The sequence below is a fragment of the Limanda limanda genome, chromosome 1 (genome assembly GCF_963576545.1).
Source record: "Limanda limanda chromosome 1, fLimLim1.1, whole genome shotgun sequence".
In the NCBI taxonomy this organism is placed as follows: Eukaryota; Metazoa; Chordata; class Actinopteri; order Pleuronectiformes; family Pleuronectidae; genus Limanda; species Limanda limanda.
In genome coordinates, this window is record NC_083636.1 from 29,354,802 (window position 1) to 29,483,690 (window position 128,889).

Sequence of the window (128,889 nt, forward strand, 5' to 3'; positions counted from 1 at the left end):
TCATTAAAATCACATCAGAAAGCTTAGAGGATAAACAAGCATTGGAGCAGTGGTACTGCCTACATGCTACCTGTCTGTATGAGAGCGCCTCCATGTGGCTGTTTCACATCACAGCAGCCTTCACATCCTGCATGAGCCTCCTTCCATCCTCCCTTTTCCCCTCCTCTCACTGTTTCCAATGTTCTCCTCCTGCCTGTGTCAGTGTGAACCGTCCAACACTTTGACGAACTCAGAAAACTTAAAAGGGAAGATGATGATGATGATGATGATGAAGGGAGTGTACGTCTTTTTTGGTTTCTTTTAAGTAAATGTACTTAAACTTTATTGCTCTGGGTGAGTGATCGGGGGAAACACTGTTTTGTCTTATTTCCTTTTGCTCCTCTATTTCTGCCCTTGTTTCTACCTCCCCTTGGCATTTTCACTGTTTGTTTTGTTTGTTTGTTTGTTTGTTTATTTTTTGGTTTCTTAATTTTTTTTGTATTTGAACCTATATTTACTGTTTAGACTGTTGCTGAACCTCTCTGTGATATCAAAATGAAAGAAAATGAACAAAAAAAACACCAAGTGTCTTAAAATATTGTATTGCCATCGTTTTTAATGCCAAGTACTACTTGTAAATGTTTGTGTATCAAATGTGGCCTCAAATGAAACTGAACTATATTATTATTATTATGATTATTCTTATTAATATTATTTGAGCATTTATTTTAAACAAGTGCTGTAGACCACTGCTGTGAAAGTAGTTGATTATGTTCATTGATATGTAATAAATATTTATGAAATTTAAACTGTGTGATATTTATGTTTTTAAAAATCTTAAGTGCAAGGTTTTGTACGGTTTAAATCCTAAAGCAAAAAAGCAAAAAAAAATCACAAATCACAACAGCTAAATGTGAAAATAGAACAAATCACAAAACAGATGGAGAGTGCGTCCATCCAATCAGCGACAAGTCTTGTTGATAGAAAGAACCCATCTTTTCATTAAAGAGTCAATGCTGTTCTGTCATTCTGTGATTTGCCATTTTGTTGACTGTGTGTAATTTGGTGAAGCGGGATTGAATTGAAAGGGACTGTTAGGCCTTATAGTAGGTTTGAGCTCCACTGTGTTCTATTCAAGTTCTACCATCTTAATTATCTTACATCAGCTGGTGAAGTTTGGTTTACGATCATTCCATTTGTCTGACTACTCTATTATTTCTTTATTTCTGAGTCCTGCTTTCTCCTCCTGAACCAGCAGATCCTTATTTCCTCCCTTCAGGATCTGGGTGTCTCGGGCTCTGCTCTCTCCCTGCTCTCATCCTACCTCAAAGAGGTAGTCCCGTTCTCTTCTCTCTGTACACCAACTCTCTCAGCTCTGTCATTCACTCACACGGCTTTTTCCTACCACGGCTACTCAGACGACACCCAACTAATCCGCTCTTTTACCCAATCTGAAACAGAGGTAGCAGCAAGAATCTCTGCCTGTCTGACTGACATATCTCAGTGGAAGTCTGCACACCACCTGAAAATCAACCTTGACAACACCGAGCTAATTTTCCTCCCAGGGAAAGACTCTCCCACCCACGACCTGACTATTACCTTTTACAACTCCATGTTAGCCCCCACCAAGACTGCTAGGAACATGGGTGTGAAACTCGACAGCCAACTCTCCTTTACTGCCAACATTACTGCAATAACACGTTCCTGTAGATACATGTTATGGTCCAGGCTCTGGTCATCTCACGCCTCGACTATTGCATCTCCCTCCTGGCAGGTCTACCTGCTAGTGCCATCCGACCTCTGTAGCTCATCCAGAATGCAACAGCTCGACTGGTCTTTAACCTAAATTCACTCACACTGCTCCGATGGACTCACAGTACACATCAACTGAATGACATGTACAAATGAGCAAAGAACAGTTATGAAGGTGGGTTCTTATAACCCACAGCCCTCTCCAGTTGGGTATGGAAATACCGAGCCCCTGAGGTCAAAGGTGGATTCATTTTTGACAGATATTTCAGTGTTTCAAAGCTTTTATCACTTTGAGTGCCGTGATTTTTCCGTGATAAAGAAACACCATCTCATTACCTACAGGCTTTAATACCTCCCAAATTCAAAGTGTGTCTGAGTCTAAAACATTGTGATATTTACAATAATTACACAAGGTCTTATAAGTAGCTCCTGTGCTGCCATGCAGGTTAATGAGATGTTAAGATGTGTTCTTTGTAGTTGAAAACTGGAGATAACTGTGAGTTGATTAGTACCTTCTGTGTGTGGCCACAAGGGGGGGATAAATAATTATGTAAGTGCAATATGTTTACTGCCTTTTAAATCTCTGCTGCTCACTGTAACCCTAACCGTGGATGAAGGAGACAGACACAGTGACACCCTCTGAGAAAACAGGAACACACCATCCAGTCCAACATAAACTGATTCCCTAACAGGGAGAAAAAAACCATTGATCCTGTCAGAGTTAGAACCAGCTATGGTGTAGAGAAAAACGTTTTTAATCTAGTCCCAATTTCCAGTCAGCTCATTAAACAAGTTGTCATATGTAATTTCTTTTTTTTTTGTAATTTACATTATGGGGACTTGTCTTCCTTATGGGGACAAAAATCAAGTCCCCATAATGCAAATTAATAAATATTTAGGTGAAGATATGTTTACTGTTGGTGAAGTTAAGGTAAGGTAAGATGCAGGTTAAGATTAGGGTTAGGGTAAGGGTTTGGCAATTAGTAACAATGGTTAAGGTTGGAGTCAGAAAAATCTATTCAAGCCAATGTTATGTCGTCCACCATCATGGAGACACGTGTGTGTTTGTGTGTGTGTGTGTGTGTGTGTGTGTGTGTGTGTGCGTGCAAACGTGTGTGTGCGTGCAAACGTGTGTGTGCATGTTTGTAGTGGTGAAAGAAGTACTCAAGTAGGTAATGTAATGCAATGTAATGTAAATAACAAAAAGTTAACTCACGTAAGAGTAAAAGTACCCCATTAACTTTTCTCCTTGGCTAGAAGTCAGTCAATACTTGCTTTTAAATGTAAATTTGCTATGTAGTGGAGTAAAGGAGAGTTCCCCAAAATAAACCTACTTAAGGAAAGTTCTGTACAGTGTGAGTCAGTTCCTGTGGGTGTAAAACACAGGAGAGGTGGAGTGGTATAGGTGGAAGGACATGTGCCTTGTTACTTTAAAACCCCGGAGGCAGGTTGCTACGACCACTCCAGTCATTCATATGGACACACCCGTGTTGCTGGCTTGTTATTAGCTTTAGGTATCATGCAGATCATATGTATTGTTAAGGCTCATTCATTCAAAAACAAAACGGCCATCCAACGTTCCCTGGGTCTGTTATATTTCTTTTGTACAGAGAATAAAAACTATAATCACAAAACTTTGCGGCTCTTTAATGCCAGGTTTAGTCATCGTCACTGAAGGGAAAGTCACTGCGCCCAAGATTACTGGCAATGCAGCTTGGGAAACAAATACAAGTGAAAATCTACAAACATCTTGCTCATAACGCGGGCGGGTGACACACACAGACTTAATTCTAACCATATTGAGCATGAACGCATGAGATCCTAGAGTCTATGGCTTCCCGGCACCGTCCAGCCCCTCAGGATATGAAAAAAGAGAGCAGCACGGCCAAAAAGGTCTTACATAACAAGCGGAGGAATGCTGGAGGCCTGCCTCAGACCTCTGGATCATCTCACACTGCCACAGGGAAAGTGGGGCCCCCCGTCCCCTTAACAATACAGCACACTGTCTCTGCACGGCCAGGCAAAGTAAACAGTGATCCATCTGCTAAAATGATTAAAATACTGGAGTAATTGTGTTCAAGTAAAGGATGGGTCAGCTCGGTTTGATTTATTCCCTTTCAAAATGTACGCTGAACAATAAATTATGATTACAATACTTTTTAAAAACAGTTTTCACAGATGAGCTCTTTCACATGACACTTGTGATCTTCTTTCTCTGCAGGTTCTTGTCAGATACATGTCTCAGTACAAACAGTGTTCGTTTACCTTTCCTTTTCCTTTAAAGGCTCTTAAAGAGACACACAGTTGAAAGCATTCTCTTGAAAACTATTCGGCCGAGTGGTATTAAAATCTGTCAGCACCTCGTACGTCATCATGCCAGGATCCATTATGCCTTGTTGAATGTAGCAATGCAAACAAATGTTAACGCAACAGATGGAATATCTACACAGGAAACCGAAGAGGCCGCTGTGGATAGGACACCACCTGAATGTCTGTGTTGTGTGTAAACACACAAAAAAAGGGGGTGGGGGATCAACACATTGTGCAATGCAGTGCTGGAAAATATTCCCGAGTAGTTTGAGCCAAGTGTCGGCAACTGTGAGTGTCAAATTCCATCCTCAATTCAACGAAAGCTGGTTTCAGAGAAAACAAGATGAGCAACAACCTTCATTTGCATTTTAAATACACAAGTACACTACAAAATGTCAACTTCACTGAACTTTTAAAACATTCTAAACTAAAATACTGAAAAAATCTCACAAAACCCGGTATAGGCGTGATCACACACTCCTCGCAGTGTATTGCACTCTCGCTGACATTCTTGTCTTTTTACGATCTCCCTCCCAGGAGTCTGCTCAGTATCCGCCTCCTGCTTTTTTTTCTGACACAGGCCACAGATCTTACGAGCCACAACCTCAAGCCTTCAACGACGGGTGTTCAAGCATAAGCTGCAACCGCCATGAGAATCTGCACGGCCATGGAGACACAAGGTATCTGTGCGAAGGTGTAGGCCACGGAGCGGGTCGGTGCTTGTAGGGCCAGCAGGTAGGCAACGCTGTGCAGCACGCGGCACATGAAGAAGACGAGGAAGTGTAGGCGGGCCACAGCCAGTGAGGGGCCCGTCAGGGAGTAGATGGCGCCCAGGAAGAGGAAGGGGAAGATGTTCTCCATGTCGTTAACATGAGCTCTGTAAGAGAGGAAGGACTCAGTCACACATCTGATTTTACAAAGTACGACAAAGGATTCTTCCTCTATTTCGGTTTCTCATTATTTGGACTATCTTGGTTTTCTGGGGAATTGGAGTGTCTGAAAGAGGAAAAAGGCCTTAACCAACATGGAATACTGTGATTTATCACTGTGGTGACTCATCAGTTTAGTTCAGACCTGTTCATCTCAATTGAACCGCGTTCTACAGCAGTGGGACTTTCTTTTTTTTGGCAAAACGGCCACTCTGTTCTCTCGCTTCCTCTCCTCCCATTGGGTTCAAATGTGGAATAATATTTTTTCTGGGAAGCGTACATTACTATATAAATGATTAGGTTTGCAGGTTATCTGAACCCGTAAGAGAAGCCCAAAGAAAAAGAATAAAACACCCAAAAATGTGTCAATGCCTGCCAATGCATTTCCCATCACATGTTCCATGGGTGATCCATGACAGACAGATAAGTAAGCAGAAGGAAAAGTTTATTCAAGCAGAAAAACATCTGCTTTTTAATGTCACGGATCGTGACAAGTTCAAACAAAGCAAGAGCGCTAAGGGCTGCCAACTCTTGTTGAATATCACTAGAGGAAAACACATTGTCTGACTGAAGCGTTGCGTAAGAAATATTAACACACTTCAACCCTTCAACATAAGGTATTGATAAAGTGATGATATAATACACTGCTGCTATGCAATCCTAATTATCTCTCCACACAGGGTCACTGCGGTATTCTTAGAGATCAAACTGTTTGACAGACTGAGGAATAAATTAGTTCTGCAATCACACATATTGAATAATAACCATGAGGGCAGCATCCTCATGTAGACACTGAGGGTTTGACAATATTTAGGAAGGTTCCTGTGGTGAGACGTCACTAACAAGAGCAACATTTCAAAGAACTTTACATAAGTATTGTTTATTGCTTAAAGCCACAAATTTATTATTGTGTCTATATTTATCAGGGTAATAGCTTGTTTTTGGGTCTGAAAGCTCTACAAAGTATGCAAGTTTTTTTTTACAAAAATAAAAGCATGTTTTTCTGCTCTTACCTCCGGCATCTCTCGACATATGGGTCCTCTCTGTAATACTGTATACCTCCATGTCTCAGCGAGTCCTCGGGGTTGGCAAAAGCCTTTCAGGAAAGAACGAAAACAAAAGTCGATCAGCGAAAAAAACAAAGAATAAGTTGATATTAATGCAACAATATGACTTTTCACCGCTGGTTTCCTTGTTTCCTTCGGAATCCTGGACTCACCTTTTTACGCAGTCTCACTTGCCCCGTTATAATCGCTAAGATGTACATTTTGACCACCAGCAGCACTCCGTAGAACACAAAGCAGGTGAAAACCTCGTTTCTTATCATGACTGCCATTGCTGTTGAGATGAGTTTGATCCAAAGTGAGTTGCAGAGGGAGCCGCTCCGGGGCTGGTGCGCTGGTGCGTGCGTAAAAGCTGCAGAAAGTGAGAGTGCCTCTGAGCGCAGGCTTTTTTTGTAGCGTCACTGACGTCAGCAGCCACTCAGCGATGATGGCAGGTTAATCAGGAGACGGAAATTTGTAATCCATGGTTCATTCTGCAGTTTTCTCTGCCACTCCAAACTTGATCCCCTGAGGCTTCGCTTAACTGTTTAGTGGCCTTTGTAAGAAAGTAAAAGAAAAGGAGAGCGGAGGCGGTTGCAACATTTCTCAAAAGCTGTTTGGACTCAAGCAACCAGATTTTTATATGCATAACTTACATTTTTCTACTAATTACCCACATTATTGAAAGATGATGACACATGACTCATAAAATTATATGTTTATTTGCGTGGAAGAAGTCAGATTTTGACCCCAATTCTGGTTGGGACCGTTGCAACATGTTAGAAATACAATACATTTCCCCATATAACTTTGTCTGTGAGTAGCATTTTATTATTGTGGCTGATACATTTGAAGCAAATTTAAACTATTTGTTATTTTGTCCGATTTTCTGTGTAAATAATCTAAAATGTAAATTTATTTGCCCACGGAAGCATTTCAAGACATAATGGGGGCCATAAGAAAAATAGACCAGGGAGCCCTTTATTGAACAAAAATTGTGTAAACAGTCATTCTCTGGGGTCCACTCTTAAGAGCCCTAAGTAATTGCCTGCTTTGCCTATTCCCTGTAGCAACACCCCTGGTTGCCAGATGAACAGTGGAGTGGAAAGTTTGATATTTCTCTCTAAAGTGTAGTGGAGTTGAAGCATGCTGTATAAAATGGTTCTTGAGTAAAGTTACATTTGGCCTTTGCACGTGAGTCTCATGTAAAATAAATGATCCCCATATTCAAGGTTTCTGTTGGTTCAAGATATAAATCTTTATGATGTTTCTCAGCCGGAGGGGTCTTCAACCCACCAAGTGGTCAGAAGAGACTGTTGACATTCCTTGTTTTGAAGCCAATAAAATGACCACAAAGACGTGTAAAACATCCTCAAAGAGACACACAAATACTATAAAGATGACACAGCCATGACAAAATGCAAAACAAGACTCACAGTGACCACAGGCACACACACAGTTAAAAGAACACTGGAAAAATAAACAGAACAGGATGAAGAAAGTAACAAAAAATGTAGCCAGGCCACTGAAAGGATGTGTTGTGTCTCACATGTCTGTTTGCAGGAGCCCATTTGCCCGTAACCAATCCATGGCTGCAGGCTAATTAGAATAATAGAAGCTATTTAATGATGTTAAATTATAGTTCAATGTATTTTTGCGAATCATTCATTGAACTGAATACATAATGTTAACATTTAACTATTAATATTACTATCAATACAGTAGACTACAGTAATGTATTTTTAATTTAGTGTCTTAATACTATAATACACAAAAAGGAGTCGTGCCACAGTCTGCCGCACCCTCTGTCTTTTAAGTTGGCTAAGAAATAACTTTCCCTGGCGTGAACCTGTGGTCTGAGTCAGAGACTGACGATTTGACTTCAGGAGCCAGCACATCTTTTACGTAGACTATGGTGGTCAGACTGGAACAATGTTTTCATCCCTGCTGGTAAAACCTGGCCCTGGGGGGGTCGTTGCAAAACAAGGGACATTTTCATCTCAGTCATAAGTCTGATGGTGCCATGATTGTGCTCATCAGTGTTTCATCACCACATTATTTTATACTGAACGGTGAATGAAAAAGATTTTGTTAGGCCAGCAGAGGTATAATGTAGTTCTTTTTACCTACATACTGTACTAAGATACAGTTTACGGTTTTTTAATGCTACTCCACTATTTTCAGAAGTAATAAGTAATAATACCTCATACTAAGTGGTTTAGTCTTATTTTACACAGAAAAAAAACCTTATTTTGAAAATCAGGTCGTTCAAGAATAACTACTTTACAGTACAGACAAAATATATTTACTTTACAGTAAACAACAAATGTATTTACTTTACAGTAAACAAATAATTAATTTACATTACATTAAAAAACATTATTCACTTTACAGTAAACACAGAATATATTTACTTTACAGTAAACAAAGAATGGATTTACAATAGTCGTTGACAGACTTATATGATGCAGATCCAGATTTTACACATACAACAAATAAGCATATACTTATTTATGATATAATTTAGTCATAAGTATAAGTTTTATAATATGTCCCACTATTATAGATGGTACAACTTTACTGGATATAAAGTAACCTAAACCCACTACAACAGTAAAATGGTACTTCAACATCACTGCATCAGTTACAATGATCCAATAACATGATATGTAATAATATATTATCAATATTATATTATATTATATATATAGCATATATTATATGCTGATAATGCTTAATAATGTGTACATAAGCACAGTTGTGGAAGAAGTATTTGGAGACACTACCTTTTGTGAAAAGTAGAGAAGTATATATCATAAGTATATATTACTTCTAGATGTATACATTATTGTCTAATATTATAGTTGGTTCAGTAGAGCCAGTTTTTAATTGTAAAACTGAATTGAACAGACCTTTGTTATGTTTTTTTATGCAAAATCTTAATCTGTAGATAAATGTATTGCAGTACACCGAAGAATTAATATTAAAGTATCAATACTGCAAAACTGTACTTAAGTATAACTCTTGGATTATCACTTTCCAGCTCTGATTAAGTAAGATTTGAATACAGGACTCTAACTTTTAAAAGATGACTTCTATTTTGTTGTACTGCTACTTTAACATTGGAATATTCTTCTCCCACTGGATCTCAGGGTTACAAAATGTATTAGATCGATTGTTTTAAAGTTGAGAAAAACCACATCCCTCACACCCTGTTCCTCTTCATTGCATTAAATATCAACTGGTGGTAGAAATTAATTAGTGCGGTAGAAAGAACGTTCAAAGGATATTCTCTATCTTGTCCTATGTTTTAAAATGGGACAGTGTTTAGTTATATGACGTATGATCTACTTAGCAGCAACTTGGCTTTCATGGTGCTGCCATACAAGACAGTAGCCAGTCCGATTTACCTTCAGCCTCAGTGTACCCTCAGGTTCAGCCTGTATTATTGATCACAAGGCCACAACACTTGAGGACGCTAAGGTGCACAACTGAGGTTATGTCCTTAACATCTGCTGGTGGTTGACCTTCAAATCTTGACCTATATTCTAAAATGATTCCACATATACAGTGTATTTACATCATGTTTATTTACACGTTTATAGTCCAACACGTCTTGTGTCAGGGGTCAGCCGTCGGCCCCTGACCCTGCCAGTCCAAGGTGACGGCTGTCCGAGCTGGTGTCCTCACAGCAGTCCTCAGCGTCGGAGAAGGACGACATGTAGTGGAGGCCGGTCACTCTGTGGTAGCCTCCTTGCTGCATGTGTGGGAAGGCGGTGAGCTCCGTGACCCTGTGGCCTGTCCGTCTCACTGTCACAGTCCACATGTCCACCAGCTGGGAACACATGGCGCAGCCCATGGTGTGTGTGTGTGTGTGCACGGGAGACAGATTACACAGGGATGCAAAGTTTCTCTACACACTCACACAGGCATCAGTGTGGATACTCATCCTCACTATATCACCAGACAGGAAGCAAGAAACATATTAACACACACGTATATAATAATAGGTGACATGTAATACAGAATTACATTTACTTAAATATAGTATTTTCATGGACCTGGAATATTCCAGTATATTTATAATACATTGTGGAATATATCTGCAAGATATCACAGTTCATACCAATTACTGCTGCTTTATACATTGTTAAAACAGGACCACAAACAGTACGTTCCATATGTTCACCGGCTATATCTAAATATAAGGCCAAAAAAGATTATATATAATTCGAATATTTTGCAAACATGTTAATGTAACGTAGCTACTTTATTATACTTGTATTCTGTTCTATAATGGCACTATGTCTTCACTGTTTTTGTTTTAACTTTGTAAACTTCTGTTTCAAAGTGCAATTTAAATAAAGGATATTGTCATTACTCTAAATATTTATGGCAACAAAACATGTTTAGTGTTTCAATATATTCTAACATATTTTAAAGAGTGCATACAAACGCCTGTGAGGGTTTCCTGGATACGTAAACCAGTTTTTTTTCCTCTATAAAAGGTTTGCGAACAGGGGAAAGGGAGGTGCGGCACTAAGTGTCATAAAACAAAATAGTAAATCTATGTATCAAGTTCTGTCCTGTGTTTAACACAACCAAAACAGCACAACAGTCGGAACATCCAGCCCTGCCTGTAGGGCCTTACCACCATGATTTAAAAAGGTCGGGAGGAGTTTTGAGGTCGTCTCCATTTCCCCCCCAGCTGTCAGACACGGCATGTAAATATTTACATGCTGTTGCAGAGATCGTCAGAGACAAGAGTTCACAGAGCGAAGAGCTACGGGTTTTCCAACGAATCCAATCCCAGTCCAGGAGATGACTCAAATGGTGACTTGCTCCTCTGACTAAACTGAAGAGTCATCAACATAGAGTCTCTTCATGAGGGTCCATATTACTGTGATTAATCGATTGCTTCCTGTGCCATGCTGTTTATCCTCGCTTCAGCTTGTTCAAACACAGGCATCAGAGTATTTATAAGAAAAGCCTATGGAGAGAAACAGATAGTTAGTGGCAGATTAATACAGAGATTCCATTGTCACTTATCAGAACAAAATGTTTTCTTTTAATGATCAATAATAATCAATCAACCTTCATTTGTATAGCATCTTTCATACAGGTCAGTGAAATTCAGTTTGCAGAAAACATGGCTTATAATAAGATGATACTAATGTAAATGGTAAAATAATTTGAAACCAAACACAATAAAAAAATGATGGCAATATATTAATAAAATCAATACAGCTTTTAATAGAGATCAAATTAAATGATCAATAAAAAGGTATAAGAGGTCGAATAATTTGTTTTGAAACATAAATATATTAGAAATAAATGATAAAATATAATAAATAATCAAATCAAACATCAGGCTAAAGATGCAGATTTTAACTTCAAAGCTTCTCTTTGCTCATCGAAAAGGATTCCTCACAGCAAGGAAAACATTCTAAAAATAATACAAAAGCTGACAACCTTCTGAAAAGCTTAAAAATAGATGTTCTCTGGCAAACATTTGAGCTTTCTGAACACAGCATGGAACCAGTGTTCCACTGAGGTAAAACAGGGGGGATCCACTCGAGTGTTGGTAATTTGGAATATTAAAAATGTATATGTAAACCAGACAGAATCCATTACAGCTGCAGCAGTAAAACAACAACACTGTTATTTCAGCTAATAATCCTCCGACTGTGTACATGCTGTTTGGACACTATGAGTCAACATGTTCAATACAGTAACAAAGGTTCATTCCTTAATGAGATGTTGTTCTCATATCAACAGACACATTTCCCTTGATATTTTATAATTACTGCAATTAATTAACACAGCTCACAACTGCCCGCCCTGCTAAATTTATCATGGGACCTTCACCATGTAAAGCAAGTGCACAGAGAGACATTAGTAAGAATTACTTTATGATGAGGATGAGGAGGACCAGTGGTCTGCTGCTACTTGCCACACCCATCCCATCCCAGTGCACACAAACACACACACACGACCCCCCTTTACACCAGCCTCAGACCCCTCCTGCTCTCCTGGATTCACAATCTGCTGATTTATTATTAAATGGTGTGAACATCGTCCGCGATGACATATTTCAGCAGTGATCAATATCTCTGCTGTCTATTCCAAATCACATCCTGCAGAGTGTTAAAGTACGCACCCCCCACCGGCTTCAGTGTAACCTTCATGTCAGAAATACATGACAGAGCCCACGCTGTGTGTTTGCATCACACACACACACAGCGCAGGAAACATGCCTCTGTTTTTGGGTGATGTGATGTGGACCGATGCTGCAGATGCATGTGTGTGTGTGTGTGTGTGTGCAGGTTTAAGTCAATCCCCTAACACTGTTTTTATTTGGGTTCTGGGTCTTACCTGAATTGTTCTGCGGTTCTGCTGTCCTGTCTGCGGGGATGCTCAGTATGTTTCATCATGTCCTCCCGGCAGCCGGCGTGTTTTGCTCTCGGTCTGCTTCTCTGTCTGGGCTGGATACAGCCCAGCATACATATGGGACTCAAGATGACATCACAGCAGCAGACTCGCTCCCTCTTTCTCAGATTAGAACAGGTAAAGTCTCTCTGTCAGTCGAGATGATGCTTAGATCTGTATTAACTCTATTAGAACTCAATAAATGGTCCAGAATTTTTGTTGTAGTATTGTACTGTATAAAGAATGGTACAGCCCATTCCTCTATCAAGCCCCCTAAATAGGGCTGGAAGTTCATTAACTACTGTTAATGTCCCATCTTGCTATGTTAATACAGATCAGTACCAAAATGTAATGGGTTCTTCCATGACCTATATCGGATCCTTCCACCAAGTTTTATGGAAATCTGTTATGTTGTTTTATGTACTCTTGGTTACAAACATACACACTAATAAACAAATGGAGAGGGATGAAAATATAACACAAGGTTATAAATTAAGGGGCAAAAATCGATACAGGACAGAATATTCAGATTTTTAGGACTAGTATGGATGGATTCACCCTTTTGGGACCACAGGGCAAATATAAGCTACTGAGCAACATAAGGATCTTACATGTCAGTAAATGTTGTACTTTATTGGTGAATATTCCCAAACGTAACTGCAGCAAATCAAATTACTGGAGATAAATGACATTTAAACAACAATGGTCCTTGGGCTTTGGGCCCATGGGAATAAGGCCCTAGCATATGTCCTTAGTATAGGTGGTGCTACAAAGAGAGCCTGATTGGCATGGCAGATATATACCCAATATTTAAAAAAGATTTGTAGTCTCTTCTATAGTTTCCTGCAGATTTAGATGAGAAGATCAGTACTTCTTTCACATGTGGTAGTAATTGTGGAACTAAAGTTGGTTAGCTTAGCATCAATGCTGTAAACAAAGGGAAACAGCTAGCCCGATTCTTTCAGAAAGTTTCCACACTTTGGTTTTTATACAGATCAAAACAAGAATAGCTCTCTCAGTTTTGGACAGAACCAGGTTTGCAGTTTCCCTGTTTACACTCGCTATTCTCAATTAACTGGTTCCTGGCTCCAGCATCAGATTTACCAAACATGATACCGGCTTTGAGTATCTTATCTGATTATTCGTGCGACAGCATATAAACATCTAAAGACGAGAGGAGTGCCCCTGAACAATTTCCTTTTTTCCTCCATTTTCACTCCCTGTATCTAGTTCCTTTTAAACATAGTTCAGAAAAAAAAACTTCCAAGTCAAAGATCAGGCAATTTTAATCATTTAACCAGTCATGATTAATAACATCATTTACACAGACATTAAGACATCCCATTGAATTGAGGTCAACCACTTAAATCCCATGTTGTTTCAAAGCATCATCGATATCATGACCACAACTACCACACACACTGTGAGGATGAAAACATGAGCCAGTGAAACCCTGTTGTGCTGTGTGCAGGCCTGATTCTACTCTGTCCAACCACAGAAATGTCTGTACCTGCCAGCGAAATGGAAATCCCACACGCATAGCTACGTGCCGTAACACAGGTAAACACACTCACAGGTGGGAAACTCGACACTTCGTAGCACTGCAACATAATAAGCTGCGTTGCCCCAGGTTTTACTGCCAGCTCTGTTGATAGCTGTCCAGTATCTCTGATGACCGGGCGAAGATTTGTATTTTCTTTTTCATTGCACATATTCTCACAGAAGGTATCTACCCGTCCTACACATATACCCACAGCATTAACATTATCATTGTAGATATAGTTTGGACATGTGGGGAAAGAAAAAAGATACAACTTAAGACAAATAAATATTTTCTGTTATTAAAATTGATGAATTGTTCTTTGGACACATTGACAAACACAACATGGACAGATGTTTGCCATGTCACAGCTGGACATTTTCAGGAGAAATTAACGATATTAATCAAGCGGCTTTCCAATCATCTTTTCAAGTATTTTGGTCCTCGGTAATTCAGACTGTCTGAGGCTCAACAACAGACTTTCGGTTGTTCTGTGACATCTGTGTATTCAAAGTCCTCACGTGAGATGTCCGAGAGATGATCCGAACGTTTGCTCTGCTGGCCAGATTAACGCTAGCTTTAAACTCAAAGCGGGTCTGATCGATGTTTTTATAATAGTTGAAAAGAACTTATAATCTGAAAGGGGTCGCTTCGAGGGATGAACACAATTGTCACATGAATGTAAATTTACCCGCAGCTTCAATGAGCTTCATTGTCATCACTCTCATAGCATTATATTTCTCTAAGGACTTGGTGGAGACCAAAAACAGAGCTAAAAGAGCGGTAATGTTGGACCAGCATTTGCCATTTGGCCACGACTCCAAATGGTGATGTTGCTCTGTAACAGCTGGATGTATAACTTGAATGGTGATATATGTCTGGTTTGAGAGCCGAGCTGAACCACTTTAATTCAGCGGAAAGTTGAATTTATTTTTTGGATTGTTACCAGTGTTCGTCACACTCGTGCTGTTTCTGCTATGACAAGTCAAAATATCTGCAGTGGAAAGTCTATTAAAACACCTCAAATATTTTGGTTCACACCTGCTTGGATATATCGCCACAGGCATGTTCTTTTAATTAGCTTCTGATAATGATCCTTATCTGCTGAGCTTGTGGAGATTGCATTAGATTCAATATGTTTCACAAGTCTGTTCTGTCATCAAACCAAAAATAGTGAATAAGCATATCATTTCCACAATATCAAGCTATGTCCTGACAACTTCCACATCTTTTTACACCTCTGAACTCACGTCTACAGTGTTCAAATTGAATGTTCTTCTTTCTTACAGAAGTGAATTGCATTCAGGTAAGAAAAACATGTTGGTGACGTTTTCTTGTAACTATGGCTACTGTTTATCGTATTATGATTTACTATCTGATAATTACATGAAAAGATTCCATGATTACGAGAAGCTGGTCTCGTAATTAGGGAAATGACTCAAAGGTAATTAATCATTGTGTTTTTTGATGAAAACAAGATTGAATAGCAATTCTCTTCCTTATGTAGCACACTATGTACTGACAGCTTCCTGTGAATTTATCTGATGTGGAAGATATCGTAAAACCAGATGATTCACAAGTCCTGAGGCCAACTCATGCCAACTGATTTCTTAAAATTACGAGTTTGGAAATGTATGACATCTTTCCTAATAATTACGAGACAGTTTAGTGATAGCTTGACTTACTAACCCACATTATGAGATACTTTTAAATTTCTTTAGCGAATGCAATGCACTTCCGTACTTTCTTGAGTGAAGGTGAATGAAAAATTACTGAGGCCATAAACACAAACATGAGATTATAAATTAAGGGACAAAAATGTATTCAGGGCAGAATATTTAGATTTTCCGCTCTGGTATGGATGGATTTACCCTCTTGGGGCCACGGGGCAAATAGAAGCCACTGAGAAACAAATGGATCTTACATGTCAAAAAATATTGTGCTTTATTGGTGAATATTCCCAAACAAAATTGCAGAAAATCAAATTACTACAGGTGATAAATTACATTTAAACAACATTGATTCTTTGGGCTTTTAAGGCCCATGGGAATAAGGTATTTTTTGTCCAGTTTGTGACAAAGTTTTGGTCCCTAGCATAGGTGGGGCTCCAAAGAGAACTTGATTGGCAATGACAGATATATACCCAGTATTTTAAAAAGATTAGTAGTCTCTTCTATAGTTTCCTCCAGAGTTAGATGAGAGGATCAGTACTTCTTGAACATGTAGTAGTAAATGTGGAACTAAAGTTGATTAGCTTAGCATAAATGCTGTAAACAAAGGGAAACAGCTAGCACGACTCTTTCAAATAGTTTCCACACTTTGGTTTTTATAGACAGAAACAAAAATAGGTCTCTCAGCTTTGGAGAGAACCAGGTTTGCAGTTTCCCTGTTTACACTATGCTCGGTTAACTGGTTCCTGGCTCCAGCTTCAGATTTACCAAACATGGTACCGGCATTGAGTATCTTATCTGTTTCTTTGTGCGACAGCGTATAAACATCTTAAGATGACAGGGAATGAAAAGGGTATTTTGGCCCACCCAAAATACAAGAAAAGATTCCAAAATTACAAGAAACTGGTCTCGTTATTAAGACAAATGGGTCAAAATTGAAATAATAATTGTGTTTTTTGATTTAAACCAGATTAAATAGCAATTCGCTTCCTTATCTAACACAATTTACAAGTCCTGAAGCCAACTCCTGCCAACTGATGAACACAAATTACAAGTTTGGAAATGTATGACATCTTTCCTAATAATTACAAGATAGCTTAGTCATAACTTGACTTACTAACCCACAATTATGAGAGACTTTTTTATTTCTTTTGTGAATGCAATGCACTTCTGTACTTTCTTGTGTGAAGGTGGATGAAGTTTTATTGAGGCTTCTGAACGCAAACAGATGTTTTCACTTTATGAGCCACGCTCAGGCTGAAGCCGAGCAGAGCTATGTAGGGAATTCATATGAAGTCACAAAGACCTGTGCAGGTGCATTGTGGGTGTGGAAGGGCTTGAAGGCACTGTGTTCCAAAGTAGTGTGACTGTACTGCAGATCATCAGTTTTTACTTCATCATATTCTTTATCTTTCAGGTTATATTACAGATTTATTTCTTCTTATTCTGCAAAAAAAATCAGTAGATAAAAAGTGAAATGTATTGACCACTGTATCACGTGAATACTGCATGGCAGCTGAAGTACTGTTCTGTACAATGTGAATTCTCATATTTAGTCATATTGTATTGACAACTGCAGGTTTTTACCCATCTTTCACTTGTGTATATCAAATAGTCTTTTGTTAATTTTGACTGGTAATATCTGAATAGCAGCGTTTGTCCAAATGGATCTCTGACATCTAGAGGTTTTTGTTTTAGTTTAAGCTTTCAAAATTGGTACTTATTTATAAGTACATATGGAACATGGAAAGGCAAAGTTTTATCTGACTACATGATTGATGGATTTTATTTTCCATGGCTCACAAGGCAAGCATGTGATTTATCTACAGTGAGACAGTGGAGGACCAGGTTTTATTTAACTTGACATGGACTCAACATTTCTCCTAGATTTTACTCCAGTTTGAATATAATCTCGTACTGATTAGACAATCTACTCAATGTGTAGTGAATAAAGATTTCAGATTAAAACATAATTGCTGCCAGTTACTGTTGGGAGAGGCTAGAACTGTTGCAAATTATGTAAAAATGTACAACACATAACATAAGAAACATTAAAGGTTTAAGATTTCCTCGAAACTGAGCTCTGTGACCCTCGTTTCTTCACTTGCTCTTTGGATGGATGTGTCTTTACAACAGAATCTTAAATAAGGAAACCATGGTGTGTTACACAGTGAAAACAGGTGTATTTTTACATGGAATAGTCAAATGCAGCATCAGCAATGATAAATTGGAGACGCATAAATATTTTACAAAGCATATACCTTCTAGTAAACAACCCCCTTCCACAGGAAACAGCTTCATTCGTGTGATGAAGTGGAAACAATATATTTTCAACAATAAATAAATATATTTGACAAAAAAAATAGTACCATAAATTACCTCACCGCTTAACAGGTATGAGTTTGTGCATGTTGTGCTAATTATTTTGTGAGATTATTTCTCTCATCTCATTAAATACTGCCCCCTCTTGGTTTAAATGGACACTGCATTCCTGGTCAATTTAGATTTATATCCTCTAATTATGTTATTCACGCCGCAATAAATCCTACAACCTCAGTGTGTAAACTCACTATCAGAGAAGCCTGTTATAGGCGTTCTCTTTAAACTCCTTCGTCATTACAACAGATACATCATTTTCTTTCTGCAATCTAAATCAGTCTTTTAATAAATTTGGTATTTCGCCACTGTAGTGTTTAAAACGATATCTACAAGTTACTCAGTTTGATTTCTGGATAGTACTGATATAAACTGAATAGAAATAGTCAATATTTCCATACTTTTGAACAATTAAATTTGTCATTGTCCTTGCCAAACCACTGGTGTTACTGAAATATCCTACTGGTCCAAAAAGTGGAGTTTGCAGTTGCATGTATTTTGAAGCTGTTCAAATATAAATTACCCTAAATATGTGTTTTTAGACTTCATTCATGCAAACAAACCCACTGTGTTTTTTTACCTTTAAGACTCGATTAATCTGGTCATTTCACTGTCTGAAACAAACAGAAGTCTTTCATTCCTGAGCGCTCAGTGTTTGTCTACTTAAGGTTGGAGGTGCAAGAGTATGATTTATGTAATATCTCCCACGTTCCTATCCAACTAGTTAACAGGCAAACAACATAAAGCTTGTTAACGTCTACTGGTTGTTGCTGCTTCCGACGACTAGAGGAGAAGTCATGAAAACCAAACGTCACGCTGCGGCTCTGTCCTCCTCGTCGTTCTGGCTCACGACGCCAGCGGCTGTCGGCCCACCACCGCCAGCTGAGCAGTGTATGACGCCTAGAGTCGCTATACAGCAGCCACTGAAACACCATAGCTACCACACACAGCCGGGGATGCCGATACGATTATTACTACACCTTTTTAACATCGAGGGTCAGAGTTGTCCAATAAATAAACTATGTGATAGTTAAGTGCCTTTACCACCTCCCTGCGACACACAGACTCGGCGTAATATGTTGCTACATTTACAAAGTGCTCACAGCAAGGCTTCTTCACCAAGGTGCAAATTCCTCAGCGTCTTGTGAGGGCAGGAGTGAAACGTGGAATCAGAAGACCTGGGGATAAGTGAAAGTTGAGAAACAGGTTGAGAACAAAACAGACCTTTCATGTGCCCTCAGCTCGCAGTCAAGATTGAATTTACAGCTGTTTTTTAACTGGATATTCCTCCTCTATTATTCTTGGCCTGATCTTGTAGATACCGCGCTCTCTACGGGCCAGAGAGGAATCGCTGAGCTCATGCAGCTGCAAGCTCCAGGACCACTGCTTCCAGTAAAATGTTACACATTACCCATAGTACATTAAAACGTGTGATTGTGTGCAAGTCTGTGTGTATGCAGGGAGGGGTTAATTTTGCCAAGAGAACATTGTCTGCAGTGTTGCCCATTTAAGAAAAGGTTCCAACCTCTCTTTATATCTCAAAGTGCTCTGGTCTCTGCCTCGATTTTCCTCTCGCCGTGGAGGCTCTCGGGGTCGGCAGGGGCCACCGTCTGTCTCACCGCGATCTCAGGGCCGCCGCCATAAATACCAAACAAGTACTGCCACGTCCCCTCTGAGATCTGACCATAGTCTGCACCTGAGGAGAGAAACATGTTGACAACATTCAAAGAACCATCTGTTTTGCAACGTTTCCACCTGTACAGCCTCGGCGACCGATGCTGAGGTTTACCTTGCTTTAGTTGTATGTGTCCGCTCTTCATGACGCCGATTTTACTGTTGTCGATGGGACCAGGCGGCTCTGAATGAAGAAAAAGAAAATCATGTCAAATGTGTTGTACCAACAAAAGACAAACAACCTAAATGTGTGTAGCGTATGGATCATACCATTGTCTTTGCCCTTCACAAAGCCCTCCCACTCTCGAAACCACTGCATGCTGATACACAGGATCACTGTCGGAGCCTCTTCGGCCTGGAACTCTTTGTTCAGCTGCAGGCAAACAGTGAAAACTGCTCATTCAACACCCAAAACAAACTATACTGACATCTTTGAGCATAGGTTAAAAAAAAAGAATACAAGCCGTCACCTTGATGAAGGTGTCAATTTCCATTTTTCTGCGTTTAGCCAGAGCTTCGATCTCCACCTGGCAGATGGCACACATGTACAGGTGGTTGACTGCAGGGCCGCCTCCAAAACTGCACACACACAAACACACGCAAACATTTAGCAGAAAGGCACGACAACAGACAGCTTGACTCAAACTAATAAAGTGTGAGAGTAAGCACCCGATGAAAACGTTCAACTGAATATCTGGCCCTGTTCGAGCCTTTGTATTAAGTTCGTCTGTTCAGACCTGGTAATGCCTCCTGAATTTGTCTCCTGTGACCACTTGTAATGGGAACTCCCTTCCTCGCTCTATATGCAAATAGTTGTGTATTTCATTGGTGTTCGCCAACAGCAAATGATTAAATTAAGTCTGAGTTTATCCGATGACAATCGGTGTGTGTGTGTGTGTGTGTGTGTGTGTGTGTGTGTGTGTGTGTGTGTGTGTGTGTGTGTGTGTGTGTGTGTGTAAGAGATAGAGAGAGGGTGAGAAAAAGAGCGAGCTGAGACAGGAGGGGCTGAAGGAATCAATGGACTGCAGATCTACAATGAAGCAAGATTTTACTACTGTTAGAAAACTGTGAGTCATTATTAGTTGGTCAGTTTTGTTATGTGGCTACAGACAAATCGACGTATGGACACCGAGAATGTGTTTTGGGCGGTCCTTCATATGTGGCCCAGGAAACATTTGCCTTCAGACAGGAAAAAGAATGTGGCCTCATGAAACCCAGACAACCTCAGAGTATGGTCTGAGTGATCAGATCTCGGGACACCTTCAGGTGTGTTCGGACCTGAACTTGGCACTGACAACTTGTAATCTGATCACTCAGGACAGATCTTAAAACCAGATCTGAACGGGGTCATCGTTTTACAGGTTTTCTCTTCATTTGGACGATTTCTAATCAATGTTTCATCAGTAACTTGGAGGTAAAAATACATTAGCTCAGTTGGCAGCGTGTTCTTTTAAAGAAAAAGTTTAAAAAACATTATAATTCTGCAACATATGTCTGCAGCAGCTGTGATAAAACGATTATCATGTTAATCAGATTGAAATAGACCATCTATTCTTTTTTACATTTTGTACGCTCCAACTTGGTGGTTTTCCAGCTGACAAATCTTACTGGTCTTCACGACATATTGTAAAAAAGAAGAGGAGTCAGATTTATAAGCTTCAATTTAAAAGTTTGGATTGATTTAAAGCCTCATTAACTGATATCTCATCTTTTAATTCCCAAAAGAATTTTGAAATAAAAACATTTTATCACCGAGCATTTTGGAGTATTCAAGTATTTGACTAATCGGGAACTTGTGTCCAAGTGGGTAAAACCAATTCAAAACAACTTTAAAGCATTAAACAAATGCAATCAAGTCAAATATAAAATTCTGAATCTCATATAAAAAAAACACTAGCTTAAGGAAAAATAACATTTTAGAATTAGAGAAAGGTAAATAACAGTTGCAGTTTAAACATTATTTAGCTGACAAATAAATATAGTTTGCTCCTAAGTTTCACTTTATTGAAATGTATGTACAGCTCTCAAACAAATTCATTTGTGCATTTTGTCGTTCACTTATGTGTTAGCATTCTGCAAGATTTACCTGTTGTAAAGGTACTCCCACACATTCTGAGGAACTATCACAACCAGGTCGTCAATGTAGTTGTATTTATTAGGAGGGATCCCTGGACAGAGAAAAAATATGTTAAAGGGAAATTAGAGTTAAAGGATGAATCTATGACCTTTTTCCTGGTCTGTAAATGGAGACCAGAGAGAACGCTCAAGCCAACAGTGCATTTTTAATCCTCCTACACAAAATCCCCTCCCTCGTCCCGGCTGTCTTGTTAAACAGTGATGTCTGTAACTTACAAAAGCAATAAAGCAATGAGGTTTTTTTTTCCAGTCAAGACATAAAACAAGCCAATAATTTTACGAATCCAAAAGAAACAACCAGTGAGGTAGTTTGGTTTACATTATTGAGGGAACAACACAGATGAGTTGTTTGTTTCTCGGGTTGAGAACAAGAATGATCTGTCCTGGAAGCTGAAACGTCAAGAGAAGCCAGAAATGTTCCTTAAAAAATGTCCATCTGTGCCCGATCTGTGGGACTCTGGGCAACTTACACTCCTTTTCCGCTGGTCGACAAATCCACTAACACCCACTAACACCAGTTTTTTGTCCTAAATGGGAATGGACACAATCGGAATTCACTCCCAGGTCAAATGACTCTGCAGAGGACACAGGATTTATCTGCTCCAGCTTCCTGGGATTGAAACATGATACCCAGTTGAATGCGTTAATATCTTCTTGTCCTTCTTTATTTTGGCAGTCTGGAAGTTGACACTGCACCTTTTCCTGCACAATGTTATCACATGCATTGAACTTTCAGGCATTGGGGCATAAAAAAGTCTCTGTCTTGTTTTGGAACTTGTTTTGGAAAGCTTGCAATTTATCACCTGACAAATAAATAAATGAAGTATTAAAAAACTGATTCGGATCAGCAGGTCAACTTCACATGAATATTATGCTTGTCTCTTGCTATTAGGGTTAAATAACTGTATTTTTTTGTTGTATTAGACTGCATATTAGACTTCTATGAAGTTGGGGGACGAACTATAGACAGATTGGCTCTGAGATAAGCTGGCGACCTGTCCAGGGTGTAAACTGCTTCTAGGCCAATTTCAACTGGCTCCAGCTCCCCTACCACCCTCAAAGGGTAAGCTGTATTGATCCACAGTCCGGTCCCAGTCTTCCCCATCTACATCTCCATCTAATGAATTTTGAAAATCAGATCTTGTCGTGTTTCAAGTCACTTCACTTCCTGATGACACAGACCTGCTCTGATGCGTCTTACTTGTGTCTCGTTGTCTCCTCCTCTTTTAGTCTCTGAGTTTCTCTGCAGTTTTGTCAGTTTGTCTTTCGAGTTCAATGTGCCAGCTCTTTGTTTAGTATATTTCCAACGAGTATGACCTCTGATCTTCCTGGTGATTTTTCCCTGAGGTTTTTAGAGACCTCTGCTTTCTCTTGGACTGACTTTTACACAAATCAGTTAGACTCTAAAATGAGTTTTGCGACTCAAAAATTGGGTCAAGGTCGGGCTCAAATCACACAGTTCATGCCTGGCTTTACTTATTCCAGAACACTGTAACCTCAACAGTTTGGGGTTGACATTGTTATCTGTCTTCCTGGGACGTAAAGGAAAGACACAGAATGCTTTGCTCTGAGTCAGATTTGAATGTCGGGGCTCACCCACCCCTCCACCGGCATAGTGTTGAGTAGATAATGAGTGAATTTTCATTTTTGGGTGAACTATCCCTTTAAGGCCCGTGAAAGGCATAGAAAGACAAAAACTGAAAAGTGCAACTAAGTCCTTAGGGTCCTTGCACCATTCTTTACTCAGTAATACCGTAGTAAAAGGAAATATCTGCCAACATCTAAAGTCTGAACTGAGAACATATCGGTCACAACTACAGCCCACCTACAAACCCTTCAAACATGTAAAAGCCTAATTTAAACTTTACTTAGTCAAAATAAAATGTGAATAGTAATTTGTGTGGGATATTAAACCAGTTTCCATTTCTAACATACAGGAGACAGACAGCTGCAGGACCTGTTAGCTTACAGACGGGAAGTTTGAAGAGGCTGAAAGTAAATGCTTCCTAATCGCAAGTCGGAGGCTTGTTAAAACAAACAGTGTCTTGTTTTCTTTTCTGTGATGTGTGGAGGACACGGATTCACAGTTGTTTCAAGTCACCTTTGACAGAGCAAGAAGGTAGAACGAGTAATATGACTTATTTCTTTTGCTGCTGGGTAACCTGTCAAGTAACATAATTACTGTGATTGTGAGTAACAGATTTATCGTACTTGCTTTGTGCTCGTTTGTCATTTCTGTGTTCTGTAAGCCCCCAAAAAAACATGATTGTCAGTTGTTTTCTCAGACTTGACAAACATCCACCGAACTGTTTTCAGAGAGCTGAAGTTTATAAATAAAAAGCTGTGGCGTTTAATAAACCTGCACTGTCATCCTGTTTTATCAGTGTGTTAAGGCAGGATTAGGATGACAGAAAAGATCTTGAAGAAAAAGACACAACATGCCGCTCACCGCCATGCTGACAGAGAAATGTGTGGTTGCTGATGGGGCCTGGTTCGGCAAAGGTGTTGAACTTGTTGAGCCATTCTCTGGAGATGTAAAACTGCAGCAGGCTGGGCTCCTTCATGTTGGCCAGAGCCACCACCTTCTGCCGCTCTCTCACCGACTCCTCGCTGCTCTTCCTGCACGTGTTGAGACAAAAAAATCAGTCAGAGTAGATTCAGGATCAAGGTCTCAAAGGCCCTGTTCAGACCTGGTTTTAACAAATCCTGAGAGATCCGATCACCAGTGGTCTGTTCACACCAGCTTTAAAATGTGTCCTCAAAGGCTCCTTCAAACAAGGCCGACAAACGTGTCCTTCCACCCCCGAGCAACGGAGGCTCCACCGGTGGGAACCTTACCGGCCCAACCTGCCCCATGATTCAATGTGCTTCAGTGACTGTTTTTCAACAAGGTAATGGTGGTAGTAAGTGAGGTGAATTTATATTTAAAGGTAAGTACTCAACAGAGCAGCTAACAGTAATCAACCAAATAACTTTCACATTCATAGCTCTGTTGCTATGCAATGGCTGTAAGGGCGGGGCAAACTGGTAACGCAATAAGAAGACCAGACCAACTCATTTCGGTTCAGCCAATGTGGACTGCGTAGACCAGGTCCATCAAAGGATGCGTCCTCTGAATTGAGACACAGATAGTGTGTGCATGTGCTGTCACAAAAAAGAGAGAGAGAAATCAAGAGAAAGAGGAAGAGCGGATTCAGGAGGGACTAAATGAATGAATGCCGCTGCTAAGAAAAAAGAAATCAGTCATTATAGTGTATGTGTTGAACAGTGTAATTGTCGCAGTTGCAAGAAACAAATCAATATTTAGACACTGAGAAGCTCAAAAATAGGTTTGAACTGTAGCAGGTCAGAGGACGTCAGCTGAATAGGCCGTCTTTTAAATATGGTCACATGTGTCCCACACCAGATCGGATCTCATGGCACATTTGGTGCGTTCAGAACTGGAGTTAGTGCTGACAAGTTGTCATCCGATCCCTCAGGAGAGATGTTATTACCAGGTCTCTAATCACAGGGTCTCCAATTGCTCACCTGTAGAACAGCACGTAGGCCTCTGCATTCTGCACCACCGTCTCATGGACCTCTGTGACATACTGATCGTCAAACTCATACCACTGTCCATTAATCACATTCTGACAGTAAGCTATGTAGTGTCCACCTTCAGAAAACAGGCAAGAGAGGAGAAGTGTTAAGAAAGACCTCGCACAGATAAAACCAAAACGGATTAAGATCAAGCATATGTTAAGCCTAAATGCCTATCTGTGGTAAAGAAAGCTACGCGTACTTCCTGCCGTGCCGTGGTGACAAATGACTGACAGCAGATCGTAAGTGGTGACTTGAGATGGACTCTCTTTAGCCAGGAAGGGCTGCATGTCGAGCCCCTCCAACGGGAACGACACGTGACTGTTGATCTTGAACGAGTACATGACCTCGTGTCGGAAGCGTTTCAGGTGAATGCACAGAATCTGCAAAGGGGAACAAAAGAATGCGGGAACAAACACAGTCAGGAATTCGTTGTGACTTCGAACGAGAGTGAGATTTGATAAGATGAAGAAGAAGAGAATTCCTACCTCTGGAAGTCGCAGCACTTTGCAATATTTGATACCGTTTCTCAACCTGTGGAAAACAACAAACCATGTAAATGATTGTAAAAGAAAAGTACCCTTGTTCAAGTCTCAATGTGGGTTTTACTACACACACTCACTTTTTACACCTCTCACAGCTGTACATGTTGTCCCCTGAGAAAAGAATGAATGGTAATGTTAATTCTGACAGTTTCCTCAAAATCATACATTATTATAGAATAGCATGTTTATATTGATGTTTACCTTTGAGTTCGTCTGCAGCAAAGAAGGCAGCGAGGCAGTCCTCTAGTGTCACCATGGGCCCCCAGAACCAAGTGGGGATACACGAGACTACAAACCTGTTCAATACAAACACATGTAACGTATATAAATATACAGCCCCAGGACGTCCTCACTGTGTATCATGACAGCCATCATACCGACAGTATGACCTCCTTATGGGTCAGCATTATGTAATAATTAATGTGTAATTTTGCCTGCACTGATAAGGCTGATGGAATAAATAGGACTGAAACAGAGTGAAGTTGTGGGTTTGAAAACCAAAACATCTAGCTCAAGGGCACAAAGAAACAGTCAAACCACCGAGGAGGTTATTTTTCTTGTCTGCATTTGTTTGATTGAAAGCAGGATTACAAAATAATACTGAACAGATTTCCATGGAATCATTGGGAGTGGTGGAGCATGAGGAAAAACACAGTAAATTTCGGAGCAGATCCTGATCAAGGGCAGATCCAGGAATTTTTCTTTCACTTTCTACTAACATTGTGAGATAACTAACATTTTTGTTGATTCCTCAGAGAGTAATGCAAGGATCTTGAAGAAAAGGAGGCTCATATTTATTGGTGTGTGACATTTGAGGCAGATCCAACTAAAAATACAGATCCAGTGAATATAAATGTGGTTTTATAAGGAGACTGTTGGGCCTTGGCAGAGGTAAACACTCTACTGAGTCCCATTCTAGTTCGCTATTAATTTCCTATTTGATATAAAATGTGTGAGTAGAACAGCTTTACAATAATATTGTTATTGTTGTTATTATTATTATGATGATTATTATTTTGTATTTATCATGTAATACCATTTTCTTATTTCAGATAAATATTTTAAAAATAAAATTTGTTTATTTAATTTTGTTGTTCTTTTCATTAATTATCAATCTGTGATTTTGGGACTGTGGTTGGGATGGTATGGGAGGGGATGTGGGGATATACTGTGGTTGTTGTAAAGCTTTTTTTCTTTTTCCCCCTTTGGAGAAGTAACTACGACAAGAGATCAGACTCAAAGAAATAAAGAGTGTAAAGAAGAGCAGCACTAAAGTCCAGGACGGACATTAAACATCATGTTTATTAACTGCCCACATTACCCAGGAGTTGAAGAACTGCAGCACTGACACTACTACTTCCACTGAGGCAATATGCAAACTACTTGTCATTTGCTCCTCATAATCGGGCAGCCCAGAATACTGCAGTGCCTCAGAAACCACTGAACTCACTAAGGGAAACATTGTTGTGATGAAGCTTTTCATATTTGATTTCTTGGAACTGCTGGAATATGAGAAAATGGCTCATGCCAAAGCCAAAGCTTGTCTCTGCGTGCCTCCTGCTATCTATGACGCCAAAAGAAGAAGACATTGTCCAGGTATGTGCAAACGAATAGATGTTTTCCGGAGATACCCATCATTAAAGGTATGGTAACGCACTATCTCGACATTCCTGGATCCGCTCCAGCATTTTTACATTTCCAACATCTTTCTTGGGTAATGTCTCATCCCAGCACACAATAACATGGAAATCAGTGCAGTTGTTTTTGCATCATCCTGCAAAATAACAAAGAAACACTAAAGAAAACATTACCTCCTTGATTTCAACTCTACTATCAAAACCCTCTACAGTGTTTGAAAATGCAACATCACTCCTGTTGGGTCATCTGATGACTCAGCACTCCAATCTTGTCTGGAAGCACTGGATCAATCACGTCAAAGCCCTGCGCCGTCTACTTAATCACTGAGAGCAATCAGTCCTGGCCCGAGTCTCAGACCTCCTGCAGGCTGGTAATGAGCAGCAGGATTGCCAATTTATTCTAAGGAAGGTGAAGGGACTACGCTCAGACAACTCAAGTACAAGTAAGCGCCATACTGCTTCAGCACACTACAAAACTCAGAGTCCACATCAAGTCCTGATCAGATTGAAGGGTGGTTTATTAAAAAAAACACATCTGACGTCATATCTTCATTTGCCAAACCCAGGAGAAGTGCTGCAAGCAAAATCAAGGACAGATCTACAAGCCCTTGCATGCATCATGTGTGGAGCATCACAGGTGGCAGCTCTTGTGCCTTTAAGTGTGTTCTCCACCACCTCACATAGTCTTATTAACACTAAGTCAAGATTCCACTTGTCAGAACCCTGCAGACAAAGTAGAAAGTATAAATCATGCAGCGTCAGACTAATGCACAACATCTCCATGCTAATTAACTCCAACAAGGGGGCTATGTTTGAATATATGTATTTGTTATTGAGCTAGATTATGCAAAAACAACTGGATATTAAGGTTTGGTGCGGATCAAGGATTTTTTTACTTCTTTGACATTGCGACATTGTGTGTTTTTGGACGTTTTCACCAAATTTCTCAGGGAATAGTAAATTTGATCTGCAATGAACAAAACTGTAATTTACAAATGTAAATAATGTGGTGCATTTGAATAAGGGGACATGCACGCCCGCTTCGGCTCAACGTGCTCCACTGACCGTCGTATGGAGTCCATGATGTAGGTGACCCAGCCCTGCGAGCCATAGGTGTCTGGACACACCCCCGTCTTGACTGGAAGGTTTTGGTGGATGGACGAGTGGAGTTTGGCCAAATCCTCTTTCCCAGGAATAGGTAGGGACAAGTCTTGGAAGGTTTCCACTGTGTTAGACACCTGTCACACATTCAGAGATGTAGTTTACACAGCATGTCCTTATAGAAACAATACATATATGTAAAATAAACAATTAAAATAAATGCAACTAATTCCCTTTAACCACTAAAATCAGGTACTAAGGACTGTATAATTACACATGGCGTAGTTTTGTCCCCACCAGATACTTAGCAGAAGTAATATACTGTGGTGATGGGAGTAGCTTCCCCTGGTGTTTAAACATGTGAAGCACAGCTCACCCTGTCACAGGTTAAACACTGGACCAGACTGAGGATAGAGCCATCGAAGATGTCGGAGATCACACTGCGATAGTGGGACTGTTTCTTCTTCCTGGCACTGAGCAGCAGCTGAGCTGGAAGACCCGTCACAGCAGGGGGGGCGGACTTAGTAAGGTTGACATTATTTGACTGGGACCAGCTGACAAAGTGCTTCAAACAAAGGCAAGCAACACAAAGACTGTGTATATTATTACTATGTGATAGGAAACCACTGATCTTCTGAATTCACCTTCAACTTCTTATTCACAGTAATTATTAACTTTTTTATCTAAGCTCTAATCTTACTGGCAGTTTTAATCACTTTATAATGACCTTTCATTTGTGCTCAATGACAAATTGCTTTTTTCCAATTGTTAGACCACAATGCTTAATTTTTAACTTGTAAAGCACCTTGTGTTGTGAAAGATGCCACATTATCATTATCATAGTTATACAGTGTAATATTCATAAACTCTCGTGGGTAATTTGAAGACAATCCACCCGCTGAGTCCAAAACTGCCATGTTGTGGATTACATTCGGTGCCTTGACTCTCAAAACTCTCTCACAGCTGCCAATATGGCACTGTGTACATATATCCATGAAGATATTCAAAGCAGAGGTTTGTCTATCTAACCCCAGGACGTTTCCTCACCTTTTTTGAACGAGTACAGTGGTCCTGCAGAGCGGTGCGGGCTGGAGCGAGGTGGACTGGAGGACAGTTTGGTGTGCAGCTCCTGAAGTGTCCGCACAGGACTGCAGGGAGTGGACTGTGGCTGGGCCATGGATGCTTCATTGTCTGGCTCTACAAAAGGTGTCAGATGAATATAATATATCATATCCTCAACTCAAATGTGAGGGCGGCTTTGTAAACTTAAGTTTGTACACAATTGGATTCTTATACCTGAGGTGTTGCTGCTCGGGGCTTGCACTTGCGGAGTGTTTAATGTCTGGTTGTTCTCTTGGTTTTGAACCTCGGCGCTTGGCGTTGGCGTCGTCCCCTCTTCCTCCCCCGTCTCAGGAACCTCCTCCACAGCCGCCGTATCCACATCAGCGTCCTCGTCCATCTCCTGCGAGCCGCCACGGAGGGACGAGCCGGACACCCTTCGTTCCTTCAGCCTCTCCTTCTCCGAGATGGACCCGCCGGGACTGACGCCAGCCACCGGCAACCTGACCCCGTCGCACTCGTCCTGCACGAGGAGCTCGCCGTCACAGTTGCCTCCTCCTTCCCCCCGGTCGCTGCTGGAGCCAGAGTCGCAAGACAGGAAGTCATCCTCCGACGGGGAGCAGGTGCCGTCTCTTCTGTCCTCCCCGTCGCATTCTTCGCCGCTCATGCTGCACTCCGTCAGCGGCTCCTTCAGCTCCTCGTGTAGCTGGTCCATCAGACAGCGCAGGAACTCCTGAGTGTCCTGCAGCAAGACAAGCACGGGACATTAAGTCAACAGGAGGATGAACAACAAGGCTACTGTACATACACAGAGACAGGAGTTTAGCAGAGAATAGGAATGAGTAACAGATACATGTCTGTACACTTGATCTCATAACAGGAAGATTGAAATCGAAATATGCGAAAAATAATATTGAAGTAAACATTTTAGAGATACACTTTTAAGGGCTTAAATACTGTTAGTACACATATTAGTTGGTCATGGAAAAAACATGGGAACATTTTCACCTGTAATCCCACATAACATTGATACAATTTAATTTGTCTGTCAGTGGATATCTTAAAACATCTATATTTGTACTAATAATACTGAGGTCATTAAGTTTTTCCTCGACTATTTATCTATAGAGGCCTCATTTACTATTAAAATATTTTTACTTTTGTAAATATCCATAATAGCACTATCCATTAGTAATTTATGCTATAAGAGGAAATATTCACACAGGGCTCCACACGGCAGGCAAACATTTCTGGAACCACAAAAGGCCCAAACCCTCTAGAATTCCTGATAATACATTACGCTGACCTTAGTGCACATTTGTGCACTTAGGAATGATAACATTAAGTGTAGCTCTCTGATGAATGAACAATAAGAACATCCTAACCAACAGCCTTGTTTTATCTTTACAATTACCTGCATGGTTGGTTAATAACATAGAAAGTGAATGAACCAGTTACAGCTTGCACAGACTGCACTCTCTTTAATGGCTGCAATCATTTCTATGAATCACTCGGTGTTACTGTCCGAGTTTTCATTAAAGATTCAATTGTCTTTCCAACACCAGAGGCAGAGGCTTTGCATAGTAATGTTATTACGGAAGAAATAGGACTTTGTCTATCCTTAATTCAACAGAGACAACACCCCTTAAAACATGCAAACAAGCAAACTACTCAAGTCGAACCTTTTGGTGACAAGAACGAACATTTCAGTCATTTCAGGTAAATGTACGAGCAGCAAACGGGCTCACAGTTTAAAAATAAAAGACGAGACAGTGTTAAGATGTTGAGTGTGACCAGGTGTAGTTACCTGCTGGGTGCTTGCCCCTACCTGCTGAGCGTAACCACGAAACATGGGGTTTACGAGTTTGATGCCATGAGACAGACTGGTGGGGACTACATAGCTGGGCCTGAGAGCGAAGCAGCCATGAGAGACGGTATATTACAGATCATTTCATGTGAATGATTGAATTACAGATAATAGTCTCAGTGGATAGCTGTTGTTCCTGCCACTTTAAAAGGAACGTGATTCTTACCGTTTTTTATGCCAGAGCTCTGAGATGAGTTTCTGGTAGCTCTTACAGAGAGCAGGCTTCTTGTCGGTGCGGACAAGTCCACTGCAGTCCAGGAAGAACTGAGTGAGAGGAGGACTGGCGAGGGAACAGAGGGAAAACTTGAATGAATAGAAACATAGAAAAGGAGACCTACATTCGTGGTAATGACAGGAAGTGACCTCACCAGTTGGACAGGGCCTGGAGCGCTGCATTCATGTAGCAAGAGTTTCCAATATTTTTCATTCCTGTCAAGCCTACGAACAACAGCAATGGCAAAAGTGTGAAGCAGTTAGATATTTTTACAATTTACACATATTATTCACAGATTCTAGGGGGGGACACCAAAGGATAAATATGTCTTGTGGTCTGGATTAAAAGAAACTGATGTGGTGGCTATTCAAATGAATGTTTATATTACATATGGCAGCTATGATCTAAAGAAGTAAACTATTGTTTAGGGGGAAGAAACGCTGACGACAGATTTGCTGTACCTCTCGGTTTCAGGTCATCATCATCTGACTCCGAACCTTCGTCTTCTGCCACAGCGATTGGAACGGCTTTCAGTGGGTGACCTACTGGCTGAGGAGCTGCTTCCTGGGGACACGATTAAAGAGACACTATAATTAAGAAGGTGAGTAAATTTTTTTTTTTTTTAAATAGCGCCACTAGAACAGGGACAGAAACAAAATGAGGTGATCTGACCTTGTTGGAGCGAAGTCGTACCTGCTCCGTGGCTTTGCAGTGGTGGGGAGCAGCGGCTGCGGGCACCAGGGCGGGCCTGTGCTCCAGAAACACCTCCCGCTCACAAACGTAACACCAGATTCTGAACGTGGTCAGGTTCACCGTCAGATTGTGCCGTTTAGCCTGAAGGAAACAAGCACATACCATCATACAGCCGAATCTTCTGACGTTAGTACTTTGCCATATTGACCAGCGGCACAGGTGTTGTTTACCTGTGCGTGCAGGGTGCTGTGGTCAGAGTAGGACTCTCCACAACCAACGTAAGGGCAATCATCCTGCAGAGGAAAAACATATTAGAATCAGAATCTCATGGCTTTTGAATTCTCTCCTCTATCTATATATCTCCTTCTATAAATCTATAAAACAATATATAATAAAAAAATCTACCTCCTTCATCTTCATTAATTATTAAGCATCCACCTGGCCCCCCTATCTGAAATGTTTTAGTAATGTTGCAGCAGAAGTTAACTCTGCCAAGGAGGTTATGTTTTCAGCTGCATTTCTTTCTCAGTTCGCAGAATTATGCAAAAACTACTGGATGAATTACCACGCTATTTGGTGGAAGGATGCATTATGAGTCGGGAAGATTTTTCCCAGATCAGAGGGAAGATCCAGGAGTTTTTTTCTTTGTTTTTTTTGACCTTGTGAGATTTGTTCTGTTTTTTTTTTTCCTAAACATTTTGGTTGATTTCTCAAAGAAACGCTGTGTGAATCTTGATGGGAAAATTCATATATTAAACAGGTTGGTGATGTGGGTTGGTGTGTACATTTTGGTTCGGATCAAAATGAAAATCCAGATCTAGTGGATTTGAATATTCTTATAGGAGGGTATTCTTTTCCAGCAGTTGTAGGAGGCAAATAGCCTGCAACTACCACCAACATAGCTGAGACAATGTCAATGGTTTTGAGATGCTTAGGTTCCAGATCTGTGAGTTTCTTGAGATATAATTCATGGATCTTGATAGAAAACTCAGATACACTCAGAGGACTGATGTCTCTGGGTGAGGTATCCACTGACTGCCATTCTAGTTGGTAATCGTCATCGTCTGTCTGACAAGGTGCACGAGCTAAACCGACAATAAGCTTTAGAAATGATAAACATTCAAACCATTCAGAAGAGGAAGCTGGACTTGACTTTACCTGCAGACAGGCCCACAGGTTCGGGCCACCCGCTCCACACGACTGGCAGGTTCCCTGCAGCAATAGAAAGAGAACATAAGCAGATAAGAATAGAATAAGTTATTAGTGCACACACACAAACAAGAATGCTTAACGCTGTAGATGCATACACAAAAACAACTTCAGCTTACATGGTTGCTATTCATTTTATGTGGCAGCTACATCAGTCATATTGCAGCTTTACCTGCACTGTGCATCTGTGACATTGTGCATTATTGTATTTACTGTAAATGAATGAAAACCCACCTTGGACTTCTGGAGCAGGTCGTCTTTGGTCACCTCCCCTATGGAGTCCAGGTGGGGACAAATCTCTTGCTCAGCCATAGCTATTCACTCTCTGCTAATGTGACAGGGCAGTAATAACAAGGCTGTGGTGACTCTAGGAGTCAATGTGTTGTAGCTAATGCTAGCCTCGTGATGTCAACACAAATAAGCGAGACACCTCGTGCCCTTCATCTCTAGCTCACAACACGAAGATGGCATACATCGTTCATCTTTTTCCACGGAAAGCAGAAGCACAACAAAGTCCCCCCACACAGCCTGTGACAGCTCTGCAGAGGGAGAGGCCTCGCGGTGGGTTCGATCCCCGCAGCAGCAGCCGGGAGCGACCCTTGTTTACCGGAGACGAGCAGCGATCACCGCAGGCTCCTCACTCCGCCGCCGCCGCCTCAGGAGCCATGCCGGCCGCGGATCGGATGCTAGCGAGGAACCGACGAGCTGAGCCGAGAGGGAACGCGACAGCTCCGGCCCACCAGCCCCAAACAACTCCCCCCTCCCATCCACAGCAGCACGGCACGGCACGGCACGACGCAAGGCTGGAGGAGGAGGAACCAACGTCAGCGTCACAAATCCAGCCCACTACCAAAAACAGAGCAAAGGGAGAAATCCATCTTAGTCATTATACATCTGTTTATAATGTACCTTTAGATAGATAGATAGATAGATAGATAGATAGATAGATAGATAGATAGATAGATAGATAGATAGATAGATAGATAGATAGATAGATAGATAGATAGATAGATAGATAGATAGATAGATAGATAGATAGATAGATAGATAGATAGATAGATAGATAGATAGATAGATAGATAGATAGATAGATAGATAGATAGATAGATAGATAGATAGATAGATAGATTACAGTGTAATGATCGATGTCATGATAGAAAGATGTTTACGGAAGTGACGCTTTGTTGTGCATCGTTCAAATCGGTCCCCAGTGCTTTAAGTGTGGCGAACTATATTAAGTGCAACAGATGTATGACAACAGTTTGAAAGGCTGTTACCATAAGAGACTGGGTGTATATGCAGAAATATTTGGTGACTACATTACAAATAAATTATAAATGTGTAACAAACACCAGAAAAACATAGAGCAAACGGAGATTACTTTTTAAAATTAAACAGCAAACCATTGGAAGTAAGACTGTGAAGTTAATTGAACAATAGATTTTTAAAATAGATTAAAATACGAGTGTATAAAAGTGTATTACAATACATTTACTGTGAAGATGATAACAGGACATTACAGTACTTAACGTAAAACTATAAATTCAGTATGCCAAGAATTATTCAGACCCTCAGATCTTTAATTAAGTAAAAGTACCGCATTGGAAAAATACTCCATTAAAAGACTAAATCATCTTTTTACATTTTTCTTATTTTACTGAAGTAAAATGTCCAACTTCTTGTTACTTTGAGAGATTATTATTATTGTTTTGTCCTCACGTGACATGATAAGACTGTTAATACAAATGTATTAATTTGTAAAGGGCATTTCACTGTTGTAGCTGTATCTATTTAATGCAGTTTGATAGTTTACCTCCACGCCAGGAAAGTTGTGAGACGATCAATGATCGAGACAGGAAGAAACACAAAAGTTCGATACACACATCTGTTTTCATTGGAGTGTTCGATATTTTACCTGTTTGGTCTTTGAAAAGTTAATGTGTGACAGTCCAAAAAAATGGGAACCATTTGTTTAACTAAATTATATATTTTATATTTAATTATGCATTTTTTGCATTAGTAAGCAATCAATATATTGAAAAGTAACTACAAATGCCAAATAAATGTAGTGAGGCAAAATTATGAAATAGACATGTAAAGTGCATCATTGTGCCAAAATACTTTAGTAACTATTCTTTCCATCGACAGCATTGTAATGTGCCCTAAATGCTATATTAATGTGAATCGGAATTGGATTTTATTGCCAAACAGGTTTACACATACAAGGAATTTGCTGTGATGTATTTGTGCATGTATGAATATACAACATGTACAAAATATCAAAATAGGACAGAAAATTAATTATAAAAAACATACTATAAGCATCAGGAAAGGGTTTCTGCAACACGTTGTAAATAAACACATATGCAGTATGCTTTATAATATTCTTTATATTTACTATAGTGATAAATATTTTAAAAGGTGATGGCAATGTTTTACTTTTTAAAACGTTATTCAACATTGAATAGCACGGAAACATGGACGTTTAGGCATCACAACACAGGGAAATGACATAAATACAATAATTCGTTTTACCTGAATGATAATAATGTGTAATAATGTAATCATCAAAATAAAATAAACCATCGTAAATAATAATACCAATAAAATGAATTATAAAAATAACTTAGGAAGGTGCTTAATTAAAAAAATCCCTAAAGATTATTTTTATTACATAAATAGTGAATAAGTGTGTGACTACAGGGATGCTGAGGCCACGTGACCACGCTGCAAGCCTCGCGGTATTTAGCCTACCCAGAATGCCTCGGACTTCCTTTCAGCCTGAACCAACATGGTGGGTACATGGCTGCGCTTCTCACACGCAACCTTTCTTTTTCTATCTGTCTTCATCCTCGCTCCCAGGCCTGTTCTCACACTGCGACATGTCGCCACGGATTCTCTGAAGTCCGCTCGTCACTGTCATGTCGATATGTAGCGTGTGTGTTGTGGTGTTTTTGGGGTAAAAACTCAGATTGACTGACTCGAGTGGAGCCGGTCCGAGAAGCGCTATGGCTGCTAGTCAGATGCTAATGCTAAGGTTTGTGAACACGCTGGATTCGAGCTCTTTAGTTCTCGCTTTGATCATTTACGCTTCTCGCTTGTCTTTAAACTCTTTAAGTATTTACACGCGGTTGAATTGACCCCAGAGGAAGTAGTGGAGGACCTGAATCGACATCTTGTGTATGTGTCCGGTTCGATCACCGGGTGGTGTTGGTTGAGAGGGCCTGTGCGATGCTAATGCTTGTTGAATCATTTCACCCGGCAGCCATAGCTCGGACATACTCCACGTTTTAATGGTGTTCGGTATCTGCCTTCATATCACACGATTTGAGTATATATGTAATGTAAATTCAATTTGCTAGCTTAGCTTGCTGCTACATCTGAAGCCTCGTTTGCATGGCACGTATGCACCAGCAGTGTGGCTTGACTAGCACGGAGATTTTAGCTAAATTTGCCAACTTATTTAGCTGTGTGCGGTTGGATTGGATTAGGGTTTCTCAGTTTCTGCAGCTACAGCAATGACACCAGGATTTCACATTGAAATGAGAGAAGAGGGATCACAGGAGGAAGCTAACTTACATGTGCAGTCAGTCCATGCTGGACTATGGTGCAAGTAGAGACCATGTGAAATGCACGTTGACATCACAATGGCCACGAGTGCTGGGAAGCTGCCTTGCTTTAATAAGTTTAAATAGATGCCTCCTCCATGGTATATACATGTTAGCTGCAGATTTGGTTGCCAAGTCGGGATTTTAAACTCACGAAGTTAATGTTTTTAGTCTGTACTTTGAATTTGTCTTGACACTATTTTCTTCTCTGCAGCCTAAGGGAAAGAAGGCAAAGGGGAAGAAGGTGGCACCCGCCCCTTCGGTGGCCCGGAAACACGAGGCCAAGAAGGTTGTCAACCCCCTGTTCGAGAAGAGGCCCAAGAACTATGGCATTGGTGAGTGGCCCCAAAAATTGCATGAGTGTTGGCTCGATATGGTGCAGATGATGTCAATAATATTTGCTATCTTAACTACAATGTAGACAACCCACCAAGATCGCTGATGCACGCAAGATTTTAGATTAACCTGCTGCGTTTTGATGTCAAATACTTAACAGTGTTTTGTCTTTCACCACAGGCCAGGATATTCAGCCCAAGCGTGATTTGACTCGCTTTGTGAAATGGCCTCGCTACGTCCGCCTCCAGAGGCAGCGTGCCATCCTCTACAAGCGTCTCAAGGTTCCCCCAGCAATCAACCAGTTCACCCAGGCTCTGGACCGTCAGACCGGTAAGAAGTAGCTCTCAACGTTGCTCCTGTAAAATCAACGTAGTATTTACCAATACTGAAGTACTATTGTAGCTTTGCAACTGATGTAAAGAATATTTGCTATCTGATGTCGTGCTGACCAATCACCAAGATCGCTGATGCAGCTACTTGAATATTTTAACCTTCTTTAGACTGAACTTCAAGAAACATTATGCGGCTTTATTTATTGAAACATTTGTTCTTTGTTTGTTCTCAGCCACACAGCTGTTCAAGCTGGCCCACAAGTACAGGCCAGAGACCAAGCAGGAGAAGAGGCAGAGGCTGCTGGCCCGCGCTGAGCTGAAGGCTGCTGGAAAGGGAGATACCCCCACCAAGAGGCCCCCTGTTGTCCGTGCAGGTGAGACATACAGAGGAGCAGCAGCCTATTGACCTCGTCCTGAATGCAGTGATGACTAGAATTTCTTCACCTGAAACTCATGATGGTTTTGAGCTTTTTAACCCTGAGCATTGGCCAAAATGATACATCTCAGTGTGATTGTCTGGCCAATTAGATTTAAAATGAATTTCCCCCTTAACAGGTGTGAACACTGTCACCTCCCTGGTGGAGAGCAAGAAGGCCCAGCTGGTCATCATCGCTCACGATGTGGATCCAATTGAGGTAAGTTTGTATTCAGGCAGCGGTGGAGCCTAGTATTGGCTACATACAAGTGTAGAAAGTGGTCATTAGCAATGATGTCTGAATTTCTTCGACTGAATCCTCTATGTTGATCAAACTTACGAGCTTTTTAACCCTGAGTAATGACTACAAACCAAAAATATTCTTAAAGGGGTATTTTGCTTAGACTTTTAAGTGTTCTATCAGTTTCAAAAGTTAACATTTTCTCTCATTCCCCTGCTTCTGTAGCTCGTTGTCTTCCTGCCAGCTCTGTGCCGCAAGATGGGAGTCCCATACTGCATTATCAAGGGCAAGGCTAGACTGGGCAGACTGGTGCACAGAAAGACATGCACTTCAGTTGCCTTCACGACAACTAACCCGTAAGTAACCAAGTAATTATATCTCAGCTGTGTTGAATTTTCCAGTTTTTTGTGGTCGTTAGCAATGATGTTTGAATTTCTTCGACTGAATCCTCTTTGTTGAACAAACTTACGAGCTTTTTAACCCTGAGCAATGACCACAAACAAAACATACAATTTTGCTTAGACTTACTAAGCAACTTACTGGTACTTACTACCTTGCGGTGCTCTCAGCAAATAAGTGTTGACTGTTGTGTTCTTTTCTAGTGAGGATAAAGGTGCACTTGCCAAGCTTGTGGAAGCCATCAAGACCAACTACAATGACAGATACGAGGAGGTAAGAATCCTTTATTCAATGAAATGTGAAAGCAATAGTTCAGATCAAACCAAATGGCACAAGTATAACGATGCAAACTCTTGTTCCAGATCCGTCGTCACTGGGGAGGTGGCATCATGGGCCCCAAGTCCACAGCCCGTATTACCAAGCTGGAGAAGGCAAAGGCCAAAGAACTGGCCACCAAGCTTGGTTAAATTGTTTGGAATAAAAAATATGTATGTCCTTATTACGTGTCTTTTTTTATTGTACAAGCTAATATATTCTTTATAAGTTGATTGTGTAGATATTTCATATTCAACCATGATGTTAGAAATACTTCAATAAGAAACTGAAGGGCCAATAAAAAAAATTATAATATACCATCAGGGGTGTTTAGTCAGTGCACTTGAATAACCATCTGATGATGGGGTAATCTTTAAATCTGTGCTGTTTAAAAAGCATGCACTTTGCTGAATGGATGAGAATAAATCACTTGACACCCGTTGCCCACGCGGTTGTATATTAACTGTAAAGTCTGTGATTTGATCCCAGAATTCACTAATGCACAGAAGTGTCCTTGGTCAAGATGCTGGACCCCAAACTGCCCCTGCTGGCTGTATTGGTGATGTGTCGCCGGCAAAGCTGCAGTGTGAAGCACTTTAAGCTGACGCAAAGGAAAGGTGCCATATATTCACGGACCATTTAAATGAAGGCCTAGGTGGACCCTGAAATGACTTGTAGAGCTGAGAGCTGGAAATCAAAGTTACACTGAAGTAGGCCAGTCAATTTAGTAAACTGAATAAGGAGAAGTTAAGAGTTCTGACTCCAGTGTAGTCAAGTTTTGCTTGAATTTAATAGATATTATCAAACTGGGATGTTTCCCCAGACCATCTATTATTTTACCTCTTACAAAAAGCGACTGTCTATGGAACCCTAGATGGTGACATGTTATGTAAACAGGAGACAATTTAATGGCTTTATATTAATTTATTTTCATGTTTCAAGAGAACAAAGCTATTTACATGTTTGTCATTTAAGCTGGAGCTGACAGTACAAATCATGGATTTCACACAATATCCTGGTTTACTGTCACTGCATTCAATATCACACAATTTTCTTGATGAACTTCGCAAACCACATGTAGGAGGTCGCTGCACACAGGCCATACCTAAGAGAAAAAAGATGATTTACATTTTGCACAACAGCATCACAGTGTAGTTAATCAATAAAAAAGCCTTCACCTACCATGTAATGATGTACTGCATGTGTTCATTCCGCAGTGTGACTCTGGTCTGACCACCTATTGGTCCTCCAGGAATCGTACTCCCTACAAGAAACACATTTACATTCTCCATAAAAACATGATACGCATTGATACAAGTAGAGAAGTTCATTGTTTGAATCAAAGAGCATCATAGACATTGCAGGCAGCACTTGACACTTTACCATATTCAGCATCGATGAAGATGGGCTCAGCTCCTGTGACCTGGGACATGGCCTCCAGGTCGCGATAGTGCCAGTGGTTTCTTTGAACGTCGTTGTTCGGAACAAAGGGTTTTCGAATCTCGGTCAGGCGGACCACACCGATCACTTCCATCTCGTCCTCCACCTGCACAGACGCATTATCACACTTAGTTAAATAAAACACTTCTTTACTGTCAGTGTTGAACTGACAGAAACCAAAATCAAATCAGTTGATCCTCGAGTCATAGCCAAGGTTTGTGCCGAATGTGAACGTTAGAGAAATATCGCATTCAGTCAAAAAAGACAATTTCCCTAAAGCTGTACTTGAGATATCACGTTCACCAGAACGGGACAGACAGACAAACATGAAGCTCCGGCCACTGGTGGTCAACACAACAGACCACTCTCACCCCTCACAAGACACTTACCTGTCCTTTCATTCTGGTCTCTGGTTTGATCTTCTGTCTCGGCACGAATCCTCTGTTCACCAGGATGGTGATGCTGCAGGTGAGAGTGGCGAAGGTCAGTCACTTGTTTGAAGGTAGTGTGAGATCACCATGCAGTTACTATTAGAACTCCAGATTCAACCCAGTGATGCTGCTTCCTGCCTCGGCTCTTACCCAAGGTCGGTGCAGCGGAACGGGGTGATGACGTTAGCTCCGGTCTCCGCACTTGACGACAGCCCTCCTGCCTCCCTGGCCTCTTTCTCTGGGTCCACTGGCGAGCGGGGCAGAACATACAGCTCCTGGGAGTGGTCGTACTGTCCTCGCACTCTCACTCTTCTGTACTCCAGTTGATTCAGCTCATCCGGACTGGGATCCAGGGAGAGAAATAACAATTAAGGAAAACATGCATGAAAACCTAAATCATTTGTGAAGCTGTATACAGGAATGGCTACGTTAGTTTGCTTTACATATGAGACTAAATCTGTTCATATAAATAGGTTCATCCTTAACTGTTTTTATTGCTCCAAAGTGCTGTAATATTTTCTGACACAAAACTGCATTTTTGACCCTTTGGGCCCAACTAGTTCATCAGTTGGCCAGACATCCCAGGAATAATTGCCAAATGTGTGTTTAAATGTTTATACTGACCAATAGTCCAGTATCAGGTATTATTTGACTCCCCCGTATAGGGATTGGACCCAAAAAAATCCATATTCATCAGGCTTTGTCATCTTCTTTGTATTGATGTTTTTTTTGTATGTTTGTCTAATGTCAAGCTAGTTAACATACAAAGGTGCCATTTATTTCCCTAAAATATATTTAAAACATTCGTTGCAGCTCCAGCGTACTTACTTCACAGGAAGAGGGATGGGTTCTGCAGTAGTGAGTCTCTTCAGCTCGTATATCAGCTGCAGTTTCCACTGACGCCGTTTCACCTTCACAGAAACAACAGTATCAGACTCCATTCAACCACAATAATAAGCCAAGCGTCTGCAGTGTTATTATAAATACACAACTGTACCTGCCATGTGCCGAGTCCAAAGGCGGAGGCAGGGATGAGCAGCAGTAACCATTTGAGGAACGAGTCCTCTCCTCTTTCTGCTTTCACTGCTGTGGAGCTGGACTGTCGCACCGAGTCGATGAGCCTGCCTGGAAATTCACAAAACACAGGACAGGAAATTACATGGAATGTACTTTACACCGAGGGATGCATAGTTGTTTGTGGTTGTTACACCTGTAAATTGCTGCTCACAGATATGATCAGAGAAGAGTCATGATGTAAACTGATTATTTTGAACACTATTGTCTAAAACAATGCTCCATTTATTTCTGTCTCCTCTAATTTTAAAATGTTGGTAAACATTGACAGAAATGTGCAAGTTTGATGAATGAGTTGAAGGTGGGGAGGGTTATACTGATCTACATTACACAGAGGCATTTCTGTCTGTTTACCCTTCTTAGTTACATACATCTGCTTCACGATGAACTTACTCTGACTTCAATGCTAAAAGAAAACAATCAAATAACAGCAACTTTCATGCACAGCAGTTGTATTGGATTGTAATCCTCTGCTCAAGTGTACCTAATAACATTGCCACTAAGTGAATACACTTATTATCGTTTGCATAACTATGACGTGCTGATTGGTTTCCAAGGACTTTATGAATCTAAAAGGGAAAAACTAACAATATGTTTCATTATCAGCCAAATACAATAAACCTCATTAACTATTGTACGGTACCAAATATCTTTCGAGTTTTTAAGGAATTTAAATTCAACATCATTAAAACTATCAGGATGTTACACTAATAGATGATCCCTCTACACGAACTAAATCCACTAATATGTATAATAAATGTAGCTTACATAAGGGTCACTGCTTTTAAGTTTTGAACATATATTTCATAACGCTTTTGCATTTGATGACATTTTTCCAATCTACGTATTGGGAGGGAACATGTGGAACCAAGCTGTTTTCCAGCAGCAGCATTATGATGATCGAACGATATTTACCGTCTGCACGTTTGAAGAGAGGCAGTCTGGGCAGAAGCAACGTCCTCTTGATGTAAACCACAGTAGTCTGCAATAACACACAAACATAAACTGATCTGAAACCAGCAGTGTAAACCGGATGACTTTCACAGAAAGAGGCAGAAGTGACGCTTACCTGTTTCCTGCAGATCGATAAGACCCTGGTGGAGTGAGCCAGCACTGACTTCAGAGAAGCCATACTGGAACGGAACACTCAGGAAACTGGTCAAAAGTAATAATAAGACAACCGACGATAGACTCCCACAACATCCCGGTCACACTGGGAGCAGGTTTTTATTGCGCGTTTCTTAGCGCAGTTAAGGGACGGGTGCCGGGAGCGGTCAAAAGGATGTGCACAAACTGAGAAAATATGGTTAGTTACCGCTATTCAACTATCACAGATATATTTTTATTTAAATATACATTCTGTTTAGTTATTTTATTCATATGTAAAGTCTGAAGTCTAAACGTATCAACTTCCAGCACCTTTACCGTAAGTACAAAAAACAGCGCAAGAGAAAATCCAAACAGCGACCCGAGACCGAAGTTACAAAACCGACTTGTTCATGGGGGACTGTTTCTGGTGTTACTACTTCCGGTTTAACGACGCCCCGCCCCGTCGTTTTGGACCCACGTGTGTAGAGCAATGTGTTGATATTTCCTCTCAGTGTTTCTGTCACAGTCAGGTTGGTTTCAGCGGAATTCAAACGAAGGTTCATCCGCAGACATGGATCTCGCCTCCAGGGACTCGTACATCCAGAAACTGGCCAGTAAGACGTTTACTCAACGAGACCAGGAGCCAAAGAAGAGGCCGTTCGGTAAAGTCGATTTATACACAATCTGTCCCAATGACTGCTGTCGTTTCTCTGCTTTGGTTTCAGGGTGTAATCATTTGTGCTTTCTGTTAGAGTGGGTTCAGCAAAACGTCTCATATCGTCATCTAATATCTTGTTATTCCTGCTGTTGACCAAAGGAGGTGCTACACTTCCTGATAATCTTTATATACTGTCTATGTTGATAATACATAGTCAAGACAAATGTCAGAAATAAGGCTGATCAATTATTTAATATGTTAACTAGCCCTTCTTTAGAGGGCTAGAATGTACTAGTCTATTTAAGATTTGAGTCCCTTAACTTAGAAAAAGGTTTTTATTTCAGCTACGTAAATGTTATACTTTGCAAATGTTGTGTGTGATATTTATCCAGGAAAATATTTTTAATTTGCAAGATTCCCTATGCTTGATATCTTTATAAACTGACTATCTGTGTATAAGAAAAAACAAGAAGACATTAAAGAATATTGCGGCAAATTCAGTCATATCTAGAAGGACACTCATCAGACTGCATGCCTCCACATGTAAATTACCTTGTTTCTAGATTTTTTTTTTTGTATCCGCACTGAACTGCAGACTCATGAGTATCAGTCCCCTAAACAAGCGTCCATTCATTATTTTCTGAGACATCAAGGTAATTGTTAAAAAAAGACTCATCTTGCAATGTTTAAGAAAAGTTTGAAAATTCCGAGTTGGTTCTCCACTCAGAACTTTTCCCCAATAGACAACAGAAGGACACCACACAGTGTTCTGTTTACAGGGTTTGGATATGAAGCGCTTTAATTGTTATCACTAGCACTGAATGACTTGACCTGTGATGTCACCAAACAATTGGCTCTTTCAAGTTTTGTGGGTGCTGGAGGGGATGTGTCAGCCCCTGTTGACTTCTGTTCAGGGTGTGCTTGAAACAATCTAGTTTGTGTTTTATGACTTTTCATAATTGTGTGTGTGTTTTTTCATCTGTTTGTGTAGCTCATTTCAAAAGTAAAAGTGACAGTGGTCCTCAAAAGAAGAAAAAGTGCAAAAAGAAGAATTTCAAAGAACGAAGCACCAACGAGAAGACGTCTCATCCCCAACAGAAACCTTCCCTTTCTCCAGCGGCACAGAAAGGTGCAGCCAAAGCAAAAAACAGTGACTCCAAAGCTGAGGGCGTAAATGGATCCACGGCACCGAAACAGAAAGGTACCGAAACTCAATATTGTGTTTGCCAGTTCAGTACATGCGCCAAAGTAAAAACTGTTGATTTTAACTACAATGAGGTTTTATTCCTCTTTTTTTTAAGGAGTTAATGTCCAGTCCAGCTTCTCGACAACGGATGTTCTACGCAAGAGGCTGCATGAAAAGATTGAAGAGTCCAGAGGGCAGGTATGCTATGACAGAAAGCCTCTGGGAACATTATGACTATGTGTCCAACGGGATGTTTATTGTTCTCTTGCACACAATTTGACCCATTTTTAAAAAAGAAGCAAACACAATAGTGTTAAATCATATATAGTCATCCTCTTGCTACATCCAGAACTGTTGTTGTGCAGCTACAGGCCACAGATACAAGAGTTAAATGTCCCAACAGCCACATTATAATGAGTTTCACTTGGTTGGAGAAGATTTGATGAACCAGAGGCGGTCAACAGGAAGTCAGTTTTTCACTAACCTTACAAAAGAATGGGAACAATAAGCACATCCAGGGGAAAATAATCTGTTAATGGGTGCAGGATCCACAAATCATTTGGAAAAATAGAAAATCCCCACACCTTAAGCTCCCATTAAAGGATTTATTTGCCTGTGTTTACTACTCTAACAAAAAGCAATTTCTCATTTTGTGCATGTGAACGTTTCCACTCCCATCCATCCCGGTTGGTGAAGTTTATTTCAACATGCCTGATTTCTGACTGAATTTAAGGAGAGAAAGTAGCACCACCACATGCTACAGGGTTTAAACGTGGGATTTACTGTTCGTTTGACACTAATGAGGCTGCACACATCTTTTCCCAGGGAACCCCAAAGAATGCATTATCAGACACCGTCCTGGCAAAGCGAGCAAAGCGGAAGCTGGAACGAGAGCGCAAGAAGAGGAAGAGGAAAGAGTTTCGGTTGAAAAAGCTGGCAGAAGATAGCGCCCAGGAGCAAGTGCCTGAGGTTAAACCGGAGGTGAAGCCGATGCCCGCAGCAATCAAAAGAAGTGAAAGCTCTATTATTTTCAACAAGGTGGAGACGGTGGAGGACGGCTACGTAGACAAAATGCAGAAGAAGAAGAACAAGAAACAGAGCGTCAAGGGCCAGATAACGCCACTGACGGGAAAGAACTACAAGCAGCTGCTCACTCGTGTGGAAGCTCGCAATGAAAAGCTGGAGAAGCTGAGGGAGAAAGATGAGGGGAAGGCCCAGGAGATGGAGAAGAAGATCAAGTGGACCAACCTGCTTTATAAAGCAGAGGGCATCAAGATAAAAGACGACGAGGGCATGCTGCGCACAGCACTGAAGAAGAAGGAGAAGAGGCATGGACAGAGGAAGAGGAAATGGGACACACTCAGCGACAACGTGGTAGAAAAGATGCAGCAACGGCAGGACAAGAGAAAGAGGAACATCCAGAAGAGCAAGAAGGTCAAAACGGAGAAGAAGAAGGACAGGGCAAGGAAGAGAGGCAGAGTGTTGCCCGGGGACTTGAAATAAGCTGCAGTGTAATGGAAGGAGTCTGGTGTATGATTAGAAAACGTGTGAAAAAGTAAAGCAGTTTTTTTTATGACATTATGATTTATGAAATGATATAAAAGTGCTACTGCATGTGCACATGCTGTACCTTCTGTCCTGTGTAGGAGTAATATGATGATCAATAAAATCTTATTCTTCATAGTGATGAACATTAATGGTAATCTCTGTGCTGGAATAGATTAGATGTCAGTATGTGTCATTTAAACTGGAAATATATGTATTTGCTTTCAGTCTGATATGAAAGATATCACTTATGTCTCTGCACTATGGAGGTAATGTATAGCAAAGCCACTGCAAGCAACCACCATAGACGAAACAAGAAAATACAGAGACTGAAAATGACAGAGAAACAAGTAGACTCAGAATAACCCCAAAGAGATAAAAAAAAAAAAAAAAACTAAGAAGATGCAAAATTACCCTAAAGACAAATACAAAACAACACCATAAATACTAAAAATTGCTCAGAAGAGATATAAAACGACATGAACACAAAGATACAAAACAAAAGGACCACAAATAGGTATAAAAGAACTGTGAAGATGCAAAATGCTGCTACAGATAAACAAAATAACCACAAATTACCTTAAAGACATACAAAACAACTAGACTCAAATTTACCCAATGGAGATACAATACAGCTACACATGTCCACAAAGATACAAAAAAACTACAGAAGGAATCAAACTGCAGACCTTAAATATAAACAAAACAACCACAATGAGGCACAAAATAACCACAAATCACCTTAAAGTGATAAAAAAAAACTATTTAAAAATGACATTGAGACAAAGCAACAAAATGAGACGCAGACAGTCACATTGAGTTAATCACGTATTATCTATCACACTGTAGTTAATGTTTGACTCTGCTGTGTAATGACCCTCATTGACAGACGGAGTCGCTGTTTCCCATTTTTAAATGTCTCGCTCCGCCCAGAAGGAAGAAGAAATGAAATGAATGTAAACACAAGACGTCAGCTCCTGTGTCTTTAATTCAAAGTGAAGATCTGCAGGAGTTCACGTACACATTCGAACCACACTTTGGAAACGTATTGTGCACTGCTGTGTTGTGAGCGGTGGAATTAGCGCGGTGCGATGATCGTCCATAGATGAGACTAGTCATCAGAAATCTGTGCGCTGCTGCTGCTGCTGTTATTCGTCAGAGTGTCATTAGAAACCATCATCAGGTGAGTTCATCTTCATCTCACACGGACACATGCTCCTGTGATCCCTGCACATGGACAACACATGCTAACAACATGCTCCCCCCAGGTCACCATGTCCAGACGTCTTAACGCTCGCAGGACAGACGGTGTGGACAAGAACGTGTGGTGAGTGATCGGGTCCGAGTCTTTTATTTAATTTGCAAAGTTCAATTTAACACGGGAACTCATGGGACTCGGGTTTTTATTGCAGTCAAAGTCGAATGTGTCCGTCAGCTCCGTGTAAAGTGATACCGTGTTCAGTGTATCAGTCACGTGATTGTAAAGTGATTGGTGGATCGTGGGAGTGTCCCACTGCCCCTGTCCTTTGATTCGCCTTTGATCACTCACTGGAATCGTTACTGTCACCAAAGACTTGAGTAATATAAGAAACAAATCTTTATAACATCTTATAATCGGATTATGAATGAAACATACAAACATTGCATGTTTCATTCTTTTTTTCTGCTATTTGAAATTTGTTCCCTTTTACAAAACTTTGAATCTGGAATAGTTAAGATAATATTTGTTGTCAAGTCAAATGTATTAATATGACACATTTCATACGACAAGCATAAGCTCAGTGTGCGTCAGGATAGACAGCAAAGAGAAATACATGACTTGACTGAACATGAGTTGAAAGATTATTTAAAAAACAGTATTTCAAATGATTGTTTTGTACAATGTATTATATATCTTTTTTATTTCAATAAACTACTTATAACTAAGTATATGGGTGACATTTATATAATTTTGTATCTATTTATGTCTTGGAGCTGTTCACTTATGTTTCACTTATTTATTATGTATATATGTTACAATATATAATAAGAATACTAGGCTTCCACCGTCACATATGTTCTGAATGCCGAATGCAAACGGGGAACAACAGCATCTATCGTACTTCTCATTCTTTAAGTAGAAATGTAAAAAAAAAAGGCTGTGTAAGAATTTTCAATGGGACATACATGAGAGGGGTCCTTGGAATATTGTTATCTTGTCGGGATCTTTGGCTGTAGCTCAGTAGACACAGTCAAACTATTAAAGAACATGATTGATTCTAACTGAAGACTTTGGTTCGACAACTGCAGTGTGTGAACAGCTGTTTTTCACCAACAGGGTTGAATTTACCCAACTGGCTGCAGACTACAAAGTGGTGAACCTTGGACAGGGGTTTCCTGACTTCTCCCCACCTCCGTTCATCAAGGAGGCTTTTTGCAAAGCGCTGAGCGGAGGACCCTCCATGCACCAGTACACCAGAGCTTTTGTAAGTGTGATGAAATACATGGGAGATTTGTGTAGGGGTTAAGTTATAAGTCTGACCCGGACCCTTCTTACCAAACATTGAGTTACCTTATGTTTTGTTGTTCTTTGTTTTCTCAGGGCCACCCCCCTTTGGTAAAAGTTCTGGCAAAATTCTTCAGTAGGATCGTGGGACATGAGATCGACCCGTTTGAAGACATCCTGGTCACAGTTGGAGCTTATCAGGCGCTCTTCTGTGCATTTCAGGCTCTGATCGATGAAGGGGATGAGGTAGGAGAATCAGCCTGCGTGTGTGGGTGTCAATAACAAAACAGGGTGCTCAGTGCAGGTTACTGAATACCATGAGAGTTGAAGAAAGATACGATTAAACTTCGTTGATCCCATGCCAGTGAAAGTCACTTATTACAGCAGCAGATATTCAGAATGCTGTAGACAAGGAAACAAAAAATAGAAAATTAAATAAAAATATGAATATGTACATAATATACACCATGGAAATATTGTTTGTTAAGAAATGTACTTAAAGTGCAGTGATCGTAGATGATTGAACGAGGATGTATAAAAGAACCAAAATACACAGAACACAGAAAAGAGGTCGGAGCTGCTGCAACTAGCTGCCACTCGCCCTGCGCCATCCTGGTGTTAGACTCGGGTTTAATCTTTGACTTCAGCACAGTAGTGTGTATGCATGTAATAAAGGCAGCTGTGGCTCAGGAGGCAGAGAGGGTTGTCCACTTACCAGAAGGTTGGTGGTTTAAATCCCTGACTCCTACAGTCTGCATTCCAAAGTGTCCTTGGGCTACATATATATATACATGTGTATATATAAGTATATATAGTTCATTTACCATACAATAGTATCACGTGTGGTTAATTACTCAAAATGTGTCTTTCAGGTGATAATCATAGAGCCGTTCTTCGACTGCTACCATCCGATGGTGGTGATGGCTGGAGGAAAGGCAGAGTATGTTCCTCTGAGGCCAGTGAGTGTTTTACACATAAAAACAAAATATATATACATAAGAGTCGTGAAGCATCTTTTGACGATGTAACCTTTTTGTCAACTATAATTTGTACATTTACCTCAAAGTGTTTTTTTGTCTTTTCGTTTACAGAAAGGTGATGGCGGTGCCGCCCTGTCCAGTGGGGACTGGGTTCTTTCTGCTGAGGAGCTGGCCAGTAAAATCACTCCACGTACGAAAGCCATCATTTTCAACACGCCCAACAACCCACTAGGAAAGGTAAGCTGAAAGAAGAGCTCTGTTGTGCTCATGGTTTGCATACGAACAGTGAAATTAAAGCCATATCTGTGCACAGTGCACATAAAGCTGCTGTTCTGTGGGAAACGTTCAACAGAGAATCATTTCAAATTTGGCCCAAATGTTCACAGACTAACTGATTAGATTTGGGTTGAAGGTCAAAGTCATGGTTGCCTCACAAAAGGTTGAGTTGTCTTGAACACAATATCTCAAGTCTGTCATTCTGGAATTTCTTCCCCCAAAATTTGTTTGCATGTGGACTGAAACTGCACCGTTTGGGAGAGACATACAACCACAAGGCAATAATTAGGGCCCGAGCACCGAATGGTGAGAGGCCCTATTGAAATTGTAAGGATTATTATTATTGTGACTATGCGGAATTTGCTTTTTGAGGGCTTTCCCATGCTCAAAAACTTTCTAAACTTTGCAGTATATTAGAACTTGGTGAAAATGACAGTATTCTGGAGTATTTGGAAATGGGCGTGGCAAAATGGCTCAACAGCGCCCCCTGGAACCCAGCCGCTAGGTTTCCACATAACCGATTTTCACCAAAATCGGGCGAGAGGTGTATCGTGACGAATGAGGAAAAAAAGCCTCTTAGAGCTTTATGAAAAACGCAACAGGAAGCCCGCCATTTTCTATTTAGTGGCCATTTTGACCATATTAACCATCTTTACTTTGACATACTTGTCCCAGGGCTTTCATCAGATCAACTTCAAATTCAGATGAGTGTCATCACAACAAGATGGAGATAAAAAATGATTTAGGGATTTGTCCATCGTCACACCGTCTGACCGTGGCGTGGCGTCAAAGTTCATCAACTCGCCGCGAAACACGAAATTGCTGCAACTTCAGTGTTCATGGTTCCATCTCACTCAAACTACATGTGTGTGTTAACATCCCCCCCCTGAAGATATTCATATGGTTTTAAGAAATGGGCGTGGCAAAAAAACTGACTAGCGCCCCCTAAAGGGCAGCCCCGGCGCTACGATTGGCCGACTTGTACAAAAAATGATTAGGGCATGTGTCTTTTCATTACAAACAAATAAGTCTCTTGGATCAATATGTTAGATCAAACAGGAAGTCCGCCATTTTGAATTTAGTGGCCATTTTGACCATATTCACCATTTTTACTTTGATGTACTTGTCCCAGGGTTTTCATCAGTTCAACTTCAAATTCAGATGAATGTCATCACAACAAGATGGAGATAAAAAATGATTTAGGGATTTATCGTTCGTCACATCGTGTGACCGTGGCGTGGCGTCAAAGTTCATCAACTCGCCGTGAACCACGAAATGTTGTTACTTCATTGTTCATGGTTCTATCTCACTCAAACTACATGTGTGTTTCAACAGCCCCCCCCCCGAAGATATTCATATGGTTTTAAGGCCGTGTGACCGTGGCGTCGAAGTTTGATTAAACGCCATCAAAACACGAGGTTCTGTATCTCTGACATATATTGTCCAATCAAGTCCAAACTAGACATGCAAGACTAGAGTCCCAGCCTGATGACATCTACACAGAAATCATGACTTTAAATCAAAGCGCCCCCTGGTGGATACAGGAAGTGAAGCGTTTATTGTCCAATTGAGTCCAAACTAGACATGTAAGACTAGAGTCCCGGCCTGATGACATCTACACAGAAATCATGACTTTAAATCACAACGCCCCCTGGTGGCTACAGGAAGTGAGGCGTTTATTGTCCAATTGAGTCCAAACTAGACATGTAAGACTAGAGTCCCGGCCTGATGACATATACACAGAAATCATGACTTTAAATCAAAGCGCCCCCTGGTGGGTACAGGAAGTGAAGCGTTTATTGTCCAATTGAGTCCAAACTAGACATGAAAGACTAGAGTCCCGGCCTGATGACATCTACACAGAAATCATGACTTTAAATCACAGCGCCCCCTGGTGGCTACAGGAAGTGAAGCGTTTATTGTCCAATTGAGTCCACAACTAGACATGTAAGACTAGAGTCCCAGCCTGATGACATCTACACAGAAATCATGACTTTAAATCACAGCGCCCCCTGGTGGCTACAGGAAGTGAAGCGTTTATTGTCCAATTGAGTCCAAACTAGACATGTAAGACTAGTGTCCCAGCCTGATGACATCTACACAGAAATCATGACTTTAAATCACAGCGCCCCCTGGTGGCTACAGGAAGTGAAGCGTTTATTGTCCAATTGAGTCCAAACTAGACATGTAAGACTAGTGTCCCAGCCTGATGACATCTACACAGAAATCATGACTTTAAATCACAGCGCCCCCTGGTGGCTACAGGAAGTGAAGCTTTTATCCTTGCCACAGAGAGGAAAACGCATCCAACGCGGAGACGTGCGCTTGGTCATCGAACGCTCTCCCCCCCGACTGCAACAGGCTTCAACGTGCAGGTGCTCGGGCCCGCAAGTGCTACAACGTAGCCCTAGTTATTTTTGTCATTTCAATACTTGTAATGTTGTCCCTGACATACGCACACATCTATGTCCTCTACAGGTTTACAAGACAGAAGAGCTCCAAATAATCGCTGATATCTGCATCAAACACGATCTGCTGTGCATCAGTGACGAGGTGTACGAGTGGCTGACGTATGACGGAGCCAAACACGTAAAGATCGGTGAGACGCTGTTAAGACAGCTCGGCAAAATGCTTCAACTCATAGAGACATATTAACATTTATATAAACTGCCTGTTTTCTGGTGTGTCTCTGACAGCCAGCCTTCCTGGCATGTGGGAGCGAACCATAACCATCAGCAGTGGTGGAAAGACTTTCAGTGCGACCGGATGGAAGGTAACACACTGACGCATTTTGTGTTGAGTTGTGTGATCTGCTTCATATCATTAATATACTGGCTCATGTTGTCTTCTCAGGTTGGCTGGGCCATCAGCTCTGGACATATCATCAAACACATGAAAACCATCCATCAGAACAGTGTTTATCACTGTGCAACAGCTGCTCAGGTAAACCCTCAACTTCAGGAGCAGTTTACATATTGAGAAATTAACTTTCTCTTTTTTGAATTTTAAGCAGTGTTGTACAACTATGGCCCCTGTCCAGGAATGTCTATTTACTATTCTAACCTCAGTACAAGACCAGACGTGAATTTCCTGAGATACCAAATGATACACCGACGTGTGAATGTTAATGATTCATATAATTCAGCCAGTGCCCCTGAGATTATCAGAAAAGGAGATGATTCTCTCACCTTTGAATGTTTAACTACACAACCAAGATTGTCACAGGAGCCGTTCCCACCATTTAAAGTTCTCTAAGAGGCTGGAAATATGTAAATAAGAGGTTATTATACAGAAAGAATAAATATAAGGTGGACTGTTCAACTTAAGTAATTGATTCCTGCAAACTGCAACACAATCGATCTATGGGTTAGCCGATGAAAATCAGCCAATGGGAGCCTTTCTACAGAGATATCAGTTTCAGCGTTTATGTTTGATATGAAAACCTTTATTCAACATATAAAAACCTTTATTCAACAGAATAAACTAAGCTCTTGTTTGTCCCATTTGGTCCCCTTTCCTTTATCATGTATCCTTCCTTTTCCAGGAGGCAGTGGCTCAGGGATTTGAGAGAGAGTACAAGCTGCTGGGGACTCCAGAGAGCTACTTGCAGCAGCTGCCTGCAGCTCTGCAGCAAAAGAGGAGGAAGCTGGCCTTGTGTCTGGAGAGCGTAGGTTTGCAGCCCATCGTACCAGAGGGAGGATACTTCATGATCGCAGACATCTCCTCTGTCCGTGAGTGACGAACAAACACAAACTTGTTGTTTCATCACGACTTAAAACAAGAAATACAAAAGAAATTGCTGTATATTTCTTCAATTGTGGCCTCGTAATTAATATTCACCTTGTTTTGTTTTTTAAATAGAGGTGGATCTGAAGGACCAGAGCACAAAGGATGACGCCTATGATTTTAGATTTGTTAAATGGCTAATTAAAGAGAAGGTAAGGATGAACTATTAGACTAGAAGGACAATGTCATTCTCTTTGTCTAGATTTAATTTGTTCTTTCCTGGCCAATATCCCATCCTTCCACCAAGTTTAATGGAAATCTGTTCAGTAGTTTTTGTGATGTCCTGCTGTCAAGCAAACCAATCAACAAACAGACAGAGGTGACAACATAGGCACCTTGGCAGAGGAAATAAAATCTTGAATCTTAAAAATGTATTATTTCAATTAGATGTTGTGTCTGTTAAACAAATGTTATTATATCAATTTTTTTATGCAACCTTTATTTTCTTGTGTGTGTGGTGATGTACTTAAATTATTTGTATTTAATTTGTCTTCCTCTTCTGCAGGGATTAGCAACAATCCCTGTCTCTGCATTCTACAGTCTAGAGCACAGCAAGCAGTTCGACAAGTACATCCGATTCTGTTTCGTCAAGGTAAATTGAGCTTCAGATTCATTGACATGAAATGGATCCAAACCTTCTCCCGTTGCTCTGCTCCCCTCTCAAACACACTCCATGTCTTTGTCTAACAGGAGGACTCCACCCTGGACGCAGCTGAGGACATCTTGAGAAAATGGCATCAGGGGCAATAAAATTGTCCATGATATCAGGTGTTACCCGTCCATCCAGTTCCAGCTTCTTAAAACTGGGTTAGTCTCACTACTGAGTTCAAATGAGCCATAATCAGTGTTTCCGAGCCTGTCCACACTGTGAAAACACTCCTGCACAGGGATTTTAGAGAACTACTACTTCAAATGTTGAGAAAATATTTTGGTGATTTTTGTTTCATTTATTTAAATGATGTACGTCCACTGTGTCTCACATTTTAACACGCAGTGATATCCGTCCCTGAATGGAACTGAGCAATAAGTTTAATTAAACTAATGAATCCACATGTTCTGTTGTTTTATTGTCTTGTTTATTTGCACAATGTTTTCCATGTAAAGAAATGTGTATATACAATCATTGTGGTCAATGTAAAAATTGGTAGTCTATATGAAACCAAAAGAATGTCCAGGAACCTAACTGCAGTTTACAAGTAGTGGTTTAAGATACAATTTACAATGCTTAATATTGCATTAACCTTTGCTGAGGGTTAATCAGTGTAAATTAATCCTGTTTCATTGTTTTGACAAGCAACTTCACTGCTTGTGGAAGTTTTTGATTCCTGATATATCTACTCTGACTGTAAATATAAAATTCAATGTAAATTTTCCTTAGATGATGGCGACATTTAATCACTCTATTATCAATTTATTATTGTTATATAATTATTAGTAACAATATTTTAGAAATAAATTCAGTCATATAGATGTTAAATTGATAAATTATTAGGCATACTTTTTTATTTTAAGTATTTATCTTTAAGTAACGCCTGCTTGTGGAAACTGAAGGCTCCTGTGTATCATTTGAGATTGTGTTGTATTTATAAACACACATCAATAATGAACTGTTTGGTAAGAGAATGAACTGTTCAGTAAAAAAAACTAAAAAAAACCTCAGGCCTTTTTCCTCATTCTGAGAGGCTTTTATTTTGAAAACGGAAGATGACCTGGAAGTAAATAAACTCACGTGGTGGTGCGTTTGAAAATGTCGACCGACGGAGCAGCTAAACGAAACAACCCTGTGTCTTCTCAGGTAATGTACAGCAGTTCTTAGTGTAAAAATGACCAAGTCTCCTCCTTTTGTGATCTTCAATGTGTGTGTTGTGTGTTTGCAGTCGGAGGAACGCGTGGACTGGAAGAAAAGGAAAACAGAAGGTGAGTGAAACAGCGACGTGTAGCTGTTAGCTTCCAGCTGCGTGCATGCTAACAGGTGGATGGAAGCATTGGGCTTTGTTTTCTTACAAAACATTAAATTCAAGTGATTATTAACTGTCTAAAAATGGGTGTATATGTAGATTTAGTGTGTTTTAAGGGGTTTTTTTAGCCACAAAATTAATTGATTGATTGATTTCTTGTAATGTGTTTCTCAACTTTTAGGCGAGCAGGTTTTATATTTAGTAATTTGTTTTTCTATACGGTTCCCCTGCAGAGTGTCAAAGTGTTTTATTTATACATTTGAGAAATTACGTATTTGGGGAGGTGAGCCTGATGTTGAACAGCCTGTACACATCTGTATATTCAAATTAAAGTTTCTTCTTTTAAGCACTTTAATTTTGAAGGCTGGTAAGTCAGTGCTCTCCCCTATATTTAGATATATTTAATATAAATGATCAGTTAATTATTGAATTAGCTATGGATACATTTTCAGCCCACCACCTATTGATTAAGCAGTTAACTACTGCAGCTCTAAATCGCAAACATGAAATCAGATCTGAGAAGGAAAATGCACATCAACACATGTAGGGGTCTTTAATATATATTATATATAACATGGGGTCTTTAATAGATACAGTATTGCATGATTGTAATTAGTTAAAAGCCCAAAAAGGTTCTCCCCTTACATTGTACATATTAACAGTCTGGTGAATTAGATTTTCTCATTGACATCCCTGATTCTTCCTCACCAACAGTAAAAGATGCTAAGAAGCAAAGGAAAGCTGACAAGCTGATCAAACAGTTGGACAAGCAGAAAGAGCAAGAGGCCGAAGACAGAGCCGAACTAGAAAGAAGCCAGAACAAAACAGGTAGCCATCATCATTTCATGGTCATGTGTTGTTGTTTTCCTGTATGACTGAGAACATGGGGCTGTAAGATGTCATCTTCTAGTCCTAGGTCGGCCCTACACAGTGAGTGTGGCCCTGCCAGGATCTGTCCTGGACAACGCTCAGTCCACCGAACTTCGTACATACCTGGCCGGACAGATCGCTCGAGCCTGCGTCGTGTTCTGTGTCGATGAGATCATTGTGTTTGATGAGGAAGGGGACGATGTCAAGTAAGTTAGTGATGTGGAGGCACAACTTACTTGTGGACACCCTTAGGTTATCAGGAAAGTTCACTTTTTGGGTTCATCCCGCAGGAGCACTGAAGGAGAATTCACCGGCATTGGGAAGAAAGGGCAGGCTTGTGTCCAGCTCGCCAGAATACTTCAGTATCTAGAGTGTCCTCAGTGAGTGGGAACATGTTTTAATCAGGTCAGTGGTATCGGCCAGTTTGATCAAATTGTGCTCACATTGTTTTCTTCCCCATCAGGTACCTGCGCAAGTGGTTTTTCCCCAAACATCAAGATTTACAGTATGCAGGTGAATAGAAATTATTCAAATTTCCTTGTATAAATATTGCTTTGACAGTTGTGCGGCCCCTCATACATTACTAGTCTCCAATTGAGCTGTTAGCACTGCTTTTTTTTAAAGCTGGTCTATGGATGTTTATTAGCAATGTAAATATGATCATATATGTGCATCATATCTGTGCATTCAGGTTTAACTGAGATATGAGAGTTTACAAAAAGGTGCTCACCTCTGATTCATAGAAGCTATATTTACTTTGAAGTAAAATCACAGTAAAGGTAACTTTTTAACAGCAGGTATAAACAATGTCCAATTTTCACATGTCACCTGTCTTTTTCTTTCGCAGGTTTGCTCAACCCTTTAGACAGTCCTCACCACATGAGGATAGATGAGGAGTCAGAATACCGAGAAGGAATTGTCCTCGACAGGCCGACCAAACCAGGTCAAGGTTCACTAGTCAACTGTGGCATGAGAAAGGTGAGCATGTGTTTCAACAAGGTCGCTGCCATAGACAAGCTTCGACTAAATTATATTATTTCTATTTGAATATAATGTAGAGTCAACTCTAATGATTATTTTCTTTATCAGTTCATATTTGGGATTATTCTCTGGATTCAGTGATATGTCGACTGATCTATACAATGTCAGAAAAGTTGTTTAAAAAATACAAATTTCATATTATTTATATATCTTGTTTTCTCCAACCAACAACAGTCCAAAACACAAATATATTAAATGTACTAACCTTATCGTCGAAAACCAAGGAAACCAACATTTTTTAAATGAACACGCTGAATCCAGTGAAGTTTTCTGTGAATAAAAAAATCCCTACCTCGGCTCCACCCCCCCGGTCACTGCTGCACAGACTCTGCTGCATTTGCACAAAATCGCGGCGTCCAGGATATTTTGGCTTCATTTCAAGATTGTCGGAGGAATTGAAGATGCGTCGTCCATCTTTATTCACAGTCTATAATTTGCTCCCTCAGGAAGTTCGCATTGATAAACAGCTGCAGTCTGGACTCCGAGTCACAGTCCAGCTCAACGAGACGCAAAATCAAGGTAATCTTGTCCATCAGCCTGAAACCCTTTTGACATTGATGTTTTCTGCTGGTCCAGTACTGACTGTCTGTGTCCACATGTTGTCCCATTATCCTCAGAAAGTAAAAGTTCTAAAGGTGTGGTGGTGGCTCCACACGTGCCCAGATCAGAAGGAGGTCTCTACTGGGGATACACCGTCCGTCTGGCGTCTTGTCTCAGTAGGTTTACCATTCTCTGAGTAACCTTACCTTTCTCAAACATATGCTGCAAATCATTTCCTGTGTTTTGGGATAAGGGCTGAATCCAGCATGAGCTCCCCTGTGTTGACTGATGTCTGTTTGTTAATGCAGGTGCAGTTTTCACAGAGAGTCCGTATAAAGAAGGATACGATCTGACTATTGGCACATCCGAGAAAGGCAGCGACATGGACCAAACCACACTGTCGCAATTCAAGTAGGTTCAAGGATGACTAAACAGGAAATCTGAGAAGATTTTTATCATGCTAGGTTGAGACTACACCACTGATCATTGAGAAGTTCACACATCAAGTCTTAACGTCATGTGATCGGGATTCTGATTCTGATACACGATCTTGTTCTGTCTGGTCTCTTTGTGAGGCTCATACTCAAACTTAGCTAACAACTCATTTAATCTTATGTTGTAGTTGTCGTCAATTTCTGTAGAAATGTCTGTGACCCCCCTCAAATTGAATCTTTCGTACAAAGTGATCGGCTATTACAGATCAAACACTGTTTTGGCTCCGATCTTGGCCTTTTACCACAACTTGCAAAACACATCTGCGAGTGGAATATCGGGCTAAAACATGGTATCGTGAACTGGGCTTCAGCCCCCGTGCCATCAGCTCGACTCTATGGAAGGTTTATCAGGTGGTTGGGTCATCACTGAAATACCTCATCAGCTCAATGAATTGACATAATATTTTGTACGGGCATCCGAAACCCCGAAGATGAAAACCTACTGATTTTGATTTAAAGACTTTTCCTTTCCTCCCACTATGAGGTTGACAGCTGTGGTTTTTAATATCTTAACAACTATGAACATCACCATGACCTCTGATCAACACATGAAAGCCCTCCAGGGTTAATTGTAGTAACTTGTGTTTTATGACTGACAGCAGATTTGCTAGCATGGTGATGATTCTTTGTGTAGTTATGCCAGTATTAATACTTTTTAATTTAATTTGAGTAATTAAACAAAATAATTTGGACTACTCTCCTCCTTGCAGCCATCTTTTGGTGGTGTTCGGGGGTCTCCAGGGATTGGAGGCCAGTCTAGATTCAGACCAGAACCTGGAAGTGAATGACCCAAGTGTTCTATTTGACATTTACCTGAACACATGTCCAGGTCAGGGCAGCAGGACCATTCGCACAGAGGTGAGGATGGAGACCTTTGTTAAATCAACCTTTACAGATATACGTGCACTCTCTCCGACAAATGAACATTTTATAATTTGTACTTTAGCTTCAAATGTCCTGGTCTGCTCATCATTGTTTGAAGTGTATTCATGTGAGTATTTCTTCTGCTTTTTTTCTTTCAAACAGGAAGCCATCTTAATTTCCATGTCAGGCCTGAGACACAAGATCGCAGCTGCGTTTTCAGATGTTTCCACTGGCTGATTTAATAATGAGTGATGGAGGAACATAAAGACATGTTTGTAGATGTTTAATCATCTAAATGGTGTCACAGAGTTGTTAAATCAAAATGACAGCAGAGTCTACTGTGAAACAGCCATTATCTCAAAGCCACAGATCACTGCACCGGGTGCTTTCATTGCTATACACCAGATCCGATTTCTCCTTGTCTTGCTATTGAGTTACCATTCTGCATTTTTCTAAATGATTCAACATATTGTACAGATACAGCGTCTTTCTCTGAGTTTGAACCGACTTGTATTTGTTTGAAAGCAGATACTTGGTTTTATACAGTACAGAACATTTCATGAAAAACAGTTGAGACCAGCACAACATGTCAACATCATCAATAAACACCAGTCTTCTTTAGGTTTCTGAGCAAACAGGCCAAACATCTTTGAAATGAATTAGAGAGAGTGAGTGGTCCATCTGCTTTTAGTCACATCTGACAATTCTAACTTTCTAAAGAACTGCAGGTCTTTGCAGCTCCTTGATCTTTGAAGAAAATTGTGTTGTGAATTCAACACAGTTGTCTAAGACTTGGATTACTCTTAATTTAAATAAATTAGGTGGACAAAATATAAGAAACCAAGCTTTTGCGTCATCCAGAAACCTTGGGAGTTTAAGTTTCCATCTTCTGTGTTGTAGATATTAACTTTTTTGAAAATCTAGCATTGATACAGGAGCACAACAGATCATGAATATGTTTTCTATTTATTGCTGACCAATAGATTCACAGGTACAAGGCTTCTGATCAAAACCAGTCAAGCATTGTAAAACAAGCCTCACCAGCAGATACACTATATCTGAGAGAACAGTTGAATAACTTGCAAAAGGCAACACTGTTTAAGAAATCCGAGCCTTCTCTGCACCATGTTTCTACATACAGATTGTAACTTAACTTTCAGTTTAATCGTGCAGTTCTAAGAGCAACATACCAACACATAACAAGGCCATGATATTTTTGAAATTAAGTTGCATGCGCTGGAATGCCATTGAGGTTTAAACAAATGTTAAAAAACATTTAAAATATGAGGCAGGGGTTTTATGTTTGTGTAAAACGTTAAAATCAACATCTAAGGCAACAAAAAAAGTGCTAATTTCTAATTGAGGGTTTATCAACATGAAAACAAAAGTAACATTTGTATCTGTAGAAATTGATTTCTGAATTTTACTTTCTGGAATACAAATATGTCAGAATGTTATAAACACCAATGAAAGATGAACTAACAGTTTTGTAACTGTTTGTCACTGTTGAATCAATATAAATAAAATTTCATAAACCAATGTGTTTTATCCTCTTTGTAATCACCTGATATTTACATCTGTTCATTTTTGTGTGTTTCCATAGCAACAATATTAAAAAATTGAATTATTATTAATTAGACCCTTGGTCATATTAAGTCATGTTAACATATAATATTTTATTCCCCCATATAAACTAATTTTGCCAATTATAAACTGTAATTTAATATTATACAGACGCAATATATTCAAATGAGATGTATGTAGATGTTATTTGGTACTGATTCAGGAACTGATGTACAGGAAAAATTGTATCACTGCAGTTACTATAGTTTATATATATATATTCTCTGTATAATGGACAAATAAGGGCTATATATAGAGTATTTTTTGTTGGCCACTTATTGACATCTAATGAGAATACTTAAATACACTCCCACTTCAACACGGGAAACAGTGCATTTCCGATACATAACAAAAATGTTATAAACATGTAAAAATCAGTTTCTTTTCTATCTACAAAAACACGACTGCCACGTGTCGATGTGGACGATACACACAGTGTTTCAGAAACCTCTCAAAAGGGAGTTTTGGCGGCAGATTACAATTCCATATATCTCTGCAATCATTTTGTTTTTTCCCCCAAAAGCAGTCGTCCATCACGTAGTGATTTGAAGGCCCAATCGGGGAACTTAACAAACATCATCCTCCCGTCTGTACTCATTCAATTCTCTGTGAGTGCAGAGAGACCTCTGAAGGGTTTTCTATGTGTTCACCAGTCAGGGTGAGTGAAGGAGATGTTGTACTGCTTTGCCCAGCGTGCAAACACGTGTTTCTCTGTAATGAAGCGGTGGTGGTTTCCTCTCTTGCCGCTCTCGCTCTGTATGTAAGTGACACATTCATCAGGCCCCCTGGGTTTGTAGTAGTGATAGGGAATCTTCTTTGATCCAGGTTTTTTTCTGGAAAACAAAATATTTCATCATAAATTGGTTTTGCTGCCACTTTCCTTTGTGATCTATAATAATGTGGCAAACATCTTGCAGGTTGGTTAGCGCTGAAGTTCTACTTACCCACAGTGATTGGGTGGAACCATCCCATATACTGTGAGGTTATCACATATCTCAATGGCGATGACCATTGTGAACCAGCCTGTGCTCAACCACGAGTGAGATTTTTGTCTGTGCAGGAAAAAAGAAAAGAGAGAACTGAGAAAACCCAATACTGAGGTAACTATATAAACTAGAGCCTGTCCGATTGGTTGGTTGATTAAAAATGGGTCAATATGATAAATATTATACTATATTTGATATATATGCCCATCCCAGATATATCAATATTGGAAATTAACGTTTGCTGATATCTGCTAATATGAAAACAAATATTTTACAGAACTCATAAAACATATACAGTTTTGTGCAGAAAAACACTTAATTATCTCACAAACAATTAATTGTTTTGTGAGATGTTAACAATGATAAATACGATTTTTACAAAGCTGGAAACGTTTATAATGCAAACAAATATGTGCATTTATTTTTACTTTTGATGTAAAAATATTTTAATGTTTATTTTCTTAATTCAGATTCTATTGTATTTGTGTTTTCTTTTTATTTATAGTTATTTATCACAACATTCATTTCAATTGTAGAATAGAATGCCTCCTTTTTCTTCTGTTCGTAATTGGGATTTGATAAAACTATCTTAGGAATCATTGCCAGTTTTTAAAACATATGCATTAGCCATATAAGGTTATTGAAAATGTTTACTCCCGAAAAATCCCAAATCTGTCAAAAATTGGTTAGGCTCTATTATAGACCATACGATTCAATTACCAGTAGTTTACTCCCTCCCTGAACACTCACCTGTCTCGTCCTGTCTCCTTATGAAAGAGAGTGTCGAATCTGCGCATCTTGCTTGGTATGATACTGAAACACGACACGTTACTGTAGGTCATGCTGACTCTCTGGATCAGTCTGTACAAAGTCCCTTTGCCCTCCTTCCCAATCTTGTTCGGGGGTCCCCAGAATATGACCACAGGGTTGTTGTCCATGCGATGCAAGAACTCATTGGGCCTCCGGACCACCCTGAACACGCTGGAATGGGCCACGACCCTCAGAGAAGTCCGACTGCCCACATCGGCTTCAAACCCCAGCGTAGGAGCGTCGTTCATACGAATCACACACTCCGCACGGTCGATCTCTTCTCCCGCTTGACTCCCCAAGACATGGCTGGAACTTGTCACCAGCGCGCAGGTATTACAGTGCAGGTTCATATTCTGAAAAAGAGACAACATTAAAGAGATGCTGCACACTTCAATGTGTTTTTCGAGATGTTAACAAATGTATATGATGAAATACATTCATGCTGGTTTTAATATTACATTTATCAACAAATATATAAATAATCTGCATTTTTTTTTTATTAATGCACTTTTCCAGGAGGCTCATAACAGCCAGTGTTTCAAACCATCTCGGACCTTGGGCTAATGTTTATTTAGAGTCAACCGTTGACATTACTCTATAAATACATACGTGAAAAAGTTAAAGCCCACTAATCAAGTGAGTGCTTGTGAGTGGGAATCTGGAAACCCAGCTCATATTCAAATCTATGCTGAAACTAAACCTCTGTCCGCCATTCAGAGACGTCCCCGTCCTGTCCTTCCCCAGGGGTCATAATTGTGATTTGATCTCTCTCTCCACACATCAGTGTCAGAGCGAGTGTGTGTGTGCTGATGAGTTGAGTCTTCTTAAACCATGACTGACATCCATCTCTCTCTCTTCATGTCTCCCCACTATCAACAAAGAGCCAGCTTGTAGCTCTCTGTGTTTAGCATCACTGTTGTAAATCGAGAGTCTTGCAGATATTTGTCTTGTTAGATTAAGTGAAGAGTGAAGACCACTGGAGATTATGTGAATTTACAGTGAGTTCTGTGAGCTTGCTTTTTGATTATTCTTCACAACTTGTACCCATAACACCTGACCCTGCTTTTAATAGCAGTGAGTAGGAGGGAGAAGCTATCTTTTTTCCCTTGTTTATGGAAAGGAGATTGTTATCATTTGTTCATTTCCTAATAATTCATATTGCCAGAGAAGTTTAGAGCTTGCCAGTGAATTTATGTGTGTTGTTTTGCACATCGCTCCTCTCTGATGTTTACAAACTGCTTACTCAGCTTTTTAATTGAAACTATTTAAACCATAATTAAAAGTTAAATGGAATTAAATTCCATTATTGAGTGAGTGGGGTTTTAAGTGGTTAACCCAGAACCTACACTAATTATGTAGTCATTTTGTAACAGCTACAGTCAGACTTGTGCAACCCACTGTAAGATCTTTACTGAGAGTGTAGTTGTGTATGGGTGGCTACTTCCAACATCAGACTCTGATTTTAAGTTTTCCGACTCATCCTTAGTTTCAGATAATTTAATCTTTTCAGTTTGGGATCATGCATAATTATGATTATGATGAAGACAAGCTGAGACCACGCAAACAGGAAGACTGCTGCTGCTCATGTGCTCATGAATGTGCATGGGTGTGACTTGAATGTATACAGGTGTGACAGATTCAACTTCTGATGGTTCACCACATCCTTTTGGTGTCTTCTTTCTAAAGTGTTTGTGTAAAGATTCAGGGCATCAATCTGCAGATCAAGTTCCTGTTTTACCACTTCTGTGTTTTTGTGTAAACTTTTAATTACCTTGTTCCCATGAAATGGCACATAGCCTTCTTTCCCAGCCCACTTCTTCAGGTCTGATGTCTTGAGGAGGTTATTAACGGCCACGTGCATGGGGGTAAAGACGTCAGTGCTACCAGTGTTGGAGCCGTACAGGAAGAGAATTGTCATCAGGACGAAGATGGCAACAAAGATCACCATCCTGTGGCTCTGCTGTCCCTGCAATGTAAATAAACAATAACAGTTCTCATAGTTACTACTGTTGAATTTAAGACTTATAGAGACCAAATAAATGAAATTTCAAGACCTATGTAATGTACCACAGATACAGTATACAGCATAGATGTGAAGATGAAGATGAAGGGTTAGAGGTCTCTATAAGTGCCACACCCTCCTGATGTTGTGGGTATTCTGGTCTTACCTTTCCACTGAGCCCCATGCTTTCTGATCAGAGTGTGTCTGTCTGTCATCATACCTGCCACACACACACACACACACACACACATACACACACACTGTAACACGGCCGATCTGACACCGTTACATCTCATGTTACACACAGTAGAGCAGTATATTGAAGCTTCACTGCCTTCTACATGGTAACTAAGCAGCGTCTGAGCGGTATTCTAAGCAGATATTGTTATTTACAATCTAAATACAATACAAACGTTTATTACAGTGTTAGAACGTATGCTTTTTCTCATAATAACCAAACATCGTACGCAACAAGGGAAGAATGTGATAAAACAACAACACGCATCACCGCCGTCACCGGCTATTCACGTACCTTTACCGCCAGATCTTTACAAAAACAGCACCCCCCGCTGATCAGAGTAACGCGTTAGATTGTGATTCCATGTCCAAGTGAGGAGGTGAGAGTGAGCAGCGATCCGCCGGAGCTTCACCGTTGTTTCTGGGCCTATGCGGTGTCTCCTCCTCCTCCTCCTCCTCCTCCTCACGTCCCCCCGTCTTCTTGCACCAGTGCCGTGACGTCAACACCCAACTATCACTGCGACGCAGGGCCGGCCCTGGCGCCCCCCCCAACATACACACGAAAATTGTCATGCATCCCCAAGAACTTTTGGACTGTATACAGATGCACACACAGGCAGACAAAATTGTAAGCTATAAAAAATAATAAAAATATATAATAAAAATATAAAAAGTCTGAAATCAGCTGTACTGACAGCATATCATGTCACGTCAACAAAAATAAACATTAATGATGTCCACAATCGGGGTGATTCTACCTCTAAATTGTTCTTTCCTCTCCTACCCTACTTTGCTGCGCTTTCTGAATCGTGCACCTGATAATTTAATCCTTTTTTGACTCATCTTCAACTCTTACCACAGTCTAACACGGACTGTCACAGACAATGATGTGGTTTTATTAATCCAGATTCCTCCAGTATAAACACAGTGCATATCACGGTTAAGTTTAGAGTTAGGCATAAAATGGTTATGGTTAAGGTTATAGAGGAAGGTAAAGGTCCTGTTTCACATGTTGATAAAACATCTTAAAAAGGGTGTTGAATAAATGAATAAATATAAAAGCATATGTAATAATATAAGTGTAAAGTATCCATGTTGATTGTAATTTAGGGTCATGAAGGAAACTTCAGGCTGTTCTCATTTTTGGTTCCTCTTTAAGACTTTTTCCAGTATAAACACTCCCCTTGTCAGGATATCCGGACCAGTTAAAATCCCATGGGCACCAGTCCCTGGTCTCAATGAGGAAGAAGGTTATTTCTGAGTTACTGGTTAATTGTGAATCCTGGTTAAGTTAAAGTTAGGGTTGGGTTTGAATCATGGGTTTGAATTGTTCATGGTTAACGTCAGTGGTAAATTGTGAATTGTGATAAGGTCACGGTCAGGGTTAAGCATCAATTGTCGTGTTAGGGTTTGTGGTAAACTGTCAATCGTGGTCTGGGTTAGGTTTAGGCATAAACTGGTCATGGTTAAGTTTAGGGACAAGGTTTTGGTCAGGCTGTCCACAGGGACTGCAAGTGAGGAGGTTTCGGCAGACGTTCACATTTTCAAAGGGCTGCTAGATGGTTAAGACTTCTTTCTAGGGTCATTGTTCGAATCAGGCTCAAGCATTTAGTTGTGAGGGGAAAATGAGGGTTAGGGGCTAGTGGATGCATTATGCCATTGGGTGTTCTCACAAACATAGGAGTTCATGTGTGTGTGTGGTAGTCAAATATTCACTGTTTAATGTATGATTTTTTTATTGAAAATAAGAACAAGGCTTTTTTGTTTACCTCAATTTGATAGACTTATTCAATAGTGAAACACCTTTGTGAAATCTAGTGTGTTTTCATTTGGAGCCTATTGTCCAGCTGTGTTCATTACATTCTATTTCAGCTCTGAATTGTACAGAAGTAGTTTTTCTAAGTAACAAATAAAGGTTGTGGCTCCTGAGGGTACCTTTGTACAGTTTAATGTTATTGACTGAACAGGAATTGGTTAAATTATTCATTTATTAATTAGTTAGTGGATTTACATACATTTAATGACACCATGTTTACGTGATTTATCATTTAAATCTTTTTTTAAAGTGAAACATTTAAGAATTACCTTGTTCTAGGCTCCCAATACAAATCAAGAAATCCGAATATGTTGAGTTGGGCTTCAGATGAACATTTGTCACCCCCTATCTGTGGATTATTTAAAGGTTAAGTGTGTAAAAGGGGTGAAGTTGCATGTTGCAGCTGAATACCCCTCACCTCACCTTCCCCTTCCAAACAAGAAAGAGAAGCTGAAGTAGCTTTCAGTTCTCATAAAAACTCTTAAACTCTTATAGTTTGTACAGTTTGTACTGTAAAAAACATGGTGGCCGACTTTCGCCCTAAATCTTACACTGTATCTTTAAGAAGGCAGTTGTCCCACCTAAGGTTGGTTGTAACCGTACAGTATGTTACTCTGGGTCTACAACATATATGATGCCTCATTCATCTGTGATAATTTCTCAAAACATGTTAAACATTTTATATCAATTGAAATACAAGTTTTAAACAAAAGAGCATAATATGACCTGAAAATGTAAGTATCTCACACACACACATGCAGACTCTGTTTGACAGTTAATTTATACGTGTTGACACCGATCTCACACTCTCAGTGGTCGAGTTTACATTCAAGTTTTTACTTTGCACAATTCACTACGTAAAAGTTTGCTTCCTAAAAAGTAAATCATTATACACTTGAACTCAAACAGTGCATGTTTGAAATGTACAGTTAAACACTGACACAGTAGTTTGAACAGTAGTGCAAATACTATTACAGTCTTTGGAGTTAGTCACAAAATAAAAGCACAATGCAACTGAAAAGGCAACACTTGAGTTTTCATTGTTAACAGGCAGCAGAATACTTGATTGAAAGGTTACACCACCAATGCCACATGAAACCTCTGCAAACTGAATGATCACACTGGGGGTTAAATGGCACTCAGGACATTATGGAAACATCAATGTTCACATCAACATAACCACATGTGTAGTTTAATTTTAAACTAACAATAACACGTTCAACATTTAAACTGCTTGTTGTGAGGGCAAGTAAAAAGCTTCAAGCTCAACAGTAAGTACTTGAATGTAAATAAAGAAACAGCAAGAACCTTGTATCCTGTTTAGTTATTTGAGCAACAACAGTTCAGGCCCATGGCCACAGCATTAAAAATATCAGAGGGCAGAAAAATTTGAATCAATAAGCAAATGAAATGGGCCACATATAACACTTTAAAAACTTGTTTTCTTTTTTGAAAAGGCTGTCCAAGGGCATTGGTTTACTTTAGCTGGAGCTGGACTCTGGTCTGAGGCAGGCAGACCGTGCAGAGTATTTGTCAAGTTGTGAGGCGCAGTATGGCCCAGATGTCAGGGAGGAGAGCAGGAGAAACAATACTGGAGCCGGAACAATTAGACATTACACAGAAACATAATCACAATCGTTTTCAGATAATTAATTAATCATTGAAGTTTTTTTTTTTTTTGCAAAATGACAAATCTCTGGTTAATCAATTAATTCTCAATCAGGAAAATAAACACCAGACTGAGCACTTGTGAAATTATCTATCAGTTCCAGCAATATGCATAAGGTGCATTTTGTAGTTTTAAACGACAGGGGCTAGATTGGAGACTAAGATGGGTTAGGGTTAGGTTTAGAGATGAGACTGAATGTCAAGGCACAAGCATGAAGAGATTTAAGTATAAGCTTTGGTATAAACTGCTTTTAGTGGCTAATATCAGAATACTGACATATGGCTTTAAATAATGGGGATATTCAGTAATACTGAGGGTCGTACGTCAAAATCTTCACTGGCATAGAAATTAAATGCACTACTTGATATCTATGATTGCAGATTTTCCCACTATAATCCAGTATCAAATGACTCAAAAAAAGTCTAATCTCAAGTGAAAGCCGGAGACCATCGCCAAACCAATTTTGTTCATGTTCAAGTTCTTTTCCAGCAAATATTCAGAAGAACATCAGCAAAAGTGAATTCCACAGCAGTCGAGAAACATCGGAAACATCTGGGAACTATCGCTTCCTCCTTCAGAGACTCCAGGAGGGGTGTTTAAACTTGATATCATGGTGCGTGGCCCATCGGGCGTAGATGGCCTTCTCAGTGATGAAGCGATGACCCCCGCGTTTGGTGTGCTCATGCACTTTGTACATCCTGCACTCGTTGACTCGGTTTTGCTCGTAGTAGTGGTAGGGAACAACGCTGTGATTGGCCCGACTGTCAGGAGGAAGAAGTAGGCAACGGTTATATAACAACTTTAAATTGTACAAAGGGTGGAGCTTCAGTGCAGAACACAAACTCACAACATCATTTGAAATGTCTCACCTGCAGTAGTTATCATCGATCATCCCGTACACGTGGATTCTTTCACACATGTCTATGGCCAGGATCATGGTGAAAAATCCAGTGCTGAGAAAAGCCCCCGTCTTCATTCTGAGTGAGAGACACCAAACATCTGCTATTAAGGAGACATATTCGTTTGAGCTAACAAGATTTTTGTCTACTGCTGACATTTAAGATCCACGCGTTACTTTAATTAAAAGTTTATTAGTGGTATCTATTGAAGATACTCATGGTTGCAGGTAAAAGGCCATTACAAGGAAATGGGGGACAGAAGATCTACCCACTCAGACCCATTGGGTGGACACAGTGGAGGATATAAATATTATGGAAAGACTGACACACAGACTACGGCTGACAGGATCACAGATGGACAGTAAATGGAGGAAGTGGACTCTATGGCAGTTGACACAGACTTGACATGACAGCAGGTTTTTCATTTTTCGTTTTTGTTCCTGGTTGTCGATGTTGTTGATAACTTGTATTGATTTACTTGTTGTTGAATAAAAAGAAAATGGTAAAAAAAAAAAAAAAAGTTTATTAGTGGCGTTTCTTTGTCATTTATCATCGTAACCTCCATATTATTGGGTGTCAAACACTTAGTAGCAGCCTTATTTCAAACTCTGTTTTTGCCTAAATAAAAGCCCCGAAACAGCACAATACATTACAGTTTGTGTAACTATATAATATGCTCATCGTTAGTGACCTCACGCTGTAGCATGGTCCAGAAGTAAAATGTATAAAGTTTGCATTTGTAAGTTGTTTGTGTATTTCCATGTTACATTGAGGGGTTCTCAGAAAATGCTGATAAAAAGGGAGTTACAGTAAAAGTAAACATTAACAGGACATAAAGTCCCCGGTTCAACTCCTGACCTCAGGACAGTTTCTTTGACATAATTTGTTATTTATTTCTGCTAAAGCGTTCACTATTGGAAACTTAATAATTCATTCATATGTTGTTTTACCGGAGAAAAACAATACAATATTTGTCCTTCATTTATTCTACTAGAATATGAATATGAAGTTGAAAGCTACCTGTTTTTTCCGGTTTCGTTCTGGAACACACTGTCACAGTACTGAATCTTCTCTCTGGTCACAGTGTAGATCTTCACATCCGGGTACTTCTTCGCTATTTTCAGGAGTGTGTTGAAGATGCGTCCTTTCCCGTCCTGCCTCATATTCCTATCAGGACCCCAGAACACGTATGTGGTGTCCGCCGACTGCTGGAAATAGTATTGTTCATTTTTCACCAACAGGGGAACGCTGGTGTGTGACACGACCCGAACACTGGTGCGGCTGCCCACGTCCCTCTCAAACCCATCCGTGGGTGCATTGTTCATCCGGATGACGCAGGCGAACCTGTCAATCTCGTCACCGATGCCAGCTCTGAGCATCTGACCTGAGCTGGAGACCAAGGCACACTGGTTGCAGTGCTTGTGCAGAAACTGTTGACAGAGGATGGAGACATATTTTTAGAAATTTCTGCAAATGTATTAAAAAACAAAGAGTAAAGTCATCCAGGTCATGGTCAAGAGTTGTACATGTGTTCCTATGCAACCGGAGAAGCTTGTTCTGCCTCATAAATCCAATTGCCTACATGCACATCGAGCCGCTGTGGCTCAAGAGTGAGAGAGGGTCGTGGGGGTGGTTTGTTCCCCAGTTCTTACATTCCGAAGTGCCCTTGAGCAAGGTACGAACCCCAAATTTCCCCTTATGGCTGTGCTGACAGTGTATGAATGGTGTGTGATGGAAAAGGTGCTCCATACATGGACGTGTGCATATGGATGAATGCGACTTGGAGTGTGGAGTGCTTTGAGTGGTTGATTAGACTGAATAAATGCAGCCACTTTGTAATTTCACATGTGTAACTCCTGCAAACACGAATTGATACATGATAAAATAATAATTTGCGGCTATAATCCTGACTATACTCAAAGATATGATACTCTAACAGCATAGCTTGTAAAATATGAAGATCCAAATCAGTTTTCAGGGTCAGCTCCTGAGTCCTGACTTGGAGGGGGGGGGGCTACACCCCTGGATCCTGGATCCCTGCTCCTCACCTGCTCCATCCCGCCGGGGCTGATCCTCACGTAGCCCCTGAGCCCGCTGCTTTGCAGAACAGGCGACGGACCGTCCCGTGTGATCACATGTGCAAACCAAAACAACAGGGGGAGGCTCAGGCAGAGCAGCATCAGCCATCGCAGCATCTGTGAGGCGGAGGGGTTCATGGTCAGAGGAAGCACATCCGCTAGGGCACTACATAGTTCACATACCAGTGCACACTTTGCATTAAATATCCCGGTGGTTCTTACCGGAGACTTCATGCCGAGGCCTTTGGGAGAGAGCCCGCTGCAGAGAGCCATGCGGCACTCATGCTCCCAGCAGCCGGCTCACCTGAGGCCGAGGCGGGGACACGGACCAGCCCTGCAGCCACGAACCACTCATCAGCAACACTATTCACATATTATTAACGGATCACCTCCTCAGTTCTGGCGAGAGCTCACAAATCCACGATCCTTTTCGTGTCCTGTGATCTTCATGCCTGTGAAGCCTCGTCCGATCTACAACAGGAACATGTGTGAATTCTCTAGTGTCGGAGGTCGCTCTACTTCTTCATTGTTTCCTCGCCTCCTGTGTTGTCATTTGGTGGTCGGTTCTCGATTTCTAGGCCCTGAATCCACACTGCTCCTGCCAATACAACTTCCGGTGCGATTTTCACAACAAAAGTGTCATCTGAGTTAGTTAGTACAACGATAGTACGTGGTAATAACACGGGCACGTCGGAAGTTACCCTGTCGTGATCTTATTCTGAAAGAGGAATGGCTATTACCGGAAGTGATGTTTCTGCTTTTTCTAGCCTCTTTATATACTGCCTATGATTCTGCCACATATTGTTTCATATTAGTTATTATTTTGCCTTGAGCATACAAATTAATTTAACAAATAAAAAAATGTAATGTTTACATCAGGTGTTACCCTTTAAAATAGCTTAATTTAAAAGATAAATAAAAATGCTATTTCTATTTATTAGGAAGGTTGTGCTCTGGTATTTTTAATTAAACCATTATTGACAAAAAAAAACATAAATTTGTATTTCGTGTTATTTTAAAGACTACTTTAATAATAATAATCACAATCACTTGCATTTCAATATGGTCCTTGCTCTGTTTGTGCTCGGGCCCTAATACTATGAATAATACTACAAATAATAAAACTAATAGAATTAATACTCATACTAATAGTAGGAATACTGTCAGGAAACTTTCTTTTTTACTTTGTTATCTCTGCTCTGTGATCTACAACCTGATTGGATTCTTAAAGCATTCATCCCGCCTACCTTTTAATTGATTGGTCAGAAAAGAATTCATTCCACTGTGCGTCGGACCCGATTGGTCCGTGGCCCCGTCAGTGTTCCTACGTCTCCCAAGCACCGCCCCCCGCTGAAAACCCTTGTGCGCGGCTCCGTCCTCTGGCGGTGACACCAGGAACGTCCTTCCCCGTCGAGTCGGGTGTCCACGGTACGTACCGGTGTGTGGGGGGGTTCGTGTTAGTGGCTGTGCCGGTGGTTCGCTGGGTAAAGAGCCGCTGGAGCCTCCGTGGTGTCCGGGTAACCTTCCGCCGCTGCCGGGGTCCGGTTGACCGGGGGGTGCTGTGAGGTGAAGTGACAGGTCTGGCTGCGCTATGCTAACTGCAGCTAAGGTTAGCATATCCTCCTGTTGGGGCTGTTGTCTGCTGGTCTGTGCTCATTCCTGCTGGTCATTAACAAAACAGGAGAACAACTGGGCTCAGGGTCTCTATTCGTTACACGTAAACGTTACAAAGTGGTGTCAGGGGCTGATTCAAGGCATCTGACTGACTGGCTAGCATGCTATCCCCCTTCGAGCCCAGTCTTACTTCAACTAGCCCCCTTTTATTCAGTGATCGTTTGCACTGGCAGGCTGGGAATGGTGGCTCATTTAGTATATTAGTGAATGATTAATGAATTAGACAGTTTGGCTCCAAACAGAGGGGAAGTATCCTGTCACGTTGTAGCCGCACCTTCTGGTGCCAGGGACTGTAGGTGTGAGGGAACACGTACTAGACAGGGTAGAGGTAAACTGGCTTCATGACAAGTCGATCTGCCGCTTAACGGTAAATGAGAGCCCCGAGCTTAACACACCAATCTCTAACTAGTTAATTATGCAGGGCTAGGCACGGAATCAATATGAGTAACCTTTGTAATATACTTGTCATCAACATCAATATAAGAAAGGTACAATATAGTGTGTTGGGGAGGTGTAGAACACACCATGGATCTATTGGAGCCAGTATCGCTGTTGTAACTTTAATGGCACTCAGTCCAGCACATCCCTCTGCCAAGGCCCAGCAGTCCACTTAAATTCAAACTTATATCAGTCCTCTTAACGTGCCTGAGTTTTTTTTTCATCAAATCAATGAATTCTTCCTTGGGAGGTAGAGAACTTTAAAAGAAATATCCTGGATCCACCACTTGATCTGCACCTAAATGTAATTGGTAATCCACCCAGCAGCATACTCTTGCTAAAAGACAAACGGACAGAGGTGTCTATTGATGCCACATGTTGATCATTTGCAAAGCCTGTGCATGGTAATGCAGCTCTTCAGCGAGGAGGCTTGTGCACTCATCCACTTGCTATTTCCATTTCTCATATCTTATTTATTGCAGGTGATTAAACTGCACTCAGTCTGGAGTACGAGTTCAGGAGTGAATGAGGACAGACGGTTCATCAGCAGGCCGAGAGCTGGCTGATCCCACAGCGGAGAGGAAAACCTTGTTTTGGGTGAATGTGAGGGAGCTTTGGACGACCTTGGCCTGAAGGCATTTCGATTTCTCTGAGATGTCACTCAGACAAGCAGGAGGGATGTCCCTCGCCCAGGCTTTGGCCATGACCGTGGCGGAGATACCGGTCTTTCTCTATTCCACATTTGGCCAGGTAAAATGAGTTTTGCATGTTTACACAAAAGCATCATCTGAAGACTTCAAAAGAAAACAAGTTACAATGGCTAAAGTGATGTATAAGATGACCTGGTGATGACATTTCATGTTTGTCTTTCCTGCTTTCAGTCCATCTTTTCTCAGCTAAAACTTACACCAAACTTGAAGAGGGTGCTCTTTGCCACAGCGATAGGCAGTGTTGCCCTGGCTCTCACTGCTCATCAGCTCAAGAGGCGGGGGAGAAAAAGGAATCAGGCAACACAACAGAAGGAGGGCCAGAAGACAGTGGGAATACCTGAAGCACTGAGGAAGACAGGAAGACCCTCTTCATTCAAGAGAGGTATGAAGGTCTTTTTTTGTAAATCTGGAAATATGACTTTACCTTTGGGTTGTAACGTTTGTCCGCATTTTCCTAAATATATCCAGGTAACAGAGCGCTTAATGTTTCCTGTACAGGTCAGTTAACTAGTCGTCAGATGATGAGTCCGAGCACCAGGAGCAACGACACCATGAGTGGAATTTCTTCCCTGGCTCCCAGTAAACACTCAAGTTCCTCACACAGCCTTGCATCAGTTAGTTTCATACTCGGTTTTTCATTTCTGTCACGCTTACTCTTCTTTTCCCTCATTGCCCCTTGACCCGTTTTTTCATTCTTCTTTCATGTGAATTTGTTTTGAAACAGATGCGGGTCCCAACCTCCCCAAACCAGTCTGCCAACCCATCCACGCCCTGGGAGGCAGAACCTGTGGCAGAAGAGTCAGGGGCACTAGAGGATGCGAACGCAGAGAATCTGTATTTAATTGGTAGGTATTTATTATCACTCAGGATTCTTTCTTAAGAAATGTGACTTTTGAATTTTGTGTAAAATATGAAGGAGAAGGCATCAGACATTTATTCGCTAGGATGTTATGTAAGGGACAGAGATCACAAGCTCAACTTTAATTATATTGAAATAACAAAGGATTGTAAAACCCAATTGGTTTTAGTTACAGAAAGTAAATAACAAAATTACTTAATTTTACTGCATTGGCTGAATAGATAGGTAGTAATTCACATTGCAGTTTTTTCCCACATTATATAAAGGCAGGTTAAGAAGTTCTAGGTATAATCTGTTGTTGGACTCTTGGACCCAAAATGCTGCTTGGCAGCAATTGCTCCTGCACTAAAAACAATGGCCAATGTTCTGTGCCACCTTTATCTCATATTTTGGGCTTTCTGTCTGACATAAATAATACATGTAAGCCTCTGTGCTAATGTCGTGCCAGGAATGGAGCTTTTTGAGGAAGCTCTGAGAAAGTGGGAACAAGCCCTGAATATTCGCCATCACGCCTCCTCGACCTCCAGCAACAACAGCCTTGCTCTGCAGGGGGCAGCGTGTGGAGACTTTCCCATGGTAACGCTCACACAATTATCATCAGTGTAGACCACAGATTTGGCTTGGTCATAGATCACACAGTACCAATGCTGTATTAAATTGATCCTGGACTTTTTATTGCATAATATTTAAGTATATGACCTGTTAAATATTTTTCTTCTCGGTTTTAGGCTGAAGCCCGTAGTAAAGGGTTTGCTGACAAGTTAGAGACTCTACTGCACAAGGCGTACCACCTACAGGAGGATTTTGGCAGCACTATCCCTACAGACAGCGTGCTGGCAGACTTTGGTGAGAGTCATGTTCAACTTATTTATGATCTTCAAAGAGGGTGGAGAATAACCACATATCTGACCTGAAAAAAATGGAAATAACTTCAGAGAGTGAATTAGATTTTGAACTTAATCAGTGAGGAGCTGGACCGATACTGTATCGCAACGTACAGCTTTGTGATTCATGTTTTTAAAGTGAATTTATATCTTTGTTAACACGTCTGTGTTTTGATTCCTGTGCTGTGAGCCAGTTTCTCTTTTTCCTTTGATAGAGAGTGAAGGAACTCTTATCTTGCCTCAAGTGGGGAATTTCCACAGACTGCAAGATGATGATGCGACTACTGTTACCTCCGACCAGTCCTTCTTCTCGGCCGCAGAGGTGAGTTTCCCATAACCCCCCTGCTCACGTTGGTTTCAAGTACACTCTTTAAGGCCTTCGCACATCATTGGCGACGTGAATTAACACAAGGGCAGATTATTCAGAGGTGAATTTCGATGCGCCTGACTGTTCACATTAATGGAACATCATGGCACCATAGTAGAGCATAGTTTTTTCTTAAGTCTGAATTTGACGAAGGTGTATGTTTGTACACAGTCACATCAGAGTGTGTTTGGTTCATTTGTTTTCTTTGACAGTAGTTGGGTCGCTTGTTGCTTGATCCAACAGATTCAAGTCTGCGACATCCTATCTTTCTTAAGGATAAAAACAACTGTGAGCAATGATTAAACACAAATGTACTAAATAAATTGACAAATAAACGTTATCTTAGGCTGGATAGATGAGAAAGTTATTTTACTACAGCTACTTCTACTTCTTCAAAGAGTTACATCGTCAACAGCACACAAAATAAAATATCTACTTTGGCAAATATTTCTTCATTACATTTCATCCCTAATGTGAAAACAGTGAAACGGATTGCATATAAGCCATTGATTTTCACAGGCAGAAATGATACATCTCCTTTAGTGATGTGACGGTCCCGAGGGGATGGGACTGGTTGGATACATGTTCACCAAATATTAATTATATTAAGATGAATCGCACGGAAAAAACAAGCCTAATGTGCAAAGGCCTTTAGTCTCGCAGATCTAATCATGTCTGCTTTAAAACATATGGACTGTGCACTGAGGTACTGTATGTGTTATGTTCCCCCCCCCCCCCGGCCAGCTGTTTGATGCCATGTCTCTGGAAGAGCACTACCAGCCTCTGAAGCCTTCAGCTCTTTATGAAGAAGCCTTGTCTCTGGTACGAGAGGGAAAAGTGTCATATAGGTGCCCGAGGTAACTGAAGCTCAACATCTCTACCTACATAATACCATAAGCTGCATATATAAGATCACTGTTTGTCACAAATGCATAATGAACCATCAGGTAACCTCAGCCTGTTGTAAACATCCGCTCTCAGTAATCCGATCACAAGTGGGCAGTGCTAATTTAGGATGTGAATGCACCCAAGATGAATTGAGGACATGTTAGAGACCTAATCACTCAGTCAACATGCGGAGGTGGTGTGGGACACATGTGGCCACATTCTTTTTTCATTGTGTGAATGTGGGTGTACTGGACTGCAGGACCGCTGTCTCAGCTGGCGAACTCTGACCCCACTATAGTTTCATAATTATGGCATGCTCACACATGCATGTCAAATTTTAAACTCCATAGGAAGCCGCACTGCAGATTTGCCTCCCCTGTTTTCCATACATTGAATTATTTCACACTGACACACACAAACACATTGACAACAGACCTATAATCAGACTGGCTGAAAATAACATCCCTTGGTCTTCTCAAACAGAAATGACATTATTTGCATATAGAGCGGGGAAGTGAGAGCCTATCTAAAGTGTTCCCAAGAGACTCATACAAGACTCATTTTAAAGGCAAATGTGAACAGACAAACCGATCGCTCTACACTTGTGATCGGATCTCTCAGAACAGATGTAAAAATTAGGTCTGAATATGTAAAAATGTGCGACTAGCTGCTAAACAATGTGGAACATTTAGTAGCCAAAAAGAAAAAAGCAGAAATGTCACAGAGCTTAAGTCAGAGAAACTATTAGGATTTAATTTTTGCTTAAAGTTTCATGCCTTTCTTTTTTTTAACAGGACTGAACTACTTGAATGTTATGGTGATCAAGATTTCCTTGCCAAGCTTCACTGTGTGAGACAAGCATTCCAGGTCATTTTCAGCTCATAAGACTGGCACATATTTCAACTGATAATTAGTATTTGTTTGGTTCATAACCGCCCACCTTGTTTTTCAAGACATTATTTATGTTTTGAAAATTGCTTACACTGCACTGATATTTTCCTCTTCTCGTCTTTTTATCCGTTTCTCACCTTGTTCTCTATAGTTTGTCAGAAATGTACACCCTTGTGCAAACGGTAGAAGGATGTGCTCATCAAAACAGTGAGCTGTGAAGCAGATAATAAACGGAGCGAAATTAAACATTTTAAAAGAGGGATCCTGCAGGAAAACTGGGTTTAAGTAAATTGTGCTAATTGTGTGTGGTTGCCAGTCTTCAAAATGGGTTACCAATGAATCACACAGTCCAGTTGCTAAGCTGTAGTGCAGCCAGATTAAGACAAAGATTATCATGCCAATATAAATTAATTTTAAGATGATGAATATAATAAGGCATTGTAATTAAGGTCTAAGCCGGTCATCAAAGATTTCTCTTTCTATCTGTTTTCATCATCTCATATCTGACACATTGCATTTAAGGAGACAGACTCCAGCAAACCTGAGTTAGTAAAATGCCATCTCTATGCAGGTGCAGTTTTACCTACAGGCATAGGCTTGAATATGTGCTATATGCTTAATGTATAAACCAAATTGAATTGTTCCAGAAATGACAATAGAAAAAAAGCCTGACAATGCCTTTTTTCCTTCCAGGTGCTGTTGTCAGATGAAACTCATCGCACGTTTTTCATGGAGACCGGGAAGCAGATGATTACAGGGTTAATGGTGAAGGCAAACAAGGTAAATCACTACATTTGGATCCTCAGTTGTTAACTTGTACGATGTAGATGAACAGGTGACAGGTCTGTCTCTGTGGCTTATAGTTATTACGTATTTTTTTCCTTATCTCAGAGTCCTAAAGGCTTCCTAGAGAGCTACGAGGACATGCTGCTTTACACCCAGAGAGAGGAAACGTGGCCAGTTACGCAGATGGAGCTAGAGGGCCGAGGAGTGAGTAACGTTGTCATTCATGTCATGCAACTGATTCTCCTCTTTATTTGGTTTTTCCGCATGGGCCTCTTAACATGAACCTGAGAAGCCCTGTAACTAACCTGAATTAAACTTTAACTACAGTGCGCCTAACAATCAGGTTGCTCTCTGCATCTCGCCTCAATGTTCAAGACAATATCCTGCTGCGTTCTTCATATGTGAAAGACAAACCCTTTTAGGCTAATGTGGTTGTTCGTTTTGCACTTATTTAACACAATGTATTTCTTTTCCACACGTCATGATCTGTGCAGGTGGTGTGTATGAACTTTTTTGACATAGTGTTGGACTTCATCCTAATGGACGCATTCGAAGACCTGGAGAGCCCTCCCTCATCTGTGGTAGCTGTGCTGAGGAATCGCTGGCTCTCTGACAGCTTCAAAGAGACGGTTAATTTACACTCCATCGTGCACAAACACAAATTCCTTGATTATACCATCGATGAGTCGTCCTATAACAGAGTTGTGTTTTTCCTTTAGGCTCTGGCGACTGCTTGCTGGTCTGTCCTAAAAGCGAAAAGGCGTCTGCTCATGGTGACTTTGAGACTGTCTGAAAATTGGGTGCTTTTTATTGCGTTGTGTTTTTATTGCATTTTGAGTTTGACAGCCGTGTCTCTACTGTCCATAGGTTCCTGATGGGTTTATCTCCCACTTCTATGCCATATCAGAACATGTGAGCCCAGTTTTAGCTTATGGGTTCTTGGGACCCAGGCAGCACCTAAGTGAGGTCTGCACTATCTTCAAGGTGAGAGCAAAGTGGACGAAAAACATGTCAACTAGTAACTGTTTAAATGGACACATGAGGTTCATTCTACTCATCGGCACCATACACCATGTGACTCTGGAATAGTTTAACTTTGTCATCAGTGATATTTCCATTGTGGCTCGAGACATTACACATCACATTACAATAGAAAGTCTGTGTTACAAACTGGGATTATGATGATCTTAAGTGGCTTTATGGTAAGTGTAGGATCCAAGGGTTATAGCATGCAACTTATCCAAAGGGCTAAAATTCAGGACAGCTGCGACCATGCTAACATGCAAACTAAGATAATTAACATTGTATGTATTATACTTGCACTATCAGCATGTTAGCATTAGCATTGTGAGCGTGCTGACAGTAGCATTTAGCTGATCGTACTGCAGTGCCTAACTACAGCCTCATGGAGCTGGCATTGCTAGCCAGACTTTCATCTTTCTGAGAATTTTTTTCTTGCCTCACCAGCTTGTCCCAGTCTTACTCTTGCATCATTAGCTACTTTGGGCAAGCTTACTGCAGCTCAGCCACCCATAGCTTGCTTGTTAGCTTCAACACCAGCACGCAAAGAATCCTAGAGGAAAGGTTAGCCTGAGAAGGATCCACTGATTCGGACCAAACGTGACCTGTATGATAACCTTTGTGTGTAAAATCAGTACTGCTTTTAAATGGAATTTACCATACCATGCATTGATTTCCATCACTCATCTCCCTCCTCTCTTCTGCAGCAACAAATCGTGCAGTACCTTAAGGATATGTTTGACCATGACAAGGTCCGCTTCACCTCTGCTAACAGCTTGGCCGAGGACATCCTGAACCTTTCCCACCGCCGTAGCGAGATTTTACTGGGGTACCTGGGGATCGACAGACTTCTGGAGCTCAATGGTTCCCCGCCCAGGGACACCGACAGCTCTTAAGGGCCCGACTCAAACAGCATGAAGGGTTACTGAGGGCTTCATCGGGCTTGTGCAGGCCAGACGCAGTGGAGTCGCAGCTCAGCACTTGATCTGCACTAACACTGGATTAAATCATACTCCTGTGATAAACTGGGAACCACAGTTAATTATTCATTCATCATCAAACACTGACAGAGGATATATTTTCACTAGCATCACTGGTTCTACTGAGGGAAACTGGTTGGACTCCACCTCTTCCTTGTTATCAGCTGCTAGGCTGCGTATCCGGAGAATGCCTACATGTGATCTCAGACGTGTGAGGAGGTGTCTCTTACTTGTTGGGTTTCCAGGCTACTTAAAAACACACGAAACAGAAGCATGGGGAAAACGTGAAAACTGGCCCTTCCACATTATTCTTTCACTTGGAGCAGGTGTCTTCAGATAACTAGTGGTTGCACCTTCCATTCGTCTGACGTGTGAAAACACATGGAATATCATCGTCTTCACTGTTACGTGAAAATAAGTGTGTTGACGTGTTTTGTTTTATATTAAAGGGGCAAAGTTATTTGTTAAATCCATGATAATGTGTGACAGATTTGCAGTGTGTAATGAAGGACTTAATGAATTTATCTCCTCGCTGATGCTACTAAATCCCTTAGTTCCTAACCCTAACCCTCTTTAATTTAAAGAAGTATTTATTCCAGTTTGATTTGGTCAGGTAGGCTAAAATGTGACATATCAGAGTGACTGTATTAAGAAGTGTAGTGTAATGACAATGAAATAAGGTCATCCTGAAGCTATATGCAGACCCCAGAACATTTCTCATATAGTCTTCTAGACATAGCAGTGATCCCGCGAAGATGCAAGTTCTACTTTCTCCAAGTCATAGTGAGCCCACACTTTATCTGGAAATGAATCCCATGGCACAAAACAAACTGCAAATAACTGAGAAATGTGTTTTAAAACTATTACATAGGATTGGTGTGGATTAGCAATAAGTACCTTAAATTCAGCATTAGGTGATGCAAAAATTCTTACAGTTAATTAGTTACCTTTCTGTAACACAGTGGTGGGCTAGGCAGAGCCCGCCACTAGTTTATTAATTGGTTGTGCCACGTGAATCCCTTCCAAATATTTGGGCCTTTCTGTGAAAGTATCCAAACCCAAGTTATATGAACATATAAACCTCTGTTTTCAGTGCAATGTGTGAAACAGGAGTAGGTACGGAGTATGGTTGCTTTTCAACCATAATGGGTTATTTGTTATGCATGAGTATTTGATGAGTGAAAAATTTCAGAGACTCAGTGGGTCGGATTTTTCACAGCAGATATTTGTCAGCATTCTAACAGGAAAGGCACCAGTGTTTGTAATAACAGTAACAACGGCTCTGTTTTATTCAAGTGTCTCAGGAAACCACGACGGCAGTGGTGGAAAATTAATGATTGAGAATTGAGGTTTTTCTGATTAAACTGTGGAACAGTGTTTATACAAGTTAGAATTGACTCTGCTTCAGCCAATCATAACAGTGACATGCTCCTTACACAGTAACGCATTAGTAATAATAACCCCTATTATATATTGTTATAATCCCATTATATAATAACATGTACATACAATATAGCCCCATTTAAAAACAGACTTTATTCTTCATAATCACAGCTTTTACTTTTGATACTTAAGGTCCTTTAACTGTCACTTCTTTTTGTCAACTGTGTTTGATTACACTGCATTTGATTATTAAGTATTACTATAACCAATAGTGGAGCTTTTATTAAATATTCTGATTGTGCAATCATGGCCCATTTTGCACAATACCAGCACCCGGAAACTGAAGCAACTCTATGGAACTGGGCCATTATTGGTTTTATTAACACTTGTGCTTTTACCAACGCATCAAACTAATAAGAATAATGATGATTACAGTATCAAAATAAGAAAATGTCTTCTGTGAAAAAGGTCAATGCTCATGGCTGTAACAAAGTGAACAAAGCGACTACCATCTAATACCTTTAGAGACTGAAAGACAAACTCACCCTCAAGTGAGATATGTGTTCAAAAACACATTTTCCCTTTCATCAAATCCACATACAGTGTGTTGTTGGTTTTCATCTCTGCTCATTTTATAATAGACACGACCAGTAACAGCACCAGTATTGGTCTAAGGTTGTTTTGTGTCTGATCTCGTGAAGACTTTTACTGATGAAGTGGGAATTGTACAGTCTGACTGTTACCTACATAAGTGCACTGATGAAAACCCTGTGTTCCTCTTGTTTTCCCAATAACTGAGCCTGTCGGAGCACGGAGACACTGAAGGGTCGGAAGAGAAGGAAGTGAAATGGAGTTTTATTCAGACTGAAGCTAATTTTTGTTTAAAAAAAACTATCAAAAACTGAATTATCTCAATGGAATATGATTATTCATGACAATGGAAACTATCTTTGTGATTGTCTGCAGAATTTCTGTCTCTTTCTGAAATTCACAGAGGAAAAGTTGACCATACAAATGGAGAGAAACAGGCTCATGCATTAATCATATAAATGTGTGATTTGAGCTCTTGTTGCAACATGCCTCTAAAGGCCAGAGTTCGTGAGTCTTTATTTTTAAATGCAATGCAATCCTTTGTCAAGAATCAGCACTGAAGGGATTATTTGGGATGATTACTTCCGTTTCAATCAAACATGAACTTGCAGCTGGTGATGGAGCCTTTCAAGAAAAAGATTAAGTTCTGTGTTCTGATAGATCTGCAGCTTTGTGTTCTGAAACATTTCGCACTTTATCAGAAAAGCAGAAAGATACAGGAATGTCCTACAACTCTTATATTTGTAATTATTAGTTTGAGAACCATAATTAAGCAGTTGAAATGACTCCACAACAGAAGTGATGTACTGTTGATAACACAGAGCATATAGTAAAAAATCTATTCCCAGAAACCTATGTTACGCAAGATATTTATTCTGGTTACTACGATAACTTTATGATTTAGTGTCCATGTTGAATGTTAACATCTTGACTGTGTGTGGTCAAATCCCTGATGAACTGCTTTAGTTTGTTTTCTCCCCAGTGTCAGTCCGTTGTTGTAGATCATCAGCAGAATGTATCATGCAGGCAAATGCTAATGTTTAGGTGGTTAGTCTCCTACGATTGGTCTGCTTCTGCTGTGTCATGAGAGTAGATCATCATTTTGTTTCCTCCTGCAGCCTGTGCATGTTCGCAGTGTAGATTCTCTACAAAATGCATCAATCATATATGTGCTGCAACATTAAGAAGCAGGCTCATTCCTATAGATGCTGTTATTGTTAGTTTTTCAAAAGCCCCAATTAGAAATACTCTGGATGAAATGTTTAAGAACTGGAAGTCATTTGAAAGTAAATATTCAGGCATGATTTAGGGGATTATAGTTTTATGAAGATTTCTGATGGCCAAAATGAGTTTACTGCAATACATTACAAGTGTCCTATTCATGCCTTTTGTCTTTTCTATTGTTAAATTACAATGCCAGCACTTCCTGTCCATTGATTTTGATTCTCCATATTAATTAAATGTGATTTTTTTGTTATTAAATCATATATTTATTCGCTTGTTTTTCATCAGTGGATGACGGCTCATTGTATCTAATATTGCACCGGGAATCAAACTGTTCTTATACAAATATTTTTGCTGTTATAGTAAAAAGGTATATTTAAATGACTGAAAAGCAGTAATTAGCTATAATCATACTTACCTTTACTATTATTACTGACACAACTTTACAGGTCTTTTTCAGACCAGATATTTCAACATAACACTAGAAAAAGCTTGCATTACAGACTGTATTTAAAGATGGACGACGCATCTCCACTTCCTCGCACTATCCAGAAACAAAGCTAAAACCTCTTAGATTGAAACACATGTCAATTATAGACTGCAGTGTTGTGATAGGGGGATGGCGTCCCACCGATACATGCGCTCGACCAATCATGAGTCAGTCGCAGCTGCCAATCCTGTTGTCATCAAATAACTCAATGGGATTTGTAGGAAGTACGTCCAATTACAGAAACAATGTTTGAGACGAGTATATTCAGAGAAGGCTTTTTAGTTTGGACCATGTCCCATTCACTTACAGGACCACAGAAATATAGTTCAATAGTATGTCACTAGAGGGCGCTCAAACTCCTGCTGTAGTTTTGCTGAACAAGATAATAACCTCATATCTAAATCTTACCTCCACAGTAAGACATTATAAATGCATATTTGTCTTTTCATTTATTATAACTGCACTCAAAAATGACAATGTTGAAGTAAAACACAACACAACATCTATTCCACCTTATGTCCTTTTATGATCTTTTATAGGATTTATTATAATATAACTACATTTAATTGTATTATATATTATACTATAATACATATCAATGTAAAGTGTATGTTCTATTTTTATTATTGTTATCATTATTATTATTATATTTAGATAAAAAACATCACTTTAACCACATGTTTCATGAAAATATGCAGCCATGCTATTTCAGAGAGACCCTTCGTCGTTTTGTCCTTGTTACACATATTCACACAATATGATCACTTTACTTCCTTGCATGACATCTTTCTATCTTGAATCCTATCCTACGTTTCATTTTCTCCTTCACTTTTCAGACTGTACAAAGCTATTTTTGCTTCAGGGTTTATGGTGAGAAAGACACACTCCAACTGGAAAAGAGGTTAATTTGCACTTAATCAGGTTTTTCCCGTTTTCTGTTCATGACTTAATTAAAGGTGTAAGAGGCCAGTGAGTTTATCTGCTGTGTGTATGACTGAGTACATACAGTAATATCTGTCTGTCTATACGTCTGCTAATCTCTCTGTCTGCTCATATTTTATTCATTAATTCAATATACTTTCAGGTTCTCTATTGGAGATCGTTGTTCTTATATCAGTCGATGAACAATTTAAAATGTCCATATTTGAGTCTATTTGTCACTCATGTAAATAGAATAGGCTGTGTTAAACATGAAGAAGTTAGCATCAGTATAGTGCTCTACTCCTCTAATATAGAAGGCAGCATCTATTGCACTTATGTCCGTCCTGGGAGAGGGAGCCCTCACATGTGGCTCTCTCTCGCCTGAATAATAATGCAGAGGATTTGTTGATGTTGCAAATGAGAAAACCTCTCGCTGTGTTGTGCATGTGTGAAATGCCAACTGCAGGTAAACGACTTCACATGGAGGAGGCAGGATTAATGGCCCAAATTGCAGTTAGCCACCAGATGGCGACCATGACACTTTGGCTTCACTTTTGATGAGACGTCACGTCGTCCATCTTTATATATACTCTATGATTGGAAACAGTTGATAATATCACTCAAAATACAGAGATTCCCACGTGCAGTGAAAATTAGGGCAAACAACTGAATTAATTCATAAATCACTAATAACTTTCTGAATGAGAGCACAATGAGAGCTTTGAGACGCGGAGCTGGACTTTGTGTTTTTTGTTCATTCAATAATTCTCCTCTATGGGCAGAGGAGCGGGTTCCCGGTGGGCTGCTGTGATTGGACGGCCGCTCGGCTGCCGGCGCCCGTTTGAACACGCAGCTCGGCTCGCCATTGGTCGGACACGTGTGTGGGGCGTGTCGCTGGGACTGACGGCTGTGTCCGGGTAAGATGGCGGCGGAGGAGCAGTGCTCGGCACCGCCTCGATGGCGGTCCATATCTCTGACTCACGTCGAGTTCCCGGAAGGTACGTCCACTCCACATCTGTCCCTGAGCACCGGAAGCTCCTCGCTCCACCGGCCGCTGCTTATCTGACCGCAGCTTATGGCTTTTTTCTCGCGTTCCGAATGGACGCGGCCGTTGCCGACGCTGCCAAATAGTGAGACTCGCCGAATAGCCCGGTGGCAGCAGGGGAACGCCGCCCGGACTGCTAGATTGTGAGACAGCCACGCATGCGCAGTTGGCAGCAATGCCCACAATGAAGGCTAGCAAGCCTGCTAGCTGCCTTCACACCGACTTTGGTACAATAAACGAGGAGTTAACGAATGCGTCGTGTCTTGTAAGAAATATTTTATAAACTCATGCGTTAAAAAAAGCGAAATATGATTTTTTAATGTAGTCGAAGCACATAGCTGTTCACCTGTGTAGCATTGTAGCTAGGAGTAATGCCAACGCAGTAGCTAGCTCTTTGGCCGGACACTGTTTAGTACAGCTAGCATAACCCTCATAACACCAAGCTGTCCTAGCAAACCTAATGAAATATTATGGTCTGTAAGATGAAGGTGTAGCTGCTTCCTGTCTGCGGTCACGGCTACATCACTGTTTCAGTCATCCGGGTTCACTCAGTCTCAGAGTGTCCCTCCCACCACCAGGTGACAGTTCCGGGGTTTCTAACTCCAGCACCGTGTCTCTGTGTTGCAGGCGATCTAACGGGACAAGTGCTGGCCTACATCAGCCTCCTGCCCATAGCGATCCTGGTGGGCTTCGTCACGCTCATAGTGTTCAAACGGGAGCTGCACACGGTGAGTCCTGCACCTGGAGCTGGGTTTCCAGAAAGAGCATCATCACGTTTTTAAAAAAAGACAATCTGAGAAGTTGTCAACTGACTCGCGTGGCCGTGCTGTCAGACAAGCCACGAGTTTATCTGTGCTTATGTGTTGACCTGTGTTGTTGTTGTTTTTGTGGTGTTTTTAAATGCAGATTTCCTTCTTTGGTGGGCTGGTGCTGAATGATGGGGTGAACTGGCTGCTGAAGCACATCCTCAGAGAGCCACGTCCGTGTGCAGGTGAGTGAAGGAGCGAGCTGTGGGCTTTAGTTTGTCGCAGGGTTGGGCAACAGTACAAAAACATCCCAGCCGCCCGAAGATCTTCCTCTGTTATCAGTGACGCGTTATGGCGAACTCAGTTGTGTGGTTTATCTTCATCTTGTTTGTTTTGGGTCAGATGCTGACAGTAGCCTAGGATGTATACTACACATTCTCCATGTTTTAACTAAAGTTATTGTTTTTCTTAAGGCTACAATATATACACTAAATACAATGATTTATTGATATGTGTAACTACCCAGATAGTAAATAACAATAAATAAAACAGAATATTATACATTTTTCTTCTCATAATTCATTTTTAAACTTCACCATTAATCAGTTCTTAAATCAGGATTTAAAGAGTTTGAATAACAATGAGGTAACAATGAACTTTAAAAAATATATTTTTCAATTTATCCTTTATGAAAGCAGGAAGGTTCCATTGAGATACAATGTCTTCTGTCAGGAAGTCCTGGTAAAAATATTTGTCAGTCCCAGTCTTTCCATATCCATTGTAACTGATTATTTTTGTCAGTGATTAATCGGAAAATAGTTTTCATCATTTTTTGATTCACTGTTATGTGTATGTATAGTTTGTCGTCAATAATTAAAGATAATAATAATTTCCTACCAAATAATATGATGTTTTGTCAAATCAGCAGGGCAAATATACTTTATTCTATCATATGAAAGGCTTTGCATGGTTCTAAAATACATTTTGATTTATCCACTTCATCACAAAGCAGACTCCAAAATTTTTTACAACACATTGTGTCATGTTAATGAAAACCGTTACATGTAGCTTGAGAAGAACTGAAGTATAAAAAGTATTTGTAATTCGATATATACTGTTTTATCACCCAACCCTTGCCAGATAACTGTATGTAGTTCTTTTTTACTCTTAGTTATACATTTTGGTTGAGTTGATAGTTTTGTATTAACAGTAACACTTCATGCAGTAAATAAATGTTTACATGAGATTGTGTTTTCTTTCTGCAGGGGCTCACTCATCCCTGTCCTCAGATTATGGGATGCCCTCCGCTCACTCCCAGCTTATCTGGTTCTTTGTTGTTTACTTCTTTCTTTTCCTTTATTTAAGGTGAGTTTTTTTTCTGGCTTTTGGGGGAGTTTTAAGGGGGGAGATGTTCAGCTGCGAAATTCTTAGAAGTATTTTTCTGTAATATATAATATATTTCTGTTTGTTTCAAGTTTGATTTTAAACTATTTAGTGTCACTGGCATGTTTTCATATGAAATGAAAAAGCAGAGTAAACATGTTCACTTCCTGTAATGTTGAATAGTTGTCATGAAGACCACAGGCCCACCATTGAATTCCTTGTATTCATGCTACATTTACATTATAAATATTTACATCTTTTATTTAATATTTATTCCAGGGCATGTATTTCATTATTACAGTTATTGCATATATTTAAGAACTCATCAGATGTTTTCATTCCACCTTCACATGAAGTAGATGCCATGATGCTAGCTCATCCTCATCTCTTCTTTCAGAATGCATCAAACGAACAATGCTCGATGTGTGGACCTGCTGTGGAGACACGTACTGTCCATCATCCTGTTGGGCTTGGCCTTATCGGTCTCATACAGCAGGTAGGTGACTGACTACCAAGTCCTCCTCCCACCTCCTTCAGATCTTCAGATGATTCCTAAAGTCTGAAGTTTATATAAAAGTGCAGCATGATAAAAGAGATGATAAAATGTGGTAGTAATATATCGGTAGTTTTATGAGGTGCTTAATGTATGGATGAGTGTAAGCGCCTGGGTATACACAGTGACCCCTTTTCCACGGGCAGTGGAAGTCCGTTCAAGGGCCGGTTCGGGTCCAGAGCCTAATCTTCCTCCAGCGTTTCAATGTCATTGTCCTTGTTCAAAACTATTAACTTGATCTGAATCGCATTGCAACACTAGTAGGCTCATGTGGGACAAAACAAAGAAAAGATAATTTAATTCAGTTTACTCTATCCAATACAAATCTTTTAATATATGCTGTGATTGGCCCCGATATTGATCCTTAGGATTGACTTTGGACATATATAAGTATGTTAGAATTTTGTTTTTTTGTTTTTGTACTATTCTACACAACAAGTTTGTACGTGTTTATCTTGCCAGGTGTATGGTATTAATGGAAGCTATAGAGGGACTGTAGTGAATGGAGTACTTTTAATTTAATGTTAATCAGCTAATTGATTAGTCGACTAGACAGCTTTGAAAATATATGAAGGTCAATAAGCATGCTATTTTTTACCTTAACTATTGTACTTGTAGTGGGTGTATGAGAAAGTAATTTAATAATGTTTGGTTGATCGGCTGCTCACTCTTAGGGACAAGAAATCCAATTTTACAAAAAATAAGTTTTTAAAAACATATTTTTCTGGACGTAATTTAGTTTAACTTTTTAAACATTTTCTTTTCCTTGTCAGAGTGTACCTGTTGTATCACAGCTGGAGCCAGGTCTTCTACGGCGGAGTGGCCGGTTGTACGATCGGAATATTCTGGTTCTTTATCACACAAGAGGTGCTGACACCAATATTCCCTAAAATAGCAGCGTGGTAAGTGGCACTCTCATTTCACTGCTGCCTCCTTGTGTCACAGGGGAAGACGATTTTATCCTCAGCCTGAATAAGTGGATCAGACTGCTCCATTATGGTTCCACTTGTATAATGTTATTCTCCAATTTTGTAACTCACAGGCCAATATCAGAGTACTTCCTGGTGCGAGACACAAGCCTGATTCCCAACATCCTGTGGTTTGAGTATACAGTGACCAGATCAGAGGCAAGGTAAGGGACTATGCCACGTGCATCACCTCACCTCTACAGCCCAGTTACACCAGAAAGTGGAACAGTCAAGTATACCTACCCATCCTTTACAGGAGACGTAGGCTACATTATTAACACCAGGGCTGTCACTTTTTCAAAAAAATTGAGTTCAAATAAAGTTATAATAACATGCTCCAGCTTTTTTTAAAGGTACTGGCAAAGTTGTGTTTGCCAAAATGTGCATTCATAGGAGGTGGTACACTTGACATCGCTCTTCTTGTCTGTTGTACTTCTGTTACTTCGCAGTGGCAAACTAGAAAGTGAATCCTCACATTTTTTGTCGTTGTAATCTAAGACCGGAAGCTTTAAGGCCACAACCAGCCTTATCTTTGTTTTGAACTTTGCCACCTACTGTGTAGAACCCAAAATACTCCCACACACTGTTTCTCTGATGCTTGACTGTTGTGACTGTCTGCTGAGGATGGCTTTGCCCGCTAGTGTCCTCCACTTCCATAGCAACCATTTTTGGCCTGATATACTGTATGTTGGAACAATTTCTCTATAAACTTTTATGTTATGATTTGGCATTTAAATTGGAAGGAACAGAATATCTTTTATTACAATTGATTCTTCATTTTCCCGTGAACTTTTGTGTGAGGCACTTTGTAACCTCGTTTAGATAAGTGTTTTACAAATGAAGTTATTATAAGCGACAGCTTATTGGAGCTAGTTTGCATGCTGGAAACATGCTTGTCTGCCATAAAATAAATGATAGTCCTAATACGAACATTATCATTTTGTTACAGCTGTAGTCAGATGCACAAACATTAAACTGGTCTCAAGAATGAACTGATTACACTCAAAACACATCTTTTTGCCATAATAGAAGAATCAATATGCTATATGTATATAAACTATTGATTGAGGCATACAACTAGGAGGTGGTAATTCTAGTTTTCTAATTGGACCTTTAAAGTTTATCCATAACTATTTTTAGCATCGACCTCAATTGATGGAATGGAGGTCTATTCCTTCTGTGACCTCTTCTTTCTCTTATTGAAATGTTAGAAATGAATGTTTGAAAGCCTCTTCTGATTCTGATCCTGATTCTGAAAACTCACTGATAGATCACAGCTTTAAAAGCTTGTGTGATGGTGACCTTTAGTCTGTTACATTCATTGCGTGACTCAACTTGTCTTCTTCTCCTTTCTAGGAACAGACAACGAAAGCTTGGAACAAAACTTCAGTGATCTACACAGTTCTTTTGTGAGACTGACCTTAGGACCACACACACATCACACAAAAACAAATGCTCACTTGACAAAAATACACTGGAGAACCATCTTTTGGACTGACATGGTTGCAAGGAGTAAAGGGCAAAAAAAAAAAAAATGTTTACAGGTGGCGAAAGAGTGCCTGGACCTGGCCCAGAGCCGACAGCCTGACCACGTCCGTCCACACGCCTCTCCTTCTTGTACAGCTTGCTCAAAAGGCTCTTCAGTGCATGCAAGACTGTGCAAGAGGCATACTATTTAATGATAGATTAATATATAGATTTTAACTATAAATGCACGCTGACAGTAACGGTGTACTGTACGAGATTCAACGGGCCAAAAAAGGAGGCTATGGTCAAATTTCCAACCAATCAGTGAGCGTCATTGCAGCATGTATTTAGTGATGCCTTCTTTTTTCTTTTTTATATATTCTGATGAATAGCTGGGGGGGGGGGGTATGGCTAGGTTTGAGGGGGGTATGTGGAATTACCAATTTTTCATTGTTATATAATAGAAAAGGAACAATTTCTAAAAATAAAAAAAATTGGTTAAGATGTAATATACATGAAAATTTGCACTTTGTGAAATAAAAAAAAAAGAAAGACTAACACTAGTTAAATGTTAAGACCCTCTCCCTCTTCTCCCTCATCAGTCTTTGCTTTGTGTCTATGACTGTCGGTCGTAATATATTAGACCTCAAAGCTGATTTGCGAGCAATGTAAATTTGATGTACCTTCTGTACTATCGAGCATCCAGGTGGTTTCTGCTCATATCCACGTTTCTTTAGGCATAGCAAGGCTGAATTGCAGCGGCGGGTTTCAGTAATTTTTTGTTGTTGAACACACTTAGGACTGAGGTGGTGTTTTCTCAGTGCCTCACACACAGTAGCAGCCTGGGAGCAGACTTCTGGGAATCAGATTTTTTTTGTATTCCGTTTCTTGTTTTCTGGTGTTGCAGAGAACACTTTTCTTTTTACCTGCATTTCCAAGACAACATTCCATATCATTTAGTGCGATACATATTGACTGCGGAGGGGAGTGTTTTCTTTTTTGTATTATTTTTTAAAGAAAGGAGAAAAAAAAGGCCTCAGGGCAGTCGTAGCATGTGATTATGCTTAATTCCTCACAGCCCACGGCAGCTAATGTTGAAAGCTTCCAAGTGGGGATCTGAAGCTAATTTCAAACTTGTCATATCATTAGCTCAACAAAGGGAAGTAGTTCTCTTAGAATTTGATTTGTTTCCCCCATGTGTAACCTATATCAGGCTGAATAAAATTGTGTTTATGTACGATGGATGGTTCCAGTGTCATGATTAAAGTGCAATCTTTTTGTGTTTTAAAATGCTGGTTTACGCGCTGATAACGTGGTTATTGTGCTTTTCAGCAAACAAGGCATTTGATATTCTAACGAACTTTTGTCTACTCACTGCATTTCTACTAGGGTGCATCACTCTGGTGTCCTGTCATCTGATTGATGTGTCACCTCATCATTCTAACTGTAGACCAAAGATTGATGACATGACAGCCCCCAAAAGTGAAGCTAAAGACTTTCTGTCGCCACCTGGTGGCTGGCTGCAGTAAAGGTCATAAATCCAATGTTGTCAAAGATGTTGTTGTAATCTTAAGTTCACAATTGATTATTTAGTGCAGTAAATTTGTTTTTTATATATGATGCTATAAAAATGAGCTGAAATGTCATGTTTGACAGCTGAGACTCAGACGATTGGTCGAGCATGTATGTGGGCGGGACCTTGTTACCAAGGCTCTATCCCCTATTTCTGGATAGTAGGAGGAAGTGGAGATAATACATAATTATAATTATTAAGATCTGATTTAAGCATGTTGATGCAACGCTGGATTCAATGATTACCATGGTCCCCATCATAGTTTACCCATTAGCATGCTAACATTTACTCGTTAGAACTAAACTTAAAATACAATTAAGTTTGATGGGAATGGCTTTGGTTTGGATAAATTGATTCGTTGCCCTGAGGGAGGCGTCAGAGGAGAAAATCACCAAAGGATTTTCAATTCATCCTGAGAGATGCATTAGTAAATGTATCAAACTTCATAAAAGTTAATTTAGCACTCATTGAGATGTGTTTGTGACCTAATTCATTTGTATTGGGTCTTAAAGAACCCAATTCAGCACAGCTTTGTTATGTTTCATGGTCCGTCTAACAGTAGCTGAGATATTTTGTTCGATGGACTAAAACACTGGAATGTAGAAACCCTGCTAGGGCGGCTTAAACCTAAAACAAACTGTTGGCTATATAAATACAAGAATCTACTCTGTGATGTTCAAAAAGGATTATCGTGTTATACGTGGTGTCCAGTGGTGAATTGGCATTAGGTTAACGCCCTATCAACAACAAATTAGGTATGTGCTCCAAAACTGTATGCATTCTTCCTCAGGCCGTCCCCTTCCCTCTACAAAATGTCACAGTGATCACTTCCGTGTAATTTTTGTGTAATCCTGCTCATAGACATAGATTATGATAAAAACACAACATAATTGGCAGAGGTAAAAAAAAATATTGCAGTATTTCCTTGAGACAGAGGCATCTGAGGACACTCTGTATGTGACTGATGAAGATGACAAATGGCCTCGTGCTCAGTTTAAACAATGGAGGCTCCTCGTCTTGTGAAGGGAGCAGCATGGATTTCTCTCCTCGCGCTCTCATCCCAAACTACCTGCTGAACATCACTAAACGTAAAACTTCAGGCTCATCCTCCTGAGTCAAGGAGTGCAAAAGGAACATCTGCCCTATTTAAACAACCCCTTCCATTTTTGATTTCCTTTCCAGGTCTCACCTCAGGCTATCCCCATACACCCTCAGGGAATGGGCACAGCCTAGATAGAGATGATGAAAAGCTATTTCTATTCCTCGAAGCTATTTCCTCTCACTTGCATTGTTTGGATGAGCAGTTCAGTAGAAACCTTGACTGACTTTTGTGATCAGATGTTTCATTCTGCTCAGTTGAAGTTATAGAAGGTCACAGCCACAGTCAACGATGGTCATGTACACACGTCAGTCCAAACATATTCCTAGAACCAAACAGGATTCACTGTTATAACATCATCTCGACACAGAGCTTAAATGCAGCTGAAGCCTTAGAATAACATGATGAAAACATCATTTTAAAATGTATGTTCTTCCACAGCCTCACTCTGAGTGTTATTTCTTCCAGTAGAGTGAAATATTGAACAAGTAAAAGATATAAATGTATAACTAGTGGCAATGAATATTGCAAATGTACAGTGTAGTCGATGTCTGTAGAACATGGTAGAGTACATAATGTGCTCAATAGATCCTGTTTGGTCTTTATACTCAGTGAAGAAATGGACAATTCTCCGTTTTCTTTTGAACTTTGCATTAGTTAAAGGAGAATAAAGCTGTCAGGTAAGTGAGTTTTACTCAAAGGAAAAATTTTAGATTTTCAGATATAGGGGTCTGATGACGCAGTGTTTATAAGCGAGTAAGTAAGTAAACTTATAGGAAATAAAACCTGAGAATTAAAACTTTGATTGTTATTTGCTTTGGGTCAAAAACACAACAAGAGACGAGAGGCACCAACGATAAGTCCTAGTGTTCTTGGTAGAGCTCAAGAGAGAACCCTGATAGATTGTTTTCGGGCTCTTAAAACTACAAATATTCCTTCTTATGAAGATTTAAACAAATCACAGGAAATCTGGAATACATTTGATGTTTTTTCAAAATTTCTGGCTTGAAACTACAAGGGACCTTGTCTGTGATTGAAGAGCCACAAACACGGTGGAGAATTAAAAAAGCTTTGACAAACGTGTTACATTTGAACTTTTCATGGGACTCTTTTGAAATGATAAAAGTAGGGAATGACATCAGCCTATTGTATAGGTTTTTAACACTGCATTGTAGTTGAGATGAATTCTGTTCGCCTAATGATGTTCACTTTAATTTGTTCCCTGCGGAGCAAATTATATCGCTCATCAAGCAGCGGCTCCACTTTAACAAGCTGCTGTTGAACTCCAGCTCCACCGCTGTGGACTTGTTTACTTGCAGCCTGTGTATCATCTACTTTTCATATTTGCAATGACAGATTATGTCAGATGAGAATTTGCCACGTTCTGCACTTAAATCTGAGGTGTAACCTTTAAAAAAAAGAGGGAGAAATTTGTTTGTTTGAAATATTTGAATCGCAGGGGGTTTATTGGCATTTTGAATGAAAAATATACATATGGAGTAAAAGATCTGGGGATTAATTTATTGAAGTAAACAACTTGTGTTTTTTTGTACTTGTTGAGTCTCCCTGGTTTGAATCGGCTCATGTAAAGCTCGGCCAAATGTGATATATTTTCAAATCCTCTAAATGTGTTTATGAAGAGAGCTCTCATTTACATAAATCCAACAAACACTCAAGGTTTCTCTTTAATTGAGGTTTTTCTCTCAGACGGCAAAGTAAAATTTGGTTTGAGCGTAACATCAGCAGCAGCTTCAGTCTTAGAAATGGAAACTGTTCAAAGTCCCCGCTCACATGAAATAACAGGGAGTGGACTGAGTGAAGTTCCAGCCTCACAGTTTTTAACCCACAAGTCTTAATCATATTCATGTCTTATAATAATGATAATAATATTTTGTATTTATATTGGATTTTAACAATACACTTTACATACGTTAAAAAACTGAAACCAAAGTAAAAACAAATAACTTATAAAAATAATATAAAACAAATGTCACAATTAAACATCAAATATACAATAGACGTCACAATCAAACATTAAATATGAAATACACGTCATAATCACACATTAAAATCAGAGGGGGAGGATTTGAGTATTGCTTGTTTGGTCAATCTGAGCAGTACTGTTAAGCATCGCCACTAGATGGCGGCCTGCACACATCTGCAGTAAGGACAGTAACGAGATGAGCACATATCTGTTGAGGCTCCATCACATGTTAATACAGTCCCAGGCTTACTGTAACTCACACCAGCAAACAAAACATTAACACACCATCCACATGCACATGAGCTTTAACACACTACCCATAACCCACTGCAGCACAGTGAGTCATGATGTACATATGATGGACAGATTTCTGGTAAAACCATGTATAACACTCAAATTTCAGTGTTTTAGATAAGTAACTATCAGCTTGTGATACCTCTGTGGTGAAGTTTTATAATTATTTATGAATGTAGTTGAGAGATACTTTGCTCTTTTGGAAGATGAAAGAAAACCTGCTCCTCGTGTCAAATGTCCCATGTTCCATTCTGCACAGTGAACGTCAAACATCCACGTCAAATAATAATAAGAAAAACACATTTTCCACCGGAGGCGGAATCCTCCACTGAGACTTGGAAACAAAGTGTCTGCACAGATATCTCTGTTGTTTTAACAAATGTAAGAGCAGTGGCATTGGGCCCTGTTCAAGCTGCCACCCACAGGTTTCTTCTCTTTTAGCTCTTGGATAGAACGCACACGTTCCACAAACAATCTGCCTGATCTTAAATTGAACTACAGCAGATTTTCAACAATTGCTATCACACATTTTTTAACCTTCTTGGAGTAAATTTGGTGTTGTTCACTGACTCAGATACGTAATCTGATCTAAAACCCTTACCACCTCACAATCGGTCTAATAAATTGTGACTTTATTCATCTCTTGATACCTTTAATATTTTATATGAGAACCTTAAATAAACATTAGACTGCAGCCGCTGAGGGTGTTTTATGCTTTGTGATGGGAGTCGCCAGCCTGTCTCTGCATTGGGATAACATGTAGAGACATGACTGCTATTGACCCAGACTTGTTATCTGTTTCCTCACATATCATATTAAACTGAGATAATACTGCACTTTCATGTGCAACGGATATTCTCTGATTACAGATCTTGTTTGCTTAAAACATAAAAAGCTATAGATTAACATAAAAAAGTCACGTTGGTTTAGCATAAGCTGATTAAATATTATCAACACAGCACTAAATCTTTAAATCAACATAAACAACTCAGTGTGTTCATTCAACATAAACTAATGATCCTTAGAAAACAAACACATTTTGATATGTTCAACCGAACTTTTCATGCACAGACAAAATAATGATGCCTAAAACGGTGACTTTATATATTTCAATTACATAAATCTTATGTGTTTAATGTATATATTTATGTATAACTTTAATTAATTAATCAAATCACTCAACCCTTTTGATTTATTCATGTGCATGTGACTTAGGTTATAAGATTAATAATATAACATAGCAATTTCAAATGTTTTTGATGACAACTGAGGCTCATCGAGTTAACTCTGTTATTCATCACTGTAAAATAGAAATGCAGCCGTCTTTCATTAAATATCTGGGCTGAAGATTTTTCTTCTTCAAAATCTCTGAGAAAAAAACAACTTTGGTCTGAAGATTGTGTTTAAAGCATGAAAACGTAACAAAAGTAAAGCAAATCATTTAGACTTGTTCATAAACCTCAAACTTGATAATCTACAATAATAAAGAATATTCGGTTTCATTTTATGAAAAACACTGAGTGTAAAATATTTGCTGCAGATAAACCAGGTAGGATGAACACAAAGTTTTGTAACTTCACTCTGCATTATAGACTGAACATAAAAAGCTCTGCACCCAACATCGAGCACACAAACAAAAAGAAAGTGACAGTATTTTGAAGTCTGTTTGAGGAGGACTCACTCAGTAAAAGGAATAATTCTGAAGTAGCTCTGGAGCATAAACGCAGCCGGTTCCACGCAGACAGGTATCGAACGGGCACAGACCTCCTCAATTACGTTTTATTCACAATGAGAGTCAGCATAGACTCTTATTACATCATGACAACAACAATTACCAGCCGTTGTAAATGTGTAAAAGACATTATGGTGATTGTAATGTAGCCAGACAAACATTGGGTGTAATCTGTCCTTCACACCATGTGTCTACCATTCAGATCAGATGAGATGCAGCCAACTGGCAATCGCATCACATCCGTGCACAGACTTCCCCTGTCCTGTCCATCACTGCTTTCTATTCTGAAACGTCACATCCCATTTCTGTCCACGTCACCTGTGCGATGGCGTCTGCTCAGCCTGACTGTGGCATGTTGTCCGTGTGTGGCGTTAGTTCCAATAAGCATGATGGCAGCTGCTTTGTGTACAGAGCTGATGCAAAATTAAGTCCCTGAAAAAATGAGGCGTTACAAGAACACTGATATCTCTGAGTGTGTGCATTTTTGTTAAGATTTATTTGATGGGACTGTTGGGCCTTGGTGGAGTTTATGTACTCGACTGAGTTTTTAAAAAATGTATTGAGAAAATGATGTTCCAATCCATCCATTCATCCATTATCTCCACTTTAAGGGTCCTGGGGGGAGTTGGAATCAATCCCAGTTTACATTGGGCGAGAGGTTTGGACAAGTCAACATGCTTAACAAGTTTTAGGACTCATTTATAATTTTTTTTAAAAAAAGAGTTAAATGTATTATCTTATTTTTTGTCTGAAAATATAAATTAGTAAAGTAATAAGTGAAAAAAGCTGTGAGATAATAACCATCGTAAACATGGTGGAGTAAAGGTATTAACTAAATTATCTGAGTAATTGTTCTAAGTTTCATTCCACAGATGAATGCTTCATAATTCTGTAATTTATAGATATAAATTAAATCCACTTTAATTGTAAACGTCAAAAAGGTTGTACTTGTCTGCACTTGTCTTTCGTCTCTCTGCTTTGTCACAGTTTCTCCACTTGGGGGCAGCACACACCGAGCTGGAGTGGTAACAGGACTCAGTTCAAGGACAAAACAGATTCTTGAAGGACAAACATCAAGTCAAGACATGATCACTCTTTTGTTTCTATGTATCTGTTGTATAGAATTAAACATTAAGAGTCTGTGAATACCTGTTTTCTTGTTCCTGTTATTAATATTTGACCTGAAAGCCTTGTAACTCCGGAGCAGTATTAAGTCTTACACATTTACGCACGACATTAACATTTACTCTCCAGATCAAGCAAACTGTTTGTGGACTTCTCCCTAAAACCCCGTCATGTTTTAAACACTTTGATCGTTTTGTATTCTTTCTTTTTTAATTCTTTCTGGCCTCTCACCTCCTCTAGTTTTAGTCTTAAATTAAACACAGAGAGAAACTGCAGAGAGTCTCTGTCAGGTCCTGCTCTCAGGTCAACCAGGTGACAGTGCTTTATCTATTTTTAGCGCGACATGGAGCTTATGTTGCACTAATTTTAATACAGCAGGAGAATTAAAAACAAATGACACTATTCATATGCAATATTGGACCGATGAACATCCGCTTCTCTACACCGGCTTTTTGTGAAATCCACCTCGGGGGCTCCTGCAGCTCCGGAGTGGATCTTACTGCTATGAGTTTTGATTTATCTTTCAGTAGTGTCAGGCCAAAGAAGCACCAGTTGGACTATGGTGCTTTGAATGGGGGGGAGAGGGATCTGCACTGCAGTTCGGCCGAGGGGACAAGGGGGGACTATTCTTTGATGCCCTGCAGTGTAACATTGAGCTGAGCGATCATGTGAATCTTTAGCGACAGACTTCTTATTTGTGAAATGCATCTACCTCTATACTCTGACTGCAGAAAACATTTTTACCCATGGGCGGCAGTGGAAAGAGTTTGTTTGTTTCTTTTTTTTATATACCCACACATTTTAAAGTTAATATTGCAAACTTGTGAGGAATCAGCTGCATATTTAACCATCCAGCAGATACAGAGCAGCATTAGTATTCATCTGCAGTCATGTTTCTGGCCATCTGATGAATGTAAATCCTGTATTTACTCTGCTTTTAGCTCAGATTCTGGCCTCTACCAACTCCAGGGGGAAATCTGGATCCTGCTCCACTGTCCATCCTAGTCCACTCGTCACTGGCTACAAAAATTGCTGTGTTGTTTGCTGGTTTATTGGTCTTTTCCTTAATAACAGCCCTTGTGCAGTGCAGTCATAGTTTGAACAGTTATACAATGAGTTCAAAAAAGTGAACATGTTATTAATTTTTTCAACGAATCACGACTTCTCTGTCATAAACAATTTTTTATCAGGCGATTCAGAATTCATTTAAATCCAGACAGATGATTTTCAAAGTAACAATATTCCAATGCTATTCATTTTGTTGTATTTGAAATTAAACATCAAGTGCTCAGTTGTTGCCTTTGAGATTCATTAAGAAACTATTTAGTCCAAAATATTTCATAAGAGAAACTGATGTTTCTGCTCTTTACAGTTCATCCAATTATTTAGGGGTGAGGAGCCTCTAAATGAAATAGAGGTGAGTAATATTAAATGCCATGTTGATTTATATAAAAACTGTTCACAAGCGTCCACTCGCTCACTATCATGCAACTGTTTTTCTGCTCTCCTTCCACCTCATGTACATTTTCAGGTTTTCCCTCCTTGTCCTCACTCTGTCTCCTCTTTTTCACCCCCACTCATTCCTCTACACTACAGACTGTCACCTTCCTTTACAACCCTTGATTTCTTCAATATCTCTCAGCTTTATCTTTCTTCTTTCCATTGATGCCTTCCCCCGTTCCAGTGCCGGACACACTACAGCAGACAGTCACTGTAACAGGTAGTGGTCGGCCTCAAATAACCCGTACTCCTTCTACAGGGGTCAGACCTGTGAGGTGTTATAAGAACCAAAACAACCAAAATATTACATCACGTCCCTTAATCCTAGATTAGGATTGCAGAGCTCAATAAGGAATAGGCTCCAAATACCATATGACCTATAAATCATCTAATACATGATGTGGCTCAGAATTCAGAGAGAGACGTCCACTAGCCAGAAGGCCGCTGGTTCGATCCCTGGCTCCTGCGGTCCACAGTCTTGTCCTTGGGCCCGACACACTGAGCCCCAAATTGCCTCCTGATGAGCTGTGCTGAAAGTGTATGAATTATGTGTGATAGAAGCGTGTGATTGTGATTTATAGATGAGAGCATTTTAATTGGAAAATTGCGTTACAAAAACAGTTAATTTACCTTTTTACATGATCAAAATCATAAAATGACTTTGTTTCTCTTTTAAAGGGAAACCTCAAGCTTTTATAAATGCAGAGCATAATGAAAAATGGCCCATGTTCATAAAAGTGTGTTTGGAGAGACGGTTTCTCAGAGTTTATATTAAATGTGCTTTCACCTCTTCTCATAATAACACCCACCTCCCCGTATCCTGCATTTTCTGTCAGGTCGAGGGTCACATTTTTGGGAATTATTAAAGTCACGCTGCAAAAGAATCTAAATCCCTCAATAAATATAAATAGAGACTTCAGAACCTTTCCGATGAGCAAAGCTGCCTGAAAGCTCTGCACGCTCATAAATGTTTTTTTTTTCACATAGAAGACTTCTATTTTTGATAAAGTCAGACGATGCACTTTGGTCCAGGCAAAAATATCTCAACAACTGTCCAATGGATTAACAGTTTAAACCATAGACTGTAAAGAAAGATGAACGATGCATATCCCCTACCTATCATCTACATAAAGGCATAATATCCTGGATACCAATGCTCCAATTTTGTGGTTCAGACATGATTTGGACTTTGCACAGATCAGGTGATGGAGCCACAGCGCCGAGGTCCCGTGGATCAACATGCTCCACCTGAGTTAGTTTCAGCTGTCACTCAAACATACAATCAAACAACTTACTGGAAGGATTAACACTTGGACATCAGTGAGATAAGAACTACATACAAAGCCAAACTAATGGATCCTAAAAGTTGCTTGTCGTGTCCACCTGCAGTCCTGTTGCTAGGGAACAGCGATGAGGGCGGGACAAGCTGGGGATTCAAATCACAGGAACCAGACCATATCATTTTGACCTTTGTGGTCTGTGACCCACAAAAGATGCAGCCTTTAGACCACATCCAACATATGAACTGGGACCCAAAACAAGGTTTGAACAGACATGACGGTTCCCCAGAGGATGATCCCCATTGACCTCTGTGATCCACGACTTTTCCTCTAGTGCCACCTTATGGTAGAAATTGGTAGGTTTTCATGAAAGGTGTGAACTATTCAATGAATCGTCAGGATATTTGGTACAGACATTCATGTTCCCCTCAGGAGCACTTGTAATAAGTTTGGTCACCTTTGAAACTGGCAGGGAGCAGCTGGAGATGAGGCTCAGGATCACAGCCAGGAGCTGCTCCTCTTCCTGGGCCTCTCTCGTCTTCTTCATAATCCTGAATGGAGAGTTTCTAATCTTCCCTCATGTTCATATGTGTTGTCACCTGTTCCTGCTTCTGCTTCGTCTTAGAGGGGATGTGGATTTTTCCCACTATAGCTTTTTATTATTGTACTGGCTTTTGTCTGGTTCTGTTGACGCTGAAGCGATTATACTTCAACTTACAAATGTCTGAAATAATTCTCATTCCATTAAGACAGATTAATGTTCTGTCAGAAAAAAATATTCTACATGCAATGAGATTTGGAGCCCTATAATAATGTTAGATTTGAACAAAAATGGCTAATTGCCTGAGCAAATGAAAACACAGCACTTCTGCCAAATCGAATCATCTTTCTTTTGGCAGCGTGAATGTGTAATTTGATCAGTAACGCACAAATGAATAGACGGACAGCGACAAATCACATAATCTCAACTCCACGGTGCAGATATCCCGTAGCAGCATGAAAGCAAGGCCGGATTAATCATTTAGGCCGATGGCTCCCAACCTTTGTGGCAGGAAAATAGTGTTTCCCACACGCAGGTATCACTCTGATATGATTTGTTTGTTTGAAATCATTAAACAGCTCATTTAAACAGACGAGGTTGGCTCAAGATGGACCAGAACAGGAGGGTAATGTGTGGATATTATCAGATAATATGACAAGTTACTAATCAAAGATTTGGTTTGCTTCATTTTTGATGGTCTAAAGATATATTAAGGGACCAAAGTCTGTTTTCTAATCTCATTTTAAAGGGTTTTATCGTTGGCGCTTCATCTCTTATTTGTGGAGATTACCTCACGTGATTAATTGTTTTGGATTTTTAAATTGGGGGTTTATTTTGCGGTGTATGTTAAAGTTGTTCTCATTGATGTGCTTATATGGACATGGGATGAAAGTAAGAATTCACAACAGACTATGTGTACGCTTGTTTTTGCAGATTACCTTTAACCGTTGTTAACAGTCTACGTCAATATGTATGGATGTATCTGTGTGATTTTTTATGTTTGTTTTATTGTCATTATCTCATTCCATTTTTATATTTACATATTCATTGATGGCAGGTAGAGACACAGAGGAAATAATGCATTGATAACTTGTTATTTCTGCATATGGCAATAAAGCTTTTCATCGATTGATTGATTTGACTGAGATATGTGTATAATTGTGAAGTTGAGTTATCAGCCTGAGCTCCACATGTGGTTCTCTTAATCAACGTAATTTTACACTCAGCTCAAAATAGCAGCTTTTAATATCAATTTTTCAAATTTTAAACTTTGTCATTTGCAAACTCTATGTGCACACTCGCAGACGTCTAACTGCACTTTTCAGTCACTACAGATGTTTTCATGATGAACGTGCACATTTAACATTATTCACATGCCTGTCACACCTTTTCTTTGCTCCTCACAATGCAAACCCTGAAAAGAGGTGTTTTGCTCGATCACATAACTACCATAAATTATAACAGCTTAAAATAATATGAAACTGCTGAAAGGTGCATAAATAATATATGCTGTGTTGGGTGTCACCCTCCTCTGCTTCTGTCAAGCGTTGGTGCTTTTTATTTATCATTGTGGGTGTGTGTGTGTTTTGTACCAAAAATGATAATAGCTAATCTTTTCACTCTATGAGTCAATGTTGTTATTTAAATGCTCTAAACACATTAATATAACACATTTTTGTTTACAGCATCCATGTTTTTTCCCACATTCTGACTTCAAAGCACATGAACATGCTGAAATCGGAATGACTTCACAACGCAGCGAATTGGGACCTTTTGAGGATCACTTGAATGGTTCCTAACCTTCTTATGAGTGAGCATTCAAAGTCGTGGCCTCAATATAATGTTTCACTCACCATAAAAAGCTATCAGTTGGTATTATGTTTGGAGTTTTCATCGTTCATTTAATCAAACCACAGACTTTTGCGTCATGCACATGCACAAACTCCAGGCTGCCGTGTTCTGCCATCTGGCCACTCTCCCACACAGTCCAGATCTGTGAAGTGCAGCTCTGACTGTCGTCTCTCCTGAAAACTCTCTTAGCGTAGCGGCTGAGGGAACGCTGAAGTTCACTGACACGGCTCCTTGGATCTCAGTCACCACCACTGTGTGGCATCCACTGTTGTATGTTCCCTGTGGTCAGACGTCCACCTCTGGGGAACTTGACCCGACACTTTCCCAGAAGCTATTATAGATGGGATATTATATTGTAGACGATACAGATGCAGTGTATGTTCTGTGGGGTACGTGAAGATGTCGTGAGTGCAGCGGGACACAGTTAGTTTTCATGAAGTTTTTTTTCTGTCATTTAACGCAGTACTCCAGTCAAACAGGGAGTTCTTCCTGCCCAGCTCCTTGTCGTGCTTTGTATCTAACTGATGGGACGTGTCACCAAGTGTGCGGTGATGGACAGCAGTGATCCATGGGAGAGCTGCAGGGAGCTTAGTCCACATGCTTTTCTGATTTTCTGAGCTTTCTGACAGAATCATGAATATTTGCCCAGAACTGACACCCTTCACTGCAGCAATAACTTTTTACTTTTTTTTCTTCTTCATTTTCGATTCTTCCCTGACTCTCACAAAAAAGAATGTGAAACCTCACAGGGTGTGTAGCTTTCGAGCAGGATGTTTGACCAACAGCAGGCCAGCAATTAATCCTATCCAAAGCTGCAATTAATTCTCATAGTCTCGTCTTCATTAAACACCCACTGCCAACACTTGTTTATTGAATTCCCTGGTTTGTGTCTGGATGCAAAGCTCGATTGGAGGCAGCTAAATGAAGCAGGTATTAACTGGAAATGATTTTCTCAAGCACTAGAAAAACATTAGAATAGTCCAAACTTCATGGAAAACAACTTTCCAACAGATGAAGAAATTAATTTTGCCTTTTATCTCAGCAGCTTGGAAAACACCAGTGTAACAAATAACATTAACAACAGCCACTGTTCAATTTAGGTGTGTCAGAGAGCAGCTAAATGAAATGTAGCAATAACCGATTGTGATTGTTACACCCATAGACTGTATATAAAACTATCCAGAAATGAAACCCACATATTTCGGACATGAACGCTGCCATCTTGTGCATTTGCAGCCAGAGTCTTTGTGGCAGGGATCGGGGAATGGAAGTTGGGATGGAGTCAGTCCCAGCTGTCAATCATGATGTTTCTTCCCATGTTTATAACATCAAATATCAAATTAAACTTGAATTTACGAGATTTTCCTTGTTTGGTCTATATCCCATCAAATAACATAGAGTAGGTGGGGTTTGTGACCTCAAGGTTATACTGCAGCCAGCCACCAGGGGCCTATCAAGGTGCTTTGACATCTCCTTTGGGCATCTCCTCATCTTTATATAAACTCTATGGTAAGCTTGCCAATATGTCAATATGATCACTGTGTCAAAGTTGTGTGACAAATAATGTCAGTTCAAACAAATAAGGAAAGACACAAATACAAAGATAAACACACGAATGCTTGTATGATGTGTGCGTGTCTGTTTGAGTGGAGTAAAAGGCATTCACACAGAAGTGGATCAAACCCCCTATTTTAAAGCACTTGAGAAACAAAGCTGCAGAATACCAAGGTGCGCCACGCGTCAATGATCCAAAAACAGAACATGTGAAAATGCTCGGAGTCAAAACCAGGAACCTGGAAGTTCCCAATAACAACACCTGGGGGCAGATCATCCACCAGGAAGGAGTATTGAGTTTAGATGAGCCAGCATGTAGGATATCAGGGCCCTGCTCCTCAGCATATCGATTACACTTGTGCTTGACAGATCCCTGATAGATCAGTCGCTGTATCTAACAAACCTGCGCACAGCCATTAATTAAATATCAACCTCCCTTTTTTTCCAGCTCTTTTAATGTTCAATCATCAATAACACAAATTATAGTTATTCTAGTATTAATACAGGTCTCGTATTTTGTACACTGCATTGCAGATCCAATAACATTTGGCAGCGCTTTAGCTCTGTGCCCTCTGGGAACCTCCGGGCGCTGTCGCATCAATACCCCTGGCCTGGTGGCAAATTAAAAACATTTTTCGACAACAACAGCAACAAATGAGGCGGCTTCCATTTGGCTCACAGCTGCGACGATATAGATGAGTTTAGCTTTTTGTGCTGCAGGTGTTATGACACCTTTTGTCAGACTGAGGCATAAAGGATGTGCTAAGAATAGGCAGAGGTCGTCTGTGATGCTGGCACATGCTGAGCTGGTGAACACTTTCTACCATGTCACAAAAAAATGAATACAGTAAATCTTTTATTATTTTTAGTAAAATACAACCGCTATGCTAGAACTGGGCTGCATTGCACGCAGAGAAAAATATAAATTATTTAAAGGCAATAAATTATTTCTTATCAGACCACGAGATTCAAAGGTAATGATTCATCAAACTACACAATATTAAATTAATACTCCTTTATATTTGTATATTAAAGAGTGTTACACTAGAGGATCAATAGCAATCTGATTTCATCCCATCCAGGCCAGACATGTGTTTATCTGGCTTCGCACAAAGTGTGGTCCAAAGAGACAGGATCTGGTCGAGTATCTGCGTCTTCATTTCCTGTTATTAATACACAGAACCGAGCTGACAAAGATAAACAAGTGATGCTGCTTCCTGTTGGCCTCCGTCCGCCTGTGAAAGCAAGAGTCATGTGCTCCAACGAGTCCCGATCATTGGGGGCAGAGGCACAGGGTATGATGGCATGCACGGCAGACTTGGTCACAGATGGTACATTTAGGCGCCCCATAGGCTGCCTGCTGTCAGGACACACACGTTACACAAGAAACACCGGTTTTTTCCCTGCGCTTTCACTTCAGACGTGCTGACACAAACACCTCCTTCAGGTCCTCCACTGTGCAAATATCACTGATACACTCTTTGGGTATCTGACAGATTTCTCCATATACCTAAGCCTGTTTTTTTCATTCTGGCTGTGGATGAAACAAAGTGTAAAATAATGTATTAGTTCAGATCAAAAGTGATCATCTTTATTTTTGAACTGTGCCCATTTTCTGAGGAGTGGGTGTAAATATCCAGATCTGTGGGAAATGTGAGGACGCCTACAACCTTTGAGTGCAACAGATAATTGCACTCCGTGGCATCAGTGTCTGAGTTTCTGTTCCCAGGTCTGCAGGGAGGCTTTGAATAGTCTCACTTTTTTCCTGCTCTTTCTAAATTGACCTTATTGACTCCATCTCCATCTCTTTCTTGTGATAAAGTGCTTTTGGCAGATCTCATTAAAGTTAGACGCTACGTCTAAAGGAGGTTTATCGCGGATCTCCCCAAGGCCGGGCATCTCGTTAGCAACATGGAAAAGTTCTTGAATCAATCTGAAATTTGAACCCTCCCCCCCCCCTGCTGTTCTTTCTCTTGACATACTTGAGATGTCTTAAGTCTTGCCAGTTGGGACAAAAAAAACGATTTGTGAGCTTATTAAAAACCAAATATATAACTGTATATGTAAATAATAGTGAGGACTTAACCCGACCAACTAACCCGAAACCCAGTGGCCCCTCATGCCAGCATTATTTGTATTATCAATAATAATCAAGCAATAATATTGTGTCTCCTTTGTTGGGCAGAGTGTGAATAAGAATAACTTGGAATGTTATTCAATTATTTTCAGATATTGTTTCTTTACAAGACCGTGGCCATGAGATTGGATTATAAAGTTCCTCTCTCTGGTGGTATTTGTACTACAGAGTCCAAAAACGTGTGTTTTAAACATTTCCTCAACACACGTGTAGTTTGGGTCAAATTGAGTACAACTACAATGGCATTCAGTGGAGCACATATGTCTCCCAAGGCCCAAGGTCCGCCTTATGAAACCTGGTGTTTTATCTGGATCTGCACATAAATATCTGTACCCAAAATGTACCTGATTTTTTCAAGCTCCAGGAATTATTCTGTGAGATATCAATCTCTTTCTAAAAAGAAACACAAAAATTTAATTGGTTCTTCCCTGAACTCTCATTCATCCTTTCACCGGGTATTGTAGTAATCCGTGCAGGAGTTTTTTTGTAATCCTGCAAACTTACGATGAATACGTGACGTCCTTGGCAGATGCAACAGTTCACATGGAGTGAATCTGGGGCTTTGTGGTGCCCAACAAACCTGGATTCTTGTAAGTCACATATTCCTGCTCATGTCTGTCAACTTTTTAGGGCACGTTATGACTTTTAATTTCTTTTTCAAATGTCAACTCACATTCTAGTCCCTGCAAAGTCATGAGGCTTCTGAAAGCAGAAACCTTTCCGGGGAAAAAAACACACAACAATCGTTTCCGTATTTCAGAAAAGAAAAGCTTTCCTTTTTTTCCCATCAGTACACAGTAAATACACAACTGAAGCCTTCACTTGAACGTTCAGACGTGTGACAGTAGCTGACACAGTGCTCCGCCATCCATGAAGAACGTGCTGGGAAGGGATAACTGTGAGAGGAGCGTTGGAGAGAGACACACACAAGAGCAGAGACCTCAAAATAAATATACTTCTTAACCTTTTTACAGAGTAACTGGGGAAAGCTTTTTGAAAACTGAAAGAAAAAGTGAAAATTCCCCCAAACTTCAAGATATTACAGATGAGGGAAATTATAATTGCTTCTTAGAGAATTTGCATCTGCTGTGAAGCTGCAGAGTATAAAAAATAAAAATAAATTACAACACAGACACAATCAAAAAGCTCGAGACCAACTTGTGATGAGAGCAGACACTACACCAGACAGCATCAAGATGGGTGACAATACAGCTCCCCATATTGTCTTGATCGCCCCCTGGTGGCTGGCTGCAGTATAGGTCATAGAGCCTGTCTCCTCCATGTTAGTGGATGTAAAATGGACCAAATAAAAAAATCAGAGTACTTTTTTCTCAAAACTCGTTTTTGTCGTTTTAAGTAGTTCTTATCACACTGATGTTTGTTCGAACATTAAGATTTATATTTAAGATTTATTTAAGTTATTAGATGTTTGTTGCTATAGAAATGCATGATTGACAGCTGGGACTGACTCATGATTGGTCGAGTGTGCATATCGGCGAGACCTCGTTTCCACGGCTCCATCCCCGGATTCTTCTCCGGAGATTCTGGCTCCAAATGCTCAAGATGGCTGCGCTCATCTCCTGAATAGTTTGGCTTAATTTCTGTATAATGAGAGAAAGTGTAGTCGTGTCGTCCATCTTTATTTACAGTCTGATAACAATTAAATGCTTAACACCAATCGTTATCCTGACCTAACCCCATTCCTATCCCAAACTTAAAATATATTGTTAACTTTCTCCTAAAATTTCCTTGCTTCATACAGTAAGGTCTGTTCAAAATTGTATTCATAAATATATGAGTACAAGTGCACACGCACTCACTCACACACTTACACACACACACACACACAAACACACACACTATTAATACTGTATATGCAGTGACTATGTGAACTACTTTTCCCCCAAAGGAGGAAGGCAGTGTTTCAGTTCTTTTTGTCAGTTTGTTTTGTCAGACCCTGAGCTGTGCTGCCTTCTAAGCAAAACTCTCAGTCTTCAGGTGACTTCAACTACAAGTATGTCACTGCTGGAGACGATGTTTACTCTGCAGAGTTGTGCGTCTCTTAAATGACAGCGCTTCTTTGTCGGTGAACTCAGCTTCCTTCCCTTGTGGTACTTGGTTGCCAAGTATTCTTTTATGCCTGAATTCTTTTTTACAGACTTATTCCTTGCTCCAAATTCTCTTGACCTCCATATTGCAGAGTGCTGCATCTCTCTCAGATCTCAATTTTAATCAGTTCACGTTGGACAGGGTGAAATCAGAGGAGTGGGTTTGTGAATTTCCCCCTGCTGCTTGGAATAAATGTCAGTTTACCTCAAAATCCTGCTTGTATGCTCCCGAGTATCAGGGCAAATTTCATACGAGGGACAGAATTTTTTGATTACAGTTTCCCTTCTTGAACACAAACTGTTTTATTTCAGTCTCTCGTGGTGACAGGGACTACTTTATGCCCCAAATTTTTTTTTTGGACAAAGCCATCTGGAGGTATGTGGACTCTGCTGTTTCCCCTGACTGTGAGGAATGACGGTCAAGTCCCTGGAGTCCTTTAATGGCTAAACTTTCTTCACATGAATAAAAGTCTCCAACTTGCTGATGAACACCCCCTGCACCTGTGTCACCTGTGGTTTTGGCATATCATTGCCAAAAAACAATCACCAGATGTATCACTGTTGAATATGCAAACGTGTGCATGCACAACCTTCCACACAAACACAGATATTTGTATTGAATTTGGAAAGGTTTTCACATTGTAGTGCCAAACAGGATACTACTTTCTACACATTATTTATTTTTTTATATACATTTTGTATATATAAATTTGTTAATATTATATTCACGAAGCGGACCTTACCCCGAGAGTTACACATATAAGGTGTTAATGTGGGCATTTGACCGAAGCACCTCTTTACAGCACCTCTTCACATATTTAGGTGAAGGTTAAGCATATTTAATTATACATACAATAATGATATGAAGACAACAAAACTAATATAATATAGCAGCAATATTGATGTCAAAGAAACCATAGACCGTGTAATATGAAGATGGATAAAATGTCTGGTCCTCTAAGTGAAGCCAAAATGTCTTGACCATCACCTGGTGACTAGGCTACTGTATAGTTCATAAATCCATGTTAGCTGATGGGACATGGACCACACTAAAAAGTTGGTGTAATTTTGATACAATTTCCTCAAAAATTGTGGTTGGCATTTAGGTAGTTCTTATCACATTACTTATTTATTATAATAACAGGATGAAACATCATGATTGTCACCTTAGACTGACTCCTGATTGGTCAAGTCTTTGTACTGAGGCTCCCCCCCTACTGTACAGACTTTTGACCTTTCACCCTGTTTTTATAATTTAATATTAAATATAATTAACAAATTAAATAACAACACAAAACCAAACTTACCAGAAATAGTGAGCACTTGGTTAAGAAATTATCTTTCCAAAATTCGATTTGACTTTCTTTTAGTTTGGTCCACGTTGCCTCTGGCTCCAAATGCGAGAGATAGCAGTGTCCATTGCTTAATTTCTGGACATCCATCTTTACAAATACACTTTATAAAAAACATCTAAGCTTATGTAAATATAAAATATAATATATAATATTTTTGTAGATGTGCTTAAACCCATGACACTATATCTTGTTTTCCCATTCCCTTTGAAAAACTTTAAACATGTATTTCTTAAACTCTAATAGAGTCATGAGCCAAAAATACTTCTTAAAAGAACTTGATTACTCATTTTATTACTAATTTTCCACTGTAAACATTGGACTATGTTTTTGTGCTCATTACTTCACCAGCTCCAATTTCTTAAAATTAGTCAAACAGCGCCCCTCTGGGTTCTCATATCTTTTAGCGTCTCCAGGGCTTGTGGTCAAGGATGGAATTGCACCCTGAAACTCTCAGCAGTCCTGTGGAGTCGCACCTGTTGATCTGAAATAACTGACGCGACAGAAGCACAGGACGAAGAAGAACAAAAGAAGAAACTGTGAAGTTATCACAGCAACAGGTCTCAGGTGCCAACACTTAGCAACACAGCTAGCTTGTTGCTAAAGCTGCCCATGTTTTTGTAAGACCATAGTTCTGTGTGTGAAGGAAAAACAAAATGACCATCACAACAACAGCAAAAGGTGGGAGGCTGCTCTGTGCGTGGACAGCTCCATGAAAGAGGCGAGCAAAAAGTAAACAAGTCATAATGAACATGTGATTAAAGATGAAGGCATCAGCTGATCCTCAGTCTGTGTCAACAACAACATGATGAAACGTTTCATCAACTGTCCTCTCATTGGTCAGAGTCTCTGTCTCCTTCAGCCAATCACATGTCAGACCACAGGATGGCCTTGCTGCCCTTCTCCACGCTGACCACGTAGGCTCCTGATGGCATTCAAACAAGGTTGGTCAATTAAACCCCTCGTCTGCCATTTTGTCTGTTTCTTTTGCTTTCTGCGTTGTGTCCAGCTGGTTTAAAATGTCCCGCCATTAGCTGCTGTGTTGTGGTCACGACTGATTGTGGAGGTGATGACAGTGAACGTGTCATTGCTGAGTTTCCTCTCTGACCTTTTACACTTATTTGATTTACACTCATCTGTGCTGGTGTTAGTGGGCGGAGCAGAAGACACTCTATGCAACTGATGTATTCCACAGTTGAAATGTTGGACTTTACTTTGACAAATCTCTTAATCAAAGTAAAGTCCAACGTCGTTCAAATGGAGAATTTATCTCCCAGCGCAGTGTGTCTCCAAGCTGCTTCATTTGGGCGCGTGGATGTGAGTGAGGTTAGTGAAAAATGCAAATGCCACATGATAAAGAATAAACCATATATGCCATTCATATTGAGCCATTTATGCAAAACAGGGCAGTGTCGGCTTTGGGGAGTCCAACACGAGCTAATTATTGGAATCAATAAGCTGGAGCCTCCTGGAGCTGAAGACTCCTCCTGGAGCTGAAGAGCACGTGAAGTGACGTTATGTTATTAACATTCATTTACTTACAGTATATACTTGAAACATACATATATTTGTATCTGCAAGTTTATATAAAACAGTTTCAGAAACATCTTGCAGTGGAGAAACATCCACTGCTAAGTGGGCCACAACTACAGCTAATTGGGATTCAATCATGGCTAACAGGCCTTCATTTAACTGGGAAACAACCACACCTAGCAGGGTTACAATTACAGCTAGCCAGTCTTCATTCTCAGTTAACTGGGCTACAAGCACTACCAGCCAGGCTACAACCACAGCTAGCCAGGCTACATCCTCAGCTAGCCGGGCTACATCCTCAGCTAGCTGGGCTACATCCACTGCCAGCCAGGCTACAATCACAGCTAACCAGGCTACATCCTCACCTAACTGGGCTACATCAAAAGCCAGCCGGGCTTCAACCACAGCCAACCGGGCTTCAACCACGGCCGGCCAGGCTTCAACCACAGCCAGCCGGGCTTCAACCACAGCCAGCCGGGCTTCAACCACAGCCAGCCGGGCTACAACCACAGCCAGCCGGGCTTCAACCACAGCCAGCCGGGCTTCAACCACAGCCGGCCGGGCTACAACCACAGCCAGCCGGGCTACAACCCCGGCAAACCGGGCTTCAACCACAGCCAGCCGGGCTACAACCACAGCCAGCCGGGCTTCAACCACAGCCAGCCGGGCTTCAACCACAGCCAGCCGGGCTACAACCACAGCCAACCGGGCTACAACCCCGGCAAACCGGGCTTCAACCACAGCCAGCCAGGCTACAACCACAGCCAGCCGGGCTACAACCTCAGCTAGCTGGGCTACATCCACTGCCAGCCAGGCTACAATCACAGCTAACCAGGCTACATCCTCACCTAACTGGGCTACATCAAAAGCCAGCCGGGCTTCAACCACAGCCAACCGGGCTTCAACCACGGCCGGCCAGGCTTCAACCACGGCCAGCCGGGCTTCAACCACGGCCAGCCGGGCTTCAACCACGGCCAACCGGACTTCAACCACAGCCAGCCGGGCTACAACCACGGCCAGCCGGGCAACAACCACAGCAAAAGGTCTACACAGTGGTGACTCAGTCTGCCGTGCAGTCTGATACGCATGTTGACCGACAGCTTCCTGGTATCGAAGGTAACAATCCAATAGCAAAGTGTAACATTAACTCAAATAAAAAGCTACGTGTGGCCAGAGGGCTAAGGGATGTAAATGGGAAACAAATCATTAATCAGGCAATCACAAAACACAGGAAGTGGAAAGTCTTTCAAACTGTCAACCACTCCAGAATAATATGGGATCCCAAAGTTAAACCTAAGGGTTTATTTGGTGGTCATCTTAACATAAGAAGTATTGTATCGAAAAGTGACCAAATCCAGCATCTACTAATGGAATCAAATTTAGATTTCCTCTGTCTATCTGAAACCTGGCTACATGATAACTCACCAACTGCAGCACTAAACATACCAGGCTATCAAATGTATAGACGAGATAGGGTGAAATCAAAGGGAGGCGGGGTTATGGTCTATCTGAAGGATTGTATCCAATGTAATGAATTACTGCTGTCAAACTGTGATTTGGAATGTATTTGCTTGAATATCACTCTATCACCACAAATGTCTTTTATTCTTATTGTAATGTATCGCCCACCCTCCTCAAATAATGATTTTTATGAAAAATTCCAAAACATGCTCAAGTAATGTCATTTTAAGAAAGAGGTGATAATAATGGGAGATTTTAATGTAAATTGGGAAGATAGATCAATTAGAAAGAACCTCAAACAAATAACCGATGGGCTAGATCTCTCACAGCTGATTAAAGGTCCAACAAGAATAACCCAATCCACCAGAACTCAGATTGATTTAGTGTTCAGTAACAGACCGGAGAGAACCTCAAAAACGTACAACATGATAACTGGGCTATCTGACCACAATCTAACTCTTGTGGTCAGAAAGTTAACAAAAAAGAGATTTAGCTCCTCTACTAAGGAACATGAAAGCATTAGAATCCCCAAGAACATGCAAGAGTCTTTTAAAAACACTATTCATAGTTTTAACTGGAATGATCTGTTATTTGGAAAAAACCTGAGTGAGGGCAGTCAAATATTCTCAAGTAAAATTTAGAGTATAATTGCAGAATTTTCCCGTAGCATTAGGAGTAGGAATAAAAAGAACAGTCTTCCCTGGATAAATGCAGACATTTTGAAACTAATGAAAGAACGTGATCTTGCATTAAAAAAGGCCATTAGAACAAAATTTTATCATGACAAATATCACTTTGCCATGTTAAGAAATAAAGTGATAACAGGTCTGAGGAAAGCTAGGGCTGATTTCTTTATTGCTATAATTAGTGAGGCACGGGGTAATCCGAAAGTAATATGGACTCAGTTAAAAAAACTCATGGGACAACATCATAGCGCAGGAAGGTCAATTGAACTTGACTTGAATGGAAAGCTGACCAAGGACCCATCTGAAGTAGCAGTAGCTCTTAATCGATACTTTGTTGATTCTGTAGCAACTATTGCAAAGGGCTTCTCGACTGATCATGTTAATGTGTCTTCAGTAAACACAATGGAGCCAGCCTTCAGTATAAACACTGTCTCAGAAATAAAAATCACAGGTATTATTAAATCTCTCAAACCCTCAAAAGCTAAAGATTCATTTGGTATGGACTCAACGATGCTTAAAGATATCGGTTCATCATTAGCCAATCCCATCACTAAAATTGTTAATCTTTCAATATCCCAAGGGCAGTTTCCAAGTATTTGGAAATCTGCAATTGTCACGCCAATTTTCAAATCTGGTGATCATCATTCCGCCTGTAACTATAGGCCGATCAGCATCCTCCCTATAATGTCTAAAGTAGCAGAAAAGTGTGTAGCTGAGCAAATCATACACCACCTGAACAACAGCTCATTCCCCCTTCATCCAATGCAATTTGGCTTCAGATCCAACCACTCAACCGAGACGGCTAATTGTTTTTTCATTGAGAAAATTAAATCACTGTTGGATAAGCGTGGCGTTGTCGGTGCTGTCTTTCTTGATCTCCGCAAAGCATTTGACACTGTGAATCACAAGGTTCTATTATCCAAGTTATCCAATTTTAATTTTTCTGTTGAGGCACGTCAATGGGTTGAATCATACCTTTTTAACCGAACTCAAACTGTTCGAATAAATAACCAGCAATCTGACACCCTCTCCTTGTCCACTGGTGTACCACAGGGATCCATACTGGGTCCACTTTTATTTTGTTTGTATATCAACGACTTGCCGTCTGTGTGTCCAGAGGCCCACATTCAAATGTATGCTGATGATACTGTGCTGTATGTGCATGGATTGACAAAAACCGAAGTTGCTGCCAAACTCACAAAGGCCATGCTGAAAATTACAGCATGGCTCAATCAGTGCTGTCTCCAACTAAATGTGTCTAAGACTGTTGGTATGTTCTTCTCCAAAACAAATGACTGTAGTGAAAACCCAGATGTTCTTGTGTCAGGAGAAAAATTAGAAATTGTTAAGGAATTTAAATACCTTGGCATTATTCTGGACTCCAACTTTAATTTCAGGGCACATGTAAAAACTGTCTGCAAAAGGATCAAATTCAATCTTGCCAATTTCAAATTTATACGAAACTCTATGTCCACCGAGGCAGCCATGATGTACATGCATTCAATGATATTCTCTCACATGAGCTACTGTCTGACGAGCTGGTCTCAGGCTAATCACACAACACTAAAACCACTACAGTCTTTGTATAAACAAACACTGAAAGTTCTGGACAAAAAACCAAGGCAATTCCATCACTGTGCAATTTTAAGAAAACACAATCTAGTGAGCTGGGAAAACATGATTAAGCACAAAAATGCATGTCTCTTTTACAAAATCATACATGGCATGGCCCCTCCTCCACTTAGAGAATTTGTAACTATTAGAACAAACCAACATCGGATCACAAGAGGAGTCATGAAAGGGGACTGCATTATTCCATTTAGGAAAAGTACCTTTAGTCTGTCAGCCTTCTCTGTTGCAGCCTCACGTGAATGGAATAACATCCCAACATGTATCAGAGACCTAAACACATATCGGTCATTTAGTTCTAATCTGAAACAGTGGCTGTTTGATAATATGATCTGCCAGCACTAAACTTGACCCGCCTGCTCTTGCCTCCTTGTGTCAGCGTGTCTGTGAATTTGTCCTGCAACTTACTTTGTATGCTTGCTTGTTTGTATGCTTTTTGTAGCTCGTTCTATGTCTCTCCTGTGCTGCTTCATGTACTATTGTCATGTCGACTTTTTGTTAGTTTGTTGTGCATGTACTGTCTGCTTTGGTGGGCTACTGCCTCGATGTCTAACACATATAGATGTCCTCTATAAGTCCTAGTCTACCTTTTCAATTTGTGTTTGTTTGATGCTGACTCTTGTTTGTCCTGCATGCTTCATGTATTTTAATGCTTGAACTACTGAATACTTGTATGTGGTTATAATTAATGTTTTATCTGTTGCTTTTCTATGTTCTTTTTTAAACTCTTTCTGTTATTTGCTTATTTGCTTTTTAGGGAGCCTATTGTTACATCTGGCCAAGGACTGCAGATGGAAACTAACCTTCTGGCTAAATCTGGCATATTTACAGAAATGTCTATTAATATGCACTGTCCCTGTCAAAATAAACAAACAAACAATCTATACAGTAAAAATGTTTGATATTCAGTACATTGATAGTCAAAGAGGTTCTGAACACAGGCATATCAGTCCCTCTCTGAACTTATGAGCAAAGTGTCTTTACAGTACTTTGAAGTAGCCTGAAATGAACTATTTCACAGTGAAAATGTTGGACTTCACTTTGAAAAATCTCTTAATCTATACAGTAAATATGTTTGATATTAAGTACATTGATAGTTTGAGAGGCATATCAGTCTCTATCTGGAATTATTGATACAAGTGTTTTTAAAGTACTTTGAAATATCCAGAAATTAGCTACTTGAAGCTAAAAATGTGTGACTTTTATTTAGTAAAATCTCTAAATTGATACCGTCAAAATGCTATTCATAAAAAGTTTTGTTTTCATTCTGCCATGACACCATCTTCACTGAAGACTCTGGCTCAGCACATTATATGATACAGATGAGTCGTGTATATGAAACATGCACTGATGCTTTCTGACACCAACACACACTTTTAATCTTTGCCTGATTTTAATATTCTTTTAGTATCCTTCCATCCGCTGGTGGTTAATTAGTCCGTGAAGAACATACAAGGAATATTCTCCATATTGTCCTATGTTAAAACAGGATAGGGTTTCGTTTGAAAAGGCATAGAGGCATACTGTACATGGATGTCATACTACTGCCATAACTTACACTGAGTCTGAATTATATCAGCTTGAGCTTTGTAAGTGGTTTTCCAGTTTCCATCATCTGATCATAACGCACATCATTATATCTAATAACCCTCTGATTTAAGTTGTGTGATTACCGTGGAAAAACGTTTTACTTTGAGTTAATTGAGAATTAAGAGAGTTCTTTATAGCTACTAACCTATGAATATCTGTGAAGCTTCGCTGAAAATTCCACACACATTAGAAGCTAAAGGCACTACTCAGAAACAAACTCAATTTTCCGCCTGAAAGCATGCTGACGTCCTTAAAAGCATTGCAAAATTTACCAAAACATCAACTCAGACAGAGAAAACATCCCTTTCAACACAAGCCCTGACTGTGACAGTAATCTTAAGAAAATGCAGAGAAATTGGACTGAGATATAATCAAAGCGTGTCACGACATATTCCATGAAAATCACTGCAGATGCTTCTACCAACAAATGTTTAAACGTTGTTCGAAGTCGCATTCATGAGCTTTAAGCCCCAAGCATCCACTCTTGAATCTCCATGCAACTGTATGTGTTCAGTATCAGGCAGAGAGGGCAGACATCTCATCCCTAAGTTTCAGTAACTGGCAACGGGAGCTCTGATGTCAGCCCCACTGCTTCACTGAGCCTGACAAGTCAGTGCATTGACAAAGAATTTTTTTTTTGGCCTGAAGCACTGGCGTTTTGAGGGTCACAAACTGCACAGCGGCAGCAGTTGCTCAGACATATGTCAACATGTTTGAAAAAGTGGCACCCTGATGCTTTAGAAGTGCATGTGCTGGATCAGAACAATGCGAGAAACAAGGCTAAGGAAATGGAAGACAGCCAAACTATGGCCCATGGTACTGTAAGCACTCGGCACTTGTTTATTTAACAAGTGGCCAACAAAGTTTTCAACACAAGTGTCATTTTGAAGGCTCCAGCAGGATAAAACAACAAGGTGGAACAGTAAACATTATATAGTGAAGGAACCAAAGCAAATATAAAGTGTAGCACACTGTAACCTGCCATTCAGGAGGTAATCAAAGCTATATGACCAGAATCCCTACATGAAATGTTGCTTTAAGGAAATACTGATGAAAATAGGCTCATACCATGCATCTTTAGCAGGTGTTATTCAATGAAATAGTTGTTAAACAAGGTGGGTAGAGGCTGGTAATACATTTAATGAAATTAAATAGTGTCCTGTACAGTACTTTTACTTGATCCAAGGTAAAATGGTCATTATGAAAGCCTGGATTGTGTGAAGAACATTGTCAATGTCCATAGCAGCGTTAGGTGTTTAAATGGGAACTGAAAACTGTGTCTCCTGTGTGGAGGTTTTTCACACTTTATGAGAGCGACTGTCAGATTGTAATTTGCAACAAATGTGCAGAGGTTCCGAGACGGGGGAAAACATTTACAAATTTTAATGAATGTATCGCTCTTGATGACCAGCAGTTTTCCGTGGTAGAAGACGAAGGTTTTCGCCGGCTAATGGCACATTTCGAGCCCAACTACACTCTGCCAAGCAGTCTCTACTTTTCAGATGTGTCCCTGCATGCCCTATATGATGTGGTCGCAGCACACATAGGCTGATAGATGCCAAAGGAAGCGAAATAAGTTAGGGTTAGGGTTAGGGTTAGGGTTATATGATGTGGTCGCCGCACACATAGGCTGATAGATGCCAAAGGAAGCGAAATAAGTTTTACCCCGGACATATGGACCTCAGACGTCCTTCCAATGAGTGTGCTTGGAATGACGGCTCAGTGGCTGGATGATGGAGGATGGATTGTTGCATGCAGCAGCCTGTCAGATCTATAGGAGCCTTCAATTTTTAATAAAAGATGCAATTTATATTTTGTTTCAACTAATTGACATTTCTGTGCAGAGACACTGTCAGTGCATTTAATTCATTTTGAATCTTTATGCAAATAATTGTATTAGATTTATGTTACTTGAAGGCCAAAGTATAGAAAAACCCTCTTACTCTCATACACTAAAAGTACATAAGCGATCCTCAACCTTTTTCCTTTTCTTTTCTGAGCATAATATTCCATGTGCTTTTGTCAGTTTTTATCAGGCTTTCAGTTCTATAATGGCCTTTATTTTTTCGAATGCACATTATTTTGTCTGAATTGCTATTTTAAAACAGTGACATGTCTTATTTGAATTCAAAAATATAAAATTTAAAACCTTTTGAAGGAGAGATGTTCCTCCTCCACCTAAGGATGCTTGAAGTTTTATGATGCACTTCACAAAAAAACTAATCAAACACTCAGAACTGAGTCCGAACTGTTTTTGTTGTGTTAACCATGGAACATTCATTCATCGTTATTTGCTTACTATATGTTACAATTTTAACCCTCAGGTATATCATGTATCCCTTATTTTAAAGTCATATGGCTTAAAAGGTTTTAACACACTGAGTAAATGGTGAATAAGTGATAATGAACTAAAGTATCATATCCAGCTATTCAGTGTGATTTGGTCTTATTCAATAGTTTATCAATTCAATGTAATACCCGCACTGCAGACTGCGAGTCTCATGGTGGTTGCAGAAATGCACAATGGAATATAATTAATAGACAATTATGTTAGTGGAGCAGAGATTGCATAATCAGCGTACTCTGATTACATGGCATAAATTGAAATAATTCTTAGCTAAGGGGATCGACCCATTTCTGCCTCCCTATTCAACTAACCCGTCTATCAGTCTTTATATATTTAGGGCCCGAGCACAGACATCAAAGGTGTCTGGTGAGACCCTATTGAAATTGTAAGGATTATTATTATTATTATTATTATTATTATTATTATTATTATTCAGGCAAATGAATTGGCTTTTTGAGGGCTTTAACATGCTCAACTTCTTACCAAAATTTGCAGAAAGTTAGAAAGTGGTGAAAATTTACGTATTCTGAAGGAATTTTCAATGGGCGTCGCAAAATGGCTCAACGGTGCCCCCCGAGACCCCCCGAGACCCCCGGAAGGTGTTCCCATTGACCTATCTTCACAAAAATCGATATACAGGTGTATCATGACCAAACAAACAAAAAAGTCTCTGGGTGCAATTGTAAAAACAAATCAGGAAGCCTGATATTTTGTATTTAGTGGCCATTTTGGCCATATTCCACATTTTTTCTTTGATGCACTTGTACCAGGGTTTTCATCGGATCAACTTAAAATTGAGATGAGTGTCATCACAACAAGATGGAGATAAAAACTGACTGACGGATTTTTTTTTAATCACACGGTGTGACCGTGGCGTGGCGTCAAAGTTTGATTACACGCCATTAAAACACGATGTTCTGTAACGCGGACATACATGGACCATGAATCCTTTGATTTCAGTCTTCCTAGATCAAAGGAAACTTTATGTCTTGCAAAGGTCACGTCTCTTTCTCTCTCAGAACTGGTTATTTTTGTTTTTTCAGACAAAAAGCATGCAACGCTTCAAAATGGATGTGCTCGGGCCCACCCAGTGCTGCTTTGCAGCCCTAAAAATTTTAGTTAATATTAATGTTGTATTGTCTTCTTTTCTCCATCGCTTCTTATCTTCCTTCCTTGTTTCCTCCTTTTTCGCTTCCTTTCTTTTTATTCAAATTTCAATTAAATGCAACAAAACCAAACTGAAGTTTTCCTCCGTATATTTGTATATTTATTAGGGCCCGAGCACAGACATCAAAGGTGTCTGGTGAGACCCTATTGAAATTGTAAGGATTATTATTATAATTAGTTTTGACTTATTATTTAAATACAAAGTATTTCCTTTAATTCAAAGAGCTATTCACTCTCTCTCTGTCTCTCTATCTCTCTCAGTCTGTCTGATCCTAGTGTTAGTTCAGACTTGTGGCTTTATCTACAGCCGATCCACTGAACCATCCCTGTCCTCTCTCTAGTCACTGTGGGTCTTTGTTGATTTGTCTTGATTTCTACTTTATTTGTGTCAGTGGGGGTTCTGTTTTGACGCTCAGTTTTAGCATTAGTCTGTTTTTTATATAATAAAGTTTTTATACAGTTGTTAAATCAATGTCATCCCATTTTTTTTTCTCCTGAAAGTTATTGGCATTCATGATGAAGATTCGGTCTTATGGATTTAAACCTGTGCTTTAGGGGAGTGTGTGCTGCAGGCTTGTGCTCGGCACTCCTCGGTGTCTGGCAGTGCTTCTGGGTGTCTTTACAGATTTCTTTGAACTCAGCCTCAGGCTAGAAGCCTCAGGTAGACACCTCATCAAGATGACTGATAGGAACTTGACCAGATAACAGGGAAGTGAGTCAGCCTACACTCTCTGCTGACTCCAGGCCCAGAGTAGCATGCTGTATATTTAATTTGATCCTATGATAGTTTTCGTTACCATTTGTAATTAATATTAGTTTATGTCCTTGAGGGGATTACCTCCTATCAGATCTGTCTTCGTTCATTTCAGTGTTCACGCATAATGAGGACTTGACTAAGGGAAATACGACGTGTGCACTGTGCAACTTTAACGCCAACCAGAGGCTGTTTCATCCACATTAAGTTTGTGGCCTGGTAAAGCATTAAATTATGCATCTAATTAATGCACTTTTATTCAGGGATTTTCACAGGATCAACACACACGGCTGCCACACCACTCTGGCGATGACAGGTGCAGTTTTAAAGTATAATTTCATACAGACAGAGGGAGTCCGCTCATCCAGCTCCATGTCTCTGCACCTGGATAACAAACAAGGGGGATAAAGGGGATTTATTTTAGGGGAAATCATGTTGAAATCTCCTATTCTTCCTTTGTGAAAATGGAAATGCTTACACATGTAGTACGTTTCTGAACATAACATATACAATACATATGTGTGTGTGTGTGTGTGTGTGTGTGTGTATATATATGCATATGTATCATTCCATTGATGGGCCATTAAATCTTTAAATTATTTTGAGTTTTGTAGCAAATCGGATTTTAAAACATCGTTTTTGGAGAAATGTGTAATTGATTTGATAAGCGCCTTCAGCATTTTTTATTTGACCGTATTTAGTTATTTTGTTTGTCGTTTGACTTGAAGCTGAAAATTCTGCTCTGCCCAGAATCGAGTGTTTTGCTCGTCCTTCCTCTTTCCTTGGTTGTTTGGACTTCTCAAAGGGCAGTGAAGTTGAACTTCAGTCACATGTCAGTGGAGCAGCTGCACAGGAGTGGCACACAGCCTTTTGACAGCGCAGTATAGTCGGAGCACTATTGCCACTAAGCAGCCCTTGTCAAGTCTTTGGAAAAGATCCTTGGGCCTCAGCCACAGGAGGTTATTAAAGAGACTCAGAAGCACAGATGGTGCAAATATTGACATCATCATTACAGATGGTTTTAATAGTGTAGCAGAGCATTATGGACGTTCTCATAGAGATTGTCTATGTAAAGATGCCTCAAAAACATTTCTAATTAGTCAGTAATCATGTTTATTTTTGTTTGCTATCAAAATGTTGACTATAGAATGGAGACATGAACTGTAGATGAGATCCAGGGCAGGAGGGCTTTCTGTTTTACTATCTTCTGCTTATTTTGATGTAAAAATCCTCTGCTACTGTTACAAATTTCCTCCAGGTACATCAACCTTAATGCATTTTACCCAGAAGGGTTGGGTAGCTGCTTTCTCTGAAATCCAAAGTAACGTTACATTACCAAAATGTTAAATTAAGATTGACTAAATATAAAATGTTTTGTCGTTTTATCATCCTCAACAAAGCTTGATAAAGGACAGTTGCTTGCAAAATCAGAATCAACATTATGCTAATATGATCTTCTACTCTTGGCACAAAGTGGTGCCAAGCCCAAGGCAAATGACTTTGCTAGTTTCAGACTGACGCAGTTGTCCAGCCTCCATGTTATTTAAATAAGAAAGGCTTCTCCACCCATCTGAGCACCCATGGTAGTGTAGGTCTTCAAATGAGGTGTGTTCAGGCGCAATGTTGGCACACTGCTGTTTTGAGGCAGTGGAAAGTGATGCCCTTTGGGTCTGAAGTTTGTGGGACAGGATTTCAATGTTATTTTAAGGGCACATTGTCAAGTTAGTGATACGCCCCTACAGAGGTGGTGGACATTGAAGGTCTGTTTTCTATTCAGTGGATGTTCTCTCTTACTACCTGGCAAATTGTCAATTGTTATGGCTATAGAAAGCTCTGTTGATTGGTTTTCACACTTGCATAATAAATTCAGTTACCCTGTACAACCTCAATGCGCTGGCACAGCAACCTTTTTCATAGCTGCGATTCGCAAAGGTTTGCTGCAAACCTTTTTTTACGAAAGATGATGAAACATGGGATCAGTTGCCGTGAAGCTCGAGAGAAGCACACAACCCTAGAAGAAATCAGGTCATGTACAGGAGGTGGTAGGGCTGTGCAAAGTCTGACTGACGAGTCCCATGGGCACACATGGTGTACGTAACTGGCTTGTGTATCCCCAAAACAAAGGATGTCTGAAAAGAAAATCTTGGGGCAATCAAATGAGGAAGCCTTGAGGACCCATGTGAAATCTACAGCCCAAAATAATCCAAACAGAAGGCAATGGCACAGCTGGGGAAACAGTACAAAGATGACAGGGACAAATACAGACAGTTTCCACCAAATTCCTACTCACATGCAGGAGGCCAAGGACAAACTTATTCAGCCGCTGTTCTACCACATTTCTGATCTCTTTACACAGACACACACGCCAGCGTCGGCAGGTGCTACAGCCCACATTTATAAGTCAGTCGGAGATCAGATGATAAGTGTTATGTTCATGCTATGGCTGTGACAGCATGTATCAGCAGTACTTTGTGCTGCTCGTCTTCTCTTTTATTTCAAAAAAGTGCTGGGAAGTCTGACAGTATGTGCCTGAAATTTTGCTCAAAGCGCCCACTCACTCTCTGTAAAGAGATGAAAAGATAAAACATACATTCAAAGATGATTTACAGCTTCTTGTACGCTCAATATTCAGCTTTTCAGCAGATAGATGAAAAAAAGGTGATTTTTGTATTGTTCAGAGTTTACTCTCATTCATTTTTTATATATCTACGATCATCTCAAAGCACTGTGTTGCTCCATTTTCATTTCATAAGGTCGGTGGATCTGAATATTTGTTTACTACTGTAATAAACACTGATGTTAAAACTGGAGACTGTCTTGTGATGGATCAGGCCAGTGGCATCTTGACGTTCTGACCCACTAGACATCTCAGTAAATATGACAATATTACTGTTACATATTGTGCGTCTGTACAAAATTACTCAACCACTCATGGACGCATTTTCACCAAACTTTATAGTATTATTACTCTGGATAGTGGGATTAATGTGTTTTGGAGCAGAGGAGGACACACACAGAATGTTCTGTGACGGAGCAGGACCGGTGTTAAGCCGAGGCCCGTCTGCCTTCCTGCTGCAGAGTTGTCCTTACCTTGACTTTGGCAGCCCATCATCATCTCAATAGTCCCATCAGTTTCATAATGATCCAAAAATCTCCAGCACAATATACACAACATAACATATATTTCCAAATTTCTATCTTTTTTGTGGTGACTTTGTTGTAGAACTGTGTTCAGCGCTTTTGCCCTGCCGTCGCTCTGTCACACTTTTTCCGTCTCCCTCTGTCTTTCTCTTCATCGGCATCGGCAAACAGACACACACACACACACTCACAATTTGTGCGTAATTTAGCTGTTCCATTCTTACTTGTCAAATTTCATCCATGAAAACATAACTGCATTGTTTTTTTAACAATGGGTGATGGAATGTTTATATTTTGTCAAATGTCATCATAGATTATTTTGTTCCATGAAGCAACTGAATAGAAAAAATGTCCCCTGTCATAAATTCACAAACACTTGAATTTAACAGTCTGCATGATATCCTTCCTGGAAAGATCCCGTAGCTTTAATGTTTTTCAAGGAGTCCCCTATACAAATAAATAAAACAACACAGAAATGCTGCAAGTTTTGCAGATCATTGAAACTGTGGAAAACACAACAGAGGTTTCCATGGGACACCTCAAACTGCAAAGGCTAATGCTAGTTTGTACATAGCATTAGCTCTTTACTGTATTAGATTCACAAAATGGGTGTTAACAACTAAAATAAACACTGTTAATTCTTTTTCAATTATCATTGAGATGTGGTAAATAAAACAAGTTGTTTTGAGTGATGAGTTTTCATAGTCCACCCTGAAAATGTATGTTGTGTTGTATCGACTATAACTCTCCATAACTTAAATGTGACATATTTTATGTTAAATCTTGTCTACTTTCTGTTTTACAGTGATAATGTTTTAGCAATATATGTGCTGCAAATGTGTTTCTGTTGTTTTTTCCCTTTTGCTTTGGTTCTAAAAGAATATTTCCACATTTTAGGATTTCAGGAGAAAAAACGGCTCCCATCCATTGTATGCCAAGAAAATGTTTTGCATGCAAATACCTCATCAAATCAATATTTGAGGTATTCACATTCCCGTGATGATTAACAAACGAGGTAGCCTATGTGTTAATTGTTGAGCTCTAGAGATCCTGATAGGTTGTCGACATTACAGGACTGTTTGAACTGGGAGCCCAGCTAGTCAGTTCCCGCTGTTCCCAGTCTTCATGCAAAGCCAAGCTAAATGTCGCCTGGTTGTAGCTTCATGTGGGCAGGCATGAAAGTGGTATCAATCTTTTCATCCAACTGTCATCAAGAAAATATTAAATTCTTCCTTTTGATTTAGAGTGTAAACATAAATGTAAACGTGTCATGATATCAGAGTTTCTATTCTTAGAGCGTAAAGAATATAAAGGAACGAATTAGCCTATTTTTCTCCATGTATGATTATTTCATGTGATGGGTTTCTCATTTTAAACTGAATGTTGTTTTCCCTTGGTCACAAAGGGTATGTTTGTACTGTGTGATAACGTCATATTAAAGTCATTAGTCATACCTGGTCTCCACAATGACATGTTTTCCTCTTATCGTTTGTCAGGGTTCTGCATTAATAAACTATTCCCTCCCAAGTGTCACTTCTTGACACCATTCAGATGAGCACTACACACAGAATAGCTAATAGAGAGGAGTAATACCAGAATCCTTGTCTTGTCATTTCTCAGAGGCTTAGTCTCCCTTTTATCTTTGATGTAAACTGTATTCTGGTGTAATGCAGCATTCATGTTTCTTTATCCACTGTGTTCCTGTGCACACTCAGCAATGGAACGTTTCTCGGTGAAATGACGTTTTTTTTACGACATTAAACTCAAAGGGCATTTTTGCTAAATTAAATATATCACTGGAACAGCCTTGTAAATATTAGTGATCTTGAGGAGCATTAAAGTGGAGAAGATTCGGCCCCGGCAGCAGTCGCTTAGAGTCGTCTCAAGGGACCATTGAGAATCAGTGGATTTCCACTGTTTATATTGTGGAAAATGTATTACTAATTAGTGAATTTCTT

The 128,889-nt window shown here is 40.1% G+C and overlaps 11 protein-coding genes and 5 non-coding genes across 16 annotated transcripts; 11 read left to right on the forward strand and 5 right to left on the reverse strand.

The window, feature by feature from the left end:
- Positions 1-3,817: 3,817 nt before the first annotated feature.
- Positions 3,818-6,380, reverse strand: ptges (prostaglandin E synthase). Its single transcript, XM_061075654.1, has 3 exons — positions 6,190-6,380; positions 5,984-6,066; positions 3,818-4,918 (listed from the first exon to the last, which is right to left on the reverse strand). Exons 1-3 carry the CDS (start codon positions 6,304-6,306, stop codon positions 4,669-4,671), a joined length of 450 nt encoding a protein of 149 aa, XP_060931637.1. The 5' UTR covers positions 6,307-6,380; the 3' UTR covers positions 3,818-4,668.
- Positions 6,381-13,710: 7,330 nt separating this feature from the next.
- On the reverse strand, positions 13,711-34,471 carry usp20 (ubiquitin specific peptidase 20). The gene is made up of 24 exons (XM_061082848.1): positions 33,977-34,471; positions 33,692-33,745; positions 32,764-32,826; positions 32,513-32,674; positions 32,302-32,404; positions 31,995-32,064; positions 31,793-31,906; positions 31,567-31,666; positions 29,997-30,501; positions 29,748-29,897; positions 29,077-29,189; positions 28,665-28,837; positions 26,164-26,258; positions 26,040-26,073; positions 25,906-25,951; positions 25,620-25,800; positions 25,367-25,493; positions 24,288-24,457; positions 21,789-21,870; positions 20,173-20,281; positions 19,973-20,075; positions 19,818-19,886; positions 19,554-19,724; positions 13,711-19,206 (listed from the first exon to the last, which is right to left on the reverse strand). The coding sequence occupies exons 1-23, from the start codon at positions 34,052-34,054 to the stop codon at positions 19,567-19,569; spliced, it is 2,859 nt and encodes a 952-aa protein (XP_060938831.1). The 5' UTR covers positions 34,055-34,471; the 3' UTR covers positions 13,711-19,206; positions 19,554-19,566.
- Positions 34,207-39,572, forward strand: rpl7a (ribosomal protein L7a). The gene is made up of 8 exons (XM_061073428.1): positions 34,207-34,602; positions 37,565-37,685; positions 37,867-38,016; positions 38,252-38,392; positions 38,574-38,653; positions 38,900-39,030; positions 39,277-39,346; positions 39,436-39,572. The coding sequence occupies exons 1-8, from the start codon at positions 34,207-34,209 to the stop codon at positions 39,538-39,540; spliced, it is 1,194 nt and encodes a 397-aa protein (XP_060929411.1). The 3' UTR covers positions 39,541-39,572.
- LOC133014811 (small nucleolar RNA SNORD24) lies at positions 37,728-37,796 on the forward strand. Its single transcript, XR_009681492.1, has one exon. It is a non-coding gene; the product is annotated as a small nucleolar RNA SNORD24 (small nucleolar RNA).
- LOC133014815 (small nucleolar RNA SNORD24) lies at positions 38,092-38,158 on the forward strand. Its single transcript, XR_009681495.1, has one exon. It is a non-coding gene; the product is annotated as a small nucleolar RNA SNORD24 (small nucleolar RNA).
- LOC133014797 (small nucleolar RNA SNORD36) lies at positions 38,436-38,504 on the forward strand. Its single transcript, XR_009681489.1, has one exon. It is a non-coding gene; the product is annotated as a small nucleolar RNA SNORD36 (small nucleolar RNA).
- LOC133014790 (small nucleolar RNA SNORD36) lies at positions 38,720-38,795 on the forward strand. The gene has a single exon (XR_009681488.1). It is a non-coding gene; the product is annotated as a small nucleolar RNA SNORD36 (small nucleolar RNA).
- LOC133014782 (small nucleolar RNA SNORD36) lies at positions 39,090-39,165 on the forward strand. Its single transcript, XR_009681487.1, has one exon. It is a non-coding gene; the product is annotated as a small nucleolar RNA SNORD36 (small nucleolar RNA).
- A 726-nt stretch (positions 39,573-40,298) lies between the features above and the next one.
- On the reverse strand, positions 40,299-43,541 carry LOC133005621 (surfeit locus protein 1). The gene is made up of 9 exons (XM_061075368.1): positions 43,403-43,541; positions 43,249-43,315; positions 42,257-42,384; positions 42,088-42,170; positions 41,410-41,601; positions 41,218-41,290; positions 40,772-40,934; positions 40,571-40,652; positions 40,299-40,493 (listed from the first exon to the last, which is right to left on the reverse strand). Exons 1-9 carry the CDS (start codon positions 43,463-43,465, stop codon positions 40,430-40,432), a joined length of 915 nt encoding a protein of 304 aa, XP_060931351.1. The 5' UTR covers positions 43,466-43,541; the 3' UTR covers positions 40,299-40,429.
- Positions 43,542-43,893: 352 nt separating this feature from the next.
- surf6 (surfeit 6) lies at positions 43,894-46,953 on the forward strand. The gene is made up of 4 exons (XM_061073346.1): positions 43,894-44,084; positions 45,072-45,281; positions 45,382-45,464; positions 46,092-46,953. The coding sequence occupies exons 1-4, from the start codon at positions 43,994-43,996 to the stop codon at positions 46,767-46,769; spliced, it is 1,062 nt and encodes a 353-aa protein (XP_060929329.1). The 5' UTR covers positions 43,894-43,993; the 3' UTR covers positions 46,770-46,953.
- Positions 46,954-47,934: 981 nt separating this feature from the next.
- kyat1 (kynurenine aminotransferase 1) lies at positions 47,935-55,353 on the forward strand. Its single transcript, XM_061068617.1, has 13 exons — positions 47,935-47,994; positions 48,080-48,138; positions 49,129-49,276; positions 49,393-49,542; positions 50,169-50,255; positions 50,388-50,513; positions 53,031-53,151; positions 53,249-53,325; positions 53,406-53,495; positions 54,097-54,283; positions 54,414-54,490; positions 54,844-54,930; positions 55,029-55,353. Exons 2-13 carry the CDS (start codon positions 48,086-48,088, stop codon positions 55,086-55,088), a joined length of 1,263 nt encoding a protein of 420 aa, XP_060924600.1. The 5' UTR covers positions 47,935-47,994; positions 48,080-48,085; the 3' UTR covers positions 55,089-55,353.
- Positions 55,354-56,079: 726 nt separating this feature from the next.
- On the forward strand, positions 56,080-61,615 carry spout1 (SPOUT domain containing methyltransferase 1). The gene is made up of 12 exons (XM_061068627.1): positions 56,080-56,133; positions 56,216-56,255; positions 57,011-57,124; positions 57,207-57,372; positions 57,457-57,546; positions 57,630-57,679; positions 58,014-58,144; positions 58,654-58,726; positions 58,825-58,923; positions 59,056-59,158; positions 59,952-60,099; positions 60,268-61,615. Exons 1-12 carry the CDS (start codon positions 56,086-56,088, stop codon positions 60,340-60,342), a joined length of 1,137 nt encoding a protein of 378 aa, XP_060924610.1. The 5' UTR covers positions 56,080-56,085; the 3' UTR covers positions 60,343-61,615.
- A 228-nt stretch (positions 61,616-61,843) lies between these two features.
- Positions 61,844-66,177, reverse strand: st6galnac6 (ST6 (alpha-N-acetyl-neuraminyl-2,3-beta-galactosyl-1,3)-N-acetylgalactosaminide alpha-2,6-sialyltransferase 6). The gene is made up of 6 exons (XM_061075773.1): positions 66,059-66,177; positions 65,693-65,746; positions 65,296-65,490; positions 63,465-63,877; positions 62,673-62,780; positions 61,844-62,561 (listed from the first exon to the last, which is right to left on the reverse strand). The coding sequence occupies exons 2-6, from the start codon at positions 65,708-65,710 to the stop codon at positions 62,375-62,377; spliced, it is 921 nt and encodes a 306-aa protein (XP_060931756.1). The 5' UTR covers positions 65,711-65,746; positions 66,059-66,177; the 3' UTR covers positions 61,844-62,374.
- A 2,167-nt stretch (positions 66,178-68,344) lies between these two features.
- st6galnac4 (ST6 (alpha-N-acetyl-neuraminyl-2,3-beta-galactosyl-1,3)-N-acetylgalactosaminide alpha-2,6-sialyltransferase 4) lies at positions 68,345-72,830 on the reverse strand. The gene is made up of 5 exons (XM_061073509.1): positions 72,448-72,830; positions 72,196-72,342; positions 71,168-71,577; positions 70,118-70,225; positions 68,345-70,009 (listed from the first exon to the last, which is right to left on the reverse strand). The coding sequence occupies exons 1-5, from the start codon at positions 72,496-72,498 to the stop codon at positions 69,823-69,825; spliced, it is 903 nt and encodes a 300-aa protein (XP_060929492.1). The 5' UTR covers positions 72,499-72,830; the 3' UTR covers positions 68,345-69,822.
- Positions 72,831-73,593: 763 nt separating this feature from the next.
- miga2 (mitoguardin 2) lies at positions 73,594-82,195 on the forward strand. The gene is made up of 16 exons (XM_061073391.1): positions 73,594-73,653; positions 74,820-75,087; positions 75,219-75,429; positions 75,546-75,661; positions 75,772-75,892; positions 76,355-76,482; positions 76,635-76,752; positions 77,006-77,112; positions 77,902-78,014; positions 78,840-78,912; positions 79,630-79,716; positions 79,828-79,926; positions 80,217-80,351; positions 80,442-80,495; positions 80,590-80,706; positions 81,450-82,195. Exons 2-16 carry the CDS (start codon positions 74,992-74,994, stop codon positions 81,636-81,638), a joined length of 1,764 nt encoding a protein of 587 aa, XP_060929374.1. The 5' UTR covers positions 73,594-73,653; positions 74,820-74,991; the 3' UTR covers positions 81,639-82,195.
- Positions 82,196-87,241: 5,046 nt separating this feature from the next.
- Positions 87,242-92,561, forward strand: dolpp1 (dolichyldiphosphatase 1). Its single transcript, XM_061070413.1, has 8 exons — positions 87,242-87,329; positions 88,004-88,104; positions 88,283-88,367; positions 89,388-89,487; positions 89,903-90,001; positions 90,832-90,960; positions 91,101-91,190; positions 92,383-92,561. Exons 1-8 carry the CDS (start codon positions 87,254-87,256, stop codon positions 92,417-92,419), a joined length of 717 nt encoding a protein of 238 aa, XP_060926396.1. The 5' UTR covers positions 87,242-87,253; the 3' UTR covers positions 92,420-92,561.
- The last annotated feature ends 36,328 nt before the right edge of the window (positions 92,562-128,889 follow it).

Coding starts and splice junctions, on each gene's coding strand:
- st6galnac4 (XM_061073509.1), bottom strand. CDS start 72,498: ATGGCTCTCTGCAGCGGGCTCTCTCCCAAAGGCCTCGGCATGAAGTCT. Junction 70,226..71,167: donor AACGAAACCGGAAAAAACAG/GTAGCTTTCAAC, acceptor TCTCTCACTCAG/AATGAAGACGGGGGCTTTTC. Junction 70,010..70,117: donor ATCGATGATAACTACTGCAG/GTGAGACATTTC, acceptor TCCTCCTGACAG/TCGGGCCAATCACAGCGTTG.
- st6galnac6 (XM_061075773.1), bottom strand. Junction 62,781..63,464: donor AAGGAGACAGGACGAGACAG/GTGAGTGTTCAG, acceptor TTTCCTGCACAG/ACAAAAATCTCACTCGTGGT. Junction 62,562..62,672: donor GTTCCACCCAATCACTGTGG/GTAAGTAGAACT, acceptor TTTGTTTTCCAG/AAAAAAACCTGGATCAAAGA.
- LOC133005621 (XM_061075368.1), bottom strand. CDS start 43,465: ATGGCTTCTCTGAAGTCAGTGCTGGCTCACTCCACCAGGGTCTTATCG. Junction 43,316..43,402: donor TATCGATCTGCAGGAAACAG/GTAAGCGTCACT, acceptor GTGTTATTGCAG/ACTACTGTGGTTTACATCAA. Junction 40,653..40,771: donor CTTCATCGATGCTGAATATG/GTAAAGTGTCAA, acceptor TGTTTCTTGTAG/GGAGTACGATTCCTGGAGGA.
- rpl7a (XM_061073428.1), top strand. CDS start 34,207: ATGGCATACATCGTTCATCTTTTTCCACGGAAAGCAGAAGCACAACAA. Junction 34,603..37,564: donor AGCCCACTACCAAAAACAGA/GCAAAGGGAGAA, acceptor TCTTCTCTGCAG/CCTAAGGGAAAGAAGGCAAA. Junction 39,347..39,435: donor ACAATGACAGATACGAGGAG/GTAAGAATCCTT, acceptor CTCTTGTTCCAG/ATCCGTCGTCACTGGGGAGG.
- usp20 (XM_061082848.1), bottom strand. CDS start 34,054: ATGGCTGAGCAAGAGATTTGTCCCCACCTGGACTCCATAGGGGAGGTG. Junction 28,838..29,076: donor AGTGTTTAACCTGTGACAGG/GTGAGCTGTGCT, acceptor AATGTGTGACAG/GTGTCTAACACAGTGGAAAC. Junction 19,887..19,972: donor TGTGAAGGGCAAAGACAATG/GTATGATCCATA, acceptor TTCTTCATTCAG/AGCCGCCTGGTCCCATCGAC.
- ptges (XM_061075654.1), bottom strand. CDS start 6,306: ATGGCAGTCATGATAAGAAACGAGGTTTTCACCTGCTTTGTGTTCTAC. Junction 6,067..6,189: donor AAGTGAGACTGCGTAAAAAG/GTGAGTCCAGGA, acceptor CTTTCCTGAAAG/GCTTTTGCCAACCCCGAGGA. Junction 4,919..5,983: donor TATGTCGAGAGATGCCGGAG/GTAAGAGCAGAA, acceptor CCTCTCTTACAG/AGCTCATGTTAACGACATGG.
- spout1 (XM_061068627.1), top strand. CDS start 56,086: ATGTCGACCGACGGAGCAGCTAAACGAAACAACCCTGTGTCTTCTCAG. Junction 59,159..59,951: donor ACCACACTGTCGCAATTCAA/GTAGGTTCAAGG, acceptor TCCTCCTTGCAG/CCATCTTTTGGTGGTGTTCG. Junction 60,100..60,267: donor GCAGGACCATTCGCACAGAG/GTGAGGATGGAG, acceptor TCTTTCAAACAG/GAAGCCATCTTAATTTCCAT.
- dolpp1 (XM_061070413.1), top strand. CDS start 87,254: ATGGCGGCGGAGGAGCAGTGCTCGGCACCGCCTCGATGGCGGTCCATA. Junction 90,961..91,100: donor TTCCCTAAAATAGCAGCGTG/GTAAGTGGCACT, acceptor TGTAACTCACAG/GCCAATATCAGAGTACTTCC. Junction 91,191..92,382: donor GTGACCAGATCAGAGGCAAG/GTAAGGGACTAT, acceptor TCTCCTTTCTAG/GAACAGACAACGAAAGCTTG.
- kyat1 (XM_061068617.1), top strand. CDS start 48,086: ATGTCCAGACGTCTTAACGCTCGCAGGACAGACGGTGTGGACAAGAAC. Junction 50,256..50,387: donor AGTATGTTCCTCTGAGGCCA/GTGAGTGTTTTA, acceptor TTTCGTTTACAG/AAAGGTGATGGCGGTGCCGC. Junction 53,152..53,248: donor AGCCAAACACGTAAAGATCG/GTGAGACGCTGT, acceptor TGTCTCTGACAG/CCAGCCTTCCTGGCATGTGG.
- miga2 (XM_061073391.1), top strand. CDS start 74,992: ATGTCACTCAGACAAGCAGGAGGGATGTCCCTCGCCCAGGCTTTGGCC. Junction 75,430..75,545: donor ACCCTCTTCATTCAAGAGAG/GTATGAAGGTCT, acceptor TTTCCTGTACAG/GTCAGTTAACTAGTCGTCAG. Junction 80,707..81,449: donor AGGTCTGCACTATCTTCAAG/GTGAGAGCAAAG, acceptor TCTCTTCTGCAG/CAACAAATCGTGCAGTACCT.
- surf6 (XM_061073346.1), top strand. CDS start 43,994: ATGGATCTCGCCTCCAGGGACTCGTACATCCAGAAACTGGCCAGTAAG. Junction 45,282..45,381: donor CACGGCACCGAAACAGAAAG/GTACCGAAACTC, acceptor CTTTTTTTTAAG/GAGTTAATGTCCAGTCCAGC. Junction 45,465..46,091: donor TTGAAGAGTCCAGAGGGCAG/GTATGCTATGAC, acceptor ATCTTTTCCCAG/GGAACCCCAAAGAATGCATT.